The following is a 121,474-nucleotide window of genomic DNA, read 5'->3' as shown; positions in this document are numbered from 1 at the left end:
TAGACATAACTTCCCTCCAGGGTTTTAGGTGAGGTATACTAAAGTCTTAGCTGCTACCCTTATGTGATAAGTCCAACGTTTGTGCATGCTTTGATACACTTCCAATTTGGGGAATATGATTTTATGCTCACATATTTGATTCTTACTTCTTTCCCCAATATCTTATTTACAGTCTTATGGATTAACAGTGTCATTGTGGAAAGAACAGGACCAAAGCATGTAAGTCAAAGACCTTTCCAGCATATTGCACTTCTAGTGTTGGAAGCCAGCCCTTGCTAGACATCATCTGTGGTGTCCAGTAGACTTGGAAAATAATATTTTATTGAAGGTTTTGTGTATATAGTAATGACAAGGTGGAAATGTTATTTATATTTCCATCCATTAGGAAGAAAAACAAGGCATTCCAGTGGCTATCTGGTTTTTTTTTTAAGTGTGTTCCATGTAGTGATTTTTGTACTTACTGCATTTTTATATATTTGTTTTAGTCTTGAGCTGAAAAGTACTGTAGCATGCTTCTCTTAAAAAAAACATTATGGTAATGGTGTTTTTTAGTGTTCAGGAAACTAGATAGCTTTTTCAGAAGTGGTACCTGCTAGGTCAGTGGAATTTCCTCTCAAGAGAGTAAAGATTTCAATCTGTGTAAGGTCTATGTGATTCTATCTATCTATCTATCTATCTATCTATCTATCTATCTATCTATCTATCTATCTATCTATCTTAGTTAAACAACAATTCTGTTGAAGTTCTGTGTCATCAAGAAATTCTGGATTGATCAAGGATTCCATAGAGAATATATCTCAATGTTTTTTGTCTTTTAACTTAGCAAAAAGATTGTGGTGCAAAAGTAGATCAGGGAAAAAGACATGTATATAAAATTAGACATTTATAGGAGGAAAAAGTCATATAAAGTTAGATATTAATGGAAACATTTTTCTCCTGTGATACTGGAATCTGACTTTATCCAATTAAGATAGAGGGTGAGATATTCAGAAGGGATTAGAGGAAGAACTTACTCAGAGAGCTGATGACTGAATTATGGTATTTACTGTGTGTCTAGTATGAAAGTATATTAAAGTGGCTTGGTTATGTAGAAAGAATGAAGATTGAATCACAAAACAAATACATGAAGAAGAAGTAAATGGGTAGAGAGGAAGAGAAAAGCAAGGAAGATGTGGTTGGATGCAGTTGCTGAGAACCTTAAAAAAATAGAGAGATAAGGAGTTTAAAGAACAAAAGTCAGTGTCTGGATGTGAGGGAAACAAGGTTGCTTTGTAAGAAGAGAAAGATATGGAAAGGCCTAGTGAATGGTTAAGTGTAACCTAGTTCCTTTTCCTTTTCTTTTCTCTTATCTCCCGCCTTAATCTCTTTTGCTTACTACTTCTTACTCTTTTTCTAAACACTGAAGAATGTCACTCACCCTAAAGCAGAATAATGTGATGAGTATGTATGTATATATGCACTGGCACAAGATGGCATGACAGTTACCAACTTGGATAGCGTAGTTCAAATTCAGGGGTGAAAGGGCTTCAATGGCTGTAACATGATGGTTTTATATGGCTTCCAAGATGACAGGAAGCACTACGTTTCATAAGATTAAAGGGTGTTGGAGGGATGGAATGGCTATAAAATTGCATTGTTTCTTGCTTACGAGCTTCTGATTGGTGTCTGATAATAGAATGAAGCTTCCACATTTTCCAGAAACCCTCTCTTTCAGCTTGTCCTGACAGGCTCTCATCCTTAAAATCCCAATAGTGTATCATTTTAGCCTTAAACAGGAAAGAAAGTGGCAGGTACTGGGGCAGAAATAGGGTTATTATAGAGAAAGGTTTGTATGGTTCCCTTCTCCTCTTATTCTTCACACACTTGAAAATGTGACCTTTCTGCTCATTTCAGTGCCAGTGCTGCCAGTAGGAATAAAGGCTCAGTGTGGAAAGAAATTGCAAGTATTCTGTTGAAAGGGTGATAGGAGTACAGACCTTAACAGTGTTGATCCCTGTGAATGGAAGATGGAAAGTGAAAGATAGCACGTTTGTGAGACAGAACTGGAAGCCTTTTGTGCACTTGACCCTGGGCAATGGTATGATTCTGCAACTGCTCTGAGTCATCCATCCTGGGGAGACACAGCATAAATATCCCAACTTCTGGGCCATCCATCCAGAGAAGAGGGGGGAAAAAAACCCTGTAGGTGAAATTCATGAAGGGGAAGTTGTAAGATGAGTTGCCATTTTTAGCCTCCTCCTCTTTCCTGGCAAGACTTTGCTTATCCCAAAGTACACCTTTGAGTCCTTTGGTTTCTTACATGGACTGGATCTGAGTGAGAAAGTGCAGCTGTGAAGCTGGCAACCTTTTGTGGTGGGAGGCATATTTGGCAGCTTGAAAATATATGGTAGTTATACTACAAAGTGGCTGCCATGGAAGATTTCTCTGTTCGTAAGATGGCCACTGTGATGGGTGTTGTCTGTACAGAAGATGAAATATTCCCACCCCACCCCTAATGATGTCTACTATTCCAGAGGGACCTTGGTGAAGTTCCATGTTATTTCTCCAAATGTATTTTATTTATTTTATTGTAGGCCGCTAGAGTCACATAAAAGTGAGATGGGTGGCTATATAAATTTAATGAATGAACAGATGAACTCTTTGCAATGTTCCAGCTTCCTGTTGTTGTTGTTTTTTTTTAATTTATTTCTTTAAAACATCAGGTGGGAAACAGGTGGACACAAGCGGAGGTGTCTGGGAGTACACTGGTATCCGTTGCCTTACCTAACACTGAATTAAACTTTAGTCCACCAAAGCTTATTTTATGATACATTTGTTACTCCTGATGGTCTTTAATTCTTTTGTTTCTGCTGTGCAGCTATAGTCAACATCCCCCCCCGAAACTGAAAAAATATGTATATGGGGAGTGAGATGTCTAGAAATCTGGGCCTAAATAATTGAACGTGGACAAAGTCAAAGGAACATAAATAGATTTTTCTTCTATTAGCTGGAATAGAGTTACAACTGCAGACTGAATTTAATATCCTTATGAACTCTGTACACCCTTCTATAAATGATTGCGATAACACAGGCAGTGTTCATTATCTGCACACTCAAGGTGCTTTCTTGTACTAAAATGTCCAGTTTGCTAGATAAAGGCAAATATAAATATTTGCAGCAGCAAGTTCACAGTTTAAAGAACAAGCTGCTACAGATGATGTGTCAGGTGCAAGTCATGCTTTATACATAAATTGTAAAAACAAAAATGCAGTAGGTATAAAAAGTTAAATAGGTCGATCAAATGCAAAGGAAGGAATGCTTTTAAACTACCTGAAATTTTTGTGGTCGAAAAGTAATGTGCAAATACAGCGTAAAAATGCATTCTCAGTATTCTACTACAGCATTAATCATATATCATATTGGTGCAGTTTTTCTTATCCTTGCATCTTGAGATGCACCATTTTCCTTCAGTGGGTGAATAGCAGCTTTGTGCATTTTTAGTCTGGAGAAACAGTTCAGAAGAAAAAGTGCCCTTCAACATATATTCACACTGCAGAGCTCCTCATACAATATGTAGATTTCTCCCACACCACACCACCATTTTTACGCTGTATTTGCACAGTTTTTAAAAGAAATTTTAAAACGTGGACATATCTCCCATGTTTTGTCCACTTTGGCTCTTGGGACTGGAGTTTTAATGCTGCAAATCGAAGCATACTTATAACGTAACTCTATGCCATTAAGTATATCTATGCATCAAAAACATGGCCTCCTAGATATGCCTGACGGATTAGGACTTTTGCTTAATGTGGAAATAAATCCCACTGGAAATCGCTCACCGAGTTTTAAATTCAGCATAGTTGGGACTGAACTGCAAGGAAAGAAACTTAATTTATACTGGAAATGTGATCCTACAGTCCTTTTACTTCTTGTAAGTGTATAAAATGGATTTGTTTTGCTTCAAATGCCATTTTGTTTGACATATAACATTAAGACATTTAAAAAAAAAATCTAACTCCAGTGGTTAAATTCCCAGATTAGACTAATCCAAACAATGCCAACCAGATTATGTCTTAATAGATGTGTATAGATCTACTGTAAACTTGCTGACCAGTTGACTTTGTCTTCACTGAAAGAGATACTGGGCTGTATTCATTCTGCATTTGCTGCCTGTTCTTTGATGTTTTGCCACCATTCTGTGCTTATTAAAAATAGTTTCCCCTTGTTCAGTAATCATTCCTATTTGATACTAGGGAAGAAAAAAGTATAAACAGCATAAAATATACAGAATGAATGAATGCATTCAAATGTCTTCCAAATAATGTGATACTACATTACATACTTGAACAAATTATATGTTATTACAACCCAACTGAGCCATTGAGTCAAACCTGATTCCTCAAACGTGAATGGACAAATTGCCTCCCACTGCTACCTGTCCCCGTGACAATCCACAGCTCTTCTGTCCATGGTCAGGGATATTTCTGATTTCATCCATCCAACTTATCTGTGGTCTTCCCTCAACCTTGCCAAACATTTTTTTTTTCTGATCTGTCATCCAACACATCGTTTGCCCAAAATATATGACTTTCAGTTTGCTAATAGTTACCTCAAGGCAGCAGTAAATCTTTGTTTCTCCCAGGAGACTGATTCAGTGCCCTTGCTACTGTTAGTTACAATTTCCAAATCTATAATCCTGATTCCTGTAAATATTAGTCTTCATAATATTTAACATTAACCTAGATCAGGGTTTCTCAACCAGGGTTCCATGGAACCCCAGGGTTCCCTGAGAGGTCACTAGGGGTTCCCTGGGCAATCACAATTTATTTTAAAAATTATTTCAAATTTGAGCAACTTCACATTAAAGAAGTAAGTTTCATTATTTTCAGTTTAAGAACACTGTTAATGCATATATACAGGTTTATGCATGAAACAATTATAATAATTTTGTAACTTCTGGCCTATATCTGAGCCTGAATGTGCAGGGGTTCCCCGAGGCCTGAAAAATATTTCATGGGTTCCTTCAGGGTTGAAAAGTTGAGAAAAGCTGACCTAGATGTTTAACTTTCCATTTTTTATTTTCCTGATGAGTTCTATTAAGGCTTCTTTACTTTCAGCTAATGTAATATCATGTGCACATCTCAAGTTTTAGTACTTCCACCTCCAGTTTTGATTCCACCTGACTGATTTGATTGAAACCTGCCATTCTTGTAATATAGTTACTAGCTAAGTTAATACAGATATAGGGACAATATGCATCTATTGTGATCTAGGGCCTTCCACAGCACAAATTCTGTTGTTGTACTTAGTTTATTAAACATGTTTATGCTTTCTTGAACTTTAGAAATGAAAGTATATTTAATAATCAATGAATACAACTTATTAAATAATATTTGAGACTGAAGTGGACAGCCAGGACCACATAATGGAGCAGAGTTTAATACAGTAGACAGCTGTGCACAGAAAAAGAATATTATCTTAAATAGCTTCAATGAGCATGTCAGAGAAATACAGATTATTGATCTTACACACTTAGCCTCCCAAGCATAAAGAATCACACGCTTAGACAGAGAAGGCTCAAAGTAAAGTAAAAAAGAGTTTTACTGACTTTATTCTTTGGTCCAGTTACATTCATCTTTGGTGGAAAACCAAGTTCCTTGTTTCTTCTGTTCTTTACTTATACTTGGTGATCTCTCAGCCCTACAGTTGTTAAGAGCTGCGTGTAGAAAGGGGAATTCCAGGCCCACTGCATGGCGCCCAGAGATGGAGCAGCACACAGCCGCATGCTTCGCTCCCAGTAGAAGGAGAAGGAAGAGATAGAGAGGAAGTGGGAGTGGCAACAATCAGCTTCTTTAATAGCATGGCGAGTTTGCATCCTAGAGCAACCATCCATGAGGCATGCTGGATTTGCCAGAACTTCCACCAGAGACTAACGTTATACTGAGAAATCAAATAATAAGCAGGTGACAAGGGTATAGTTGAGTCTAATTGCAAACAAAGCAATCAGATAAGGAGTTAAAGGTTATGGAAATGCAGCTATCATTCAATTCAGAGAAAGACAAGGGGTTTGGAGTGTGGCACATTCAGTTCAGTGAGAGAAAGGTGAATCAGGAGTTCAAAAACTAGGGAGTTCAAGAAATTTACACAGTGTTCAGCTATAGAAGGAGAAGGCATAAAGAGAAAAGCTGACCCTCTTGCCACAACAAAGAAAGCCAACGTTTTGAGGCTTCCTGCCACAGCAACATAGGAGAGAAATTTACAAGATGTACCGACTGCACACATAAATGCATGTGCACCGTTTTCCCATTTACTTGGGAATGGAATAAGATAGAAGGAATTTGGATTGAAAAGGGAGAGAGGCAGAGAAAGGGAATCACCTTTCCTTGGCAGCATTGAGCTGCACATGGTTCTGTCCTCAAAGGTATTAGGTGGAACCTCCAACAGTCGAAGGGGAAGGAAGATAGAAGGTCCCTTTCAATAGTTGCTTGCTGGTAATCTTTGGCTGGATTTGCTCTGTGTTCTTCCACAGTTCTCTTGTGAATCTGGGGACTCAGACTAGTTCCAAAGGGTGGGTTTTTCCATTATATGCTTCTGGATTCAGCTGATAAGATGTAACCAGCTGGTTCTTCCAGACTGTAAAGCCCAGCTCACCAGGGTTGCCTCAGGGCCTCTGGAAGACTGAACTTCCAAATTCAAGCAGTGTGCTGGAGAGGTAAGTCCAGCTCCTCCTCTTCAACTTCCTAGGGGCTATAATTCAAGTCCAACAAAGTGGGGGACCTGACAGGCCTCTGGTAACTTGGCTGGGCTCAGATCCAGTCCATGAGGGGATCTGGCCTCATGCGGTTCAAACAAGGTTTTCTTAGGGAAAAGCAAAAGGCTGGCAAGCGGGGGGGGGGGGAAGTCTCACCGATGGGTGTTCCTCTCAGCAGTTTTCCTGAGTGAGGTCAGCCACTGATATAAAAACTCAAAAGAGAGGTTTTCCTTAGGGTGGGCCAGGTAGCCTATCTGAAAAAAAAGGGGAACAAAGTAGGGGGTCAAGACTAACAAATTGGAGGGAGAATGGGGCAATAATGATGGAGCCAGGTGGCCATGCTGAGTTAATGGCTTTCCTCCTGGCCTGATCAACGGAATTACCAAATGGCTGATAGCTCTGAAAAAGGGTTTCTAGACCCATTCTTTTATTGAAAGAAAAACCAATGAGTTACTGAAAAACATTTATTTATCAAATTTATATCAATCACAAAGACTCTCAGCAACTTATAAAAATATGCAAACAAAATTACAGCACATGAATACAATTAGCCTCGCTCCTGCCCCAAAGCAGTATTTCACATCAGGTCCCAAAAGCCCTCTGGAAAAGCTCTGCCTTCAATTTTTCCCAGAACAGATGCCTATTGCTCTGACCAACCAAAGGAATGGCCCAGGAACAGTTTATGCTTCTGGTAACATTACCTGATGCAGATTTCCTTTGCTATATCTGCCACAGTTTTAACCAAGACCCAGCATCAATGATCATATTGGAAGAATTGAGCATTTGCCCAGTCTTAGTTTGGAAAGATCATTCTTGGGTCCTTTTAATAGCATTTTTATTCCCTCTTGCTTTTGCACACAAGAAATCATGATAGGAGCTACTTAAAGCACCTCATTTTTCTACATGCCTGCAAGATTCCTGTCACCTAAGGATGTTAGGTTTTATATGACTCCAAAAGCAATTGCCTTTTGTAGGTCTCTGATCCGCATGAGTTTCCCACAAGGCTATGTGATACGACATTTTGCATATTCTAATGCAGAAGGTTGAGTTTTGGATGGGTACTTTATTTGGGGCACAGTAGAATCTAATGTAAGGATCCACTGATAGAACTGCTATTTTGTGTGCACAAAGCACATTTTTGCATGCAATTTATCAAATGGGAACACTGTTTACCCTTTGTCTGCAAGGACATTTGAATATAGGGGGAACAGCTTCATCAATTTATAGAAAGGATTATAGTCTAAAGATAGTAGCACAGTTTGTAATTCCTTTCCCAAAACCTTTATGTGTTGCTGGAGCCAGTGCCAAAGCAGAGGTCAAATAACTGGAGGAATGTTCTCTTTGTCACTGCTCTGAATTTTTCAGCATTTGCCATTAGTTGTCCTGATCATTTTTCATCGTGCATTATTAAGAGGGCTATTTTTTTTCCACCAGTGAATGGCAATATTTTTCTCAGTCACCTATAAGAGGACAAAGCAAGCTAACACAATAGTTCTAAACCCCATAAATCCCATAAATGCCAAATTAAGGATGGAAGCTACTGAGAAAAAATAAATGCAAAAAATTCCATTGCCTATTTATGAATATCAAATCCACCACTTACCTGGATCTCTCTCCGTCTTTAAGTGGAGATGTTAGCCATCCATTACATGCTTTATAAGAGCAAGAACAGAGACAAATACTAGCAAAAGTGAAGATTATTTCTCAGAAAAATAGTCAGGAGAAGCCAACTTGGGTAGCTTTGCCTGAGGCAAACTCCCTCCAAACTAGTGTCCTTGTAGTATGTCTACAATTATGGTTGGAATAAAATGCAGGTAAGAATTCTGTTGGGCACTACCAGAATTGGCGTTACACATCTGGCAGGGAATGATGATGGTTGTACTTTCACAAGTCTGAAAGGAAGGCTGTGAAAAGTTGATCTAATACAATGTTTCTCAACCTCAGCAATAAGCTGCGTCAACTTCAACTCCCAGAATTCCCCACCCATTTATAAGGGTAGGATATGCTTTCCCAATCTGTTCCCCTTCAGATATACTGGGACTACAATTCCTAGTCAGCATCACTATTGACTGGGTAAAAACTCTAAAACATTGTTGCCCCAGCATATCTGGGGGCAGCCAGCAGGAGAAGCCCAGGTGAAATTTTGTGAATCCTGCTTCTAATTACAATGACAGCAACGGTACAGGATTCAGTCTTCGTTGTTTCATTAGCAGTAGCTACAGAGGATAGCAGGATGGCTCCGATGCCCCTGAATCGCACCAAGTCACTTTGTAGCTACATACAGAATTTTAGAGATGCAGACTTCAATAGTTGCAACACCTTTTAGACGAAAGTGCTGTTTTCAAGCAGAGGATGTGTACCAGAGGCAGTCCATTGCCTACCATCTGTTATCTTAGGTTAACAGTGTTAAAACTGGTGTATATCTATGCACTAGTACAGTGTTGTTGATACAACCAGGTTTGTGCTGTATCTGTATTGCTCTGCTGCTTGTTTTGTCAGAGACTTCACTCCATCCCCTCTGTGTCCATTGTTTCTTTCAGACCATTTTATCCTCTTTCAATAGCATCGCTAGTAAGTGGCTAGTGTCTAAAGAGCATGAATTGTTTGTTCCATGGGAAAGGGCAAGAGCTTTTCTCTTTCAATTCTGCAGTTTCTCTACATATCATTGAATTAATTGCATAATAAATGAAGCGGTGAAAAGGGATTTGTCCATTTTGTAACCACTTCAGACTTTGCCATTTCAGTAGGCATCATTTATGCACAGCATAGCCCCAACTAAATGGATGACATCCTGACATTCTAACTAGTAGGTTTCAAATCTTTGATAGTTTTTGATTAGCAAAATGCATACTCTGTTGGGTGAAACCTTGCAAGAGAGCCAGACACTCCTCAACTGGTTTATGGAAAATGCTTTTAGTGGTGCCCTCGAGATATACTCGATCTGCAGTGCCCAGAATTTTCTTTGGTCATGCCTATCTGCAGGGTATTAGGCTGGGAAGGGTGACCTAGTGGGTATTGAAGAGAAAATGTTGAATTACATCTGCAGATAATAGCATCCAATAATTTTTACTTCTTTTTGCAAATTTAGAAATCGCAAACTTCTTACTAACTTTTCTGACCTGCTTATTATTACAACATTAATCTGAATAGGGGTACAAAACAGGATGGAAAATCACAAAATTAGAACATCAGACTAAAATGGAACATATTCAAATACTAAGTGACAAGAGACACAGCATCATAGGTTAAATTAAAAGATGTAGGATTTTATGGTAATGCGGTCATTTTTCTATTTTTAGCACAGTGCCTTTAAAATTGTTTTTCTCTTCCTTTTCTCATACATGTTATTTCACCATTGGCTGAGCTACTGTTTATCTTGGCAGTCATAAATTGCCTGTTAGGTTCATCATTACTACTTATTTTGCAGGTAGCAAATCTCCTTAGCGTAGCCTCCAGATTAAGCCAATTGCAACCATAATTCACAAGCTGGGCCTCTTTGAGTGGTGACAGGCTGACATCATCTAGAAATATGGCAACAGATGAAAGAAAATGAAACATGCCCAGTGTTAAATGAAACATCACAAATTGAAAGCAAAGATCTGTTTAATAAGCTGGGGAGGTGCTTAACAGCCCAGCCAGCCTCCTGCTGTGCTATCGTGTGGTTTTAAAAAGCTCCACCCCTCTGCCTGCTTAAGGAAAAATGCTGCTCTGCGTAAGCATCAGGAGTATATAGAGTTACAGTTGCATGCAAATGTTTAGGCACCCCTAGTCAAATTATGTGTTTTCCTGAATTCCTAAGTACAGGTAGTGCTTGTTTAAAAACCACAATTGGGATTGGCAACTTGGTTAAGGAAAGTGGTTGCTAAGTGAAACCGCAACTGTGCTTATGATCTTACTTTAGCTTTCCTTTGCTTTATAGACCTGTGAAGGTTGTAAACATGAGGATTGGCCATAAGGGTTTTGTTTATCACTGCTATAATTGTGAATGGTTGCTAAACAAGGCAGTCATTAAATGAAGACTACCTGTAAATAGAAACTGATGCAACCTCTATATGACACAAAGTTAACATACTATCTTTCTGAGAATGTGAATGCACACTTACTAATTATATGCAGTTGTGTAAAAATTCAAAATAAGAAAACAATGAATACTGTATGTAGATGTTAGAACATCTTTTTGGTCAGTACTTAGTAACACCTCCTTTGGCAGAAGTAACAGCATCCAAACATTTTGTATAGCCAGCTGAGAGGTTCTATTTTTGCTTTTTCCCACTCTTATTTGCCAAACTCTTCCAGCTCAAAAATATCGTTAGGCATCTTTACCTGCATTGCATTTTTGGTATCTCCCCCAAAATTTTCAATAATATTCAGGTCTAGACACTGTGAAGGGCATTCCAAAACCTTTATCTTTCTCTACTGTAAGTACTGTATTTTATGGTTGATCTGGAGTTAGGTTTTAAACTACTGACTTGCTGAAAGATCCAACCTCTTTTCTGCTTCAATTTCTTCACTGAAGCAGTGTGTGGGTGGGTAAAAGGAAAAATGGATTGACTGACTGTTAACAAACGATAGAAGCTAATGTCCTGTGGTCAGGATATTGTTGTGCTAGTGTTCTTCAGGAAAGGACGGTTGGTGGCCAAAGTCTCACAACATGTAACGAGATGTCTTTGCAAAGTATTTACAAGATTTAATGATCTCACAAGATTCGGTTCCACCTTGGCATAACATGTGAACCCAACCATTTGTTTTATTCATCAAACCATGGTTAAAACAAACTATGAAGCACAATGTGTGAACTCAGTCAAAGACTGACCAGGCGCTCTCCCTCCCTCCCAGTGTGTTGGATCTCCTGTATGAATTGCCGCTGGTCATGAGAGATGATGGGAGGTTGTAGACCAGACAGCAGGAGGGGAACATAGGTGGGAAAGGCTGCTCTAAGGAATCATTGGAGAGAAGAGCAATGTATGTTGGGAGTCACTGGAGCTCTCAATGGCTGCCCTTCCTCTCGTTTCACATCTTGGAGTGCATAGGATCATTTATGTTTTGGTCTTAAATACCTTCTATTTGTCTCGAAACCAACCAGATACAGTAACCGTTACCTACACGAAGAAGAAAATAGTAAGGAATGCCCACACAAGCATGTGGTTTTTAATTGAACAGTTCAAAAATCCAGTGGGATAAAGCAAAATGCTGCAAAATTAGAGGTGTTGTTTCACTACTATAACTGAAAATTGTTTTGCCTCTCTTCATTATCAGCAGCTTCAGCAGCAGGAGAAACATGCTGCTCAAAGTCCAGAAAAACCTGGGTTGAAATACTGTAGGTTTTTTATCCTTAGGATGTCAGAAAACTTGCTTATTCTTTTACAAGGAAGTCTGTGTGGTCTCGTCATGGTGAGCAGTCTGTAAGGCCCATTGCGGTAGGTAAAGAAAGTGTTCTTCAAATCAAGCTAAACTCCTGATGACTTCATGGAGGCATCTTTGTAGTTTTCTAGGCAGCCATCTGGAAATAGTTTGCCACGCCTTCTTTTAGGACTTGGTTTGTTAGTTTCCACTCTAGCCTACAGCCCTTGTAATCCCTGGAGATCTCTCAACCAAGTACAACCTGGGCCCAACCCTGATTAGCTTCAGGGCTCAGAGGAGGTCAACCAGGTGCTGCCTTCTGCCAGGAGAGGCTCCTGAATGTAGCCCAGCTGGCTTACTACATTTTAAAGTTGAGGATTCCCCCACCCAATAAATAATTGCCTATGATCTGAGAAGGTCCTTTTGTGCTTGTTGAGAAAAGAAGGTTGAGATCAAACAAATGAACAGAAGGTCCTTACTTAACAACCATTCTTTCAGTGACCATTTGAAGTTACAGTGCTGCTGAACGAATGGTACTTATACCTGGTCCTCAAAGTTATGGCCATTGCAGCACCCCTGTGATCACACAATCACAATTGGGTGCTTGGCAGCCTGCCCACATTTACAACTGCAGGGTGCACTTCAGCTTCCCATCTCTGCCCTTTTGGCCACCCTGTGCTCTGCCCTGCATCCCCACCATTCTGCACTCCGCCACCCCTGCCACCCCCAGCTGACTTTCACCATCTTCTTCCTCCTGCTGTTGACAAGGTGCACCCAGCCTGGCCCTTCACAAGGCAGCTGCTGGCTGCACGAGGTCTTCCTGAGGCCACGTACCATCTTCTTGAAGCCGCGCATGGCCTCAGGAAGCTTCGGCCACCAGCAGCTGCCCTGCAAAGGGCCAAGCTGGGCACGTTTCATCAGCAGTGGAAAGAAGAAGACAGTGAAGGTTGGCAGGGGCACCAGGGGTGCAGGGCAGCAGGGGCAGTGGAGCACAGGGCGGCAGGGGTGATTGAGTGCAAGGCAACTGAAAGGGCAGAGATGAGGGTAAAATAGGAGGGCGGGGGAAGTTGAAGAGGACGCAAGCGTGGCAGGGCAAGAGAAGCATCAGGTCCTGGCCTTATGACCACAACTACCAAAACTGCCATTGCTAAGCGGTGCGGTCATGTGATGTTTTGCCTAACAACCGCACCACTTACTGACAGAAATTCCGGTCCCAATTAGGGTCAAGCAAGGACTACCTGTATATCTGTGAAGATCGATCTGAAAACAAGCCCTAGTTTGGCCTTGAAATTAACTCTGTAATGCATAAATAGCCCTTTTCTTTTTATCCCTTCCCTATCCAGTTACGTTTTCCCTTCCCATTATTTCCATGAATCATGATCCCCTTCCTTTTCTTTTCCTTCCCATCTCCATCCAGAGCCTTTTCTGCTGCTTCTGCTGGAATAAAGAAGGGATGTGTATGTGTGTGTGAATTGCCTAGATTTTAGTATGGCAAAACAGTGCCCCCTAAAGCATCAGAAAAATTGACCTCATTCTGAGAGTCTAGAATAGATGGAATTCAGCTTCTGATTGCAAAAAAGAGCTTCTTCCATGTAGTCCAACCTCTACAATCACACAACTGATGAAGACCATCTTTATAATTTCACGACAGGTTTTTTGGCAGATAGGTTTAGCCATAGACACTTTCTGGTTTGTTGGCTAAAGATCATTTTTCTTCATTGAAGAAAGCAACAGTCTCCCCTGAAAGAGTGGATTTCATTTATCTTCATTCTATAAAATTGAGGAAAATATTCCAAATGAAAGAGGAGATGGAGAAACAGAAACAAGGAGGACTTCACAAGAACACTGAGACAGGAGGCCCAGATGAACTCCCCAATCATCCTCTCTGCACTGAATTCTGAAGATGTGCCAAAATCCAGTAGTGCATTCACGGAGGTGATAAATGGTTAGCTAGGATCATGATACTGATTTACTGCCTTTCCTTTTTCTATCAAGCCTCTCCAATTGCAAAATGAGCTTCAATTAAAAACAAAACAATCAAAAATAAAACCACCTATTTAAATAAGAAAATTAAAATGCCAATCATTAAATAAGTCTTCCCTTTGAAAAGGCAATCTGAAAGGCAGTCTGATCCTGGGAGAGTTTTATTCTGCAAGGCCTGATTTATGTCTTTGGTTGTAGTTTAAAACAAAACAATCAAGGGGGTACACACTACAGTACTTTCCTCCTATAAAATAAAACAAGCTTTTTCTGGGAGAAAGCAGCGTTTATCTGGAGGATTATAAGGATAGTAAAGCACTTCATTTAAATGTGACAGCAAGAGTGCAACCTGCCTGATAATCATGTTGTTTTAGGGTCCAGGAATTGAAAAAAAAAATTGAAATGGAACCTGAGTGTAACTTCTAGTAATTCACACTAGAGGGCAGCCAGGATCCATGTTTAGATTAAAGGCTTTAACATGTTTAATCTACTAAAACCATCTTTGCCAAACCGGGGCCTTTCAGATGCATTGCTTAACTACCATATTTTCTAGATATAAAGTATTTTTGCAGGTTTGTAATGTTCAGATGCATAATTTAGAGTAGAAATTAGTGCACCCTAACATAGAAGTGGCGATAGAAGCGACACAGCTCCTTTTGTTGATTTGTACTAATTTGGCAAAAATGATACAGATGACATTATATGTGATTGGCCCTGAAAGGCCTCTCTTTGATGGAGATACAGAGGCGAGACTGAGTAGTTTCAGGGAATGAAGAGGCAGAAGAGATGCCTTGGGTGATAGCAAGAGAGACAGAAGACAAGGAATATAATTGGACATGGTACAAGCCCACGTTTGGGCCTCTACAGTGGTGATAAAGATGGCAAAGCATTAAAATCTATCCAGTCTTACTGAATAAATACGTCATCCGGTAGTATTGTTTAAGGTAAACCATGCCCTGCTTGAGTGTGATGAGCAGGAAGATCTTTCCATAGGCTTCTGCAACTTGTCTGCTAGGCATTTTGAAAGTAAACTCATTTATTTGCTCAGCATTAGACACTCTGTTGGTAGAATCCAGTAAGATCCTTGATACAGAGACCCATTAGTGGACCAGGGAACTCAAGACAAAATCATAGGTACAAACTTACCACAATTTAACCAGTGATCTGAATTAGATCTACTCACCTTAATGTATTGAACCTAGAAACTTCACCCAAGCATCCCATTTTAATAAAACCTATTTATTTGGGTTGGTTCTGGATATTCCTAAATGCCTAATTGTCCTTCTTGGATTGCTACAGAGGCTCCACATCCTCCTCTGTTTAATATAAATGTGAGAGATAGATCTACATTTGACTTGCACCAGTGGGTTGTTGATACATATTCTTTGTGACTGAGAACAGATTCTTTTTCAACAGCAGGATAAGGAACAGGATTTTCAAGCAATTTTGTCAAATATCCTTGAGTTCTTTTCTTTGTGTTTCATGTGGTTATTTTTTAAAATATATTTATCACATATATTTGTCATTACTTTGCTAATTTAAATCTCACAGTTCAGCAGTCAATGTAAAACTGATCCCTGTTCTTGCTTTTGAGTAAAATTTTAAAAATAAGCTAATTAACAGTTGTTGGCATTTTCTGCTGAAGTAATAATTTCATTATTCAGTTACATCTACAGAAAGGTAAACATAGTATTACTGAAATAAGTCTGCCTCTCTGTTGGTAATGGCATAATGTTAAAACGGTTGGGGTGGGGGACTTGTGCCCGCCAACTTCTATCAGTCTAGTCAGCATGATTAATGAACAAGGAAGATGCAGTCAGAATCCAACAATATCTGGAGCATCACAAGTTTTCACTCCTAACTTGGGAACAAATAATTCTTCCTACAAGGAAGAAAAAAAGGAATACCTCTTTTAAAGTTTGCCATCTCCAACTTGCTAAGTATTTGCATTCAAGATAATTTTTTTTAAAAAATCTACCCAATTATTAAACACAGGACCTCTTTAACTGATTGAAAATTATTTTAATTGATTAATATAACCAGTGGGTCAATTAAACAAGTTTTAAACCCTTTATCGATGGAAATGATTTATCACTGTATCTCTTAGGTGAGAAGAACAGTCACATAATTGTTAATTAAAAAGAAAAGAAAGCAGGTTCTGGTTTAATGCAGATATCTTAGGGCTGGTTATGTGTTACCTGTACACATGGCACATTGGTTCTCCTTTAGTTCATTGTTGGTTTTTATGTGGAATCTGTCATTAACACAGGAGGCTTCCACCCTAGTATCAAATATTACTGGGGGCATCAACCTCAGATTTGGCAACATTCCCTGTTGGTAGGATGCAGAGTGAGTTACACTAAGGAAGAAGTTTGCCACATGGATCACGTTAAGTTAGAGATTAGTCTTTGGCCATCCTTCTGCAAACTTCAGCAGTAGTTTAATCCCATACAAGCCACTTCTGAAACAAAGAAGGCTGGAAACATGAATATATAAAAGCCATTTAATTTTTTAAAAATGTAGTGATGTTGAATCACATAACACAAGCAAATACTGAGCTACGCACACAGATCAAAAAACCTTATGGGCAGACACCGAAGTACCTGAAAGTATGCTAATAAAAAGTCCTTAAGCATTTAATTTCAATTTCCCTGTATGTCTCCTTGCTGAATGCCATTGCCTATATTAGCATACAGCTTGCCAGAAGAGGCTCATGTACAGCATCTAATGCCTCAGGGCTCCAATATTTTATTCTTCTAAACAAAACAAAAAACTTAAAATTTCAGTATGACACTGAAGGAAGAGTCTTGCTTGGACAGTATAAAATTCTGAAAGAGCAGCCAGCTGTAATCATGTCTGGTTTGTGCTTTCTTCAGCCATCTTGATTTTCATCCCCTTCAGATTCAGATTCTAAGAAACAGAGAGAAAAATAGTGATTTTCTTATAGCTATAAAAACCAGCCACATCAGCATGCATGCACACACACATCACAAACAAAAAGGTGGTGACTGAGCATGAGCAGCATTTATTTTAAGTATTTAAAATAATACTTAAATGCCTTCTATTGTCAAGAATAGTTTTCTCCAACCTGGTTATTTCCTATCTTCCTCATTTAGTTGTGCTGTTGGGAATGCTGAATTTGTCATCCAATCTATGTGGAGGGTATCTGACGGGAGAGATAGGCCCACAAATACCTTAAGGCTGGGCTGTCAATTAATTGTTCACAAAGGAAAAAAAAGAACAGTTGGGGACCTTTATATGTTCGGAACCTGCAAATTATAACACAAATATTTTAATAGGAAAAACTGGGAAGGAGAGACTAATAATAGACCCAAGGTAACAGAGGGGTGTAGCAGTTACTTTTCTGTCAATTACCAGTACTGGCAATCATCTCCCCAAAGTAAAAAACAATAAACTTGGAGATGACATATTTTACCATGTACCTATTCGCACTAAATATCTTTCAGGTTCTGAAGGTCACAAAAATCTCCCTGCTCACTGTAAAAATAATAATAATAGTAATAGTAATGTTGTTTATTCATTCAGTCGCTTCCGACTCTTTGTGACTTCATGGACCAGCCCACACCGGAGCTTCCTGTCGGTCATCAAGTAATAGTAATAATAATAAAAACAACGATGGACCATATCTCTCATCAACAGTCATACAGTGCTGATGTTCTGGCCAATTTGGCCACCATTTCACTAACCTTTCTTGAAGGAAAGGGCTCTGAGCTACATTAGCCTTTCCACAATACTGCAACAGGTCAAGACAAGCTTTCCCAGTGTGAGTGACATGAAACAGTTCCAACTACCTTTAGGACTCAGCATTAAAATCTGTTCCCCCATTACCAGGCCAACCCTCTCTCCATGCCTCCCGACCACTGCAGTGCTGGCTCAGCAATTCCAAAGGCTGCTGGTTCTTCACTGGGACAAGTTGCCTGTGTTGCTATTATGCAGTGTTTCTCAACCTTGGCAAGTTTAAGACGTGTGGACTTCAACTCCCAGAATTCCCCAGCCAGCCTGCTGGCTGGGGAATTCTGGGAGTTGAAGTCCACACGTCTTAAACTTGCCAAGGTTGAGAAACGCTGCTATAATGAAACAAGACTGTCATGAAATGTAACTATGCCTTTTCTGCACTGAAGATGTTGCCTAGTCTAGTCTGGCAGTGAAATGTCTGCAAGAAAACAACAAGGCTCAGAGAGCACCAAGGACTCCATATGCCTTTTCTTTTTCACCATATTTATTCTTATTTTGCAAGATCATGTTTCCTTGGTTTTCAATTAAAACACTACCTAGGATGGTGTAATTAAAGGCAGAACTCACAAACAAAGGGAAAACAAAAAATAGGAACTTTGCTGTTCATTTATTTGTGAAAAGCCCCAAGATGGGAGGTTTAGACAGGTTTTTCTTTAATAACTCTTCCCATGGCACCAGTTACTGGTTCTTGCGACAGACGATTATATTATGTGTGAGTGTTTGTTAGTTTGTTTTAAAGAATCTACACGGTTCCATCTCTGCCTCTGGGGATGTTACTTCAGCCATTAAAAAAGAGATGGAAGAATCAATAAGTTAAAGGATTGATAGAAACTGAATAAAGCACAAAATACACTTCAATTCTGAAGACAAAGTATGAGCTCATAATTACAACCTGCCAATCCTGTGTAGCTAATATCGAATTAGACTTCAAGGGGATCTGTGTTAAGACTTTTCAGCAGGATACAAAAAATACTTCTCCATAAGAGGAAACCATATGGAGACAAAGGGGGAATGAAATCAACCAACGCAAATTTAAAAAAAATGAAAAGTTTTTATTCCCATTTTACTCTTGGTAGAATATACAGGGGAGCTAAGGCATTAAACATCTATTCTTTCATTTATGACTCTGTGCACAATGGAACTGTCCAATAGCTTTTGATTTAGGAGCAGAAGCAGCCAATCTTGCAGTTATTACTAAAAAATATTTTCAGCATTTCAGCTCAAATAATACCCAGTAAATAAGGTGATGAGCTCTCAGCTTCAGGGAAGTGACAGTGAAATAAATGAAGGCCCTTGGATGTGCTAGTCGCAGACAAATTTTAGAATCAGAGCTGTAACAGATTTCGGCGACAGATTGCTTGAAATATTCTACCACCTTATTTCTTGAAATTTTTTATAAATAACAAATGTATTTAGAAAAAATACTTCCAGGTATTTACCCAGAAGGATGATGCCAAATTTAAGTTGTCAGCTTCCCCAAAAGAATAAAAGATCTAAACACCAAAAAACCCTATGCTCTGCTTCCCCACCTTGTCAATGTGGGACGCCATCTTCCAGCTGACAGTCTTGTGACAGTGTAGTTCTCCCTCTCTCAATCAATGCATGTGTGCAACTCTTATATATGTACTATATGTGTATAAATGGATGTGTACTTATATATGTACATGCAAATCCTTCTGGAATAGGTGGGAGCACATGCAAAAGACCTCTTTTTAAACTTTTTAAAGCAGCCATGTCCTTTTCCAGTTTACAGGGCTGCTTTGGAAACTGCTCCAGGCTGTCTCCATGTGGGTGCATTTTGCTCAGTAAAATGACATGGCTGTGTATGGCTGCACATCATATGGAGATAGATGGGAGCCGCCTTGGAAACAGATGTGTGAGCCTATAAAAAGACATGGTTGCTCGGAAATGCTTTGCATGCAATCTTGTGCATTTCAAAGCATTTTTTGTGAAGGATTTGCGGAGCTCTAATATATAACTTCCAGAAATTCAATAAAACAGCATGGTCAGTGTGTGTTCACTAATACCTACGAAGAGTAATATTAAACGCCTGTAAAATAAGATACATCATTTGTGAAATTACTGGTTCCCTCAACTGCATACAGCAACCATTCTGTCATTTTCACACTCACAATTGTCACATACAGGTTCACACATTTTCCTCTCCCTCCCTCCAGCAGAAACCGGAAAAGGAAAAATAAAGGATGGAGATGAAGTGAGTGGAAAGAGTAACTGGGAAAGGAAGGGGAAGGGGTTACTAGACTGGGAAGAAAGAAAAAAAAGTAAAGAAAAAAAAAACCTTGTTTAGAAATTACAGAAAAGGCTAAATCACCAATAGCAGGGATAAGTAATCTGTCAGCTAATCATTTGGAGGAAAAAAGATGGCCTACAGCTCATTTATAAACAAGAATGCCAAACACCTCACCTAGATTGAGAACCAACTAAATTTTTGCAACATATTTAATTTAATTTAACTTTTATCCCGCCTTTAGTATTATAAAGCCACAGCAGTTATTTAAACATATTCACGCTTCTGGGGATGAGAGAGACCAATCGTGTCATAGGAAGCTCAACTCCCTTGAATCAAATTACTGATCTGAATGACTAAAAAAGACTTTCTAGCCCTAGCCAGCAATGATAAAGACTGAATCTAGAACCTTCTGTGTGCCAAGCAAAGATTCTACCATTGATCCAAGTCTCCACCCAGAGACTAGCCAATGCACAGTCTATTTGGGCAATGGACAATCCAAAAGACTCTGTACCCTGGGCCAAAGAATCTCAGAGCTCCAAATATGCAAAGAACAGCTTGACTTCTGACCATACATTTGATTCAAAAGTCTTACCTTCTTCAGCATTTTGCAGCCATTCCACAAACTTCTTCATTTGATCAAGAAATACACTTTTGCCTTTAGCGAGATGTGCCTCTTTGAACCATTTCAAAATGGCTTCTTCACTTAGGACATCAGCTGCAGTTCAAAACCAGAAAAATAACCATTAGTAGATGTTTCTGGACAGAGGGTTAAACCATAAATACTAATGCTACTTAAAAAAAAATACATGCTGAAATAATTTTACTACTGTGGGAAAAGATGGACAACAAGGCTATAGATGGAAATTAACAGGAAAGAAACTTCAGCTAAGTTGCTAGCATTCAATAATTGATGTTAAATATTATTTCTGCTCAGAAGAACAAAATGAAACCGCTTAAGTAATAGCAGCCTTACCAGTCTAAAGTACATCTCAACTCCCATTATCCCCAACTAACATGTTAATAATGACACTGGTTGAAAATGAGAAGAATTAATTTTAACACTTCTGAACAGCTCCAGGCTGGTGAAGGCTGAGTTGTACAGTCCTCCAGAGGAGACAAGTGAACTAGAGGAAGGGAAGTCTAATTAAAAGAGCAGTGGAGAAGACCTGCTTATATTATGCTTTATTTGCTTAGGACTAGAGAGAATGGAGGGATCTTAACTGACCCTAAAGACGCACAAAAGTGAAATATGCTACCTAGAGGAATTCAAAGGCCAACTGATTTTTCTATTTTGAGAAACTCTGATTGTAATTTTTGTTTGCTTTCCATATATAACTTCTTGCAAGAGGGAGATTCTGTCTCAATTAAGCAATCATGCACCTTTGAACATCTCTCAAGCTTGCATTTTGTTGTAGTAATTTAAAGATGATTACATAGATATTTTAAATGCTACTACAAGTTTTGATGAACTTTTATAGGATATGGTGTTCTCATAATAGCTCTGGAGAATCATCTCTTGGAACAAAGCACACAAACTGATGCACTAAGAGAAATTTTAGAGACTGCCATCTTCTACATCTCCAGGGAAGAGCAACAGACATGTAAGAAAAGGCAAGATAACCTCTAAACAAATGGCAGACTTTTTCTGACCTGCAAAATTAAGATGCAACCAAGTATAAGTCAACATAAATTACGTTCGGTTTCATATGGCTGGAGGACAAGAGCCAAGAGTACCAAATTATTTGGCAGGGTTTATCCTATAAAACTGAACATGCAGTAGTTGTCAATGAAGGGCAGGACAGAATAATTTCTAGATAAATTATAATTTTACAAGAGTTTGAGATTTGGTGAGATGATTGAAGTCAGACTTTCAGTCAACAAATGAGCAAGGATCTGATTTATGAAGAATGGGAATCAAAACAATATTTAATTTAATGACAGTTTAAAAAATAACAGATTCCACAAATGAATGTATCCAATTAAGCTAATTGGAAAGAGATTTAGAAATCACATCTTCACAAAGCACCATAATTTATCTGTATAATTCATTACTGCAAGACATGACAAGGGCCATTAACTTAGATGGGTTTGAAAGAGGACTGAATATCTGCATGGAGGTCCATGAAGGCCCAGTGGTTTTGCAGTCAGCACACCTTCAAATATGAGTTGCACGGGAAAACAGTGAAGAAGTATATTTCTCTACCTCCTGCATGTAAGCATCTCAGAAGCATCTAGTTGGTCACTATGAAAACAAAATGCTGGAATAAGATGGATCTTGACCTGGAATGTATTCTAAGCTTCTTAGTATTATATTCTAAGCTTCTTTCATGCTTAGAAGTATAGGTGAAAAGGGGGTAAGGAGACATATTTTACAAGAGATTGATTTCACATTGAGTTTAACCTAAATTTACATGACTAAGGTAGCAGCCTTATTCTTTGTGACATCTCTTTATTTTTAAAATACAACAGTAAAGGAAAAATAGGCTCAGTGACTTTCAGCAGACAAAAATCCTTCCATTTACAGTGCTCATTATACCATTCAATACAATACAAAAAGAACCTTTATAAAATTGTTCTACTGAAGCTGTTTTTCCCCTTCAAGTATTTATAGCAGCAGTCCCATATAGCATCTAGCCAAAGAAAGAATTTTGGTTTCCATGACAACCTAATCTAAGCTTGATGTGAACACAATCCTTATATAAAACTGAAAACAGGGAAAGGAAGAAACCCAACAGCTTAGCCAAAGAATTGACTGCCTTCATGTACCCTTTTTGAACAAAAAGATAAATGGCTTGTTCTTTTCGGAAACCTCTTCCCCTACATTACAGCCTGTTTAATATTTTTAACGCTCACATTCAACTTTCAAGCCTTTGTAGCTGTGCCTGGATCCAAGTCCAACTCAGCCAGCAGAGAAGCAAGTCAAGAAAATGTCTTGACTTCACTTCTGGGCCTTTTACTGCCCAGAAACAAGTAATGGAATGCCTGCCTTGGTATCTCGCATACAGCTACCTTTCATCAAATTAGTAAAGAGCCGATTCAGTGGAACATGGTCATATTCTGGGTACTTCAGTTCATTATACATTCTTAGCCATAGGTATATTACTTGAGGCCCACAAGGATGTGAACTGCAGGTTGTCTTATTTCTTAGTTTGCAGCATGACCCACAACCATTTAAAAGACTGACAAGAAAATTGCAAACCCCAGTTCAAAGTTGTTTCTCATAGTGGCCAGCAGGATGTTTCCAAGAATCCCAACTTGCCAAACAGAGCAATATGAAGATGAATCCTACCCTACCCACTGTTGTTCCCCAACACCTAGATATATTGATAGAAGGTAATATAAAAAAATGGAAAGAAAACAAAAATAAATAAAGTCAGTAGGCTTTTATGGACCAACATGCTTCTTTGTTAGGCTGGTCTGAGAACATGTCTGACCCTCTTAGAGAAGACTTGTCAGCAGCTGGTCTTGTCTATAGAGCAGTAAGAATGAATCCGAAGAGTAAGGACTATTCTCCTTCAGTCCTCAGCAAAGTCCATGAATCTGTGATAGGAGCCATAATAATGTCTCATATTCTTCTGGGGGACTGCACAAGGAGGGTAGCATCTATGGTTTTCACCCCATTTTGATATTTTTTTACAAGTAGGTTGGAAATTAGAACTTGGAGGCTCCCTTTCCCACTGTCCAAATCACCCAAAATTGCACTATGGCCTTTGTGCTGCCAAAATTCAGCAGTGCAACCTTGAGATACTGATGGGTTTGTGCAGTCCATAGGACTCAATTCCTTGTGTATCAGATTACTGTACACTACATGATATTCCAGACAAAAATTTGTTTGCTAGATATATGGCAATAAAATAGGAACTACCTGACATGCTCCTATGATGATGCGTTGGCCTACCTGTGTAAATCTTTTTGATAAACAAGCTAGAAACAAAGGGACTGTCAACCTCTAGCAACTTCTTTGGTAAACCAAGCCAGACACTGAACTCTTCTCAAACCAACCTTTTCATTATTCTTCACTTCATTTATCACTGTTTTTCTAATTTCAGATTTGTGCTAGGATATACTTTTCCCACTCCTTTATATCAATAGGCCATCAAAATGTAAGACTTTTTAACTTATATCTCTTGGTTTGTTCTCCCTCTGCCCTTAAAAGTCTTTTTTTACAGTAAGAGTTACTTGAATTAGCTGACAGAGTTATTTAGTTGATTAGGCTGATCAAGTCACTAGTCAGTTGTAATTAAGCCAAAGTAGAAACATCTGCTAATGTTTTGACTTTGGGGCTGAAACCTAATTTTTCTGTATTGCATTTAACCCAGTGGGGTAATAATACCCATGCAAGTGATTATAGGAAGTGGGAAAGCTTTGGTCTCCTGGATGTTATTGTATGATGCCTGTGTCCCAATGCGTGGAACTGCTAGGAAACTCACAGACCTTTTGTTAAACATGGTCTGCAGCTGCATGGCCCATTCCAGCTTAGGAAAAGCCTTTCAGTATTGACATTCTGGCAATACATGCCCTGAGCAATGTACTGAGCTTTTGGAAGCTGCTCTGATAACAAAAGAGCACGAGCTTCAAGTGTTTAACATCTCTAAAATTATAGACATTGTGTAAGATCAAAAGCCACAGAAGTAGTCAACAAGGAGGATCTATGCTGATTTGAACTTTCCTGTTCAAGGAAAAGTGGAGTATGAATTTGAATATAAATACACACATACCTGTCACACTTTTATTATTTTTCTTATGTTGGATGTAAAGAGAGAGATCAAATCTTGAGATACTTGCCATGTTCAAGTTTGTCATGTCCTGCTCCTATTGCTAAATCTGATCACTTCAGTAAAGCCCTCTGTTTAGGATAATCTTGACAAGATCCTGTCTATCATTAGTCATGATGGTAAAGAATCCCCTTATTGTTTGTCTCTTCCCCAAGCCCAGGAACGAGAAAGAAAAAAAGCATCCCTCCTTTTCTTCTTTGCATTTGGCAATTCATTGATTTCCTAACATCCCAAGGTGAGATCTTCATTTTCTTTTCTTTTTATCACTAAATTCCCCAAGGAAAGAATCAAAATGGCCCTTCCTCACCCACCCAGCAAATCAGAGAACACCTTAACCAACAACTTTCTTTCTTTTTCTTTCTTTCTTCTCCCTTTTGTTTTCATTCAGAGGAAAACAAAGGATATTTACAATCCTATACTCTTTTTTCTTTTGTTTTTATGGAGGGAAGGATGGGACTTCTGCTCAAATAGGTAGCTGTCATCAGACTCTCTTTCTCTCTCCCCTTTTTGTTATCCAAAAGCAGTGAAGTCTGCTTCCATTACACAGAAGCCAGCAATCAATGACAGGCAACTCCTTTCTTTTTTCCTTTCCTAACCAATCCAGAAATTAAGTAACTTCTTATCTGTATGTCCTTTTTTTAACATTTTCTCCATGAACTCGATTTTTGCAACCTTCCACCTGTCCTTTTCCTTCTCTTAAGGTTGCTTTATTCACATGCCTTCCTACTTTTCCTATAGTTAATCTATGGCATTGATCACTATAGTTTAAGATTTCTTTGCTAATTTTTTTGCTGCTAACTAATCGAGATCTCTGTGTTAGCTTTGAGACTGTCGATCGTTTTAAGAACTCTGTATTAGCTTGCAAACTGTTAATTTTATCTGCTGAATCCCAAACGACTGCTTGATTGCTTTGTATGCCATTTGCCTCAAACACTTTTTAAATAAATGGTATATATTGGCTATTAATTATGGTTTCACTTTTAGATATCCAGAACACATGTACATGTTTAATATGTGTGGACTTCAACTCCCAGCATGCTGGCTGGAGAATTTTGGGAGTTGAAGTTCACATATATTCAAATTGCTGAGGTTGAGAAACATTGACCTATAGTGTTCAGATCCTGACAGAACTTGCTGTGCTTGGGGAAGGCAATTCTGCACTTATAAAAGTAATAAATAATTATGCTTTAGAATGATTTTGTGTTTTTAAAACCTTACAATATTATGGATGGAAAATAACTGAATATAACAAATATAACCAATATTTTAAATGAAATAAAAGATGGATAAAAAGAGGTACCTTTATAAAAGAGCACCACAATCTTCTGAAAGGCTTTCATAAAGTGGATGTTATCGTAACAGTATTCCTGAACTTTCTGGAGAAGGATCAGTTCTGACTGGCCTTGGGTGCTGAACACTGCCAGTAAAGGTGCATATTGCTAAAACAATCAAGAGAGAAACTGGTTTAGTTATTTGCAGAAAAATGCCAAGGAGAATATTATCTAAATGTTTCAAAGAATCTTAAGTAAGGGCTGACAGAGTTGATTTTACAACATTTTCAGAACACACTTGGAGATTTTTTGGAATTTTAATGCATTTTATGGAGGGTTTTAGTGGCTGTTAGACACTCGTATAATATGTAAGCACTAGAAAGCTGGAGATAGGTGGCTGGCTGCACATGCACACTCATTATTCATTTATTCTCAGTCCCTTGTACAGCTGAAGTCTGCAACTGAAATTGAAATTGCAAAGTAAAATTAATTAAGCCACAATCAACTATTTACTTTGAATGATCGGCAAATCATCCCAAAGTCAGTAGAACTGAGAAGTTGTCATGATATAAGCATAGTTGTAATTTGAAGAGCCTGATGGTTTTTGAAAGATGCAGGTGCAATTCATCATCACGGACACATCATGCAGGCTTATAAAGAATGAGGTTTTGTTGGGATATGTATCCCATACCTCCCACAGTTGACAGTCATATATCTACCCAAACAGCTGCTTACAAAAGGAGCTTTAGGATTCAAACCTGTGTTCTCAATGTATTAACATTTCCCACATGCACACCTTCAGATGCTTAAGTGCTTGTTCTGCAACCAGCTCTTCTTTCTTGTTCCATTCAACAGCATTCATTATACAAGTCCACAGGAGTCCAATCACTGCTGGTTCCAGCAGATCATTTCTTTTCATTTCTTCTTTTACATAAAGCACCATCTGGAGCGGGAAATTAAGAAAAAACATCATCTTCAAGCCATTACCTTAAATAACACCTCCCTGCCTGCTGCCAACGTCTGCCACTAATGATATTTTTGCAGTTTGTTGATCCAATTCTCAGTGGTGTACAGAGAAAACAGAAACTGGGAGAGAAATGTAAAAAAGAAGGAAGCATGCCATATTGCTATGTTTTATACTGTATGTTTTATTGCTACAGTCCTCGGGAAATATTCAATGGCATGTATAAAAAGAAGTTCATTTTATCACCACATAGTGAGTGAGTATTCATACAGCCGCAAGACTCCACGTGGAAGCTTTGTTTCCTTGATAATCACTAGAGGGCAATCTTCATATGATACACAAAGCTATTCCATCCCTTTGACAAAGACTATCTCTGAACTGCTGTCACTGCAAGTGCAGAAATGTCACCTCTTTCTCCAGTTCTTATACAATGAGTATTCTCTTGCACGGCAAGCAGTGACTCAGCCTTGCTAGTGCACAGAGTCAACAGTTGCTGCAGTAAGTGGCATTGGCAATTCATATGCCAACATCTGCAGTGGTTTTTAAGCATTCTACATAAATTTCTCAAGGTAATTTATAGGACTGCAATGATCCTGGATGCAATTATTCTAGACTGCCTTATCCCTTAACTCGGTATCAATATTTTGGAGCTATTTATGAAGTATTGTACAAAAGACTAATAATGGACGAAGTACTTGAAATATGTCATACTTAGGTGCTGACTTCTCCAGAACTTACTACAACATTTCTCAGCATTAGTAAGTATGTTTCCTGTTTTTGTATTTGCATAAGGAAACAAGGTCGGGAAAGACCTCAGAGCAAAGCTTCTGGAATTCTTTCCAACACCTTAACAGCACCTCCCACTCTCTGGGAGGGAGAACTAAGCATGGAGCAACTGGTAGTATTCTGAGATGCTGCCCAATTGCCTCTCCACAGGAATGCACTGAGGAAATTTTTACTGGATTTTTCCCCCCTTGCTTGGATTCTTCAGGCTTTGGAAGACATTGCTACAAGTCTGATTTTTTTTTTTCCTTTAATTTGCTACAGCAGAAAAAAAAAGCCCTAAAAATTCACTTAAAAATTCAGCCTACAATTACTCACGCCCAGTTTTCACATGGTTAATTTTATGCATGCAAACTCTTACAAAAATCAAAGCAGCAACTTCAGTTGTCTATGGAATAAGCATTACATGGAGCTATCCTGTACTTAAGAGCTGCATTTTATTTTTCTCTTGTGGCATTCATCTGAAATCTTGTACTCTTTCCATAGCTTAAATAAGAGAAAAACTATTTTTTCCACCTCTTTAATTGGACATTCCTGAGAAAGACGTTCTTGGAGTTCTCTTTGTAGTTCTTTCCGGGTCCCCAATGATTGCTGGACTCTAAGGAAATCTGAAAGCTCTTTTAGGCCAGCATCTGTGAAATACTTGGCAAAATGCTCCACATTCTGCCGGTTGGCTGGAAACAGTTCCTAGGAGAAAGAATATTATTTATTTTTGTAAAGCCATTTTAAGTCCTGTTCAGAATCATAACTAACCAAGGAGATAAGGAAAGAGTGTATGTGCCACACACACCCACATACCCACAACACCCTTCATTGTGTTGCAGAAAGAGGCAAGAGACTATACATTTGTCATGGAGAACCTAGTTGACAGAAGTAGCCACAGTTCAAAAACAGCAAAGGGATGGCCAGTTAATGGCTGAACATGGCTGCTAGCTACTTACATGGCTCCTGATAGTGTATGTGGAGGATTTAAGCACTTTAAACAGCAGAAGGGATTCAGGAAAGGAGACGGACATATGCACCCAGTTCTGGTCAGGAGCCATTTGAATAATCCAAACTGTTTTCCAAGTTATAGCAAAACATCATAAAAAACCCACAACAATGCAAAATGTAGCTGTATACAGGAGAGACAGAACCTCTGCTATGTTTTCTCCATGACATTTAGCGTGAGAAACAGAGAGAGGAGAGACAGTTCCACCCTCCCAATTCTTTTGTTGTGGAAATATTTTCCAGCAGACCAAGCCCAGTCTGTCCTTTCTGAGAGCCAGAATATGACAAGATCTGAATGAGTTTAGGACTGGGACTAAACATGATTATCAAGTGGCTGATTTGATTGTGTTTGTAGCTGCTGCAGGGGTATGGGGTTGATGGGTTTTTTGTATTGTGGATTTTAATTTTGTAAGCTGCCCGGAGTCACTGTGTGTGAATTGGACAGCCATATAAATTTATTAAATAAATGATTGCAGAGAAAGTCATTGCTCAGTAGGCAGATATCACGCTTTGCCTGCAAAAGGTATCAGGTTCAGTGTTATTCAACAGAGACAAGTGTGGAGGATGGAATGGAACAGTGGACCTTAGGTGATGGGAGCAAGGAACTGGTATTAACTACTTCCTGTAGCATTGTAATAGGATACTGAGACTTAAATGGGATAACTGACAACTCATATGGATCATCCAGCAGAAAAATACTTAACTGAATGCCTATCAATGGAGTTGATAATTTATGAATATAATCCTTCAATTCCTTAAACATTTTCTGCAGAATTCTCTGAGCAAGAGCCATACAAGTTACATTGTTTTGCTACTATTAGTTTTATATTGTATATGTCGAGAGCTATACTAATTCAAGCTCAGTCATCTCTAAGGTATTTAATTCTGAAATAAAGGACAAACTTACATTAAATCATCATTGATATTGGGAAGGAACTTTATACAAAACTGGACCACTGATCCACTTAGGCCAGTACTGTAGATCACATTAGATTGCCAGAATTTCAGAACTGAGTCCAGTCTTCAAGAGATGTCGGGGACTGAACCTTTACATGTGAAGCATGTGCACTACCACTGAGCTAACACAATATGCTATGGTATCATACTTTCACTGATTAACAGGTTCCAGATACAATCCTAGATTTGCTTATTATGAAATAAACCTGAGGTATTTATTTCCAAGTAAGCATTAATCTGAAAACTGTACATTACTGTCTATGTGCATCTTTTCTTATGTATGAGATTTCGCATAACTGGAATGAACCATTTGACTTTTTGAACTTGTCATTCTTCTGCAAACTTGAAAGTTCCCTAGTGGCAGCCCAATCCAGTGGCAAATTCAAAGCTAAACTGGGAAGGTTGCTTATTTCACATTCCAAACAGCTGTTACTTCAAAAGATCACAACAGTCAAAAGCAAGAACTAGAAGAAGAAGAAAAATTAAAGAAATGCTAACGTCATATGAAGAATATCCTACTTAGAACCAATTTGGTTGCACTATAAGACACATCATGTATTTTTCAAGATCTCAGGCAAGAATGGAAATCCTAAAATAGGTTTTTAAGAATTTTGACTGAATGGCTTGGGATCTCCTTAGATGTACAACTCAGTACTGTATAGCATCATACTCAAAACTTTAGCTTTGAATCATTTGATGGCACTGTGACATAATTATTTCCAGATTGGCTTGCAATTTTAACAGTTGAAAGATATGCTTTTGGGGTTCTTATAAGCACCTCTCTTGCTTGAACTGACCAGCAGGTAGATAATTGGAATGGGCACCTAAGTACTTAAAAGAGTTAATTTGCTCAATAAATTTGTATTTGATTGCCCACCTAATTGGGCGCTTGAAGCATTATCTATAAAATATTGTCCCTAGATATTTTAAAGTCTTACATGCTCCCCACAGGAGATGCTTTATCCTGACACAAATTGAGATGTTACCCATTAGGATGACTAAACATTATCCTCCCATATGAAACAGGAACTGGCTTACGCTCAGATATAGAGGTTGAATCTGTATCAAATGTTTTATAAAACCATTCATTCATTCATGCATGCATTCATTCATTCATGGTGCTGTCTGACTCCAGACGGACTTTGGTCAGCTTACTGGACAAGACCATATAAAAATACCAATCTACCTAAAACAGTAAACAGTTGTGTGAATCTGGTCAACAATAAAACAGATATCATACACCCAGCAGGGGCTCTAATCACCCAAGCCCAGAGACTGGGAGAAGGAATGCCCCAATGGCAATTGAAACTTATGGCCCCAATTGTCAGTAATTTTAATTGCTTCTTGTGACTATGAGGTCACTGCTTTTCTTTTATGTGATCAATCAGCATTTTCCAACATTTCTATCAATAGCTATAGCTTTCAGAAATTGCCAGGTACCTCTTCTCAATGCTGATTCAAGATTTTCTTATAATGTTATTCTTTTATTTATCATACTTTTTGTATTTCTTTGTATGATTGGTTTAAGACCATAATTAATTCCTTAAATAGGAGATGCTGTGAATGGTTAACAGAGGAAAGGGCCTTTTTCATACTGGTCACACTAGATAGGATGTTATTTACTTGAGGATTTTATTTGCCCACTGTTCAGTTCTACCCTTGCTGGTGCTTTTTAATTTTTTTGTACTTATATTTCTTCCCCATTGCTGATTTTTTCACTTTGTGCTTTTGCCACTTTAAACTTCATATTCATGTTTTACTTCTCTACAATTTTAAATTTTTACTCCAGGCTTCCTAGAGAAGCTTGATTATTGGCCACTATAATCAATTATAAGAATACTAATACTTACAAGCAGTCTCTTGTCTAAGTTAGCCTTTCTTAATGAAGAGGTAACGGAATTGGCATCTTTCTCAAGCATCCATGCTTTAAAAAGCTTGACAGCAAAAGAGGCTGCTATACCTACGGAAAATAAAAGCATCATAAGCAAAGGCCCCCAGTATTTACCTCCTATAATCTGGTGCTCTCTAGATGCGTTAGACCAGTGTTTCTCAACCCCACAATTTTAAGATGTGTGGACTGGTTGGAGAGTTATGGGAGTTGAAGTCCATACATCTTAAAGTTGCTGAGGTTGAAAAACACCGTGTTAGACTACTATTCTCATTAGTTCCAGCCGGCACAACTAATCTCTGGCTCTGGAGGGAACTGCAGTCCAAAATATCTAGAGGACAACAAACTGGGGAGATCTGATGTGATTTCTAAGATTCAATATGAGTCAGTCAGCAAAGATTGTACGGCTGGTGGTCTCTCTCACATACTATAATATTCAGGCTTTTATTGAAAGCCCATACTGTGGTCTTTCTAAAACTGTAATATTTAAAGTATCTGCAATAATGCAAGACATAGTTATACAATTATTCAGATTAGATAGATACAAAGCAAGTAAATCAGAGAAATTTCAGAGGTGATTAATATTTGGATGTCTAAAACATCTTATTCCACAAGATGGGAAGAAGAAAGAGAATGAGAGAGCAAGAGCAAGCACAAAGGAACAGCATGTGTTATTTGGGCAAACACAGAATCTAAGCAGCTGAGTTACCATAGTTATCATTTGGTGAGGACAACTAGAAGTATACCTAGCCATACCGTGTTTCCAACATTTTTTGTGCGCAAGAAAAGCTCATCTGAGTTCAAAACAGGTTATTCAACTGTTCCTGCTCGAAGGGAATTTCATCAATGGAGAGGCACAGTTGAATCCTCCCTTTGGTCCCTGTTACAAGATGTTGCATCCATCCTGAAATACCTGGATGAAAGTATTGCAAGCACACCCAAAAATGTAACTAAGTGGAAGAGAACAGAAACGGCTTTGCTACCTCTCCCTCAATCCAGGCACTCGCTTGTGTTATAGAAGAAACAACGTTCAGAGGTTTGTTGGGGAATTATTTAGCTCTTCTTAATCCCACAATGAAAAGTCACTATACTTGGGGAGCAGACCTCTGGGCACTGCCTCATCTACTGTTAAAACCTGCTCTGCCTCTGAAAGATAAATTACACTTTAAAGTAAGAGTACATTGAAATAACACTCTCTTAATAAAAAGGAGCCACAAAATCTTTAAACTGGAACTGTAATGCAAAAGATAGTGGGTTTTAATCTCACATTTTTCTTGCTTAAAATGTTATCTCTACCCCAAACCTTTTTTGCCTCAACGTTTTTAAGAAAAGAACAATTTTAGTAGAAAACAGCAGGAGAAGAAAAAGATTATCTCTTTTCTTTCCAGTAAGTCCCAGTGGCTGTTTGTTTTTGATAAGAGAGACGTACTAGCAGTTACTAAGCACACTCAATTTTATGAATACAATTGCTCTAACATGTTACTTGGCCATCAGATCCAAGATTACTTCTTGGAAACACTAATTTCCTGATTTCCTTTTCCCCACCCCCAGCTTTTTTCTGGGGAGGTAATTATTTTACCCTGATGTACCAAACTATGCAAAAATATTACCCATTAGACAAAACTGCAACTTAAATCTACAAGATGAAATCTAGGATTCTCAAATTTAATCCTAGTCATCCAATATTAACAAAATGAAATAACAAAATTATCAATAGAAAAATGTATAAATGCATAGTATGTCGTGTTTCCAATTTATTAATTTCTAAGAGAAGGCAATGGAAAATAGAAAAGCTTCTCAACAGAGTGATCCCTCATTCTAAGATCACAACATCAAAGATCCTGCCTTTTTTTTATAAAGATAACAAGGCTATCCTGTGGGAGAAAATAATGTACATTCCTGGAGGGGGTGGAGAGAATCTCCAATTACCTTCTTTGACAATGTTGTCAGTGAAAAGGCTTGTTAAAATGGTAGCAGGTAGTGTCCCATTAGCTAGCAAGATTCCAGTGAGGATTGCCAATTTTGCCTGCTCAGTTTCGGAAAAGGCTTTAAGAAATAGCAGGAGCTGTGAGGCAAAAAAGAGGCAGGTGTTTTTGGAAGCATGTAAACACACAAGAGAAAACAACCTAAGGTGCCCAGGGCTGCCAAAAACAGTTAATGCAATAAATTATCAAAAACTACCCTAAAATTTAAAGTGTTCAGCACTTCATGGGAAAGAATGACATCTGTATTAAATTAATTGAATGTGACTTAAAGTCAATCCAATTAATTTTTTATTCTGCACTCATCCCTGATTGGAAAGGAATTCAGCATAATGAAGAGCAAACAGGGTAGATATATTTATTTTGTTTCAGAACAAGCAGAACACAGAGTACAAAGCAGAGTATTAGTTACACTTTGATCCATGGCTTTGCATCAAAAATTCAAAACTGGATAATCATCTCAGTGTTGCTGACAACAGAATGCACATTGACATAACTCCCACCCCACCCCCATTCCCAGGCTTCTGATGACCTTTCAAAGGGGAATAAATAAAAAAACCTATAAAAACCAAGTTGCTGTTGAAAAGACTCTATTTCAATGCCTAATTGAAAATATAAAGTACTCTTATCTGTGTGAACATTTGGGTTTTTTCAATCTATTTAGGGAAGAGAAACCTAAATTATTAAAGATATTGCTGGTTACCAGCTGATGCTAAATATGTGAATTCATATGCTGTTCCTGAGCCTAGCTGCTGTTGAACAAAAGGAATATATATTAAGTTATTAAACAGAGCAAAATGAAGGAAGGACTTATGCTTCTCTGCCTGGAAGCAGTGTCTGGGAAAGTACAAACCCTGTTTAATAAGAAATGGAAATTAAGAAACAAAGTTTAAGTTAGGAAAAAGAACCTCTAAGGTGGAATAAATTATAACCAAGGACCTCCAACCCCTGTGGGTCCTAATAAAGCCAGTCTCTGCAAATGGAAGTATCTAGTCACTATTGGCTGATTTCAGAAGCTAAGCAGGGTCAGTCCTGATTAGTACTTGGATGGGTGGGCTAGGAAATCAGAAATTCTAAAGAACACAATGGGCAAACCATTCGTAGTACATGTAATAGTACATGGAACATTTAAACGGTAGGGGTAGAACAATAATCTCTAAACTTTAAATCAGCTCTGTGAGACTACAGCAATTGCTTAATTGCTTAATAGATATAGAACTGGCATAAATCTTCAATGACTTTCTAGTACAGATCTAGCAATTGTCAAGCAATCTGGATTTTTTAAAAAAAATAGATATAATATATGAAATGTTATTTTAATCTCTCTCAAACTAATAGTGACTTCAGAATAAAATATAACAGCAAAGTAACGTGACTGTAGAGCAACTGTCCGCTGTGAGAATAGTCTGCTGGACTAGTTGGGCCAGGGATCTGATCCAGCAGGGCATCATTTATGTTAGGACCCATTTCATAGATTTGAAAATAGCCATTGGTACAGCACCCTGCTCACTGCGACAATCCAAACTAAAGCATCCTTGAAGATGAGATCTAGTGAATCAAAGACTGTATCAAAATCTGCTTTCTTGCAGTCTAAGATATGCATGCTGTTACACTCAACTTATTTCCCTTTAAACTTAAGATCTCCAGTATAATACGAGCCCCTTCCCCAATGTTTGGCCCTTAAGTTTTGGTCCTTAACACCCTCAAAACTGGGAAAATTATTTGGAGTTTTGTTTTTTTAAAGAGGTAAAATGGCTGCAACTTGAAATGGAATCTAAAATATATGTAAGGCAGATCCATTTTTATACTGTATAAACTTGAAGCCTGAGGTGTTAAAATACACTCACACCTCTGTATGCTGAGCTCCCTAGCTAAGGTCAGTTTGAGGGTGGCAGTGGGGGAAAAGAGGAGCTGAAAGGGAAAAAAGTACTTTCTGTTGTTGAAATAGAAAATAGATTATTGTCATCAACAATGAAGTTCATCTTACAAGTTAGCAAAGCTGCCTGTTTAAGGTTTACAAAAGCAACAATGTGTACCAAGTCTAGGCATCAGTGAAAGTACAAAAGAACAGCATATAGTTACAAGGTTTGCGTAAGTATACTTAATATTTCACTCCCTTATAGAGGAAAATTTCAGCAGCAGCAGCAGCAGCTTTCTCCACTTTAAGTGCTGCTTTTGTTCTTCCTTGTTATTTTCCCTGTCCTTTGACTTTTGCTTGACCTTGTGTTCAGTGGCTGCTCAAGATCAGTGCAGTGGGCAAATCAAGGCTAAAATTATCCTTACCTGGCTGTAGATTTAATGGGGAGGAGCTAGGTCTGGAACCAGCAATAAGAGAGTTTCCATGTTATCTCTCCATGCTAGTTCACATCTGAGACATCTTCAGATCCCCCAATTTATCATATTCCTTCTAAGAGGAAACAATCGTTTAGAAATGTCCAATTGTTAAAAACTCACAAGTTCAAGTTCACTCCATGAAGTTCCTCTTTTGCACAAAGGTTTTTCCCCAGTAGCTTTATTTCACTGTTTTATGTACTGTTTACTGTTCTAATTGTGGAGCTTTTCCAGGGGACCTCTCTCCACCCAATACCTGTTTCTCATTCAAGTTATAACGCAAGGTAAGGGAAAGGGAGAGACTCTCTTGAATTGGAACTCAACTCTTGGCAACTACATGGACCCATTCATTTTGTTATCTTGGCTGCAATATGGAGGAAATTTGCCATTGTGTTCTTCCAGGATGGTTTTTCAACTTCTAAAACAGCCCTGAGTGGTCTCCTATCCAAATACCAAGTAGACTAAACTAAACAATAAACAACTAAACACAATCTGTTTAGCTTTTTGTGATCAGCCAAGATTGGCTGAGCCACCTGCTTAAACTGGTAGTTAAAGTTTAAACTGTTGATTAGTTATAATGAATGAAGAACTTCCACACCAGGGAATGCTCGATTTTGTAATTCAAACCAGCTCTGCAAACTGCATTGTACTGTATACTGCTATTTTGCATATTTTAAAATCTAATAATGGGAAGAAGAGACAAAGTGAATGATAACTTGTTTTAATTCCTGGAAAACCTATTCAGCTGCTCTCCACTTTCAACATGCATTCCTGACACCCTGGCAAATCTATATATATGTCATGAGTGCCGTTGAGCTGAAGACATCAGCACAACGGCACACATGACAATAACGAGGAAGCAGAGGAAGGGGCTCAAGATAAGCATAGCACGCACAACAACAGCCACGGACCCTAGCCGGAGGATGCAGCCATCAGAACACAAAAGAGAAAGAAGGAAAGACAAAGGCTAGGCGGATCGCGAGGCACACCCAAGCTGTTAGCACAAGCGCAACGGAGATCGCCCAGCTGACAGCAATCACCGGCTGAATGAGGAAACCGATGATGGGCGATCCCGGGGCACCAGCTGGGGCCTCGCAACCCTTCACCTACCGGCAAGACAGCATGCAGGACAAAGGTGGGATGACGTAACCCAGGGTGAGGGGGCGCTGACCGGCGCGGGGTATTTAAACCCCGCACCGGCGCGCTCCCCTCACTCTCAGCTTTTTTCGCAACTGACACTACGTACGAAATAAACCGGAACCTGCTCTCCTTGGAATCAGCGTCTGTGTTTTACTCTGCGGTAGGCAGTGCATGACAATATAGACTCTAAGAACCAGAAGCTTGCTTTTTAATGAAAATCACAGAGCTATGGTACACATGTAACCTTCAATAAATCATTGGCTGTGCTTGTTAAATAGTTCTAGACCAAGTAACAAATGTCATCATCATTATTACCGGTAGGTTGCGATTAGTGTGAATTCGAATAATGCGATATTCAATTTTGCACGAATTGTAAATTTATACCAGGTTGTGTTTAATGCAACCCAAAGTGCAGATAATGCAAGGCTAGCATGCACGCAATTGAGACCAGTGCATGCACAACTGCAGTTGGGGTTTTAGACACTGCTCATCTTCATGTGTGCAAAATGGAGAAAAGGAAGATTCTGTCAGAGGAAAACAGTACAAGTTTAAAAAAGAGGCTCGTTATGACATTAGGGCAAAAGTCTGATGTATTTGAATGACATCAGCGTGGTTGTAGCAATGCTAAAATAGGACGAGATGTTGGAATGGCTGAATCTGTGGTGTGCAATATTATAAAACGCGCAGGGGAAAATTTTTTTAAAAGGTCAAGTCACATCAGCTTTTTGTGGTTTGCAAATATCTACAAGGACACCGAATGTCAATAAAGATGTTTTCGTCAGTATAAGCTTATCTTTAGGAATGATATTTAGAAGTTTTTTGTTTTTATTCTGCTTTCTATAACTATTCTGTGACTTTGTTAAACATAAATTTAAATTGTAAGTATATTTTTATCCTTTACTGTAATATTTCATTAATATACATATAAACATTTATGTTTAATTTTTTTCATTGCCTATTTTCCCTGAGCTGGAACCAATTACCCTATTTTCCATAGAAATATCACTTCAAATAGTGCAAATTTGAATAATGTGACCATTTCGTGGGATTCATGTACTAATCAAGACCTACATATACTACTGTCTAATGTAAGCTAGAATGCACTCCCCAATACTGGTGCTTGCCAGAAATGTTTCTTAGCATAATCTTCGAATGGAAATTATTGGATTTGATGCCCAATGCACTTGCAGGGGGTAAATTTAGGGAAGTCTAGTCTACAGATGTAAGCAAAGGAACTTTTACTCACCTTCACCCCAAAACCCTTGAAAATGTATGCAGATATGAAGCTACTGTAATACCTCACATCTTAGCAGCTAATTTATTCTACTTGAAGCACATTAAAAAGTGCCTATGTATTAGAAATTGATTCCCAGAATGTAATAGAAATATTACTGTTAAAAGAAAATAAAGTCTACCTTTTTGATTTCATCTTCAAATGCTTTTTCCAAATATTTATATCTCCTGATGAGTTTATTGAAGACCTAAACATAAAAATAACCAACATTAACACAAGTAGAAACCAGTTATCCAGTTGTCATCTGTAATGCTGCTTACAAGTAATCAATGATAAAACTAAAATGCAGATTAAATATATATTCATGTACTTAAGTCAAACAAACTTTTTTTATTTATCCAGACAGATGTATAACGCTACCCTCACAGGTCTTCAGATTGTGTTATGTTCAGTTCATTCTTGTTACAGCAAACAAACCACCATATCCCAATGTAGTGAGTAAATCAGAAAGCAGGAACACAAATCAATATTTGCAGTCCTAAAGCTTCAAGCAGTTTATTACTCCACTGCTTACGATTTATCCTAATAAAATGTACTCAGATATTATCAAAGATAAACCGCTAACTCAGGAACCATTTATAATCCTTTTGTAACTCAAAATGAATCTTGACAAGAACAAGAATTCAAGTTGGTGAATCTCCTGTCAGTGAATTTACTGTGCAGCCTGTCAAAACAAGGTTGGAGTTCCTTTCAAAGGGAGGGATGGCGCAGATTGTCTTTACCAGCATTAGCTGGCTCACCAGGTAAGATGATTCCTTGTTAAGGATAATCTGGCCGTAGAGGTTTGTATTCTAGCATCCTGAATTTAACAATTTAACACTGAATGTAGGACTACTTTTGGAAATGATCCAGCTGCTTTAGTTAGTACAAAATTTAGCTGCTAGCAAGTTATCTGATCTGGCCAAATGAGATTATATTAATGTGATACAAAGAAGTTCCTGAAATTGCCTTGTCTATTTCCTAGTAGAGTCACTTCAAGATACTTATGCAAATTATTCTCATATACCATCCTTTTTCACACATGCTATGTCAGTTTATTGAATGAGCCACCATTAACTGGATTTATACAACACTTTAGGCCATAAACCATATTTTACAAATTACAATGGCTTAGTATGATGTATGAACCCAGTCTCACACCTACACACACAAATCTGTATGGGGAAGAACAAGGTCCAACTTAATCCCAACAAGACAGGGTGGCTCTGTGTATGGAAACTTTGATTCCAGGGATCCTCCATCTTCAGTTCTTGAGTGGGTGCACTTCCTCATGCAGAATTGGTTCATCATCTGGCAGTCCTCCTGGACTCATTCCTGCTTGAAGAGCAGGTGACAGCTATGGCCAGGAAGGCTTTTGCAGTTATACCTTGTACATCAATTATAACCATTCCTGGACCAGGAGGCCCCGCTTACATTCATTGGTGCCTTATTCACCTCATTTGGATTACTACAACTCGTTCTATTTGCATCTTTCTCTGAATATCACCCAGCAACTTCAACTGTTCAGAATGCAGCTGCTTAAGTACTGATGGGAGAATCAAAGCTCCAATTCAAGAGCTACACTGATTGTCTGTTTGCTTTTGGGCACAATCCAAGATCCTGGTTGACATATTTAAAGCGCTAGATAGCTTAGGACCTGGTTATCTATGGACTGTCTTCTCCCAATGGCTTCTGCCCACCCAGTAAGACTGGGAAGGATAGGTTCAGTCCAGGCTTGACTCTGTGGGTCCCTTCTCCTAGGGATTGTCATCTTCAAGGGCCACAGAATCAAAGCTTCTTGCAAGCAACAGAATCATTAGCTTCCACCCTGTTCAGATTCAGGAAAGCTAATAAAAACGGATTAGGAGTGGAATTAATATGGGCAGCGAACTCCATTTATGGGTTGTGCTTTATTTATTAGATTTATATTACCGCCCCTCTCCCCAGTGGGGGACTCTGGGCGGTTTACAATAAAAAAGATAATAAGAACATCTAAACCTCAGTCACAGTTTTAAAAACATAAATAACATAATAAATATTAAATCCAAGGGGAGATGGAATCCCGATCAATAAGGGTGCTGTGGCACCAACCACCCCCAGGTGGAGCTGTTACCCTCCCCATCCCAAGCAAGGCGGCAGAACCAGGTCTTCAATTTCTTCCGGAAGTCTGGGAGCAAGGAAACCCGTCTCAACTCCGGGGGCATGATATTCCAAAGGGTGGGCGCCGCTGCAGAGAAGGCCTGCCTCCTGGACCCCACTAGATGAAATTCCTTTGTTGATGGGGTCCGTAGCATGCCGTCTCTGCCTGACCAGGTGGGGCGGGTCGATGTTATGGGGATGAGATGGTCCCTCAGGTAGCCTGGTCCCATGCCATGCAGGGCTTTAAAGGTAATAACCAACACCTTGAATTGGATCCGGAAGCAAACTGGTACCCAATGCAGCTCACGTAACAGTGGTGTCACATGGGCTGATTTTACAGCACTGTTAACTGTCCGTGCAGCTGCATTTTGGACCAGCTGAAGCTTCCGGATACTCTTCAAGGGTAGCCCCATGTAGAGCGCATTGCAATAGTCTATATGAGAGATAACCAGGGCATGAGTGACTGTTTAGAGGGCATCTCGATCACAGAATCAAAGCTTCTTGCAAGCAACAGAATCATTAGTTTTACCCTGTTCAGATTCAGGAAAGCCAATAAAAACGGATTAGGAGTGAAATTAATATGGGCAGCGAACTCCATTTATGGGTTGTGCTTTGATGTTAGAGTGTTTCTCAGATGTTGAAATCTTCTCTAATTTCAGTTGTAATGCTAATTGTTATGATGATGATGATTATGATGATTTTATTAGCCTTCTTTCTGAAAGAGGAGAATGCAAGCCACTCAGAGTCCTTTCGGACTGGAATGCACATAAGCCCAAATAAATAAATAAAGCAAGCAAGCAAGCTAGTTAGTTCATCATCTTGGTATTTTTTGATGAGCGTGGACGTGTGCATTTTTTAAAATATATAAAGCAGTAGTGAACATTTATAATATATATTTTAGTAATACTTTAGAATAAAACCGACTATGGCCTATTTGTCATCTATTCCAATGTTTCTGACTGAACCTGAGCATAGTTTCGGAGGGCATCATGATCTTCATCTGCAGAAAACACAGAGTGGTTTGTCATCTTGGTCTTATCATTATCATCTATTCTTGTCCCACCTGGAGCTGAAAAGACACATTCAAACTAATCACACAACTAAACCTTATAATATTATCCACATGAGAAACAGCCAGCGTCCATTTTGTGTATATATATACATACTTACATAGTACATGTGTTCAGAACGGAGGCATCTGCCAAATGAAATAAGGTTCAATAGAAAGGGTTTTCAACCATGTGACTATGGTATGGGTATCAAAGCTTACAAAAACACTGCCTATAACACAGAATCTAGTTTTAGCTTCTACATTAAATACTACTTCATATATTTACAGTAATCTTGGATATCCAAAATCTGTAAAACAAGCTTAAGATACACACCACACACAAGGAGCACAATCAAGATAGGAACAGTTCTTTAACCCTGCGGCTAGACAGAATCAAGGGGACATGCTGCCAGGGCTAGCTTTGAGGGAAATGTTGAAGTTTTCTATGTGACGTACGTACCTAGCATGCTGCCAGCTATCAAAATATCAAAGAGAGTGTCAGCATAGCGCCGGTAATCTAGCCTTGAGCCCGTAGCATCCAGAAACTTGGCTACCACTTCCAGGTCATCACCAGCTTCATTGAGACCTTGGACAATTGTATCCCGAAAGACAGTGGGTTCAAACTTCTCCTTTTCATCTGTAATAGAAAACTAGTACTAATCACTTTATACAATCTACGTGCCTACCTATATTTCTCAGCTATTTACCAGATTATATAGAAAGCAAATGACCTTTGTTGATTGGTCTTTTCCCATTCTAAGCATATACTTATTAATACATTACTTGCTATACAGCTAAGAACACTGTACACACTGTATTCCACTTTCCTGATGGTTCTCCCTTTTCTAATCAGTTTTAACTCAAATGCTTTTAAAGTTACCTTATTGTAGAATTTCAAAGCAGTATTCTTAATACTGATTTTCCATACTTTCAAAGCACAAACTGAATTTGTATGGTGGTTTTTTTCATTGAATCAGCTTCTTAAAATTGACTGGAAGGGCAATTAAACATTTCAGATGATAGCATTTTTCTCTGTGATCAAGTGTACTTCATACGTTAATAACAGCAATAAATAAACTTAGTGATTAAAACCCCTCAGGGGGCCACGTCACATCAAGTTTATGTTGTTATTTAGAATAGCACTTTTCTTTCATGGGAAGCACATATAAAATTAGCAACATACCTTTCTGTTTCCAGCTACGTACAGTCTGTTATATTCAAAAGGAATTATACTTAGCATCAATAGTTTATTGAAACAAGCCAATATTACTATAGTTTGAAGTTAGCTTATTTCAATGGGCAATTTTTTTTATAAATAACTCAAGGCAGGGAACATACCCAGTACTCCTTCTTCCTGTTTTCCCCAAAACAACAACTCTGTTTTGGTGAGTTGGGCTGAGAGAGTGTGACTGGCTCAAAGTCACCCAGCCGGCTTTCAATAGTTGATAATTATGCTACAGTAAATCATAATGTGGTTTGTTTTAACTAAGCATATGACATAAGCAAACTTCTCTTGTTTACAACTCACTCAGTGTTGTGTGATCACAGCAGTATGTTTCAACAAACACCACCATTAAAGCAAATCATTACTTCATTACTTTGTGTTTTGTTTGAGGGAAAAAATAAAACATACAGTACTGTACAAAGGTTTCAGTACTACTACAATAAAGATAAATTGTTAAGCCTACCCCTCTTCCTAGTTTTGAACCGCTGGCCTGTTAGCACCGGCTTCTGATGCTTATTCATAAAATTTCTGGAATACAAATTTTAAATATTATTTTAAACATAAGTATTTTAAAATCAAAAGACTATCAAATAATACTATACTAAAAGTACAAATGATTATATCTCTGCTTCTTGATTTAGGAAAAGGATTCACAAAAGGTCACAACTGTTGCAAGAGAGAGGCCAAATTACCTCCATGTAATGCTATCACACTTTTTGCAAATAGCCACATTGATTCTACATGTTCTGCCCCATGCAGTTTAATGTGGATCATCCAAAATCCACTTTAAGTTCCTGCATTCCACACGCATGCACTGTCTTCTTCATTCCAGTTACTCTCAGACACATGGATCCTTAGCATTCAAACTTTGTTACTCCCATGTATTGCTTTCAGCCACTCTACCATATCACTATATCTTAAGGTCAAAACAGCTCTCTTTACTTTCCAAAGCCTGCTAACTATTTGTCTCTTCACTGCTATGCTTCCAAGGTGAACTTTCCAGTACAAGTTGGCCAAGTCACAAGGCTTCCATTCTCTCCAAACCACAGGATAAGAATAATCCCGGTCTTCCTTGCAGGACTATTTTAAGAATTATTGAGTTAATATAAAGTACTTTCAACATGTGACATAAGCTAAAGAACATTCAGGGAAAAGACATCTTGCTAAGGTGATCTGGAGGGTTTTAAACTAAATCTGAAGGGGGAGGAGACCATTACCTAGAACCACACTGAGAACGTAAGACCAAAGGCAGTAAATCCTACAACAAGGAAGGAAAGGGTAAGAAGGAAGAAATACCCAAAGATATACCAGGAGATGGAGCAGGGAAAGGGCAGTATTAAAGACCTTAGATGCCTGTACACCAGTGTGCAAAGTATGGGAAATAAACAGGCAGAATTTAAAGTCCTAGCATGGGATGGCAAATATGATATTGTAGGAATCACTGAAACTCAATGGGATGGATCTCATGATTGGCATATACTACTGGAAAGAGGTAATTTGTTTAAAATAAACAAAAACAGAGTTGGAATTGCATTACATGAAAAGGATGACATCACCTGCAAGGAAATTCATGACCCCAAGGATGAAAACTGCTGGAAAAGTCTGGGTGAATATTAAGGCAAACAGAAACAAAGATGACACTGTTGTGAGTGTATACCATAGTCCACCCAACCAAGCAGAAGATATAGATGAACTATTCACAAACCAGATGGTTAAGTGTCATGAGTGCCGTTGAGCTGAAGACATCAGCGCAATGGCACACATGACAATAGAAAGGAAACAGGGGAAGGGGCTCAAGATAAGTAGCCATCAACTCACAAAGGCTGAAGGTCAAGAAACAATGGCTAAATGGATCGCGAGGCACACCCAAGCTGTTAGCGCTAACGCAACGGAGATCGCCCAGCTGACAGCAATCACCGGAGGAATAGAGAAACCGATGATGGGCGATCCCGGAACGCCAGCGGGGCCTCGCAACCCCTCACCTACCGGCAGGACAACGTGTTGGACAAAGGGGGGTGACGTAACCGCGAGTGAGGGGGCGCTGACCGGCGCGGGGTATTTAAACCCCGCACCGGCGCGCTCCGGTCACTCTCAGCTTTTTTTCCAAACTGTATCTACGCTGTGAATAAATCAGAGCCTGTTCCACAGAACCAGTGTCTGAGAATTATTCAGAGGTAGGCAGCGCATGACATAAAGCTGAGAGTCATAAACTCAGCCTCGCCGAGCCCCACCGGACGACAACGAGCCGCGGGAGGAGTAGACGGCGAGAAGACCAGGAAGATGAGGCCGGCGCGACGCGGACAAGGAGGGCGAGCCGCACGGCAAGAAGCGGAGGAGGACCGACCGAGGCCAGAGGCACCGCGGACTCCCGGAGCCATGGACGCCCACCCGACCCAACCCGAGCCTCAGCTCCAAACCCAAGGGGAGATGGGGACGGAGGCAACCCGACCACGGGAGGGAGCAACATACCTCCCGAAACCAGCGGAGAACCCCGCGCCCCACATCACACCCCAGCAACGGGCGTGGAGCGACAGCCCAACGGTGGAAAGCACGGAGGAGGACGATGGAGACACCCAGCAGACGGCGGAGGAAGCGGACCAACGGCCGAGAGACTGAACCCCACCGGCAACCCACCCCCGCCGACACACCGACAGAACCGACCCCAGCGGCGGCGCGGATCGTGGACGAGGAAGCACGAGCGGGTCTCGCGGCCATGCAGACCCAACTGGAGGAACTCCGGACCATGCTTCAGTCGCTCATGCCCCCCGCGCCGCCCGACGACGTCCCCGCACAGGTCCGCACCCCGAGCGAAGCGCCGAACCCCCATGGGCCAAATGAAGGTCAACAGACGGCCCAGGCAGACGACACCACAGGCCGGGAAGCGAGAGGAAGGGGCACACAAAACGCCCGGGCCCCAAAGGACTTCCCCATCTTCTTTGATGGGAACCCCGCGAAACTGTCGTTCTTTATTACGAACGCCAGGGAGTTCATGGGGAGGCACGGACACTCCTACGACTCCGAAGCGGACAAAATCGCTGCCGTGGCGATCAAATTACAAGACCGGGCGGCGGACTGGTACGTCCAACTGTACGAGTCCAGCTCCCCCGCCCTCGCCAACTTCCCCGCCTTCATCAAGGAGATGAGAAGCTACTTCGAAGACCCACTAGCCAAAGTGAGGGCGAAGAGCGCACTCCAAAGACTTAAACAGGGCACACGCACTGTCCCAGACTACGCCCTCGAGTTCAAAGCCCTCGCGGGGAAGGGCAGCGACTGGTCCGAAACCACCCTGCTGGAAATGTTCAAAAGGGGGCTCAACCGCGACGTACTGCAATGGGCCCTCTACCGCGACGACCCAGAAACTCTACACGGGTGGATCCACCTCGCGGGGAAAGCCGAACACGCGCACCGCACCTTCCTCATGACAACTACGGAAGACGCGGACTACAGCTGCAAAAAGGTACCCGCACCACACGTGGGGACGGCCGGCCCCACATACCCAAAGAAGAAATTTAATCGGGAGCCCTGCGGGAGGTGTGGAAAACTTGGGCACAAGACGGCGGATTGCTTCGCCAACCGACTGCCGACCAGTGCGCCTAAACCCACCCCGAAAGCTAGCCCCAAACCACCTAACCTGGTGCCGCCCCCTCACCGCCGAATGACCGTAGCCACAGCGACACCAGAGGAAGGCTGGGACGCCTACTGGGGGGAAGAGGACAACGTAGACCCAGACCAGCCGGCGGGAAAAGCTCCCCGCCTGCCCTGAGACGCGTTGCGAGGCAGGCGGTGAGACAGCAGCGCGGACCACCTCGACGGAACGACGAAAGCTCCGTGATAATGGCGGCAATTAAACTCTCTGCCGGCAACGGAGCCACCACGGCCGCGGCACTAGTGGACTCGGGGTGCTCAAAAAACCTCATCCACCCCGACTTAGTCGCCAAACTCGACCTCCGCTGCTTCCCCCTCCCCACGCCGCTGGCATTCCACCAGCTGGACGGCTCTACAGCGGGAGGGAAACCGGCTACGATGCAAACCGAGCCGGTCACCCTGCAAATGGGCACTCACACCGAACGCACATCGTTCGTCGTCACCCACATCGGGCGGCCCATTGCAGTCCTGGGAATGCCATGGCTCGCGACAAACAACCCGCGCATCAACTGGGAGACCCGCACCTTCACATTTGGCAACGGCAAGTATCGGGCACCAGTTCCAGCGGGCAGAACCAACCCCACTGTGGGACGAGCAGAGGCGACTACACACGACGACGCCGCTACCACAGCAGACCTACCGGAACAATACGCCGACTTCTCCGAGGTCTTCGGAGAGGCGGAAGCTGACCAACTACCCCCCCACCGCAAGACGGATTGCCGGATCGACCTGCTGCCCGACGTCCCCTTACCTAGACCAAAGATCTACTCGATGACCCCGAAGGAGATGGCAACCCTCCGGGAGTTCATCGATAAAAACCTAGAGAGGGGATTCATAGAGCCAGCATGCTCACCGGTCGGAGCCCCCGTCTTATTCCGGGAGAAGAAAGACGGCACCCTACGGCTCTGCACCGACTACCGGGGCCTAAACGCGGCTTCCCTGTCCAACAAATACCCCTTACCCCTGGTGAAAGACATGCTCGCCCACCTGTCCACGGGCAAAGTCTTTTCCAAATTGGACCTTCGCGAGGCGTACTACCGCATCCGAATCAGGGAGGGGGACGAATGGAAGACTGCGTTCAACTGCCCTCTAGGTGCCTTCCAGTACAAAGTGCTGCCGTTCGGACTCGCGGGGGCCCCCGGGGTGTTTATGCAGCTCATCAATGAGGTACTGCATGAACACCTGTTCAAAGGGGTCCTTGTCTACATAGACGACGTCCTCATCTACACAAAAACGCACAAAGAACATGTGACCCTAGTCAGGCAAGTCCTCGACAAGCTCAGAAGGGCACAGCTCTACGCCAAACCTACAAAGTGCGAATTTCATAAAGCGCGCCTAGACTACCTGGGGTACCGAATCTCCGGAGACGGCATAGAAATGGACCCCGCAAAAGTCGAGGCGGTGCTGAACTGGGAACGCCCCCGCAACAGACGCCAACTCCAGAGCTTCCTCGGCTTCGCGAATTTCTACAGGTCATTCGCCCGGGGGTTCGCAGAGATAGCCCTCCCCCTAACGGACCTCCTCAAAACCAAAGGGGTGGGGGACACCCGACGCGCCAAGAACCCGGGCACAGTATTGAATTGGACTCCCGCGTGCCAGACCGCATTCAACAAGCTGAAAGCGCTGTTCACCACGGAGCCAATCCTCGCGCACCCGGACCCAGAACGGCCATTCGTGGTCCAAGCCGACGCCTCAGACTTCTCCCTGGGGGCCATCCTACTCCAAAAGGACCCCACGGGACTCCTGAAACCATGCGCCTACCTGTCGAGGAAATTTTCCGAGACAGAAAGGCGATGGCACGTCTGGGAGAAACAAGCCTTTGCGGTAAAATCGGCGCTAGAAACATGGCGACACCTACTCGAGGGAGCCACCCAACCATTCGAGGTCTGGACCGACCACCGGAACCTCGAGGCCCTCCGAACGCCCAGACGCCTTAGCCCAAAACAGGTCCGATGGGCCCAATTCTTCAGCCGCTTTAATTTCCAGCTGAAGTTCATGCCGGGCAAAAAGAACTTCCTGGCCGACACCCTCTCCCGACTGCCCCAGGACGAAGAACCCGCCCCAGACACCATTGGGACGGTCCTATCCGCCTCGCAATTGGGGATGGCCGTGACCACCCGAAGCGGCGCTCGGAGGCAGCTCGACTCTACGGCGCAGCCGACGGCGGGACAACCTGCGACCAGACAAAGCCAACTGCAACTACCAGAGGGAATACGCACGGACCTCGCCGCCGCCCTCAAAACCGACCCCTGGTTCCTGGCAAACCCCGACAAGGTAACGATGGCACAGGACCTGGCATGGGGGGAAGGCAGAATCTATGTCCCGGACTCGCAACGCCAAGCGATCTTGCATAGGGCACACGACGCCAAGCAAGCGGGACACTTTGGGTTCCTCAAGACCCTACACCTAACAAGGCGTCAATTCTGGTGGCCCGCGCTCAGACGAGACGTGAAAGCATACGTAGCGTCCTGCCCAACGTGTGCTAGGGCCAAACGGGCACCAGGCAAACCCGCGGGGCTATTACAACAGGTGACAGAACCCTCCCGCCCATGGGAGGAAATCTCTATGGATTTTATAGTGGACCTCCCACCCAGCCAGAAGAAAACGGCCATTTGGGTGGTGAAGGATTACTTCTCAAAACAGGCCCACTTCATCCCCTGCACGTCGGTCCCGTCCGCACAACAACTAGCCAAACTCTTCCTCATCCACGTGTACAGGTTACACGGATGTCCCGCACGTGTGGTGACCGACAGGGGTACACAGTTCACCTCTAAATTCTGGCGGGCCTTCCTAAAGCTGACGGGGACCCAACAGGCCCTATCCACTGCTTGGCACCCCCAGACGGACGGAGCCACAGAGGTCCTTAATGCCACCCTAGAGCAATTCATACGCTCATACACCAACTATCATCAAGACAACTGGGCCGAATTGCTCCCGTTTGCCGAAGTCGCATACAACAACGCCGTCCACACGAGCACGGGGAAAACTCCGTTCGAGGTAGTCTCGGGGCGCGACTTCGTCCCCATACCGGAGCTACCACAACCCCCGGAACCCCAGGTGGACGCTAGCGACTGGGGACGGAAGATTGCGGAATCGTGGCCAATAATCACGGCAGCGCTAAAGGATGCACAGGCGGCCTACAAAGAGCAGGCCGACAAGCACCGGCGCCAACAACCAACGTTCCAGGCGGGGGATATGGTCTACCTATCCACCAAATTTCTAAAGTCACCCCAACCCTCGAAAAAACTGGGGCCTAAGTACATCGGGCCGTTCCGAGTCACGCAAATAGTGAACCCGGTGGCAATACGCTTGGACCTGCCACACAACCTACGGAGACTCCACCCGGTGTTCCACACCAGCCTCCTGAAACCAGCAACCACCTCACGATGGCACCCAAGCACGCCACAGCCCTCACCGGTGATGATCGACGGGCAACATCACTTTGACGTAAGGGACATACTCGACTCTCGCAGGCAACGGGGAACTTTACACTATTTGGTCAGGTGGAAACACTTCCCCCACCCAGAATGGGTGGCGGCGCACAACGTTAACGCGCCTGACCTGACCCGGGCTTTTCACCGGGCATACCCCGACAAGCCAAAACCAAGGCCAGCAAGCCGTCACCTGCAAAACCCCTCCCCCGCGGGCCCCCCCGCCTCCCGTGCCCCAAGGGAAAGGGCCCCCCCAAGCCCGCGACTTGGGTGGACCTCCCCCCCCCGGGACTCACTCCCCCCGCCCCGGGCCCACGAGGCAGTAACAAGCGGTCGCCAGCACCCTCCCCCCGCCCCGGGCCCACGGGGGAGTGGCAAGCAAGTCAACGGGGCATCCTGGGGCAACGCCCAGGAGCACACATAACAAAGGCGACGCACTTTGAATAAAGAAGAAGGGCCCTACCTGGAGCCGATAAGCACCCGACCAGCCACGCCTCTCTCCTCGCCGAACTGAGCCAAACTAGCAGGGTGTGGCCGGAGCATGCGCACGCCAGGGTGTGACCTGGGCATGCGCACTAAGGACACACCCTAGGAAGGCACGTGGTAGAGGGCAGAACAAAGGGAGGGGCGAAAAATACTCCGGCGGGAATTTCAAAAGTTCCTTTTGACAGCTCTCCTGAAAAAAAAAAAAAAAAACCAGAAAACCGGGGGGGGGGGGCACTATTCGGACAGGGGGCAGTATGTCATGAGTGCCGTTGAGCTGAAGACATCAGCGCAATGGCACACATGACAATAGAAAGGAAACAGGGGAAGGGGCTCAAGATAAGTAGCCATCAACTCACAAAGGCTGAAGGTCAAGAAACAATGGCTAAACGGATCGCGAGGCACACCCAAGCTGTTAGCGCTAACGCAACGGAGATCGCCCAGCTGACAGCAATCACCGGAGGAATAGAGAAACCGATGGGCGATCCCGGAACGCCAGCGGGGCCTCGCAACCCCTCACCTACCGGCAGGACAACGTTTTGGACAAAGGGGGGTGACGTAACCGCGAGTGAGGGGGCGCTGACCGGCGCGGGGTATTTAAACCCCGCACCGGCGCGCTCCGGTCACTCTCAGCTTTTTTTCCAAACTGTATCTACGCTGTGAATAAATCAGAGCCTGTTCCACAGAACCAGTGTCTGAGAATTATTCAGAGGTAGGCAGCGCATGACATTAAGGTTTCCAGGAAATACACCACCGTGACAATGGGGGATTCCAACTAGTCTGACATAACAGGGAATCAAGCTCTGCAGCAAGTGGAGATGCAACAGATTCTTGATGTGTCTTGCAGACAACTTCATCATCCAAAAGGTAGAGAAACGAACTAGAGGATCAACTACTTAATAAGAGAGAAGAAGTGATCAAAGAAGTGGAAGTGGTAGGAACCCTGGGAAAGAGTGCCCTATTGTATTTGCCCTACTGCAGGCAGGGAGTATTGAAGTGGACCCAGGAAACTAATCAGCTTGACATAAATACCTGGAAAATCCTAGACAAGGTAAGTAAACAGTGGGCTTGCAAGCAGTTAGAAACTAACAAGGATTGTTGTTTTTGCACCAAACAGACTTTTTGGAATTATGGACAAAAAGTTATGGCCAAACTATTACGGCCAAAAAGTTCAACCTTGGTCTCATTAGACCATAACACATTTTCTCACATGCTTTTGTCAGACTTGATGTAGGTTTTTGCAAGATGCAGCCAGGCTTGGATGTTTTTCTTTGAACTTTTTGGCCATAATTCCAAAAAGTATGTTTGGCACAAAAACACCGTGCATCACCAAAAGTACACCATGCCCACAGTGAAGCATGGTGGTGGCAGCATTATGCTTTGGGGCTGCTTTTCTTGAGCTGGAACTGGGGCTTTAGTCAAGGTGGAGGGAATTATGAACAGCTCCAAATATCAGTCAATTTTGGCACAAAACCTTCAGGCCTCTGCTAAAATGCTGAAGATGAAGAGGAATTTCACCTTTCAACACAACAACGACCCAAAGCATGCCTCCAAATCAACAAAAGAATGGCTTCACCAGAAGAAGATCAAAGTTTTGACACGGCCCAGCCAGAGCCCGGACCTGAATCCAATTAAAAATCTGTGGGGTGACCTGAAGAGGACTGTGCACAGAAGATGCCCTCACAATCTGACAGATTTGGAGAGCTTCTGCAAGGAAGGGTGGGCAGTGATTCCCAAGGGAAGATGTGCCATGCTGAGAGACTCCTACCCCAAAAGACTGAATGCTGTCATAAAATCAAAAGGTGCTTCAACAAAGTATTAGTTTAAGGGTGTGCACACTTACGCAACCACATTATTCTCGTTTTTTATTTTTATTTCCGCCCCTAAAAGATTTCAGTTTGTTTTTCAATTGAATTGTACAGCTTATATGTTATATTAAAGGTGGAAAAAATTCTGAAGTGATTTATCTTGGTCTGATTTTTTTACATCTCAAAAACCTGGCATTTTAACAGGGGTGTATAGACTTTTTATATCCATTGTACATGTTATTCTTTGTGAGTAACCAGGGTCAGGGTAAAAGGAAACACTAAAAATAATGCATGGAAATAAATTCTAAAAGTGAAAGAAAAAAACCTTAAGCAAAACCAAGAGAAGAAACCAAACTCACCACCTATAGTGGATTTAACAAACTGTTTCACTGCAAAGCAGAAGTGTCACTCCAGAGATTACCATCTTACTTCTATATTTAGCTCTAAAACGTATCACACTATAATCTGCTTTAAGCCAGGCTTTATAAAATAGTCACTAAAACACTAGTCACAAAATCTGCTGAAAGAGCAGCCAGAGCAAATGACAATGCAAAATGTCGCAATATTTAAGCATGTTTTATGTATATTAAGTTAACAGCTACAACTCTTCACATAAGGAAAAAAAATTAAACTAAAAGCTATACTAGGAACTAACAAATTATAATCAGATATACACTTACTAGGAAGCCCCACTAGACCTAGATCTACTGAATAGACCTTAATAAAAGTTCACCCTACACAAATAATGCCTAGCTGAAGGAAGAAAGTATATCTCACTTTGAACCTGAAAATATTTCAAATATAGTAAGTCAATATTTTGTATTGAGTGGAGGGAAAAAATATAACAACAAGACTTCTGGTGAAGAGCAAACTGATTGCCCATTGTCACACTTACAGGTCATGCAAGAAAGTTGCTAGAGCAGGTTCACCCAACCAGATGCTGTCCAGATGCATTTGATTATAACTAGAGATAAGAGGAATTGTAATACAACACAAGTGGAAGGCACTGCTGGACTGGAGTGTTGATTTGGTCCTCATTTAGCTGTGAAAATCACATTGTGATAAAGACACACTCAGTTTATTGTGGGGATAAAATAAGCAGTTTTGGTTTAAGAAAAACATCATACACCAATCTGAGAGATTTTGGAGACAAGTCAGGATAAAGGCAGGTGTACTTTGTGACCGTTATTTGTGTACTGAAGCAATTCTAAGACAAGCAGGAAGAGAAAAAGGCACTCGAAAGTATTGCCTTTAGACTTTAGAGAATCTATCATCATTTTCTCACTTTCTGGGATTATTGTCTAAACCAGGTTTCTCAATCTTGGCAACTTTAAGATGTGTGGACTTCAACTCCCAGAATTCCGCCAGTCAGCTTCCCCAGCCAGTCACATTCTTAAATACCTGCTGAGAACTATCAACATATTGCAGAGTACCCCACTACACATTTGAGGAGTACGTCAACACTAGTACAATAAGGAAGCTGTGTATCTAGTTCTTGCTTCAGGTAGATGGATGGTGTCCTTAATCTACATACTGTAGAGGAAGATTATCTGCTTTTTTCCCCCCACGGGAAGCTTGCCTTCATTTGCTTTTAGTTTGCAAACCATGCTAAACTTCAAAAATCTCATGGAACTCATGTTTAAAAGCCACTGATGTAAAACTTGGAAAGAATGAGGTATGTAATTACAAGCTTTGACCGCTATCTTAAACATACTTGCCTCAGAGACTATATTCAGATGTTGCCTAAGATATGATTTACCCTTACAGTAGTTTATTGAATAAAACACAACTGTCTGGCTCTGTACAACATACCAAAGTAAACCAAACCACATTATGGCTGAGAGTTCTAAGTAAACACATTTAGGATTGAACTGTGAATTCAGAATGAGTGGACACTGGTATTCAGTAGTTTAATTTCTATTGCACTGAATGATACAAATCAGTATCATTGATACTGATCATTCCCTTGGCAGGATTCATTGCTCAAAATGTGAAAAAATAACAAAACAGCATTTGTCGACATGGAAAGTTCTTAAAAGTTCAAAGTAAAGCCCCCAATATATTGCAGAAAGAGCAACATATGTTCAAGGTCAAAAAGAAGTACAGTGACTGAGAAGCATGGCATAAACAGAGCATATGGAAGGAAAAGAAACAGAAAAATGTTTCTATTTACATGCTGGAATGTGATTTAATCAGAGACACATGAATAGGATAAGTGGTTAAAGACTGGAGAAAGTAATGACAGTAGGAAGCACTAAACTGAATGCTTCTGAGCTGCATTTTTAAATATCTTAAAGTGTCATGTTCGTTTCAATGTTAAGCATACATCGTAACGTTTCACATGTCATTTTGCTGATGCGTGTTTTGGTTGGGAGGGGAGGAGGAATCGGTGTCCTGGGATGTTATCTGTATTCAGCTGGATTGGAATGTGTTTGGGTTATTTCATGTGTTCAAGGTTTTCTTCCCAGGACATCAGCAGAAATTGTTACCAGCACTTGCAGTGGGGAATTTGAAACGGTTTGGGCGAGGGGAGGGATTACGTTCGCACCGAGGGTTTTTAGTTTGTATTTGGCGTGCTTTTGTTCATTCTCAGCTTTCTCTGTATTTGCATACTATTCTTTAATAAATCAGATATCATTAAGTCTCTACTTGTGAGTCTGGTTTTGTTAGGGTAGGCAATCATTACATAAAGTGGCAGATAACTTCACAGAACAGTTATGGGAGCAGTATTTTAATAGAAGCATCTCCAATACATTATGATCAGTTGCTATTATGTCCTAGTCCAAGGCCTGTTCTTCTGGTAATACAGTATCATATTTTGGCAAGGTTCTCTGTCCAAGCAGACTTTGGAAGCCTTCTTGCACACTTTAAGTCAAAAGGGTGAATTGAACTGTGCATGTAAGAATTAAAGGGAGCATCACTGATGAAGGGACTAAATTTACTCCATTCAGAATACTTTCACTTTGCAGAGTGAGAATGCATAATTTATTTTCTGCACTTCATGGAAGCCATGGTCCCTTGCTCTTTCACACACATTTTCAAGCCAACCTGGTCTAGCTAGTAGTTATTGTGATGGACCAGGAGTGGGGAAACTTGAGTTCTAGTCTTTATTTACTTATTACATTTATATTCTATTTTTACTTTCTAAGTGGCAGGGTGAAGTGCTCAGCTGGAGGAAAGTGGTTGGGTCCATACCAAGCTCACAGGTTTTTTTTTTTTAGGGAAGGCAGATGACTCAGCACAAGACCAAGGGCATTGGATTGCTGTAAGTTGCCCAGAGTCGCTTTTCTGCAAGATGGGCAGCTATACAAATTTAATTAATAAAGAGCATGTGGGCAGAAAAGAGGAAAATGGTAGAATGCACTGGTAAAGTACATGCCTTAGATACAGAATATAAAAAGAGAAGGGAAAGCAGAGAAGGCAGCTGTTATATTTCACATGGTGCAGGACATGCTGCTGGACAAGATGTCACCTGGTTAATGTGGAGGGGAGGAATGACCCAAGTCCAGAGATGCCAGCCCTGGGACAAGAAGCTTGGGGTGGCTTGTGAGTGTGTGGAAAGACCAAGAGGACAGACTGTGTTGTGCATATGGAGATTCAGATGCTGAACAGTGGAATTTTGTGAGTTAAAGGCTGTGTTTGGCAACAAGACAGCTGAGAGAAGACTCGCAGGCATTCCAGTATCAGGAACTGAGATAAGGAGGGGGAGAAGAAGCTGTAATAAATTACAAGCAGAAAGTGAGGAAAAGAGACACAAGAGGGAAGAAAGGTTAAGACTTGACATTGTTTTGTAAATAATACTTTCACTTGTATATATTAGTAGAGAACACTATTTCATTAGTATTGTCATGAGTACTGATGGCGAGCAGGAGGGGGCCTCTATCCAGGGGGGAAAACGCATGCGTAGTAGCAAGGAATTAAGCAGCCATTCAAAGAGACACAGATCAGACCCGCCTTAACTTTTGGGGTTTATCTGTCTGGGCTTTTCCCACGCTTCTCCAGTTTGTTAGGATTTTCTGTCTTATGTAGCAGTAATAAACACTAGAGACCTATTCCTCGTCTCAGCGTGATTCCTGTTAGGACAAGTTAGTGTCCAGAATAAAATCCCTCATTTGCATGGCTGGCTGTATGTGCCTGTTTGTCTGTCCCACCCACTCTGACACTGTACAACTCAAGGCGCTGTACATAATGCTCTTGTCTCCTAGTTTCCCCGTAACAACAACCTTGTGAGATGGATTGGGCTGAGAGAGAATGACTGGCCCTAAGTCACCCAGCTAGCTTCTATGCCTAAGAGAAGATTAAAATTCATGATCTTCAAGTTTCTAGTCCAGCACATGAACCACTATACCAAACTGGCTCTCAGAGCAGTCTTGTTCTAGGCATGAAAGCCAGCTGGGTGAACTTGGGCCAGTCCCTCTCTTTCAGCCCTAGGAAGAAGGCAATGGCAAACCACTTCTAAAAATCTTGCCAAGAAAACCACAGGGACTTGTTTATGTAGTCATTAGGAATCAAGACTGATTTTAAGGAATAGGAGAGAAAGCAGAACAGAACAGAAAATCCATGTTGATGCATTCAAGTAAAATATCGTATCTGGCCTACAACTAATATTGGCATATTTGCAATATCTCCTAATTAAAAGGACAAATAAACTAGCTAGCCCCTAGTTGTATCTTTCCTTCCAAACATGCTAATTGTCTTATCTTTTTTTATATAGAAGCTTTAAGATCAGCAGTATTTGTAATTCTTAAAGGCCTGATTTTAAGATTCTCAGGACAAAGGAAGCTGTTAATACACTGCACTAAAGACAAGTTATAATCACACAATACAGTTGTAGACAGGTCATGAAAGAACAGGATGCTTGATCGTGCCAAAGTAGCAAAGCTCACACATGCTGTCCCATGAGGACTGCAAGACAGTAAAGCAGAAAAAGCAGTAGGAAATTGGAAAGTTGACAAACATGACAAGTGTACATATGAATGAGAAATGACAGCCTGGACCACATGATGGCAGGGAAGCTGCGGGCGTTCTGCTCTGAAACCCCAAGGGTCTGAGGAGACCAACCCCAAAGCAACAATGCTTACCAGCTTTGCCCTCCAACACTTTAATTTATGTAACTGCCATCAAATGCAGTTACTAGCAGTGTTGTAGCTGACCTGGTATGACAGACATTTGACAGAGGTACGTATGTCATAGTGTACTCAGTCATTGCTACCCACAATGAACTAATTCTTCTTTGAGAAGGGATGGAAAAAATAACTTTTTCATAGGATGTAAGGGAGAAAAGGGTAGATAGGGAGAAAAGGAAATGCCTCATTTATTTTTTTCAGTATTTTTTACATGCAAGAATTACTTTCTCAAAAGTTTAGTCTTTATAACTCATAGTCTAATGGGAAAGGAAGCCAGAAAAGGCCCTTCACTTGCAGGGGAATGGGAAGAAAAAGATGGAATACAAAAAGTTGCTGCCTGTATGCACATAAAAATAAATTATATTCCCAAACTTAAGACATTAACTAAAGTATGTGAGAAAACAAAGAAATGCATCACATAGTTTAAGAGAAAGGGAACTACTGAAATCTGATAGGATGAATCAGGATTACATGGAGCAGGTTTATTTTTTGTTTTAAATCACATCTTGATATATGAGGACTAGAACACATCCCATTTTTTTTTTAATGGACAGTCATACATCATGCTAAGATATTGTTTGCTCAACTATGGTTTATTAAATAAACTCCCATTAGCTGGACTTATACCACAGAATAAGCCAAAAATCAATAAACTACATTATGGTTTAACATGATGGGTGAATTCAGTCTCTGTGCCATCCCTTCCATAGTCAGAAAAATAACTACAGCAATACAATACCAAACATATATAGCTCATACTTTCTCCCAAAACAATTTTTAGTTCCCAAGGAAACCCACGTTCCATATATGACAGTACGGACTAAAATATACATTACAATTAATATGCAAATATGCATCTTCAATTGTGCCATATAAAACAGTTGTTTTATTCAATAAACCATGGTTAATTGAATAAGCCACGCAAATGAGTTAAAACATGGCTGTGACTAGATTGAAAGTCAAACCCTAAATAGGAGGAAGATTTTTTTTCTTTAAATAGGAAGATGTTGAGTTTTCCTTCCATGCTTACAGTGTTGGAAAGACTTGTTTTGATCACTCTGGACTTCCTTAGCCTTTTAAAGATGAATGCTTTTCGCCATTCCAACCTGAAAGTCAGAGGTTACAGTAATTGTGCAGATTGCCAGCAGAAGCTTTCATCTGGCACAAGGTTCTGGCACCCTGGTAGAAGGAATGCAGAATAAACCATTTACTGCTGAAAACTATTTCCAAAGATAAATCTTGTCTCAACATTTTAAGTGTTATTAAAAAAAAGATCATGCCCTGCATTAAGGGGTTTGTATGAGTGTTCAGCACTTTACTGTGCTGTGGTTAAATGTTCCTTCAAAGGGAAATAAGCAGAAAAAGAAATGTAGCTTTCTTAGGGTTAACTAAAACAATATTGAGGAGCTGTGGACTCATGTCACAGAAGTGCAATGCATTCCTCTTCTGCAAAGAGGCTGGTACATTTTTGTTTCTTTTACAAAGTAGTAACTAATGTGTTTATTTATAAATTTATGGTCAAAGACTGAATTAAAAGAGGGAAGAAACAGAAAAAGATGAATAAACAACAAAAGTTGATTCCTTTGTTACTTCATCACAAATTAAAGATTCATTTACAAGAGAATGAGTAAGTTGCAACAAAAACTTGATTCAAGCTACTATGGGTTATTTACCAAGCCGACCTAAACCAGCAGAACTGTGAGCAAGAGTTCAAGTTTCCAGAACTCTTCTGCATGCTTTTATTTTTTAAATAAGACTAAAGTAATTTAAACTGGGCATGGAAAAAGGTTTCAATAATTGTTGTAACCTTTGTTTTTTCTTCATTATGTAAACCTAGGCTAACAGAGTGTATAATTCAGCTATTATGACTTATCCAACTAAATATGGGCTAGCATGATGAATAAACCCAGCCATCAATAACAAAGAAATAAAACTGAGGCAGCACTTACTATGTGTAGGAGTTCTGTAGTATTAAGATGTTCTCATGCTAATTTCCTGACACCTATGCATTGAGCAAACTTCATGTGCATATAATTCTTTATGTCTTTCTTCAGCTTTAGCCCAAGCCCACTCTCTAAATTACTGTAGCATGTTGGGTTAGAAGCAGATGTTGACTCCTTTATTTCCTCTTTCTTAGGAAAAAGAGATCTCATTATGTCTAAAGAAACATTTTTTCTTGAACACTATTTCTGGGACAATATTCAGATATTCTCTAACCTGGAGTGCTCACCATATGAGTGCTCTGGACACTCACTTCCCCACTTCACTATTGAGATCTCTCAGAAGATTTCAGCTTCCCTATAGGATCCTCATGCTTAGTGCAAACATCTACAGGATGAAAGTCTATGAAAAGCCTATGGCTAACATGGTTTCTTTCCTGCACATCCATGCTGAATGTGTGGAAACCTACTGGGATACATACATAGACTGATATTGACAGAACAAGGAAATTAACTAGAATAACCACATGGTAATAGATTTGGATCCATAATGCTTGAAATGGAGCTTATATTTTGTTTGTTTAAGGGAAAGACCCACATGAGTTAAGCTCAATTACTTATGACTACATGAATACAACCATGGAGCTTTCTAGGGAACAGCACAGAAGTGGTTTGGCCAGGGCTACTGCCTAGGTTTTTAGATATTCAAAATCCTTTAGATTCCATTCAAAAGGTAAATTAACATAACAATAGTCATGGAAGGAAAAAATTGTATCTCCTTCTTTGTCTAGTATCCACATGGTTTAGGAAGCTTCCAATAATCCTGGGAGGACCTGTAGAAGACAAAGTGTGACTGGAAACTTTCCATCCGTTTAACTTAATGAAGTTCTCCTACCTCATATTTAATGCCACAACAAGACATCCATTTATGTCTACATACTAAGATTAGTTGCATGCTTTGGATTTTATTTTTCTCTTTACAGTTTTAACAATCCTCAGATGCCACAGAATTACTATTAAACATTTATTTATTTATATTTCAAATTTAGTCACCACTCAACTCACTCACAGAGCAACTCTGGGCAGTTTACAATAAAAACAAGAATATATACCAGTTAGAAACACAATAAAACCATTCTTAAATAATATAGTGCCAGGTGTAGATGTTAAAAAGTACTTAATTTCCAGGAGCATCTTCAGGGTGCTAACTATCCCCAGAGTTGGTTACCCCTCCTCAAACCCCACGTGAGATGGCAGAGCCAGGTCTTCACCTCTTTCTGGAAGGCTGGCAGAGTGGGGGCCCACTTCACCTCTGGGGGCAGAGTGTTCCATAGGATGGGGGCAATGGCAGGGAAGGCTCTCTGCCTGGGCCCCGCCAATCAACATTCTTTCATAGGTGGGGTCTGCAGCATGCCTTATCTGCCTGGCTGGGTGGGACAGGTCGATATAATGGGGATATCAGGTAACCTGGACCCATGCCATGTAGTGCTTTAAAGGTGATAACCAACACCTTGAATTGGACCCAGAAGCAAACTGGGACCCAAAGCAGCTCCCGCAGCAAAGGTGTTATATGTGCCATCCTTGAGGCACCCAAAATTGCTTGTGCAGCCACATTTTGAATCAGCTGTAGCTTCCAGATACTCTTCAAAGGTAGCCCCATATAGAGCGCACTGCAACAGTCTATACATTTCAGCACTGCTGTGGATTCTCAGGAAGGAGGGAGCACATTCCAAGGAGCTAAGAGGGCTCACAGTCTGAACAGCATTGGTGGGAAAGTGAAGAAGTTCAGGGTGGCCCCGCCCTAGAGTCTCCCTGGTTATTTCCCCTTAGGTTGGTTAGGATAGCTTTAGTCTGGCAAGACTCTGTACAGTGAGAGCAATAAAGAACTGGAGTTTGAATGCACTGACCTATTGTTGTTCTTGGGCTGGGCCTGACAATACAGGAGATGACCACAGCATGACTGACTGATCGGAGGGCTCCCCAATCCAGGAAAGGGCGTAACTAACACACAACACAAAGTTGAGCAAAGGCCCTCCTGAGGACAAAATTGAGCAGGAGTCGCGAGTCCAGGAGGACCTCCAGATTCTGCACTGGGTCTGTCTGGGGCAGTATGTCATCCAGAACAAAAGATGCTAAACTCCCGGATACAGAGTAGCCCCCAACCCATAGTCACTCCATCTTACCAGGGTTCAGCTGAAGTCTGTTGTTCCCCATGCAGACCCATACAGCCTCCAGGCACCAAGAAAGGGTGGTTACAGCATCACTTAAATCACATGGGATGGAGATGTATAATTGGGTATCAAATATATTTAAGGACAAAAGCATTACTGATTTAGATATGTGCAGGATTTAATATATTTGAGTTAAATTTGAGATTTTATTTTAAGCTGGATTTGTGTTCTGAAAAACAAAAATAATTGTTTTAAATCCTTAAATTAATAAAATTACATGATACAAATAACTAATTACTCTTCATAGGGCAGATATCAATAATCACTAAAGAGCTTGATTTTTGCCTTTCTAAAACGTTAATGTTTAGAGATGTCTTTTTTATGATTATTTCCCCAATATGAATATAAATCCAAAATCCAGTGTTCCTGAAATCATGGAGGGGCCCAACCAAAATAGATTCCTCCAAGCCTGCAGTTTATTTTTTAAAAGCATACATGCAAGTCTTAATTGTGTTCCATCTAATTTGGCTCTGAACATAAGCCTAAGCCTAAGTTTAGTCAAAGAAAAAGTTTTGGGTTGTGGCCCATAGGAATGATTCCATTCTACTGACAAGGATTAGATTTGTTGCATGAAGATAAAAGGGTTGCCTGCCTCTATTATGCAACATCCCAGAACTAAGAGCCTTGTTTGGAAGTATATTCCAAAGAAAGGAAGAATCATTTGTCTATCTCTTCACCCATGATATTCTTTTTTAATCCTCTAATACAATGATAACCTCACTCTCCATGAATTTGCCTATTTGCTTTTAAACTATTCCAATTCATAGTTATCATAAAAGTTTGTGGAAGTAAATTCCACAGCCTAATTAGGCATGGCATGAAGAATTATTTCAAACTATTTTGGCCTGTGCTGAACTCATAATTAAGTTTCACTGAGTATCCAGGATACAAGTAATATAGGTCTACCATTTCCTTTCCCCAATTCCCATGAAGCAAAAAAAAAAAAAAAAAGGCAAAACACTAGCGTTTCATCAGATGGAGTTGTTGTAACCTCTTGATCATTTTGGTTTACTGTTTTCCATACCTGTTTCAGTACTTCAATATATATATATATTTTTAAGGTGTAGTGACTAGAGCTGAACACAGAAATCCTCCAACTATACGGATGGGTAGAAAGCCATTATTGTTCTGGGAGCTTTTGATTCCTTTTGTTATGATCTTTCACAACAGGACTGACATTTTCATCAAGTATCTACCTTATTTCATATATGATTTTAGTGACTTCATGTGGGCACTCACTTAGAACACTTTACTGGAAAAGCTAATGAATAAATTAAATACATTTTACTGTTTTGGTGGAGAAGACTGTTATTTGGGAAAAGTTTGACAAATCTCTTCAATGACCAGTTATCTTTCACTGGCTTTCTTCTGAACAGTAATATCCACTTTTACATCTACTTTAATCTTTCAAGTCCACCTAAAAACACTAATTTTGTGGTTTTTATATAAAAAAACATACACACTCTTTATGGAAGAATAAAGTTAGGCATTAAATCTGCATGTTTGAATTACCAAGCAAACTGAATCTACATTTAAACATACTTTAAACAGACCTTGGGAAGTCCTGAGTAGCTGAAGTCCTATTTATTGCAATGGGTCTATTCCAGTTATAACTTAATTTGGATCTAGACATATAACTCATTACAGCTGAATACTTGCAATAGTTACTATTCGCCAAACAACATAGTGCTTGTCAAAAATAGGCACCTATAATGCTTTGTACAATTTTATCCTTCAATCTTCAGTGGCATTTATGTTTTGTGCCTTTTGAAAAGGAAGCACAATGGAAAGGAAGCAGTACTGAAAAGACAATCTTGTGTTTTCCCAATGTTACACAATGGAGAAAGACTAAAACAATAGGAGAAGTTGCATTTATCTGCCCTAGGCATTACATTGTGTAGTTTAATATAGCATACAAGAACAGGATGATGGATTGCCTTCTCAGAGTGTTATTAAGAAGAACACAATAGTTGACAACTTCAGTCTTTCTATCTGTTCCAAAACAAATGTTTGTCTATCTACAAATGAATAATCTTCACTCCCCTCCACACCTAGTTTAGCACCAGGCAACTATAATGGTTTTTCTTAAATAGTGGCCCCAAAATTATAAAACACTGAGAAATGCTGTACAAAATGCAGTAAATGATCAAAAGTTACACATTCATGTAATAATATAAGAGCTTTATTTTGGTAGATTAAAGTTCTTAAATTAGAGTTTCTGGCACAAAACCAGACAGACTTACCTACAATGTGGAAAGGCCTACAGTCAGGACCAGAAATATTGGAACAAGGATAACTGTTTTGGCATTTGGCCTCTGTACACCACCACATTGAAGTTGAAAGGAAACACACTCAAATGGGAGCAAAGTCAGGACTTTCAGCTGTAATTCAAGGGGTTTGACGAAAGTGGGGTACTAAGGATTCAATACTACAGGGGATGGGTAACTTTTAGCCCTAAAGCTGCAAGATACCCTAAATCCTTTTCTTCCTAGAACCACCTTTGACCATAGTTGCTAACAGCTGGTTGGTAATATGGTTTTTGTTGCCTTGATGTGGGAAATGTTCAAAAACAGCAACATAAACTCTAACATAAGCTAACACACACAGCAAAAAGAACAAACAAAGATCCTTGTCTGCGTGGGCCTTCAGATCAGTATTGACTCCTGGTGTATGCCTGGGCTAGCCCCTGCAGTTTTCTTGGCAAGATTTCCGAAGTGGTTTGCCATTGCCTCCTTCCTAGGGCTGAGAGGGAGTGACTGGCCCAGGGTCACCCAGCTGGCTTTGTGCCTAAGCCAGGACTAGAACTCAGTCTTCCAGTTTCTAGCCTGGTGCCTTAACCACTACACCAAACTGTATCTAAATAAGATCCTTACCCCATCCAGAAGCTTCCATGCAGAGAGTTACATCCAATCACATCTATCTGCAAAAGAGGCAGTTCTTTCCCCCACCCACTTTTGCAGCTCTCCAGGAAAATCTTGGTTCACATGATACTGGATGTAGAGCAAGTTGGATGCAGAATTGAAGAAGTACATCTACTTGGAAATACCATGGACTTGTGTAATTAGCCTAACAGAATCAGGAGTATAAATTGCAACTTAGTTAGCTGCAAGTAATAGGAAAATCTCTAATAGCCAAACAATTACAACTGAAAAAGAAGTCATATATTAAAAAAGTAGTTTTATGTTTTACTATATTGTTTGATAAAACCAAGGTGTTACGTTATGTAGCCTTGACCTTGCATTTGGTGGTATTTTAAATGCTTTTATTAAATAATTAAACAAAGATTATCATGTTCCTAAAAAAGAATTGGAGATTTTGGTCCAGGAAAAAGATTAGGATGAATTTATAGAAACTAAAAAGAAGTGTTAATCTTTTTGTGTATTTGGAATAATTCAGAGCTATTTGTCTGATATATACAATATTAACAGCCACATGAAATAGCAAACTATTTTATATAAATTTTATTAAGTTTAATACAGAATCATTCAACTATCAAGCCAGTTACTTTCTGCTTTTTTAAAAAGTACTTTTATTATAAACTAGATTAACTTTCATTTTATCCCTTCCTAAAGACAGTATTTACACCAACTACAGTCTCATACAAATAAAGTAAAATGAAAATTCTGCACAAGATTGATCACCAAATCTCAAGAGAATCCTTAGAACAGGCTTCCTTAATCTTAATCACTCTAGGCCACTATCACCATTAGACTTACTAACTAGAGGCTTTGGAAGGCATTCAGTTATGGAAGTTTACTTCAGGCAACAGTGCCCAGCAGCTAGGAAATTTGTAACCTCAGTCTGATACGTTTATTTGGCCTGTGATCTTAAGTAGCAACAGCTTAAACTACACCTTAAGGAAAATGAGATGGAGATGAGATGGTAGTATAAATACAGACTATGGGTTTTTGTTTTTATATCCCAGACTTGCAAAACTTTCTGCAGGTAAAATTAGCAGAGGAAGAACAAAATCTCTTCCTTTGCTGTGCTAGTTTTGATTCTTTGATATTGTGTAGCATTTTATTCTGCTACACATGTAAACCAGCTGATCATACCTCTGGGTTCCTTACTCAAAAATATCTGCTTAATCTATTAGAATCTAATAAATATGTAAATGAAAAACACTGTAACCACAGACTTCCTCTTAGCAGGAATCAAGTCTCCATAATGAGACTTATTTCTCTATAACACTATTGAGGATTAGATGGTTATTTCACAGAAGCATTTTGATATTCAAAACTCTTTCTGTACAGTAGTTTAGCTAGAGTAAGGAGTTCAAAGTCATATTCAAAAGGCATTCTACTCAATAACTCACAATTGCCAAATGGAAATTCTACTAATCCTTAGCAAGAAACTGTCTCCACTTCATTTATAAATCAATCTTATTCATCCAGGCTTCATCCCACAGTCCATTCAATCTCCCTAATTAATCTTACTGAAATCCATGACTCTACATTACTGGTTGATTGCTACAGTACCTTTTAATGGATTAGTAAAACCTTGTGAATAATTTTAATAAATCTGTTACTTATAAGATACTTGTCTCCCCCTCCCCAGTTAAGGTAAAAGACAGTAAACCCGAATGCCCCCCAAAAAGCCCACAGAAATCTAAACAGAGAGGATGCAACTTTATTATTAAAAAAGCATTCTGAGCAACAGAGATAAAAACTTTGTTTCCTACAAGGGATTTTCAAGACATTTGTTATCCCCTAGGCTAACTTTACCAAAAATCTCAATCTGAAACACACAAAAAAAACACCTGTACATTAATGGTTTACACTCCAAATTTATACACTGGTTCCTTCTGAAGGCTGTAACCCACATGACAAGTCGGAATTAAGACCAAGTGAGTTTAATGGGATTTACTGTCAGGTAAATAATCTAAAATTTGAGCGTCTCATGAAATGCCACCACAAATGAAATGTATACACCTTTGGTTGAGGTTTCCTGGATGCCAACGGCGCTTCTGTAATAAAACTGCATGCCCAGCTGTCCCGCAGAGAGACACAGATTGGTTTTAAAGGCTCCCAAACCTGGCAACCATCGGATCGCAGCACTGCAGACAAGCCAGCTTTCACTTCAAGCAGCGCGTGCCTGCTTTTGGGGTATTGCAAAATATCAAAACACCTCCTTCGTTTGCTACCGTTCCAGCGCCTCCCCAAAGAGGTCCAGAAAAAGATGGCACGTCTTTCTGTTTCCCTCCGGCGCCAGCTCCGCGCCCAACACGTTTCTTCGCATCCCATTTTAGCAAACAGTCGGCAGCAGTCTCGGGACCGCAAATCGTTCTCTTCCCCTCTTCCAGATTCCTCCAACGGGGCCTTTAAACCCTCACGGAAAGACGGTTTCTGGCCCTCCCTCCCTCCCTCCCGCAAAAGGCAGCCGCACAAACGAACGCTTTAAATCTATCGCCGCTGCTCTCAACCCAGCGTGTCTCGTGTCACCTTGCTAAAGACACACACATAACACCCTCGTCCCCCTCAAAGTTCGCCTCGCCTGCAAAGGTACCCCACCGCAGCTACGTCTCCTGAAAGCCTTGAGCCCAAAGCCAGGCTAACCGATCAGGCGCGGAGCCGAACCGGTCGGAAAAGCCCAGCGTCTTTCTGTTTCTGTGTCCTTTAAAGCCCGGGTAGAAATGCCTGCTGCCCCTCTCCCTTTGTGTTTTGCAGCAGCCACAAGCCCCCTTTGTCCAGCTTCCCCCCCGCTTCGCTTTCTGCCCCTTTTCTTGCCCAAGACGCCGTTTGCCCTCACCCCAACGCGCGTTTACCTCTCCCGGGGAAGTGGCTCTAGCCTGAGGAGAAGCAGCAAAGAGCACACCAGCGCCTACACACAATGGAGCAGTGAAGGACGAGCACGTTGACACCCAGAAGCAGCTTGAGCTCCGCCTATTTCACCGCCGGGCCGCACCATTATAGCTGAAGAGGGGGAGATTGATCCTAGCCAGATGGAAGAGTGGGAGGTCCAATTTAGCATATTCCAATGTTTCTGGTTTTGCTTTGTCCCTCGCGCACATATGCGTGACCGAGCCGGCTGCTCAGGCGCCGTAAAGGGATGCATTCTATATTATTTCCCCCCGTGTGCTAGTGTGGCTTTGAACCTCCCCCCAAGGTGACGCGAGCTATGAGGTCGGAGCGCGCGGGGAAAGGCTCTCGTAAAGCACAACGGGGGAAGCCTCCAAGTTGCTCCAGCTGATCGGCCGTGGTTTGTTTTTTTTCCGCTCTCCAGTGCAAGGCACGCTCCATTTTATTACTGTTGGGGGAGCGGGGAGAAAGAAAGGCAGGAAACACACAAGACAGACGATGGCGCTTCCAAAGAAAGGTGATTTGAATGAGGAGGAGAGAGCATTGCTGGAAGTCATTGGCAAAGGTGAGTCGCTTGCAACGCCCTGCCGTCTGAGCTTGCATTCGCTTGGTTGGTTGGTTGCTCGTTCAGGCCCAGACGGCGAAGCTTTTGTCTCTCGCAATTGGAATGACTGGAGGCGTCTCTTTTTGCTGATTGCGGCGAGTCACTAAGCAAAGCTCGTGGCTTAGGCCCAGGTGGCTCTTAAGACGTTTTTTCTCCGAGAGTGAGCCTAAGAGTAGCCAGATGCAGCTAAAGGAGGATAGCATCAGCAGATCGGCGGAAAGTTGCTAATTCAGGTCTTTCTGGGTACTGAACTTAAGCAGTGCGAGGCCGCTACTCAGGTGCCATTAAATCTAGGCCCGGTCGTGTATACGTTTTTGCTAATTTTTTTTAACCTGTAGTGCCGTTCTTCCTGGTGTTATCAGACATTTTAATTACTTACAAGAGGAGGCTCAATTCTTATTTGATTATTCCCAAATTTTGCTAATCATGCTAGGAAGTGCTTATTTCAGGGAATATTTTGTTCTAAGTTACAGGGAAGTACTGTAAGCTGAACCTGTGATGTGGTCAAAGCAAAAAAAACAACCACCTTTTGCCCAAAATTGTAGCAAATCTGATTAATGCATACACCTAAATGCAGTAGCAAGTAGAAAATATATATTTTATTATTGAATTGGGTTAGTGTTGGGTTAAAAACAAAAATAAAAAATGCATTCAAGACCAATCACTCTTAACCATTACAGAACAGGCTTGTCTAATGTCACAGCCCAATGCCCAAGGGAAAAAACCCTAGATTTTTCAGCACCTACAGAAGGCCCTCAGGGCTATCTGAATCTTGGGGTTATGCTGTTCCACAGGGCAGGTGCTGCAAAGAGAAGGCTTGCCTTCTGTGTCCCATTAGATGGCATGGTTTCATAGAAGGGATCTGGAGCATGCCCACACTGCCAGATCTTGTGGGATGGGCAGAAATAATTGGAGATGGGCAATCCTGTAAGTAACCCAGCCTGTTCCCTGAAGGGCTTTACTGTAAAGAAGATAACAAGCAATTTGAATTACACCCAAAAGCCTATTGGGAGCCAGTGCAGCTCAAGAAGTAATGGTGTTACATGAGTATGTACAGGATGGATTTGTGCAAAGGTGCTCCTAGCCACAGCAGCACCTTCCGTTTGAGCAGGTGCTGAGAGTTCAAGAAGACTTCTAAGATGCAAACAAGATCTACAGTATGTGGGGGAGTGCCAGTCCATCCTGAACCAATGATGGGAAATTCCCTGACCTGGAGCGGTGTCCTAAAACCTAGAGCCACTCAGTCATTCTTGGGTGAAGTCAAAGCCTGTTCTTCCCATCCAAGCTCCCATAGCCTTCAGAAACTGAGAAAGAACCTTAACAGTATAACTTGGTTTACCAAGGTTAGAGTTATATATCTGAGTAACAGCAACATATCGATGATGCTTAAGCCCATACTGACAAATGATCTCACCTAACAGCTTCATGTAGATGTTAAATATGAGTAGGGGGAGAGTAGAGCCCTGATGAACTCTGCAAAGCAGGGACCTAGGGCTAGACCTACCCCACTCCAACGCCAACTGGAACCACCCTCTCAGGAAGGAGAGGCATGTTACGGGTCCTGTCTGCTAAAGAGTTTCATCTGATGGGACCCAGGAGGTGGGCCTTTTCTGCCATGGCACCTGCCCTTTTGAACATGATTCCCCCCAAGGTGAGATTAGCCCCAACCCTACTGACATTTCAGAAATCTCTGAAAATATGCTTTTTTCAAAAGGCTTGGGAGCTCATATGTAGGATGTTGGTCCGTTCTCCCACAGTTTTGTTTTGTTTTTTTATTTGTACTTGTGTCTGTTTTTAACTGATGTTTTCATTGTTTTAACTGACTGTTTATTGTATGTAAGAGAACTATAACAACATCATGTTCCCTACTCTCAATCCTCTAAGTTGGTTGAGAAGAATACTGTGATTGATGTCATTGAAGGCCACTGGTAGATCAAGGAGGGCCAGGATGGCTGCACCAACTTTATTCCAGTTCTGCCAAAGATCATCAAGTGTGATCAATGCTGTCTGAAACCCAGCTGAAAAAAGTCCAGATAATCTATTTCTTCCAGAGCCCTCTGAATCTGCAACTTGATCCTTCCCTAAAAAGGAAAATTAGAGACAGGACAAAAATAGTGTAGTACCATTGGATCCAATAAGTTTATTGAGATAAGCATGAACCCACTTCCTCTTTAAGAACCGGTAGGATTACCATTGCTTGGATCCAACCACATGTTGGTCTCCCAGAAAGCCTTGACCTGCTAGGAGGAACATAGATATAATACACAACTAGCCATACTCACAGCCTCAAGGACCCTATACAGTTCCTGAAGACCAACAAACACTTTTCAGATAACCAAGTTAGACAATGCCTCAGTCAATGCCATAGGACCCACACAGCCAGAATGCAGCTCAGAGGGGACCCAAGTGATTTTATCCAGCAGATGCCTTAAATAGTTATCTCAGATGTTCCTCTGGCCCATTCTTATCTAGAAGGGATTGTGTCACCTTGAGCAGGGCTGCTGGTTGCCTGTTTGCAGATGTAATAAGAATGGAAAAATAGTTACGTTTTGTCACTCTTATTAGCCAAGGTAATTCTTAATAAGTTCTCTTAGCCATGCTTGGTTGAGTTAGCTCCTCATTTTCTTCCAAGTGTCTCTTCTGCTGTTTCATCTGGCATTCCTATATTTCAAGTATTAGCTAAGGCCTCAGTCAAACCATGCAGCAGATTGTCAGGAACGACTCCAAATTCCCTCTGAAACTCAGCAAAATCCATCATGTTCCTGGGGCAGACCAATCAAATAAGTCTTTCTTCTCTACAGTTGGGAGCAATTGCAAAAGCTGTCAAAAAGTGATCTGACCATGACAAAGGATTGATGCTAACATCCCCCACCTCCAGATAATGCTGCCACTACCCTGAAACAAAATCCAGATGTATTGTAACATGTGACTTCTGCAGTGACTTGGGCCTTCAGTAATCTGGATCAAATCCATGATTGCCATGAACTCCTGAGCAACCTTCAACTCTTCACCCAGGGAAAGCAGATTGAAGTCCCCCAGTAGAATAATTTTGGGGACCTCCATTATCAGTTTGGCCAGAACATCAAGCAACTCAAATGGGGAAGCCGCTATGCAACAGGGAGGCTGGTACAAAAGTAGCAATCCCATCTTAAACCTAAAGCTGACCTTAACAACCCAGTCCCCAACATCTATCCAGGCTTCAGTGATACATGCCGGGTTATCCTTCTCACCTGTTATTCAATCCTGGATGAGACAAGCCTTATTGTGAGCTGACCTGCCATTCAGTGGCAGTAGCTGGAAATCCACACCACTGAAGGTCTGATGACTAGGCATTGGGGCAGAGCTTAGGGGCTGGAATGCCAAATTGGTATAAAACACCATGACTGCTTTCTCTGAGAGTGGCTTCCTGTTTCCCACCTTATCTTATTGCCTGCCCTCCCCTCCCCAACAATCAGCCTTCCCATCTCACATTCCTTAACTCAGTTGACTAGTTTGGTTACCTTGTTAATGTGCATGGCTCTAGTTGCAAAAAGATATTGGTAGATAAAGGATTTAAAACCATAAATTACCTGCTTTATCATTCTCTCTTGTAATTAACAGATGGACTGGTGGTGGCAAAACTTGTAATTGATGACAGATTGTTTTCCTTATTCTATATTCTTTTATAATAGTATATTGATTCTGTTTTTATAATTACTTCCTCTGTGACAGCCAGTTCATGCTACCTGCAAATTATTGACATTACGAGTTTTAAATCATGTTCTTGCCAACTGCATGCTCAAAATTGCATTGAGTTGAACAGGTGGCTGCTTTGTGAAACATGGTATGTGTACCTCATACTTTCTAATGTGGTTTGCTCCAGACATATTGGACTGCACTGTCCTTAATGCTCCTAAGGTTTAGATTAATATTGTGGGGCTTCTAAATTCATCATTACTCCTAGAGGTTAAAGTGAGATATCAGCTTAGATTGATACTGTACTGGGGCATAGGTAGTCTTTTAACAATTATTGATGTTCTGGAAACATCCCATTTGGAATACTGAAATCTCCTATACAGGTGGCCTTTGAAAATAGTTCAGAAACTTCAGCCAGAATATTCATGGATATTGGGTAGCATGATCCTATTATGCCATCTTCACACTGAAAAGAAATCATCTGAGGCTTTTCCTTCAATGTTCTTGCCAGATAAGGCAATGGAGTCGCTACAACAGAGGGTATTTTTAAGTAATGATAAAAAATGGAATATATTCCCAAGAAAAATTTGATTGCTGCCAGAATTATGGTATTTTTGGCTCCAACAGTAGACCTAACTTTAGGAACTCATTTTAGACAATTGACTTGATGTCTTTGCTTTCAACTATTAAGTTCTTCTGTAGATTTTATTGATTTTATTGTTTTATTTAACTGTTTATTTGTTTTGCTTGGTATAGCTCAGGGAAATATGGTCACAGGGTAGCTTTAAATATAATAAATAAAATTGAGGGATGGCATTAATTTATGCTATTTATGTGATAAATAGAATTAAGAGATATTAGTGAATGGAAAAAAATCCCCCTTCCACAAAATCAAGTATAGTTTTATCTTGATGATTTTTTTTCATGGTACTGTGAGGTGGGGTTGATGGAAATTTTTAAGTACTACCATTTTTTTAGATTATATGCTTATATTTTTCTCCTTACAGAAATATGAGAGACTAAAATTCTTATGCAGACTTAATGCATGAATTCCACTAGGGGATTCTTCTTGGTAGGCATTGTTAGATAACTGTGGTTTGCATCAATTTTTTTCATACACACACATTTTTTTATCAAATGCCACTTTACACCAATGTACGTAGAGCAACCTAGCACTTAATAAGTTGTTTGCATACTAAATGGATCAAAGAATTATGTACAGATTAGCAGACTGACCAAAAATAGTCAGTTTGCTTTGTTTCTCAAAGGCATCAGCATCTGCCATAGCTAAATTAATTGAGTACTGAACAAATCCTGGTGAACGAGGAATCTGACAAATAGCGTTAAATGCAGTTAAGAATGTGTCCTTTAAGTGCAGTTACAGTAGGAAAAATTATTTATCTGCCCATCTTATGCTCAGGCTATGTTCTTTTAACCCACTTTAATAAGATAATTTCTAGTACTTTCTAGGAACCCAGAAACACAGTCAGTGGGAAACATGACTTCTGAGCTAATGGTCCTGCTCTACCCAATCAGTCCTCGAAGGAAATATGTTGGAGAAATAGAGTAACCGAGAATGCAAGGTTCTCAGTTGTAATGTTTACTGTCAATGTTTATTAGTCACAGAATACACTTCACAAATGCTGATTGGCTGAAGCACCCCAAGCCAGTTCTGCCATCTGCCTCACTAATGGGGGCTGAAGTTAGGCAAAGGTGAAATCCCCCAAAAGTTGGCCCTTGACCCAATTGTGTTCTTCCAACAGTAAGGTGATGTGACTGGTGGCCATTTGAGTTAAGTGTGTGCTTTGTGATTGCAGCCTTAGTCTATATTAAGAATTGGAGAAAAGACCTAATGTAAAAAACCTTGAACAAATTTTAGCCAAAATGATGTTGTAGTTTATTATCTCTTAATATAACTATTATTACTTAATAATAAGGTACATGGAATAATTTTAATTTACTGTCCTAAAGATTTTTATTAAAGTTTTAAAGTGTGTGAAAGGTCCCCTGTGCAAGCACCAAGTCACATCTGACCCTTTGGGGGGATGAAACGTTTTGCAACGTTTTCTTGGCAGACTATAGAGCGGGGTGGTTTGCCTTTGCCTTCCCCAGTCGTCACCTTCCCCAGCAAGCTGGGCACTCCTTTTACCGACCTCGGAAGGATAGAAGGCTGAGTCGATCTGAGCCGGCTACCCGAGAGAGAATCCAGCTTCCGCTGGGATCGGACTCGGGTCATGGGGAGAGTTTTCGTTTGCAATATTGCCGCCTACCACTCTGCGCCACAAGAGGCTGTTTAAAAATGTGGTATAGTGATTAAAATATTGGAATAGAGCCAGAAAAGACTCAAGGCTTAGTCTTTTATAAAGGTTTTATATTTTATTTATTTTATTTATTTATATTTCAAATTTCTATCACTGCCCATCTCTCCCGAAAAGGGGACTTTTAATATTTTATAAGGTTTGTGGGGATTCAGTTAAAAAGAAAGAGAAAAACTATATAAATACATTAAGCAACTTGGAAGAAAATGCAGAGTGCAAATATAACAAACTTTTTTATTGATTCCTTCTCATAAACTTTTTTTTCCCTTTAGGAAACACTGAAGAAGCTTCAAGACTCCTTGGCAGCAAGACTGTCTGTGTTAATTGTTTAGATGAGGTAACATTTGTGGGAATTATATTTTTGATCTGACAGGGTAAAATGTAAGTCTGCACACTGGTAGGTTCCCTTAAGCCAAATAAAACTTACCAAGAATTTTCACTACAAATTTAAGATCCAGGAAATAGCAGGTATCTGAATTGCATTTAATCTTGAGCAAGAATTATCACTTTTAGATTAGTAATAGCATTATTAGAATTAATACAAACAGTAGAAAAGCACATATAAGTTTTAGTTTCTCCAGAATTTTTCCAGTAGAAAACTTGGAAGTTTATAAACTTTTGTGTCATTTTAGTTGGTTCTATACAGTTATGATCCACCTATGGATCTTGGATATTTTTTTTTCTAATGGACCAACTCTACCTTTTTGTTTAACAGTAGTTAAATTATTATTCCTTAGTTACCCTTACATTTTTTTCATTCTTTGCTGTTAAAAAAGAAAAAAGAAATGTAAAATGCCTGAATAGAGATAGTATACAGATTTTGTTGGAATGAAATAATACCATCTTTATAATGCAATCTATGCATGTTTACTCATAAATAAGCCCTGCTGAATTTGTAGCCGTAAAAAGATTGCAATGTAACTTTTCCAAGTGCATTAGTTCTTTTAAAAGATATTCTTTATTTCTTTTGTTAATTTCAATATTAATGTTCTCCTGAGATCATTTTTGAAGCTTCTAGTTTTCAAGCTATAAAGTCCAAATGCCTCTTCAGCCTGTCTTTAATTCCAAATATGTATATTCAAATAAACCTTAGGATATTGTATTTTCAGTTCATATGTTCTAAGAAGACCTGAATATGAAATGTGTCATATTCCCTCAATCTTTAACACTCCTGTCCTCATCAGAGCCCCAGCTGGCTATCAAAAGAGAATGTGATTGAATCCATCCGGAGGCCATGTGCTACTAAAGGCAGCTCATTCTAGTAGACCACACCTGCCTTCTGATTCAGATTTGGATGTACATTTAGGTACCCATTTTCTTATCAGTCTTTATTGAACTTCCAGGAAAGTATTGCCACCCTTAGTTTAAACAGTCTTTCCTGGTCTGAGCAACCAACTTTTTTAGAACTCTAAGCCTATGTTCTATTTACTTATTCAAAATATTTCTTCCCATTAAAAAAAAATTTCAAAGTGGTTTGCAATAAAATTCAAAATAATTAAACAATATGCTAAAGCAGATTGACATTAAATAGACACTAAGATGTTATAGAAAATATCCATGATGTAATAAACAGAAAATTCATAAAAGTGCATAAAAGTTGCAATCATGAAATTAAAAATAAAGGAAAAAAAATTGTCTTTAATAGCCGGGTTATATTAAGGCAGTGGAGTTAAAAATATTTTTGTGAAGCCATGTAACAAGGTGAATATTATACTGTTACAGGTAGTCCTCACTTAACAACCATTCATTTAGTGATAGTTCAGACTTACAACAATGCTGAAAAGAACGACTTACAACCCGTACTCACACTAATGGCCATTGCAGCATCCCCACGGTCATGTGATCACAATTTGGACACTTGGCAGCCAGTTCATATTTATGACTGTCACAGTGTCTCATGGTCACGTGATCACTATTTTCGACCTTCCCGGCCAACTTCTATCAAGCAAAATCAATGGGGAACGACATGATTCGCTTAATGACTGTCAGGAAACCAGGCCAAGAACCATGCTAAGCCGGTATTCCAACTCTAGTTCTTCATTGTTCTCACCTTACAGACAGAATCTTGCCAGACTAAGGCTACTCAACTAACCTAAGGGAAAATAACACAGAAGGGCTCTAGGGCAGAGCTACCCTGAACCTTTTAACCTTCCCAGCAACAGAGTCTGGGTTGTGAAGCCTCTTATTAGTCTGGAATGTGTTTCCTCCTTGGGAACCAGTGGCAGCGCTGGAATCCACCACAATGACCACGTGGTTCACTTAACCCCTGTGGTGATTCACTTAACGACCGCTGCAAAAAAGGTCATAAAATTGGGTCAGAATTTACTTAATGACCGCTTTGCTTAGCAACCAAAATTCCAGTCCCAGTTGTGGTTGTTAAGTGAGGACTACCTGTGTACTGTTCACTTGCATTCTCACCTGGTTTAGGGCTACCTCACACTTTAGCTTTAGGAAACAACAGAATTAATACTTTTTTTGTCAGTCCATGTAACACATCAATATTGTGTGTCTTGCTGTAGTACTACAACTGGAAAACAAATGGACACTTGCCTTTATACCCTCTTTCATTAGCATGGGATGACCCCTCTAATGCATGCAGCATATAAAGGTAAAGTTGATATATGCAGACTGTTGTTGCGGCACGGAGCTGATGTGAACTGCAATGATCATGAACACGGATATACCGCCTTAATGTTTGCTGGACTGTCAGGTAAATACAGCTTTTTCCCTTTTCTGTTACCTATAGCTACCTATTTATGCAAACAAGAAGCACTGTTAGTTCTTTTCTGGGAGGCTACAGCAGTGTTATGAAGAGTTTGCTTTTAAATATATCAAAGTGGTCGTCCTCAGTATGATCGGATGCCATAAAAATCTCTTAATGATGCATATATTTTTAAAAATTGTATTTTATTTTTCTTTGAGCTGTGCTGGTAGAAAAACAGCAGATGGTAATGGAATTTGAGGAGATCAGAGTTTGTTTTTGTGGGGTATTTTAATCTGTTGTAAGATCATGGAGCTTGATTTAATATAAATAATTGAGGGATGTGTCTTGAGCGTGTCCCTGGAACCTGGCTGCTTTCTCATCCATATACTAGGATGACTTTTGGTGCAATAATCACACATTTTTCTCCTAATGGGGGAACATGCAGAATCAAGTCTTTGGCATCAGAATTGACCAGAGGAATGGTGGAGGGCAAGGAGAATAGCAGCCAAATAAAGTTCTAGGGAGCAAGAGTTGAAGACAGTTTGTTGATGCTTGTTGCATCTTTGCAAAGAGAAATGCCCATGTTCTGTGACTGGATGCTTCCAACTGAAGCCACAGTAGAGGGAGAAAAGAATTTGAGCCTGTGTAATTAGTTCTGTTGAAAAACTAAATGTTTGGTTTCTTCCTTGTTAGTAGAAGGGTTAGGTTTCATTGCCTATTGGAGGTAACCATATTTCACTAACAGTTTGTGCATACATCTTTAAAAAGTCTAAATAAAGCTTCTTCATTTAGGCAACAAAGACATAACCTGGATGATGTTAGAGGCTGGAGCAGAGATGGATGTTGTCAATTCTGTGGGGAGAACCGCAGCTCAGATGGCTGCTTTTGTGGGTAAAGACGAAGGGTGTCTCTGTCTATTTTTCATGTATTTGTTGCATTTTTAGCCCAATCTTCTGCTTGTGCAAATATTCAAGGTGTCTTCTGTCCTTTCTTTAAAACTATTCAGAGAATGGAGCTTGATTTGCACCATACATTAAATTAGATCAATGTGACAAAATGTGATTTTTTTTTGTAAGAAGAGCCTTTCACTCTTCCTTTTAAATAACATGTCCATTTTGTTTCTGAATATGTGCTACTTTCATATAAAGTTGTGAGATATTTCTAGAAGTATTAAATCCTTGTCTGGTTACAGATAATTTTTAGAATGGATTTGTATAGAGCATTTGACTAAACAAACACTAGCCTGTAAAATGGGAACGAGTTTAAAATTACACGTCCAAAATGAATCTTTCTATTTGGGATCCTGAGTTTTCTGTACATGAGAGTTGATTTGATTCTATCAATTATTAGCTAATAAGTTATTTTTACTCTCCTCAGTATTTTTAGCAAACTATGCTTCATCACCAAATGACCAGTTTTAATCATGAATTAATAATTCTATAGTCTTTCACTTCATAAAGGGAAATAATTGTCTTTCTTTAGGTCAGCATGACTGTGTAACAGTTATCAACAATTTCTTTCCTCGGGAAAAACTAAACTACTACACAAAACCACAAGGACTAGATAAAGAGCCCAAACTCCCAGTTAAACTAGCTGGACCTCTGCATAAGATCATTACAGCTACTAATTTGCATCCTGTTAAGGTACAGTATGCCCTTATTTGGACATGGTTTCCTGTTATGTTGCCAGGTAATTGGACCTGCAAGAATAAAACTAATCCTGTATCACACTTAATTTGTGCCTTCTGGTTGATTTCATGCTTCTGAGTATTTTTATCAGTGTATAGTCCAGTCCTCTGCACTGGCTTTAGTGTCTCATTTTCACATGATACTGTATGTATGTAAAATACTGTACATCCCACCTGAAATTCACAGACATTTTTTCTGCTGTGGTATCCTCAGTTTTGTTATCTTTAAGAGATCACAGATTTTTGAATGTATAGACCAGTGTTTTTCAAACTTGGCAACGTTAAGATGGAGTTCAACTCCCAGAATTCTCCAGCTGGCAGGAATTCTGGGAGTTGAACTCCACCCATCTTAAAGTTGCCAAGTTTGAAAAACACTGATATAGACCAAACTTTCTCAACTGGTTGCCCTCTAGAAGTGTTACAATTCTTAAAGTCTAGTGGTTAAGGCAACAGGCTAGAAACCAGGAGACTGTGAGTTCTAGTCCCACCTTAGGGATGAAAGTTGGAGGAGGAGGAAAGAGTATTTGGTATGTTTGCGACCTTCAGTTATTTATAAAAATAATAAAGGCGGGATATAAAATAAAATATAAATAGATAAACAATTAGCTAATGGCCATGCTGGGTTGGAATTTTTACAGTTGAAGTCAGAATACATCTGAAGGTTACTAGGCTAGGTAGGCTCATGTCCGTTCTTCTGCTAAACAAAATCACATTAAAACAAAGTATATGCCAAAGTGTATGTGAGGTTTATTTTAGCTATGAAACAGTTCTTACATATTTTCAGCAAGAGGCGTGTGCTTGCCTGATAGAACATTGTTTTCAGGTACCAGTTGAAAGATCCATTTAATATGATTATTGTTTATTTTATTATACTTCTACTCTGCCTTAATCAAATGACTCTTGGTGGATTACAGGATGGATGGAGATAGGTAGGTAGGTAGGTAGGTAGGTACATACATACATACATACATACATACATACATACATAAAAAGTTAAAACATCCACAGTGAGGTTTAAACCAATCATAACAGTGATAACCACAACAGCCCTCACATAGAACTGTAAGGACACAGAAAAATGACAAGAAAGAAAAAAATAAAACAAGAAACGGAAAGCAAGTTGGCATAAACTATTGACTCGAGGACAGGCCCAGTGAAGCAACTCAGTTTTTAAAAGGTTCTGGAAAACCAACATGGACAAAGCCAGTCTGATCTCCATCAGGAGGCTGTTCTGAAGTACTGGTGCTGCCACAGAGAAACAATGTCATCTAGCCTCAGCCTCCCAAACCTCTCAGAAGTGTGGAATTACACGAAGTTTCTCCCTAGCGGTTCTAACTGATTGGGCTGGTACAGGTTAGAGCAGACAGTCTGGAAGGTATTGTCATGAGTACTGATGGTGAGCAGGAGGGGGCCCCTATCCAGGGGGGAAAACGCATGCGTAGTACTGAGGAGTTAAGCAGCCATTCAAAGAGACACAGATCAGACCCGCCTTGACTTTTGGGGTTTATCTGTCTGGGTTTTTCCCACGCTTCTTCAGTTTGTTAGGATTTTATGTCTAATGTAGCAGTAATAAAACACTAGAGACCTATTCCTTGTCTCAGCGTGGTTCCTGGCTGTTAGGACAGGTATACAGATGCCAAGCCATAAAGGGCTTTATAGGTCAACACTAGCATCTAAAATTGTACTTGGAAACTTACTGGTAACCATTGCAGGCCTGCAAAATTGGTGTTATATACTCCCAGAACAGGTGCCAGTAAGCACATGGGGTGCCGCATTCTGGACCATTTGCAGTTTCCAAGGAGACTGTAAGGACAGCCCCATGGAAACTCTATTGTAGTACGTAATATGTGTGATAATGAGGGCCTGGGTTACTGTAGCTACAGTAGGTCCTGTTGCCACCATTGTGCATTCACCATAGGCGGGCACAGGTCCCTCTGGCCGTGGCCTCCATGCACCACTCAGTTTCGCTGGCAAAAAATATAGCTTGATATTTATTGACTAAACATCAGCAAACATCAAAATATTTCACTGGCAGAAACAGGCTAAGAGGGAGGGAAAAACAGCAAGAAAGAGATGAACAACAGGCAACATCTTATATTTGTCTCTATCAAAAGGCACAGAACTTTGCAGAGCCATTGGAAACAATACTGTGGGTAATTAGCATGGACAGAGTGGCCTTTGGTTATTCCCAGTTTAACCCTTTTATGTATATAGCAATTGCAGAATAGTGATTGAAAGTAGGACATCAGGTGATCCCACCTCTCTTCTGCACCATTAAAGAAACAATTTGGTGGATGGAGATGATGCATCCCAAGTTTATTTCTTCTTAAGCAAAACAAAAACACAGCACATGCAGTCCTGTTAAACTGAGCCTTTACTAGTTACCTGTAATACTTGCTTTAAACAATTCAGAAAGTAATTTATTTTATTCAGTCTTTACAGCCACCCATCTCACATTCATGACTCTGGGTGGCTTACAGTTAAAACATACCAAAAAATAAAAAAATCAATCATAGAAACAACAAATGTTAAAAACAACACAATTAAAAACCTTAGAGTAAAGGCACTGGGAGAGCACAGTCATTTACAAACAGTATAGCCATTTTATGGGCTCCACACCTCTCTCTGATCCCCAGGCCAGATGGCAAAGCCAGGTCTTTGGGCCGTTCTGGAAGGCTATAACAGTCGGGGTCAGCCTGACCTTGGGGGGAATGATGTTCTACAGGGCACATGCAGCAGCAGAAAGGGCCCTCTTCCTGGGTACCATCAGATGACACTCTCTAGTAGACAAGCCTCTTCTGCTGGACCTGATGGTGGCCAAGCTCCAGCCATGTAGGGTATCATGGTTATAGGTTATCACCAGCACCTTGAAAGCAAAGCAATTTGGACCTGGAAGCAAATTGGTAACTAGTGCAGCTTGCAGAGCACAGATGTAGATGCACGCATAACTGCCTGCACCAGTGCATTTTGCACCAACTGAAGCTTCCGAATACTCTTCAAGGGCAGGCCCATGTAGACTACATTTCAGTAATCCATATGAGAGATGACCAGGGCATGAGTGAGTGAGTGTAGAGCCTCAGATCCAGGAAGGGGCGCAACTGGCACGCAACTCAAAGCTGTACAAAGGCCCTCCTAGCCACGAATGCCACCTTTTCTTCGAGCAGGAGTCATAAATCCAGAGAACTCCCAGATTATGCACCACTTTGGGGAAGTACAACTTACTGTGTGTATCTCTTGTTAATGTTTTCTATAGATTGTGTTGCTGGTGAAAGAAAATCCTCTTTTGGCAGAAGTTGAGGCAATGCAGAAATGCTACAAAGTATTGGATCTGATCTGTGAGAAGTGCATGAAGCAGAGAGAGATGAATGAAGTCCTTGCAATGAAAATGCATTATATTAGCTGCATTTTCAAAAAATGTATCCTTTTCCTTAAGGAACGAGAAGACAAATTGGATGGATTAATCAAAAGGTATGGTTGTTTTTCAGTAGATGGCTGTTTTCAATACAGTATCTTACAGGCTCTGCACAAGTACAGATCCTTGTTACAGAAGCTAGCTATGAAACTGGAGCCTTCCCATTAAGGTGATATAAATTAAACAAATAAATAAAGTCACTGGAATGGATGCATGACAGGTAAGGTAAGGTGCGTCTTCCTTCTCAGTTTTGTATTAGTTAGCTGCAACTGAAGGAAAATTCACATGGTTATACATAGTACATTCTTTGGAAATTAGGGTCCAGTGCTGTCATCTTTTAGGTAAATGAATATACAGCCCTCACAAAACTATTAATGTACAGTAGGTATGTGCATTGTAGCTTTTTCTTATGCTATGATCTTGCACATACAACATTTGCACCGTGAGTAGGAAGAAAGAAATGTGGGCAACTTATGTAACTTCAGCTGTATTCACCTTTAATTTCAGCCTGTTAAAAGGCAGAGAGAGAGATGGTTTTCCAGTTTATCAAGAGAAGATCATCAGAGAATCTATTCGGAAATTTCCTTACTGTGAAGCTACCTTGCTTCAACAGCTTGTGAGAAGCATTGCTCCTGTTGAAATTGTGAGTGTGTGAACAGCATGCCTGTTGTTTTGAACCAATTGGCCCAACATTTAGAATCTACCATATAATTTCTTGGTGTGCATTCTTCAGATATGTTCTCTGTAACCAAATTCTAATTTTTAAATGTGAGAAAGTGTGGGGGGGGAGCTTAGTTCCTGCAACTGTGGTTCTTCGAGTGGCTATCTCAGAGAAGCATTCTGTACTTGCTCCCAATGTTTTTCAGAAATGTGTCTTTCCTTTTGCCTTAGCTCAGCTCCTGCTAACCTTTCAATTTCTAAGACTCATATTGTTGTTGTTAGTTGCCGTCGAGTTGTTTACAACTCGTGTAGCAGCCATGAAAACTTAAGATACCAGATGATATTATGGACTATTCTAGTCTCACCCAGCTACTCCTTTGGAGGCAAATCAACTAGCACTTAGCACAAATAGGAATCAGTCTGGCTGCTGGTGCGGGGGAAGCAATCTAAGCAGATGCTTCAGTGCCTGTTAAAAGGCAGCACCTCATGCAGCTAGATAGCTTACCTGAGAACAAGCAGGCAACAAAGATAAAGCAGCAGCAGCTGAATTTCCAACCCTATGCTGCTTTGTCCTTGTCTTCCCTCTTCAATTAGCATAAGGAGGGGATATGGAATCATGCCTTACAGATCCTCACAGGTCTGATGGAAGGCAGCGAGGGCGGCAATGTAGAGAAGAATGGTGGCAACATCCCACAGAGACAAAATATGTCTTCTTAATAGCACATAATAGAAAACAGGATGAGTAGTAACCTGCTTGTTAATCTCATTCCATAACTGCCCAACTCAGGAAGAAGCCCATTTCAGGTAATAGATCAAAGATATAATTGCTCAAAAATATTAAGAAGGCAGAACACCTTGTAAGAACTCTTGGCACTTTAGGTGATTGGTTCAGCAGTTACATAATCCAGCAATGAGCGTGGGCATCAAACCGTCAAACCTTCCAACAGATTGTTTCCAGATTTAGATATCTGCAGGATAATACATAATGTCCCAATTCATGTCAAGATTCACCGCCAGGGACATACAGTTGGAGGCTTTCATGACAGGCTGGCTGATGGGCCTTCTGTATGCCTTTTCCTTTATTATGATAACTTCCAAATAACACAGAAGTTCTGACAAGCAGTGTTCATAGTTATTCTGGTGATACCTGGCCTTGGTGCCCTTGGTTTCCAGATCATCTAGATCAGAGTTTCTCAACCTTGGCAACTTTAAGATATGTGGACTTCAACTCCCAAAATTCCCCAGCCAGCAGGTAAGTCCACCTATCTTAAAAAGGTGTTCAGGAAAGCAGACCCACTGATGAATAACCTAAATTCTGTGGGCATGGCCAGGCTCTCAGACAGAGTAGGTTTGGCTAAGACCGTATGACTTGTCCTTGTTTATCTTAAAATTGTCAGTGTTGAGAAACTCTGATCTAGATTAAGCAGAGTGGGATTGAGTAAAGTTACTCAATCTACTTATAGTGTGTAGATACCTTAAATGAAACCTCTATTAGGTCTTTTCAGTGGGAACAGAATTTAGAAATTTTGCCCTAAATCATTTCATCCTCTGCAGGATGCCTGGTATTAAGGTAGATTCATGTAAGGTGCTTTTAAAAAAAAAAACTGGAGGGCAGTTTTTTTCCCTTTGGGCTTGGAGTTATAATTGTTGTAAGCAAACTTGAAAACTGCAGTTTTGTCTCCCCTCCTCTCTCCAGGGTTCTGATCCTACAGCTTTTTCTGTACTTACACAAGCTGTTACTGGCCAAGTAGGTTTTGTAGAAGCTGAATTTTGTACAACATGTGGGGAAAAAGGAGCAGACAAAAGGTGTTCCATATGCAAAATGGTAAGAATATGCAGGTAAACTCTAGTAAACAAATCTACCCTCCATTACATACTATATATACATAACCCATACTCAATTCACCTTTAAGTTAAGCATCATGCAAAACACAACATGCAAAATGTGAGCAAAAGAGATCACCTCTTCATACTTTATTATCCTTACAAACCATTCATGCTTCTGCCATATCTGTACATTAATTCATATTGCCTTTTGTTCTTCACACTTTGTATGTCTCTCTGAGGTTTTCACAACCAATTGTGTCTTGGTCTTCCTCTTGACCCATTCACTTTTCCTTCACATATGTTTTATAATTCAGTCCTCATTCATTCTGTCTGCAATCGTATCATCTTAATACATTTCATACTGGTCCCTCATCAGTTCATTCTTGCCCCCATCTCGCTTATCTCACACACTTCTATAAGCATCCCTGTTGCATTCAACTTTTTGTTTTTCTTGACATATACAACTCCCATGTCCATGTAACAGTGGCAGAAACCCATTCTCACATCCAACCATTTTTGCTTCTTTCAACAAAAGTTTATTTCTACCTACTTTTCTGCCATCACTTGTATGTTCTAATTTTTTTCCATTTTCTCATCCTTCGTAAATATTTACCAAGGTACACAAAATTACCTACAAATGAGAGACTGTTAGAAATAGTTATTTATTTAAAAGATCTCAGTCCTATTTTTAAAAAATTGTAAAGGGATGCTTCTGGCACCTTAGGTAATTCAAAAATAGCTCATTTTAAAAATCAAAATGGTAACATAGTTTTGTTGACTTTCAGGTCATTTACTGTGATCAGACCTGCCAGAAAATGCACTGGTTTACCCACAAGAAATCATGCGGCACGCTAAAGAAAACTTATGAGAAGCGGATGGTAGAAGCAGCCAAAGAAAAAAATAAAGGTTGAGGTGCACTGTTATTTCAAGAGCGTTTAGGAACATGTCCTTTGCGGTGGGAAGTATCTTCAAAACAAACTAATAACTAAAACAAATGCTGTATTAAAAAAAACCAGCACATGTCTGAATCTTTGCACTAGTAGGAGTTTATTACATTTTTATCTTTGTCAACATTCATACCTCTCCCTCTCATACCACATAATAAGCTTCTTCAAACAGATTATCTGTAGAAAGCATTTTGTTGTGTGGTACTGTTAGCAGCAGTTTCTTGATGAATTTTTTTCAGATAGACTTTGGAATCTTGAGCTCTATGCTAATACTCTTTCTCGATTTTAATCTTTTTCTTGATGTTTTACTTCCACCTGAAAATTTGATTTTTGGCAACTCTGAATATTGGTTGGCTGTCAGTCTCCTTGATCAAGGTTTTATATTGGCTGTCTTGAGAGGTTCAGTTTTTGAATTATTTTTATCTATTTTATTGTTTTTCGGAAGTCATTTGCCACTGCCTCCTTCCTAGTGCTGAAAGAGAGTGACTGGCCCAAGGTCACCCAGCTGGCTTTGTGCCTAAGGTGGGACTTGAACTCAGAGTCTCCTGGTTTCTAGCCTGGTGCCTTAAACACTTCACCAAACTGGCTCTCATTCAGTTTTTGAGTAGGAATGAAAAAATATGCAATTTACAAATTAGCTTAAGCATTTGTATTGTCAAACAGTACATGATGTCGTCCTCACTAAGGAAACCAGAACAGGAAATCAACTCCACAGGAAGATTAGGGCTACAGGTAGTCCTCACTTAACACTTGTAATTGGGACCAGAATTTCCATTGCTAAGTGATACAGTCATAACACACAACGTTACATGAACGCACAGCTTAGCAACAGAAGTTCTGGCAGTCCCCAGTTAGCATTGTTAAGTGAGGATCTCACATGATCGTGACTTCTGACGAAGTTTGAATGGTTGCTGAACGAGTGGTTGTTAAATGAAGGCCACCTATGCTTTTATTGAGAGTAGCTATAACAGAATTTTATGAAACTGATTGTGCTGTACTTGTGCCCATGCGTGCATGCACACACACACACACACGCACGCACCTTCACTATTCTCCAGTGGATCAGGAAAGTGTATACCTGAGCCACTTCTGAATATCTCGTTTCTCAGGACTTAAAAAAATATTTCAGCCCGTTGCCTATGTAATATTTCTGTCAAGGGCATATTCCTAACTCTCTACCCATAATTATTGGCGAGATCCCTGTCAGCAAATAGATGCCATGTGTGCAGTAGGTAATACCTACAAATTTCACTCCAACAAATAATCTTTGAGCCTTGTGAGGTAGTCCAGACAAGAAGCACACCCAGATGAACTAATTCTATTTTTTTAAAGGTTATATTAATGGAATCTTGCAAGTCTGAAAGTACATTTCTCCCCTGTCACCTTTACAATGCAAGAAACTAGGGAGGATCCTTTCTAAGATGTTTGCCACTCCCACATTCCCGCTGTGGGCTAAGCTGCCTCTTATCCAACCATTGCCCTGGCTGCAGTTCTTCCCCATCTCCCAAGGTAATTCCCACATACTGTTACATAATCTGATTGAACCCATACACTCTGAAACATAATCACACACGCCTACTCATTTTATTCTCCAATAGTAGCTATCTGCTTTCCATGTTTCTGTTTTGGAGACATGATACTTTTACTGTTAAAAGAATTTCACTAACACACAGGGTACCACATTTTGGTTAAATTAGACCTTTTAATTTATTTTCATATTGACAGAGATATTACACAATAGCTTCCAGTATTAGTTGGAATTCAGATAGGATGGTCCCAGTTTTCTGTATTACTTATCAAAATGTATATGGCTGTTTCACTTGACACATGGTTGTTTTCACTCTAGATGCAGCACAAACTGCAGAATCTACTTTAACAAGTGAAGAACAGTTGACCTCTGAACCTCAAACTCATAAGGACATGGAAATAAAAAGTATAGGAGATCAAAGTGAAATGATTCCCAACATGAAAACGACTGCGTCATCTCCAGCAGTTGCTAACTTCCTTGAAGAGGAAACTACTTCAGCAAACATTGTTAATGAAAAAAATCAAGAATCTGAAGAATAAATAAACTGCTTTTTAAAGGATATGATCTAGATTACAATCTATAGACTGTAGGTTTCACAACACTTAGGAGTGCTCAGTGACATACTGTATGTTCTACCATATGTCAATTTTTTTGTCAAGTGTAACTGTCCCAGAATTGTAGATTGTGATAAGAGCTTAACCAGCTGGTTAAAATCAGAATAGCATAAACCCATCTGTTTTTGTTCCTATATACCTTACATACATTTAAAAAACAGTTGAAAATAGATTCATGTTGTAGTACAAGAAAAGCTTTCTATTCAGCTAAGCAACTTAAATTTTGGTGTAATAAAGAAACTTCCATAATCATATGGGATGCAACAACTGAAATATAAATACATTGAGATTCCTAGTCTTCACCTAGTTTTTGAACATGTTTTGCTATTTGCTGTTTCTGTTAAACAATACTGCTAATCTATAGTTTAATTAACTTTAATTATAAGGTTAAAAAGTTCTCAGTTACAGAGCTTTTTTAAAAAAACCCATCGATCGTGTTTGCTAAAAAATTGAATAAAAACTTGGCTGTATTTAAATAAGTACATTAGTGATGCTTTAGTAATATAATAAAATGAATCTTTGAACAATATGTTATCACATATAAAGATCTGGAGTAGAGAGGTGTGTATAAACTTGAAGCCAGATTTACTTGGGGGTGGGGGGAGATAAGGGTAATACAACTGAATTCCACAAGGTTTCTTGAACTATGCCTGACTTTTGTTGTATCTCAAACACTCAGATTCTACTTTTAGGAAAAAATAATAAAAGCAGACTTCTTCAACTTGGTGGTGTTGAAACTATTCAGAAATGTCAATGTCATGTAAATTTCCCTCTCCAAATGGAATGGAAGTACAAATTATGCAGGACAGCTTTTTATTTAGAAAGACTGGAACCACATTTTAAATACAGTACAAGTTGTCCAAAGTTTACCAGTTCACTGCAGTGCCTATGCTTTCAATGAGAGAGAAATATAGGTATTATGGTGTGGAGAAGAACTACTCATTTACATACAACTGGCTCCCTGATAAATTGGTATAGATTTTTCACCTGTGCAGTAGACTACAGGCAGTCCTACTTAACAACCATTCAATCAGCAACCGTTCGAAGTTATGACGGCACTGAGCGAATGGTACTTACACCCAGTTCTCAAAGTTAAGGCCATTGCAGTGCCCCCATTGTCACATGATCAAATATAGGGTGCTTGGCAGCCTGCCTGTATTTACAACCGCAACATCTACTTCAATTCCCCCCCTGCCTATCCCCCCCCCATCTCTGCCCTTTTGGCCACCCTGCATCTTGCTGCCCCAGCTGACCTTCACCGTCTTCTGCTGCTGCTGACCAGGCACCCCTAGCCCTGCCCTTTGCGAGATAGCTGCTGGCTGCGCAAGGCCTTCTTCCCAAAGCCTCAGGAAGGCCTCATGAGGCTTCAAGAAGTATGAGCATGGCTTTGGGAAGAAGGACTTGGGAGGGGCCGGGCCCAGCATGCCTCGTCAGCAGCGGGACAAACAGCGACGGTCAGCTAGGGGCAGTGGAGCGCAGGGCGGCAGGTGTGCAGGGCAGCCAAAAGGGGACAGATAGGTACAGGGGGAGTTGAAGCAGAGGTGAGCGTGGCAGGGCAGAAGAAACTTGAGATCCTTGCCTAACGACAGCATGGTCATGGCCTAACAACCACAGTGGGACTACTGAAACCTGTCGCTAAGCGGTGCGGTCACATGATGTTTCACCTAACGATTGCATAGCTTCGTGTCAGAAATCCCCAGTCCAAATTAGGGTTGTTAAGCAAGGACTATCTGTATACAGTTTGTGAAAATCCATATTCTGCAGACTGATCAAGGATAGTTGGTCTAATATACAAGCAGGAAATATGGCTGAACTCCCTTGTGTGCAAAATAGTTTGTTACAACTGAAAAGCTAGCATGCTTGGCAGGAAGATTCTATTTACATTTTTTATTTAAATATCTTACCTATTACTTTTCCCCCATCTGAGCTATAAGCTTGCACTAGGCCTTTATGCTGAGCTGCACCATTATCAATCCTTTTTTAAAAAAGCATATACTATAAAAATTAATATTTTAAAAAATCCTTATGGTATCAATTTAGCGTCAATGGGTTGGTTCAATCTTTGAACTTATCAGTAAATCTAGACCATAAGGAAACATTGCTCCATCTTTTCATTTTTCGAATATAAAAACATCTCAAAATAAATAACAAACATATCTTGAATCCACTTATTTATTTTGAGATGTTTATATATTCCTGAGGCACAAATTCCCTATCTTAGGAATATAACATTACATGTACATCTTTTAACTGTTACATTTCTTTCCAAAACTATTCACATAAGCTGTAAATTGAAACCAAAAGAGAGCTATAGCAGGACAAGAACAAATCATATGAGTTAAAGAGCCCTCAAATTTCTCATAGTGCCAACAAACCACATACAAACAAAATTGATATCCAGTCTTTTAAAAGCATTATTTGAGGGTGAAATATACTTTCTGATATATTAGCTTCTTTCTTAAATCAGTAAGTATGTTCTACATTTCTTGGACCTGGATCCATTGATTTTCCAAGATTGGATATTCCAATTCTTCCACATTTCAGGTATTTAATATTAATTTTCTTTTCATTTCCATTTCATTTAATTTTTAAAATTCCATGTAAAATTGAATTGCTGAATTGTTTATTTCCCTTCAAACACAGTGTCTCTTAAGGATCATAAGATTCCTGGTATCTCTGAAGATGCTAAGGCATCTGATCCATATGTTTTGTTACTATATTTTTGAGTTGTATTTATTGTGAAGCAGAAGCTATGGGTAAGTCATAGAATATAGTATCTCAAAAACCTTTAAAACAACCATTATAAATCAATTGACTTAAGTATTGATCCCTTGTTTGATTCAGGATTTCCAATAGGACAACTTCCTTGCTATCTTCAAATCTGGATTGTTTGAATCAATTTCTTTATGGTTCTGGGTCAAATTTTAAACCTTTACTTATTAATAACAAAATACATTCCAGCTTTCAAGGCTGGAAATGAAAATCCTTGTTGTTATATCTTCACCCTAGAAGTTGCTGAGATTTCAATTACACACAATGTAACTGGGCCCAAAGAGAGACCAAAAAAAATTCTCATTTCACAAGAATATATGTTGAAATGAAAGCCAAGTGATACAGTTGAAAATCTAGTAGATTAAACCTCAGTTTTGCCAAAAATATTCAAGTGGTTTTGACTGCCATAAATTTATTTCTCAGTAATTTATTGGTATAGAATAATTCTTCGTAACTGATATTGGCATTCCTCTTAAAATATACATTGCTATTGATGTAATACTTTAATAACATCCAAAGCATATTTATTAATTAATAATCCAAACACTCTGAGTTGGTGAATGGATTACCATTTCTATGTATCACTCTACAATACTGCAAAGGACCAGAAGCAGGTTTCAAAATATTTCTGTTGGGTACTGCCAGGTACAGGGCAAGTAATGCTGTTAATTCCTTTAAAATCTTATACTGTTGACAAACTTAGCAATGTAAAAAACTCTCCACACCACTTACTGATAACATATATAAGTCATAGGAAAATCTGGTTAACAGATGCATTCCCCCCACCCCCTATACATTTTTTAAGGATAATTCAGTAAAGCAACTTTAAAGTTTCTTAGGGGGAAAAACTTAGAAAGCTCAGAACATTGTTGCATCTGTCTTTATTATCTACATTAAATTGCAGCTATTTTCCAAAGTAACTAATAATACTTTTTCTCTTATTTCTATGTGAAATACCAGAGATTAAACTTGGGAACTTCTGTACTAGGGATGTACACAAAACATATTTTTTATTGTGAACCCAAAACCAACACATGCTGAATTGTTCTGGACTTGCTGTTCTTACAGAATAAGTAGGCAGTCCCTTGAACTATTCAGTATTCCAATTGTTTTCCATATTTTTAATTTTTGTTTTAGAATCCATGCAAAACATTGTCAGATTGAATATCTGCCTCCAAAAGCTAGTATTATAACAGGACAAGTTTTACCTAAGTCATCCCTAGCTGAGATAATATGACATAGACTGCTTGCTGCCCAGTTGTGCTGCCTAAAAGATGTCATTCTATCTTAGTAACTTAGAAGTCTTTAACTATCTATGGTAGAGACTGAATCTAAGATCTACAGAACAGAAAATCTTAGTTCAGCTGTAAACTGATCTGTGAAATAAAGTTTACTTAAGATTTGTTAGATAAAGACAAAGAAAACAATATGACACTGGTTATGCTGCCAGTCTGTAATTAAAACTAATTTGTGGCAGATATTTAGGGCCATTCAGAAATTGCTAAGTTGTCTGACTGGTGAATATGCTAACTGGGACAGCTGGCATTGGAGTTCAATAATGTCCAGAGGGCCATACATTCCATACTTCTCAAAAATTAATGTCAGTGTGAAATTTCTCTGATTGTGCAAATGCCAGATAATTTTTTTAGCTTACTGTATTATTTACAACTTGTGGATCTAAACGAAATTTGAATACTATATTTAGACTGGCTTCAATGGTCCTACAAACAAAGATATTAATACTTATTTCAAGTACTATGATGAAGCTTTGTGGGATGAGCTAACCAATCTCATACAGACAACTCTGCCTACAGGTTCACCATCAATATTTCTTAACACTAGAAGGCAGTAAGTATTGGGCCTTTCCAATAGCGATCTCTTATCTTTGAAGATGTTTCACAGTAATATCACTGTGATATGGTGGCATCATTTTGTGCTATTTTTTGGTGACAAAAATTGGTATTTAAGCCTCCATCTACTCCAAAATATTCCCATCCTTTCCAAAAATAATACCTTAAAACTCCAAGACTGACCTCTTTCAGTAATATAACATTATTGCCCTATCCACTGCATTCCCGAATCACCCTTACTTTAAAAAGTGTTGTTCTACATTAAGTGTTAAAACAACTAAATAGCATTTTTTTTCCCTTGAAATATACTGAATTGACACTTGGAACATTTAATAGGGATATAATGCAAGAGGAGCTCCTAAGAGAGAGATGGCTTTCTGGGGGAAACAGGCTCTTATCTGAATCTGATGGTCAGTTTCTCTGGCCTTTTCTCTGGATTGCTGCCAAGGCGCTTTTCTTCACAGGTTGGCATTTTTCCCCAATCAACAGTTGAAAATTCCATCATGCCACGCTTCATTGCCCGCAAAAAGACAGCATCTTCTGGATTTGCAAATGGAATTCTTTAAAAGTAACAACCCCACCCCCCAAAAAAGATAGTAATGACAATATTCCTATACAGCAATAAAACTAATGGTTAAATAGGTGTTTGCATTCACTAGAATTTAAGCATATTATCTCAAAACAATCATACAAGTGGACTGCCATTTCCAAAATGAGACTCCCGTTAAGCTCTTCTTCCTCTAGAATCTCAAAATCTGCTCCAAACTCACAAATGAATTCTGCTCTGCCCAAGATTATTTTTCAATCCGTGTGATTTTGTTTGGTTTTGCCCTTGAGCTAGCCCTGACTCCTGTTGACTGCCTGGACTTTCCTTGGCAACATTTTCAGAAGGGGTTTGCCACTGTTCTCTTCCTAGGGCTGAGAGAGTGACTGGCCCAAAGTCACCCAGCCAGCTTTGTGCCTAAAGCAGGACTAGAACTCAGGTTTTCCCACTTCTAGCCACTACCTTAACCACTAGACCAAATTGGTTCTCAGTATATTTTGTACCATGTAATTATACAAAAGGTGTGCAAGGTAAGCAGAAGGAGAATAGAGATGACACACAACTCAAATAGTATAGTCCATACATTCAAGCCAACTGTATCTTCCACTGAAATGTCCTTTTGCAAACCACTCATAAGTCAAGATTGGTTGAATCTAGCTGTGACCACAGATAAGCACTATAGTTCTGCACAGTTTCAGGAAGCAAACAGGGCCCTGTATGCCATATTCAAATTAAATATTATTTTAGCTTGAATACAGACAGAAGTTTTCTCTGCTATAGGTATTAAATCAAGGATTGTGTTTCTGGGAGCCAAGTTAACTGACTACACCACTATGTAATAATTGCAATAGCAGCAATTATGAATTTATGTAGATGTGCATATATTTTGAAATTTAAACTTCTAATACCGGATAACTCTTTGTGTAGTTTATAAAACGGGTATGAATTTTTATAAAAGCACAATTCTCTGTTCAATTTAAGGAGCTAAGGCTTGACTTTTCCTTTTCCTTATATAGGACATCTTGTATTTAAAATATGTTTTTTTAAAAATGGAAAAGCTACTTACTTAACTAAGTGATTTCCAAACTCGCAACCTAAAATAATTATTAAAAACATTTAATTTTGTATATTCCTTTAGTCAATCAACATACTGCTAAAAAACTAGTCAGTTTAAATCACATTCATTTAAAAAAGTAAATGTAAAAAATTATCAATTAGGTCTAAAATATTTACTGAATAACATTTACTGAATTTTAATCCTGAATGGTTATAGCCTTTATAATTATTTACAATTTGTGTTTTTTTATAAAAAGGGTTTCTTTCTTTTTTGCTCTTCAGATTAAATTCTAATTAAACATATTAATGAATTATACATTTTTGAAGGTCTAAAACTCTATATAATCTGGGGATCTACTTATATAGGTCCAAAGTCTAGAAGAAAGGCAATATTTTTTACAAACTGCTTCATATTCATATTCATGCAGTATATACCTACAATAAATAAACAAGTGTTTTTTTTATTTATCAAAGTTCAAAATCTCAAATAGTTTAATTTTTGAAGAACTAAAAAAGCTAAAAATAATTAAGTTACTTCAACATGGCTTTGTTTTTACAAAGTACTGATTTACTTTACTGATACGTACAACACAATTACAAACAAAGATTTCTTGAAACTGAGAGGTAAAAGAAAGGTAATTATAGAAGTTTAGATAATATTGAAAGTTATTAAGAATATGAGGAAAAGACTGTTGATTGTTAATCTATGTTATTTTGGTAAATTATTGTTAAAATACCTGGAGGCAAGTGCAACACTTTGGTGGGAGTCAGATTACATGGTGCCTTTGGCAACAGAGGTACATCTACTCTCTTCCCAAATCCTATGGACTGGAGGACAAGAGTCTTCTCATGATTGTAGATATGCAGAGCTGATTCTCTTTCTTTTCTAGTTATTTCTGGGAAATATGAATTAAAGTTTTGGAGGAACCCTAAAATATTTAACCATTTTTCATTAAAATGCTCAACTTTCCTTGGCTTTTTATTTATTTTTAAGAACTTATTTATCACACTCCACAAAATCTCCCAGTCCTTTATCTCTCTCCCAGAGATTATTCCTTTAGAATATTCACAGGAAGCTTCAGTGCTGACCTCTCAGAGGCAGTCTGAAACCTTGCTTCCACAGAGTATTTTTTAAAAATGGGTTGGTTGACCCATTTAAATTGAGAAGTTCTGAAATTTATGGTGTGGATAAAGTGGATAAGGATTTTCCCCCTCTCAAAATACTAGAACCAGAGGTCAACCAATGAAATTGAATCTTGGAAGAATCAGGACAGACAAAAGGAATTATTTTTTACCCAACACGTAATTAAACTTCAAAATTCGCTCGTAGAGATGTGGTGATGGCTACCAGCTTGACTGGCTGCAAAGAAGGGTTAGACCAATTCATAGAACTCATGGGGATCAATGGCTATTAGCTTTGATGGCAGTGTGACTACAGGTAGTCCTCAACCTATGACCATTCGTTCTGCGACTGTTCAAAGATACAATGGCGCTGAACTAATGGTGGTTATGACTGGTCCTCGGAGTTTCAGCCATTGCAGCACCCCCGTGGTCACATGATTGCAATCTGGGCACTTGGCAACTGGCTTGCACTTAGGACCGGTAGCAGCGTCCTGCAATCATGTGATTGCCATTTGCAAACTTCCTTGCCAGCTTCCCCAGAAAGTCGATGGGGAAGCTGGCAAGGAAGGTCGCATCTCCCCAACCTACAGTCTTCCCCAGATCCTCCGCACTCGTGCCACGCTGGCCACTGCATTCATGCCATGCTGGCCACTCCCTGACCTGTGCCATCCCCTTGTGCACCCTGACCCACGCTATGCCTCTCATGCACCCCCACAGCCTTCCCAACCTGCGTCACACCCTCGCACACTTTCCCTGATCCATGCCTCTTGCACACCGTCTCGAACCCTCCCCAACCTGCACCTCTCACGCTCCCTCGAACCATTCCTGACCTGTACTTCTCATGCACCCCTTCACACCCTCCCTGACCCATGTGGCTCGGGCACCCCCTCGCACCTTTGCGTACCCTGACACTTGCAGAACCTCCCCCGTGCATCCCCTTGCTCCCTCCCGCACCTGGCAACAACCACTTACCTGCCTGCCAGCCTGGGATTTTGGTTGTAGGAAGCCAGCAGGAAGTTTCTTTGCCTGACATTTAGTGACGAAAATTCCAGTCCCAATTGCCATCATAAGGCGAGGGCTACCTACTCTGAAAGCCATCTGCTGGGAGACTAATGGGCTTCTTTCTGCAGTTGGCTGGGCACTGTGAGAACAGACTGCTGAACTAGATGGCCCAGAGGTCTGATGCAGCACGGCACTGATTATGTTCTTATTTGTTTGTTTAACGAACTTAATATAAACGCCATTCTATTAGAAGGAACTCTGGGCAACAAACAAAATAAAAACACGATACAGGTAGTCTTCACTTAACAACCATTTGTTCAGTGGCCATTCAAAATTATGATGGCACTGAAAAAATGGAATTACAACCTGTGTCCAAAATTACGACTGTTGCAGCAGCCCCCCCCCCCCGTCATGTGATCAAAATTCAGGCACTTGGCAGCCTGCCCGCACTTATAACTGCAGGGATGCTTCAATGCCCCCCATCCACCTAACCCCCACCTCTACCCTTTTGGAAACCCTGCATCCTCCTTTGTGGGGTGGCAAGCAGACCCAAAACCGTGCAGCTCTGGGGATGCAAGAAGCCACTGAGCCGCAGTACAGGATGAAACTGCAACCACCCCAGCCAGCTTCAGCCTCCCCAGCCCAGCTGCATGAGTAAGCCACCCTGCCCAGCTGCGCAAAGAAGCCACCAACAGCCGGGCTGGCTTTGTGTGGCTGGGCTAGGCTGGGTTTGCACGACTGGGCTGGGCAGCTTCTTTGCGTGGCCAGGCTGGGGAGGCTGGAGCTAACTGGGGTGGCTTGGGATGCCTGGGCTGGGGCAGTTGCAGTTTCGTCCTGTGCTGCGGCTCAGGGGCTTCTTGCAGCCTCAGAGCCATACGGTTCTGGGTCTGCTTGCCTCCCCTCAAGGCAGGGTGCAGGGCTTCCAAAAGGTCAAAGGTGGGGGCGGAAAGGTGGGGGGAGCTGAAGACAGTGTTTGGAGCTCAGAAGGACCAAGCCTGGAATGCTTGGATCAAAGTAGGTCCTCGAGCTAATGACTCGTAAAATTCACTTAACAACAGCAAGGGGAATTGCCAGGATTGCTGTTGCTAAGCTATGCCATCTCGCTTTATAACCGCATTGCTTAGCGATGGAAATTCCAGGCCCAATTACCGTCATTAAAAGAGGACTACCTGTATACTAAAGACCATTTAAAATAGTAAACCATGTTGAGGCCCCAGTAAAACCCAAATTAAATCCATCAACCATCCCATGCCAGCTCCACCAACAAAACATACAGGAATATAACATCCCTACATATTAAATCTTAGAAAATTACTTTAACCACAAAAATAATACTTTTTATATTTGCAAAAACATGTCTCTTGAGAAAAGAAAAAAACGATTTCTACCTTTTCTGTCGAGCAAAGTTACTGAGGTAATGTGATATATTACATACAGACGGTATCTGCACTCTTGTGACAGAGGATTATTAAACAGGTCTGCAGAAGTTGAAACAGAGAAGAAAATTATTGAGCAAAAATTTGGCAACCTCATGCTCATTTCAACTGTGCAAACATAATATGCCACTTTGTGTTCAGAAAGTACCTCCTTCCTGAACAATGTGACCCGTTGTGAAATGCATGGGTAAAAAAAGCCCTTGCTTTTTGGTATATTTTGTATGATAACCTGTTAAAGTTCTTGCTTGTACTTTATGATTAACTGGGAAAATTTACTGCTTTATGAAAGGAAGTAATCCACAGGTTCCACATTATGTATTACTCTGTTTCTCTGCCCCTTTCAACACAGACTAGCTAATGTATATTTAGCAGACAGAAACTACAGCTGCAATAGAACTGATTCTTTCCTAGGTGACTTATTAAGATCATCAACAGGTTTCAGTAAAATGAGATGTATTCAATACTGCAGCCAGGCTTGCAAGGCTAATGCCAGTCCTTTGAGGCAGACAGGATCGAGAAACAGATTTACTAGAGCTGTGCTGGGGGAATTCTGAGAGTTGAAGTCCTCATATCTTAAAGTTGCTGAGGTTGAGAAACACTGTAAGCTACATATTACATTAAAATGTTGTGATTTGAAGATGAATTACTTTGGAAAGCCTTTTGGATTAGTCCATCTGAACAATAGGAATATCTATATTGGATAATGAAGTGTGGGTATTTTTCAAGGAATCCTGAAAACCCTTTTTTTAGAAATGTTTTTCACAAAAAGGAAATCCTAATTAATTGCCCTTAAAGAACCACTAGATGGCAGCAATGGAAAGAACACCTACTACACTACTTCTATAATTTACTCAGAAATGATGCCAATATTAACCAAAACATTTTTGTTATTGTTCTAATACAGATTTTCATTTCAATTATGTGTAGAAAATGCTATTGTTGTATATAATTTTTAGTGCCTTTCAACAAAAGGAAAATAATATTATAAACAAATATATCTAGATTTAATTTAATAAATAACCAATTTTGCTGAACTAATGAATAACTTTTTGCAAAACAAAAATAATTCCTTTTCTATAATTATTGAAGAAATTACATTTGTTTAATGGATTATCAATTTGAGGGAAATATAAATTGTGACTTCAGTATTGTGTACGTTTTTTTTTTTTAACAGATGGCATAATGATCTACATGTGTGTCTTAAAGTCAGTCTTGACTCCTGGCAACTGCCTGAGGAAGTCCATATACTTTTCTTGGCAAGATTTTCAAAGTAGGTTGCCATTACTACCTTCTTAGGACTAAGAGAGAACTACTGGCCCAAAGTCACCCAGTTGGTGTCCTGCCTAAGGCAGCACTAGAACTCACAGTCTCCTGGTTTCTAGCTTGGTGTCTTTTACCACTACACCAAATTGGCTCTCAATGATCTACTTAAATTAACTTAAATACACTTCTCATTTAAGAAAAGTGTTTGCTCTTCTAAACCAATCTCAATATAGCCCAGAATTATTTGAAAAATCCCCATCCCACCATAAACTTTCTCCCCTTTCTGTATCAGTTTTTCCAGTCCAGTGCTTCCAAAATATAACAGGCTATGTCATATTTAAATTTTGAAATAATCCTTTCTTAAAATGGTCTATAAAGAAGCATCTTAAACTAATCTGCCAGTCGTATGACTCATCTTCTTTTCAATTTCAGGCTGACTCAGCTTCAGATTTCTTCCTATGAAATGTTCAGTATGCTAGCAATGAGTTGGATGTTATTAAACACCTCCAATAATTACTTTACCAAGGCATAAGTTCCTACTTCTTAGAATTCTGAAAGCTTAGCAGGATCTATGAGTGCATTCCTTTAGGGGGGAAAAAAAGAGAAAGATTGCCTACACTCTTACTTTCAAGGTTAACAGTTTATAATCCTACTTCCCTGCAGGCAATCTCATACAGCAGAATTTAGTGGCGCCAGAACTGTCTTGTTTATCTTAATATGAAGTTCCAGACTCAGGCATGTTCATCTGTCCCTTGCTCTGCCCAATATGGTAAAAGAACACACACATCAATTAAAAAGTACACAGGTGTGCTGAATTATAAAAACCGTCTCTCAACAAAAGAACCTTGTTTAAAAAGCTGAATTATATGATCCCATCCCCTTCCTCAAAGCTGCCTCAATGAAATGAATATATGTATCTTGGTAATGTTGTTCTATATAACTAATACACATACAGACACACATTATTACTTAAGGTGTGTAAGGTTTGCAGTCCTTGTAGTTCTTTCACAGTCATATCCAAGTTTTTTAGCTGGTTGTTGTGAAGCAGCAAGATCTGCAGTGAGTGTAGATTTTTCAGAGCACCTGAAAATGATAACAGTAATCAATATAAGGCACTATGGAAACAACATGTGCTTTAATACCTATTGCAGGAAGAGTGATAAAGCAGTTAAGACTTCCATGTTCTCTTTATAAGATTCTTGAAGCCATCTGGCTGGATGGGAAAAAACTGGACCCATAGCCTAGAACAGGGGTTCCCAAACTCTTCAGTTCATCGACCTCTTCATGAAGTTTCAGATTGTTCATCTACCCCCAAACATTTAATGTATGAAAATAATTTAATAACTACTACTTTAACTAATAGTACTACAAATAACAATAACAACAACAATAGAGAAAACTCAAGGCTGCTCTCGCTGGCGACTGACTATCTAACCCTGGGTATCACTAGTAAGCTCACCTTCAGGATGAGAGACTGGCATGGAGCTCTACTCAAAAGATTAATTGACCCCAATAGATCTTCCATCATTTATTAACCACCTATTGACCCCCAGCCATTTACTGACCCCCTTTTGACCCCCAGCCATTTACTGATCTCCTTTTGACCCCCAGCTATTTATCAGCCCCTTGGATAGTCCCATCGACCCTTGGGGGTCAATACTGACCACTTTGGGGAACCCTGGCCTTGACCATGTTCTCACTGCGACCACCAACAAGTGAAATCAAGTCTGAAGGAAAACTGCTAGCCTGTTATTATTGCAAACAGTTATTTTTGGAATGTTTAACAGAAATTATAATGAAATCTCAACGTCATGGACCGACTGAGGGAAAGACATGTCTATTATTCCCAACTATCAATTAAATCTGAGACTATGTCTTCGCGTTCATTTACATCATTTACATGATTACAGCATTATGCAGGTGACATAGCTGATGCAAATTACATCATTTACACAAATGACACAAATCACTGTTGAAATCTAGTCTACTGCATCAAAACCTGTTCTATTAAGGTCCAAGTAAAGAGATCATACCAAAAAAAGGAAACACTAAAGAATGTTCAAACGATCAAACAGTGGCACTCATTTCACATGCCAGTAAAGTAATGCTCAAGATCCTGCAAGGTAGACTTCAGCAATTCATGGAGCGAGAATTGCCAGATGTACAAGCTGGGTTTAGAAAAGGCAGAGGAACTAGGGACCAAATTGCCAATATCCGCTGGATAATGGAAAAAGCCAGGGAGTTTCAGAAAAACATCTATTTCTGTTTTACTGACTATTCTAAAGCCTTTGACTGTGTGGACCATAACAAATTGTGGCAAGTTCTTAGCGGTATGGGAATACCAAGTCATCTTGTATGCCTCCTGAAGAATCTGTATAACGACCAAGTAGCAACAGTAGGAACAGACCACGGAACAACGGACTGGTTTAAGATTGGGAAAGGAGTACGGCAGGGCTGTATACTCTCACCCTACCTATTCAACTTGTACGCAGAACACATCATGCGACATGCTGGGCTTGAGGGATCCAAGGCTGGAGTTAAAATCGCTGGAAGAAACATTAACAATCTCAGATATGCAGATGATACCACTTTGATGGCTGAAAGTGAAGAGGAACTGAGGAGCCTTATGATGAAGGTGAAAGTGTCATGTTCACTGTTTCTGTAATGATTCTGCAATCATTACAGAAAGAAGAAAGTGCAAAAGCTGGCTTGCAGCTAAACCTCAAAAAAACCAAGATTATGGCAACCAGCCTGATTGATAACTGGCAAATAGAGGGAGAAAATGTAGAGGCAGTGAAAGACTTTGTATTTCTAGGTGCGAAGATTACTGCAGATGCTGACTGCAGTCAGGAAATCAGAAGACGTTTAATCCTTGGGAGAAGAGCAATGACAAATCTCAATAAAATAGTTAAGAGCAGAGACATCACACTGACAACAAAGGCCCCCATAGTTAAAGCAATGGTATTCCCCGTAGTAACATATGGCTGCAAGAGCTGGACCATAAGGAAGGCTGAGAGAAGGAAGATAGATGCTTTTGAACTGTGGAGTTGGAGGAAAATTCTGAGAGTGCCTTGGACTGCAAGAAGATCAAACCAGTCCATCCTCCAGGAAATAAAGCCAGACTGCTCACTTGAGGGAATGATATTAAAGGCAAAACTGAAATACTTTGGCCACATCATGAGAAGACAGGACACCCTGGAGAAGATGTTGATGCTAGGGAGAGTGGAAGGCAAAAGGAAGAGGGGCCGACCAAGGGCAAGGTGGATGGATGATATTCTAGAGGTGATGGACTCGTCCCTGGGGGAGCTGGAGGTGTTAACGACCGACAGGAAGCTCTGGTGTGGGCTGGTCCATGAAGTCATGAAGAGTTGGAAGCGACTGAACAAATAAACAACAACAAAGAGATTAGAACTTTAATTAAAATCAGGCAGTACAAATATCATGTTACCAAGCCAATATAAGGATTCAACTAAAAATATGAATAAATTAATCTTGATCACATAAAAGCAGCAATTGGGATTTAAGATTTATTGCTGAGTTAGGCCAATAATCTACCTATTCCAAAACTCATATCTTCATAACAGACAGAATGATAACTGAGAAGATATTATGAAAATATTTTATTTGTTTTAGAAATGTATACGCCACCATTCAAAAAGTTTCTAAAAGAAACTTTGGAATTACAATAGTTTAAAACTACAATTAATTCTTTTAAAGTAAAAACAATTGTTAAATCCATATAGCATTTCAAACTACTGAAGTACAGATATAGAAAATTGGATAAAAAGGATTACTACAACATAAAAATTTATATAATAACACATGTTAAAAAGAAAATAAGTTTGGATGAGCAAAAATGCCTTTACCTGATGCAAGAAGGGTAACTCAGGACCAGTCATCATTTGCCAGCTAACCATGAAAAAAATATGCCCCTGGAGACCTTTTTTTTCCTACCATGTTTTCATGACACTGTCTTCATCTTACCCCCAACCCATACCTTAAAGTAGTTCTTAGTTGTGTTTGTGTTAAAATAATATTTTCCCCTTTAAGCAGACAACAAGCCATGGCAATTTTGCTGTGTGTATTATCTGATTCACTTTATCGGCCATTTGGTCAAGTTTTCTCTGCAGCAACAACCCTGTGAGGTAAGTGGGGCTGAAAGAAAGTTACTGGCGGAAAGTCACCCAGGGAGCTTCTATGGCTGAGGCTGGATTAGAGATGGGCGTCCATATAAATTTGATTAATAACAAACAAACAAACTTGGGTCTCCCTGCTCTTAATCCAACATCTTAACTATTAGGCATACTGGCTCTCAGTTTTGCTTGGGTATGTTCCAAGGGACTCCAGCTGATAAGTGTTTAGCGGTATTCTGGAATATGCTATGCCAGAATACAGCACTGAACCACTATCTGGAAGGAGTCTGATGATCAGCTGGTATGAACTGATCATTGGACTGTCTTTGAATATTCCTGTGCAAAACATTTGTGCCAAAACAGAACCAATAATCAGGTTCATTTTAGACAGAGGTTTACTGCTGTTCCAGAAGACTTCTAAACCTGCATTCAAAAGCAAGTCTGAACAACAGCTGAGAATTGTGCCGTCAAGCAGCAGGGAGAGCCTTACCATACTGTCCTCCATCATCACCATTTGTCAGCTACTGTTCAACATTTGTTTGTTTGTTTTATTTGTAGGGGCCTCATGGGATTGACATACAAAGGCTGCATAGGGGCAATCCAATCCAGAGCCTGTCATATACTGTAGCTATTCCAAGCAGCAATTAGGGATTTAGATGAACTTCCTATCAGATCTTCAGAACAAACCCCAACCCACAGGGTTTGGTACTCTCTCTACTCCTACTTAACATCTACATAAAGCTGATGGGTGAGATCATCTGTCACCATGGGGTGAAGTATCATCAATATGCTGTATTGATTATATAACTTATATAAGATGATTATATATCTCCACCCCTGGCGAACTAAGCGATGCAGTTATGTCTTGTCCTGGTGCCTGGAGGCTGTAAGGGTTTGGATGGGGAACAACAGCGTTCAGCTGAACTCTGACAAGGCTGAGTGGTTCTGGGTTTTTGGGCCTTCTAATTCTGGGACTTTACCACTTCTGGTACTAGATGTGGTGGCACTAGCCTAGACAGACCTGTTGTGCAATCTGGGGGTCCTTCTACACACATGACTCCTGCTCAAGGAGCAGGTGGCAGTTGTGGCTAGGAGGGCCTTTGCACAGCTTTGCATTGTGTGCCAGTTGCATCTCTTCCTGGACTGTGAGGCACTACTCAGTCACTCACACTCTGGTCACCCCCAGAATGGATTACTGTAATGCATTCTACACGGGGCTGCTCTTGAAGAGGATCTGGAAGCTTCAGCTGGTGCAGAATGCGGCTGCGCAGACAGTTACATGTGTCCCAGGAGGGTGCACATTATACCTCTGTTCCACAAACTGCATTGGCTGCCAGTTAGCTTCCGGGTACAGTTCAAGGTACTGGTTTTGATCCTTAAAGCCCTACACAGCATGGGACCAGGTTATTTGAGAGACCGTCTCTTCCCAATTACAACCACCAGGTCAGGCAGGAGGGGAATGCTGTGGATCCCATCTTCAAAGGAACTCTATCTGGTGGGACCCAGGCAATGTACCTTTTTTTGCTGTGGCCCCCAGCCTCTGGAACATCATTTCCAAGGTGAGGTTAGCCCCATCCCTGTTAGTCTTCCAGAAGACCGTTAAAACAAGGATTTTTCATCAGCCTTGAGGAACCCCATGGGGAGCCTGCAAGATGGCTGTATGAGGTTAAGTGACAGTTGTTCTCCTGCAATCTTGGTTTTTTTCCCCATATTTATTTATGTTTGACTGTCTTTAGACTGTTACGTAGCTTTTAACTGTTGCTATGTTTGTATGCCACCCAGAATCATATCTTTGTGAGATGAGTGACTATATAAATACACTAGTTATGCTAAATAAATAAGCTCCCTCTGAAACCTCAGAGGGTTCTATTAGTCTGCTGGGCTGGACCAATCAAACAGGTTCTGTGGTGGGGGGTGGCATCCCAGAGAGCTGAAAAGCAGTTAGAGATCGATCTGACCATGGCAAAGATCCTCCACTCCCAGATCAGGTCATAACTGCCTTGAGAAAAAAAGCAGGTCTAACATACAATCCCTACTATATGTCAGGCTCTCAAATAATTTGGGTCAGGTCCACAGTTGCTATGGTAGCCATGAACACCTGAACTGTCTCAGACTCCATGCTGGGTTGTTGCTGCCGAGAAAAATAGGAGAGAGCACTGTGTACACTGCCTTGAGATCCTGTATCAAAATGGTGGGTTACAAATCAAATACTTGCAGAGTTAGTTTTGACAGCTATTTAAAGCTGCCAGACTACTCATCCATCAAAACCTGCCTCTTCCCCAAGCCCATGTTAAGGAGAGGGCCTGGTGTTTTCTCAACTGCTAATACTATTTGCTGGAAAGGAAGGAAAATAGATCTGGGGAATTCACCAAACTTTGTCTTTAGCATGCCCTGTAAATAAGGGTAGCATCTTGCTTGTGGCAGAATAGAGATTGCTAAATTTTACTCCAGTAAAGTTTGGTAGGATTGGTAGGTAGCCCCCAATTTGGCTAAGGCAAAAAGTCCCTCAATAGGTGTCAGTCATGCCTCAACAGGGAGAGTGTTCCAAAACTGGACAAGCAGATTTATCACTAAGGAGCTTTTATTATATCTTCTTCACTGAATATACTGTAGGTTCAGTTCATACAAGTTGTGACAAGATATGAGCTAAATAGTTTACATGTATTGAATGTAGCTACGTGACTGCTATAATACCTTCAAAAACAGTAAGAAGGTTATTCCTTTATTATACTTTTCCATTATTACACAGGGGTCCTAATAACATCCCAACAAAAAATCCACCAGATCCATACTCATTTAGCTTCAGCACTGCTACAGAATTTAAAATTCTCAGTTATTTCCGTCACTGGCCATCTCAAATTTCTGGCTCATGCAAGCTAAGATATTGCCTGTCTGCTTCTAATACACTTAAGCTTTCACGGCTAAAACGTGAATCCACAAACTGATTTTTTTCAGGTAACTCATTTACTTCACATATATCTACTTTTTCTGATATATAATTTAATTTTTTGCAGTTATAATGTCAAGAATTAGGATTCAAAACTCAGACATTTCATACAGATCACTGTGTCCATGAACAAATGATTATTTTTCACTCCACTGAAATCAAAGCAGTCTTCTAGATTATTATTCTCTTGTGTCTATATTTTCACAAAACACTACATATTTAAGAGAACATTCTTACTGTTCTTTGCAAACATATTAAACTTATTTCTTACTCAGAAAAATAAAATCAAGGGAAATAATACTTAGACAGTACCTGTTATAGTTCTGAGATCATTATTATGAAGGTACAATTCTGTCAAGCAGCAGTTATATTTTACGAAAGTTATATACTGGATCTAAATTATGAAAATTACAAAATTTTGTTATTGTACTGGTATAGAAGTTGCCACTTTTATAATGGCTTTGATTTTTTTTAATTTTCCTAATAACAGATATATAAATATAAATGATCTAAGAATATAAAAATATATAATCTGAAGCATATAGTATTTATATATATTATATACACACAAACACACACATACATACATACACACACATATTTTTACAAATTATATAAAAGATCCAACAGATGTTCAGAGTTTAACCTAATTAATATGTTATTAATACTATATTATGTATTATTAGTGTATTAATACTATAGGTACAAGAACTATTATTCTATATAATATGGTTGCCATATTAGCTAGGATATTTTGTGAAATTATTCTAATCAATCTGCTGAATTAAAGAGATTAGAAATGTATACAACCATTTTTACGGAACTGGACCCTCTTGGAGAAATCCAGAACATTCTATTTCTCCTTTGTTATCACACCAATCTGGCTGTTCTGTCAGAGTCTGGACATTTTCCAAAAGGTAATCAACAGACCTGGAAGCACTTTGTGATGTCTCAGAAAATTGCCAGACTATCCCTGAAATTTATGCCTGGTTAAATTATATGGAATACTATAGAGTTTTCTGAAGAGCCTTAAACATGCATATTTATCTTAGCTTAGCATGATAAATTAATTAATCCATCATGCACAAAGTTATGTTTCAACCAGGCCATTATAGCTTTTATAATTTTCATTATAATTATGAAATCTTGGCTTACTTGTGAATGCAGCCAAATGTGCTATCCTTGAAAGAATGATTTGCAAAGGCTCATCAGAGATAAGGAGAAATTGGGGTTGTGAAAATTTCTGTATTTGTTACCTTGTTATGGTTTAGCCACAAATATCTTAATTTCCGGAACCGTGATAAATCAGGGACATCTTTTAAGTCACTGAAAGAGAAATTCGTAACTTTAGTATGCACTGACCACTGAACTATGCTACAGTATTGCAGTACTCATGCTTGAATATTATTAAAGATACATGCATACATACATACATTCTTACCCTTTCATACTTATAGGTAGTCCTAGCTAAACGACAGTAATTGGGACTGGAATTTGCATTGCTAAGCGATGCGGTCATAAAGCATGATGTCATGTGACCATGCCACTTAGCAACAGCAGTTCTGGCAATCCCAGGTTACCATCATTAAGCATGTGACTGCAACTTCCTGCCGGCTTCCTCATTGACTTTGCTTGTGGGAAGCCGGCAGGGTAGGCTGCAAACCATGATCACATGACTGCAGGGGTGCTGTGACAGCAGGAACTTTGAGGACCAGTTGTAAGCACCGGTTGTTCAGTGCCATCCTAAGTTTGAACAGTTGCTAAACAAGTGGTCATTAACTGAGGACCACCTGTATTAACAACTGCAGAGACTAGGTATGATGCAAAGGGCATAGACAGAAGATACTGGAAAATTAATCACTAACATGATTTGGATTCGCATCAGCTTTTCCATATCCACCCTTGATTCCCTTTAACTTATTTTAATGAAAACAAAAAAAGATGATCTCAGATTTATTTTTAAAAAATGAAACCAGTATATATCCATCTAGACACCAAACCACTGCAGACGTATGTTTAAAATAGTACTCCATATAGCATAAGCACTAAAACCACAGAATCATAATAAAAACAGAAAGAAGGAAATACAGTAGAAGAGTAAAAAAAATCAACCAATTAAAATTGTCCACACTTGGACCTTATATTTTATTTATTTGTTTGTTTTTATTTTTTTTAACCTGCTGCAATTGAGAAACTGGATCATAAGACTAATTTTTTACATTAAAAAACTCTCCATGTACTATAGCCAGTTTCAAATATTACTTCTGTTTTGCCATAATCTGAAATAATTCTGTGGTGGAAGAGGAAACAACTTTGTCCTGTCCACACAGGATTTAGAACAGATGATGACAAGTAGTACGTCTTCCACACAGATTGGCGTCACAATGGCCCTAAATAATTTGTTTTATTTGTATTTAGCTTAGCGTGTTTCATGAACCCAGCTAAGGGTTGGAGCATTGTAAGCTTAGCCAAATATGGTTTAGTCTACATACTATGGTTTAGCAAGATTCACATATGACCTTAAATATGGTCTTTAAATCCATAAAATGGCAAAGAAGCTGCATTCTGGCCTTAAGATAACTAATTTTGTATTGCTAATAGTGCTTGCTTTTAAATGTTTTATACTGCTATCATTTTATTTATATAATACAAAAATACACAATTAAGCATGCCAATCATTTCTTCTTTTTATTTCTCCTCCAAAAACATAAATTAAGTTCTAACTGTTTTCATTTATTTTACATCTTCCAGCCTATTTTTACTCCTTAGGTAATCTTGTAAGTCTCAAACTTGCAAGGCTCAAACCACTTACTCATGAGATATTTCACTGAAATCAATGGCAAAAATCTGAATAAATATATCTGAAGACTGAACCCAAAGAGATCTAATTTATTCCCAGCAGAATTTCATTTTAATCTTTTTTTAAAATGCCCATTTTCACAAAGAGTCAAATCTATGCTTTTATTTTAACATAACTAAGCCCTTTGGGCCTGAAGCATCCAGATGTATTGGTAAAATTATCAATTTCCTTGTGGTTAGATTTTCTGAAGCAGAATTTTCTTTGTTTGTCAGCAGTACTTTATTATAAAAGTACTGCTTACTCTCCCTTTTCGGAAGAGATGGGCTGTGATAGAAATTTGAAAAATGAATGAATGAATGTCTTATAGAGTCTTAAAGACTAAACAATTGAGTACCACATAAACTTCCTTAAATGAATGAAGTAGAATCCTAAGAAAGAAATATTCTATATATGTATGGACATTTAAACTGAGGTGAAGGAAAGATCAGACAGAAGAGTTAACGACAATTAATAAAATAAAAGACAGACATTTTCCATTGATGAGCTGATCAACAAATGTAATATAATAAGAATCCTGGGCAGCTGTTTAATCTCTGGTAAACAATGTTAAATCTAATAAATTTTAGCTCAGCTATTTTGCAGTGAAATCAGTCTTTGTAATTCCTTTAAGGATGGCTGGTTTGAGATTTGTCACAATGTTTTAGGGCATTACATTTCCCCACTGCTTTTTGGATATTGCCATTTCTAATGCTTACTTTCAATTTCATTTCCAATCTAGTCAAGGGAACTTCAGGTCATATGGAGGTACTGTTTCTAATCCAACAAACCATGATTTGAAATAATGGACACTTGCACTCTTCTTTTCCTTCCCTGAAAAGCAGGATTAGATACAGATGAGAAATTTTGATTTACAGGAAAAATGGAAATCACAGTTTGCTGATTTGAATACAGTATTAAACTACGCTTCCACTAGTCAAAGTAATTGAATCTGAGTTTCACATCTTTTTAAAATTTCTTCTGTAACAGTTCTGGAAAACCTTTGACCAAAACAACAAATCAGGTAGGCCAATTAATTAGGACATTCTGAGAAAATCCTGATTTCATCCATATCTTGCCAGACACAATGTTTTGGGTAATGGAAAACTGAAAGGAGGGGAAAGCAAATACAAACTAATTTATGCAATTAGATATACCTAAGACAATTGAAATCAATGATCTTCAGAAATATCTATTTCTGCATAAAATTGCACTGTTATATTTCAGGTAGATGAATATATTTCTCTTATTCTTCTGCCTTCATTTATTACTTTTCCATTTTCTAAACCTTCTTGTGGATGGGAGCAGCTGGCAGGTTTTGGGTAGTAAGAGTTTTTTAGGTGGTGGGGTTGGGAGTCAGCTGGAGTCTCAGATGAGGGGGGTTAACTCAGGCAAGGCTGCAAATCAAGGATTTGTTTTGTTGTAGGCTAGAATGGTGCTTTTTAAACATTTTATCTCTTTTTAAATGGGTGTTATACAATTTGTGTGGAAATTTATCTTTCTTTGTCATCTTTAATAAAGGGTTTTGGGTTTTTTTGCAAACCCTGGAGTTGACTGGTGGCCTTCTAGCACCCACCTCAGCTTAGCTGAGCTACTATCCCCCAAAGCTGTTTACCCTTCCTGCAGTTTAGTCAGACGCAGGGCAGGGTCAGGATTTCCCCTTTAGTCCTCTCCTGGTTCTCCCAGAGGTCTGGTGGAGAAGTGAGAACCTGGTTGTAATGAAGGGGTGGCAGCAGCAACAGCAAGGAGACCTAATTTTCCAGTCACTGTCCATCTTCAGGCATGGGTGACCTCAGAACCAAAGTACCTCAGAGGGATGGGCTGGTTCCACTCTGAGGGCACCTTCATTATTACACCTCTCCCCACCCCAAAAAGGAATTTTAGTCAAGCAATGATTAACATAGAACAAATTACGTCAAAAGAATGGAAAACTCTTAAGCTTCTATTTTACTTCTACACAGAATATAGGAGACAAGAAGGAAGCCCATAATGTGTGGTTGGGGGATGAGAAAATGATATAACAAAAAACAGGGAAAGGGCTTATTCACACAGGTCATTAAAATAATATGGTAGGTCAATTCCTACTGTTTTCTCAGAATGACCTACATCCTAATTATTTGGTGTCAGCTGAGCTGAATCCTTCAATAATTCTTCCCTTTTGAAATAAAACTGTAACTTTCTAATATAGAAGCGTGGTGGCAGAATTTTTTTAAGTAAGCAATTTATTTAAGAACATGTAGAAATAAATTTGCTGGTGAATAAGCAGAATGATTACTTCTTTTTTTTTTGTATCATACCAACTTTGAACATTTTCTAAATTCTGGTACTTAGCTTATACTAAGAGTACTGGCCCAATAAAATAAAGACTGAACAGTCAAGCTCATACCATATTTTGATTTAAAATAGTGGAAGACATGTATTCAGAAACAGCCAAAAGAAAAATTCTGTCTGGTACCTGAAAGGTTCATTGGTCTTACATAGTACAGCTTAATTAATGGCTCCAAAAAACTTACTTTTCACCAAGGTACAGATCTGTGACTTCTTTATCATTCTTATAGCCACAAATTTTCAGTTGCTTTTCTAAGATCTGAAAATAGATTATGTCAGAAATTATAAGCCCACTAAAAGGATTCTAAATCATATAACAAGCAGCTAGATGACCATGTTCTTCAGAACAACCATTTTGTGAGAATCCATTGTCTTTTGGTCCAAAGACCTCACCTGAAGCTCAGCTTGATAGTTAAAGCACGCAGGTAACAGAGCTGAAAACAACTCTGAGGAAAGAAGTCTGCTTTTTCTGGGGCAAATTTAAGTGTCTTCTGCTGATAATTCCCCTTTTTCACTTCTTTCTCCTGCAGGAAAATGGAAACTGCATCCTCTTTTATTCCCTTTCCTCTGAGTTTAAATTGCTGCTTTGGGACACCAGAGCCCCTCAGTAATGCTTTTTCTCCACTACCCCCTGGCTTGGCCCCCTAATGAAGGAATGGAATGGCTTGGGTTTCATATATCACCCTTAACTGTGTTTTACATAACCATGGTTTGCTGCCTAGGCCAAAGTTGGCTGGGTATGGATAGTACACTTTCACAAAGGAGTTGTGTGGCAGTTTATTCTTGAATGAACTCAAGAATAAACTGTCCAATAAACTTCATTTGGCTGGGTGTACACATTGCAGAAAGCCATCCCCTTGATTTACAAACCACAATCTCCATAATAATATAAACCCAAGCCTAACGAAAAGAAGGGGAGGAAAAAAAAGGAAGAAAGGGCTTAAAGATTCTGAGAAACTGCCCCAGAAAGAGCGGGGTGGTGATGAGACTCACCCCATTAACAATTTGGTGTTCATCCAAACTGGTACTAGGCCTTCCTTTGCCACCGCCTCGACCACACTGGAAGGCTTCTGAAGTCTGCCGGGTGTCAAGGGACCTTCGCGACATTTTTACCGGGGGAGCCAGCGGGTCGCTTCCCAGCCCGGTGAAAGAGGGCTAGGCCGGACGTGCCGAGGCAGCGCTGGGGTCTCGTCCCGCTGCTCCGGGGTCTCTCGTCGCTCCCCCCGCGACTGGCAGTTCATACGAGAGCGAAGCGACCGGAACGCGACGCGTGGCTGAAACGGTCGCCATGGCGACGGGCAAGCGGGCCGCGCTGAGAACAGTCACTCTGCACGCAGCTGAATCTCAGCGCTTAGCTCAGTAGGCAAAGATGCTGCAGCAGCGGAGCGGAAACGCCCAAGGGCCCAAACGCCGCCCTCCCTAATCGATGGCTCACAAAATCGGGGAGAGGTGGGCGGCTCTTTTTACTGAAAAGCAATCTAGAAATGCCTTCTAGGCATCTTTTCCTCCGCCTTCCACTCCAGTCTGGCTTATCACACCACTGATTCTTACAAAGCACAAACCAAACCAAGATACAAGAACTGGGACATACTTTTCAAAGATAGGCTGGTCTGGGTGCAAACCCCATGTTCACTCATGTTTTACTAAGTATTCAGAATTGTTATATTGCACTGAACTTCCTAACAGTACATGTAGTTTAACAGACGAACCAGTTATTCAGAAGGCTACTGATCTCTTTGTGGTTCAATGTGCTAAAGCAGAAGCTAGATAGCCATCCATTTGGAGGCTTTAACATGAATTCCTGCATTGAGCAGAAGGTTAAACTGGATGCCTTACAAGGCCCCTTCCATGCTATGATTCCATAAACGAACCATAGGGGTTGAATCCGACCTGCATGCTAGGCTAAAATGAATTTGACTAATGGATGCTTAAGTGTGTTATGCAAACACAGCTTAGTTATATGAATAAAGTAGGATATTTATGAAGTAAAAGCCTCAGTTACTGTCTTTTTGATATTTTTTGGGTTGCCAGGACAGACAGACATACACCCTTTTTTAACCTTGATCTAATTATTTGATCAAGGTTAATATTATTTTAACTGAATTGTAAAACTGCCCAGAGTCGTTTGCGAGATGGGCAGTAGAGAAATAAGAGAAACAAACAAATAAATAATTTTTATGTTCCTTCCTTTTACTTCTAATGGTGTTAATCTTTAATTCAATCAAATATTGTCATAGGATTTAATTTCTCTTCAATTCTTCTTTATCCCATTGCATAGATTTCTTCAAGTTTTAACAAGCCTTTTATAGATCCAATAAGAAAACATTTCCAGATTATCATTTGTATTTCCCTTTTAATTTTTAAAACTGCAGCCAGTTTCTTTTGTCTATCAAGTAAAGCATCCTTTTCCAAATCATTCTCCTGGCCTCATTTGTAGTTCCACTTTTGGTACTTTCTCTGTCTTGTCAGATAAAATTTGTTCCACATCTTTCATTCCTTCATTAACATCTTTTAGACATAGTCTATCCATAGAAGCAGACATCATTACTGGCAGTGTTGATATTGTAGTTACTAATTTCTGGTTTCTTTCTTTAAAGATTTCCTTTAATATTTCTGATGTTATAATGTTTTGTGTCATTTTGTAAGCCCCTATATTAACTGACATCAAGAACAGGCTTGTATTTTTTTTCTTCTGCTTAGAATTTTAGTTCCCTCTTGTGTTCAGTTTCTGAAATCATCACTTATCTTTGTTATGAATTGCAGTTGCCAGGATAGCCAAAATAAGTCTGTTTCCCACGAAAAGCTGTTTATTTTTTATAGTTAATTCCAAAATCTTGTAGTAAAAGTCAATATTCCAAAATTTATCTGGATCCTTAATCCATTTCTAACTTTCTTAGATCGAAATCTTATTTAGCTTTTTGCTGTTTATTTCAAATTCTTGAAGTTCTTAAGCTTATAATTAATTTTTCTTTTGTTCAGAGTTGAAGATAAACTCCCCGATGAAGACTTTTCAAACTTGTCATCCTGAAGGTCTCTAATAGCTTTAAGATAGTTAATAGGCCATTTCTGAAAATGATTAGAAAGTGAGGTTTGGGAACATAATGTCCTTTAAAAGTCTCCACCACAGTTGCGAGCAAGATGGCTGATCCCATCATCTCTCTGTGCTCAGACATGAGGAAAACCATGAGGAGAGCCAGTTTGGTCTAGTGGTTAAGGCAATGGGCTAGAAACCAGGAGACTGTGAGTTCTAGTCCCGCCTTAGGCATGAAAGCCAGCTGAGTGACCTTGGGCCAGTCACTCTCTCTCAGCCCAACTCACCTCACAGGGTTGTTGTTGTGGGGAAAATAGGAGGAGGAAGGAGTATTAGGTATGTTCACCACCTTGAGTTATTTATAAAATAATAAAGGTGGGATAAAAAAATAAATAAAACCACTGTCCTGTGGTGTCCTCATGAGGAGCATCTGTCCGGAGCATCTGTGGGCAGTCTCCTGTCCTCTCCCTATCCAGAGAGGTTCCAAGGAACCAATCTACTCACCAGTTCCTTGGTCTTTGCTGTGGTCCTCAGCTCCGCTTCAGTTCACCATATCTCCCCCAGAAGTCCTCTTTACCCTGCAATAATGAACTCCCAAGAGATTGATAGATCTATCAACCAAGAATCCTGGTATTTTGGGTGGGTGTATACACTGAGATTGTAATGTAGACAAAGATTTTAAGGTTCACACACAGACACACACACATGGAAAAATGGGTTGGGAGAGGCTCTTTGCTTGACCAGAAATCATTGAAAGAAGAAATTGGCTACAGGAGGGAGAGGGGAAAGAAAGATTCAGAGGCACCAAGTAAGATTCAGGTTTTTCTGCTTTGTATTTCAAATCAGCTGTTTTGATCATTCAGGCAGACTTTTGGGAAGGGTTGTTTGACATACATGTATCAATCTTCTTTGTCTCTGGCAGGAATATTGATCTATAAAGCAGTTTCATTTCTGAAATCATGTCATAGCACTATTGATCTCCTGGGAAATCAATAGTTCTCAGAAGAAGCATGGATTAATATTGCTAAAAAATTAAGGCTAAATCGATAATAAAAATTAAGGCTTGAACCCCCATCCTGCTACATCTGCAGGAGAGTAATTGGCGGCCAGTTTTCCTACTGATAGATCATGCTAGGTGGGAGGGAAAGGATTGCAAGGAATCCACTAATTGCTGCAATTAACCCACATTAAATTGTTGAGGACATCAATAGTGCACAACCTTGTTGCTAAGGCATGGTAAAGGCTGGTTGTGGAGGAAGCATAATTTATGTCAATATACTTTCATTCTGATTCGAGGCTTGTAGGAAAGCACATTAACATGGCTATGAGGAGCCCTCAAAATGTGTTAGTCTTCCAGATGCTGGAAAATACTTATTATGTTTGTTGTACACTCTAGCTTTTGTTGAATGAAAATCCAGATCCAAATACAAATCAATCCCCATTAGCTTGGTTTTAAGGTGCAAACATATAACAGCAGAATATTTTTTCACTTTTTTCCTCACAAAATCAGAGGCAAAGTTTACATTCATCTTACTCACAGTGAGATCATATTTAATGAATAGCATTTATGCCAGATTAATCAATAAAGTAATAAAAATGTGAGGCACCATCTCTCATGTTAAAAACAGATCTGCAAGAGAGGAACTCTGAAGATGCTTCTGCTGTCAATGGCACAGGTCTTTTGGCATTGATGACAAGACATCGAATGTACTTCCTCTAGAGTTGCATTGCCACAGCCTTTAGCAAACTCTAACTATAGCCTTTAACACATCAAAAGTAATGCTCATATTACTGAATTAGTATTTGTTTCAGGTTATAAATAGTCAGAGAGCCCAAAGGTCAACAAACAAGTTGACAATAATGTAATATGATATTAGAATTAGGCAGTGACAGCAAAAGCAATATAACAATACAAATGGCACTTTCACTACTTCCCAATTCCCTCTTTATTTAAGTTAGTAAACTCTTTTCCATTATACATGTAATAGCAATGTACAGAAATTGCAAATATTAGCAAATTTAATTCTATTTCTATGCTGGTTTGTGTGTGTTTATGCATAATATTGCTTATTAATTAACTCAATAAAGGTGTTTAGCAAAAATATGATTTGTGATATTTTTTAACATGCACAGGGATAAACATATGTTATCTATGTTAGGTAAAAAACATTATTAATATATGATTGGGTTCATACATAAGGCTAAGTCACTGTGTATGATTATAGTTAATTAAATAAACTATAGCTGGCTAGCTTTGCTTGAGTCCAGACAATGGGGTTGGATTACAGAAATATGTCAGACATCCCCCTAATTTGTATGAATGTAAAAGAGGGAAGAGGGGAAGCACAATCAGACTTGCAAGATTATGTTACTATATCCAATCTTTTTTTTAAAAAAAAATGGATTTAAGGATTCCATGGAGTCTATTTCTTGGTCTGGTTTGACTTGTAGGGCTGACAGAGATGGTGGGAGTTCCCACCAAAAGGAAAGTTACTCCCCCCACCTTCCAGAACTCAAGCATCTCAAATTGTGAATCAGAACTTTTGTTACATGGATTTGGGCTAATTGCTGTCAGTACACTCATGTACCTCCAAGTTGGTAGGATGTGGGCAAAAGCATTATGGTAATATAGTTTCTAGATCCTATAGAGCTAGAGATCCTAGCTTGCATAGAATACAGTAACAATGCTAGCTGCACTTGTGGGATACTGGCTAAAAAGTGCAAATGTTGACTGCTATTGTCCTTATTGTTAGGAGGGGATGCTGCATGGAGCACAGGTGTGACTAAAAGTAGCCTATACCTTCTTTATCTTACTAAAAAGCATTATGTGAACACCTTGATTGATTGACACCATAATTGGTGATGGAGGTCAATACCTATGGGATCATCTGCTGATCGTCATGGCCTACAGAAGATTGTGACTGAGAATATAAATGGAGTAAATAGAAAAGAGCAAGAAATTAAAGAAAGAAATGCATTTTCATTGTCTTTTTTCACTAAGTGGTATTGAATGTTGTAGTTTGATATTTAGGGTTGAAAAAAAATATACAAGTTTTCTTCTATTTTTTTTAAAAATTGTTTATCTCCTGTTAGATTAGTTTATGCCTCAGAGAGTGGAGAGCTGAAACCTCTAGCCACATGTTATTACACTGCATAGTCAGAAGTTTACCTTATTGATATTGTTTCCATTTTGTATATTTTACCTTTTAATCACAAGAATGCAGAACAGGCCTGTCTGTCTCACACACTGGGTTACAGGGAAAATGTTGGGTGAAGGACCTCTGGATGATAGATGATGGCAGCAGGAATTACCAAACTGCTCTCCAAAGCAGGAGGTGTGGCCAGGATATGAAGAGGGCTTCTGGGAGTAGGTTTGAGACTTCCATTTTGTTACCTTACAGGCTCATTCATTCTGCTACAGTTTCAAATAGTTGACATAACTTTCTTCATATGTATATATGAGAAAGGAATAAATCAAAAACATATTTTTATTGTTTATGTTGAAAGATTGAAAGAATTTGTGAAGGGTGCAATGGTTATGAGAGATTCTGAATGTAGAATAGATCATTTGTCAAAGGTAGATCCTGTGAAAAAATGGGCATATAAGAAAAGAAACTGAAGTGAAAATACAGAGAGTGAGTTTTAGAAGTTTCAGAAGATAGATAAATTTCCCAACTGAACAAATGGAAAGTAGTCAGAAGAAAAGATAATATGGAAGCTGCTTGAAACACAGTGAAAGCTGTACAGACTGCAGACAGGAATGTGAAACTACATTAATGGTAAATGTGGAATAGAATGCCTGGTGGAATGATAGTGAAAGAGACTGGGGATCAGAAAAAGTGTATATAAGAGAATGATGATTGCTACATAAAATGAGGATGACAGAAAGATATGTTATGATGTTTACAGTGAAAAAGAGATTGTTGCAAAAAAAATCAGAGAGAACAAGCAAGGATTAATATTAAAAGTGGGAGAGAGAATGCAAAGCAATATTGATTGAAATTTTAAAAAAATGTTCTGGAAGGAAGGGACAAGAGCTAAATGAGCCTACAGCAGTGTGAATGGATTTCAAAATAAAAGTAAAGAGATGATTGGGATGAAACTGAAGTGAAAGAATGCTGGAAGGAGCATTCTGGACATTTGTGTGGGAATGATAGTGATATGTCGAATAGTGGAATTGAAACAAATGCTATAAATGTCAGTGTCCCAGAAAAAAAAACTGATGGAAAGTGATAAATGCTGTGAGAACGTTGAAAAATAGTCAGACTGAAGTAAGGTAACTGAAGAAATCTTAAAATACAAGTGTGGTTTCCTTATGGAGAGGTTTTGCATCTTGTTCAATGTCTATGTGCATTTGAGAACTGCATCCCTGCCTGACAGTTGGAAGAATGTCATTATTGTTCCTTTATTTTTTTAAAAAATAAGTGAATACTGGGGGTGGTTTGGGTATTGGGTGTGCCTGGGAATGTATTTGGCAGTCTTCTGATTGAAAAATTCAAGAGGTAACATGAACAGAATTTGGGAAGTGCAGTCAGGTTTATGCCAGTCTGGGTGTACAGGTCAGATTTTAAGAAATGAATGAATGTAAGAATGGTGATTATAAATAAATTTCTATGAATGGGTCACAGTTGTTGGAAGCATCAATTTCAACTGAAGTATCATTAAATTTGTTAGTTTATAAAACTCTTTGTAGACTCTACCTTGGAAAAAACCTGGAAGGGCCAGGTCAGGGACAGATTGTTCTGGAGAAAATCTATGTATGAGGTTGCTAAGAGTCAACACCAACTTGATGACAGATAATCAATCCATCAATGGCATGTGAGGAAGGTCTCTTTTCATCAGGTTTACATGAGCAGAAGGAGTTAAAACTCTCTTTTTAGTGCACTCCAGTCTGAGTGGCTTCGCTTGCTTGTTATTTAATAATTTTAAAAATGGTCTAGATTCTAATTATATATACAAGGTTTTGTGTAGTTTGATTTGAAATATATATGGTTGCATTATGGTTTGACTGATTCTGGCTTAGCATATTATGTGAACTCAGACACAATGAGACTTGGCTTCTAATAAAGTGGGTGGCACTGTAGCCTTAGAGAGAGAGATGTTCTGGATATTTTGCCACTTTCACATTACTTACATGAATCTCAGTACCCCAAGGCTATATAGTAATTCTGCTTCCTCCACCCAAAAGAAAATAATGGCACCCAGTTTCTTAAAGATTGCAAAATGGCATGAAGCATTGCTTCTCTGTCAGCAGCTCAGTTTAAATAGCTATTACACATTCCATTCATTTGAACTGAATGGAACTGTTATTTTGTCTGAATAACTTTCTGGGAAAGACAAAGAGCTTGGTTAAACACATCCGTCTTTAGCATGTTGTTCTTAGTCTGTGTGACATTCTGGTGAAATATTCTTGGAAACAGAAATTCTAGAGGAAAGATGATAAAATTTAGTGACTCTTCAGAAAAATGAAAGCATTAAGATTAAACTATTATAATCTCTAGAATGAATCATTTTTGATGAACAAAAAAGTAGGCTGAAAATATTAACAAGGATCCAGGATATAGTTTGTAGCTGATAAAATACTTTTGTGTCCACTCTTAACCACTAGATGGCAGTCTTCAAACAATTCTAAGAAGACAATGATTGAGAAGAAATTGCTTCATCATAAGTGAAGCCGACATTTTTTCTTTATTTAAGGGACAAAGTAGTACCTTCAATTTAGTAGTTGTAAATTTAAGAGATGAAGATTATTATAATATATGCAGCATTCTCTGAAAGAAGGAGAGATTAGACCCAATCTGGGCTCTCTCAAAAAGACCTCTCTCCAGCTGTCTTGGACGTTTGATTAGAATGAAGAAATCCATGAAGTTTAGTTAGAAAACCATCAAATCATAATGAGATGAACTTACTACACACACACAGACACACACAGAGACATACATACAAACACATACTATTGGTATGGAAATAGTAATTCGGATATCCCTTACAGATGTGCTAAAGCTGATAACCAAGGCCTTAAGAATGAGAGAGGCAATGAATCCAGCAACCAGACTAGATATGGGAGAAAGAATAGTGATAGTGGCCTTTTCCTAGTCCTGATACAGCAGGGAGAATGCTGTAGACCAAAATGTGTACATATAGTAATAGGATTGTGTTCAATACTGAGGGATGTTGTCTGTCATCCCCTTTGTTCCCTTCATAGGTGCAATAACTATAAAAATTGGTACTTCAAATATGCTTGCCCCAGGATACAATTTCCATTCTCTAAACTATACAGAAATATAGAGTTACTGGAATGGGTAGCATATACATTTATAAACAAATAAATAAATCAATTTCCCTCAGAAAATATCCAGAAAGCCCAATGCAAGGGCCAAACAAGTGGTAGAAGACATTTATGCATTAAGTTAGTACATATATTCTGGGTTTCATAAAAAGATTCAGGATTTCCTGCATAAATTCATACTGTGAAAGGCTAAGAAAAATTTATGTTACAACAGTTTACTAAGCAAAGGACTACATCCAGCATCCACCTAGAAAGCTATTGGTAACTTTCACTGGTCTCTGCCATTCAGATATGAGCACTAAGATATCTGAAAAGTGAGCAGTTCTACTCAACGTGGCTGGATGGATAAGGTGCTAGGAACTGTTCAGAATACATGAATAGCACAGATCTTAACCCCTCTTGGAATATAAAGCAGTAAAATAAATAAATAAATAAATAACAATAATTTTAAAATTCTTATATCTAAGGAAGTACACAAAAAAGATAGACCCCAAGAAAAACTCAACAATCCATTTTAGTACGATCCATTTAGTAGCCTAATTTGCAGCAAATTCAACTACACCAGAGCTAAGCCAGAAATTGGCTGCAACACTACAGTCCTGAAGGTATGAGAACACTGAGTTCCATAGCCATTTTCATAGCTGGTGCAGAATCCTCATAGGAAAGTGCACCTAATCTTACAATTTGAGATTCAGGATATTAGATATAATTATCCTTGAGAAACATTTACTGAGGGAGATATGATAGCACTCTCTGTTTGAAGAAATGCAATCCAGAAGAAATTATTCTTTGTTGATCCAGAATGCAGGATCTGGCGTGTTATTTTTATGTGAAGTAAGAGAGGCTTCAAGGGAGTATTACAGAAAATGTCTTGACATTAACAGCAGTTTTACAATTACCAAGGAGATGGTGAGCTCCTATTGGTGTTCAAGAGAAGACTGGACAGCCATCTGTCAGGGACAGTTTAATCCATGCACTGAACTGGGAGTTAACCTTGAGGGTCTAAATATCTTGTTCCAATTCTGTGATTTTATTCAATGGCAAGAATCTTATGTGACAATAGGAAGTTACACACATACAGTTGAGGCTCAAGCACATGCTAATAGTCCTGGATGCAATCTGGAAAATTGTACTAAGAGTTTCAGGTTCAAGAAATAAGAAATAATTAGTGCCTCGTTTACAAAAATAGTAATAGTCCAGGAGATTGTTGAAATTAGCCAAAGCTTAATCATTGTTATTATGTAAATTTTCAGTGGCATCCTAGATAAAGTTGGATATTAATGGGTGGAAAAAATAATTCTGAAATGATGTGTTTTATGAGTTAGTTCTTGCCTACAGTTCATGGCATAACACATAACCTACTCTTTGTGTGACTCAGGACTCAAAAATAGGATTCAGGTTCTGTTGAAAATTTAATATTGCCTCATTTCAAAGGATAAAAGATTGAGTTAGATGAAACAAGCATTGAACATGTCTGAGTGGAATAATCATTTCTTCTGATAAAAGAATACTGATGAAGAAGGCTCTCCTATCTCTTTCTCAAACCAGAATCATCAAAACTATGTTGAAATATTGGTTTCTTTATTAACAAAATCAGGACT

General features: G+C 39.7%; 3 protein-coding genes across 4 annotated transcripts; 1 reads left to right on the top strand and 2 right to left on the bottom strand.

Moving 5' to 3' along the window:
• Window positions 1–16,539: 16,539 nt before the first annotated feature.
• On the bottom strand, window positions 16,540–67,337 carry BZW2 (basic leucine zipper and W2 domains 2). Of its 2 annotated transcripts, XM_063303727.1 has the most exons (12): window positions 67,255–67,337; window positions 43,290–43,354; window positions 42,062–42,238; window positions 41,516–41,619; window positions 38,554–38,619; window positions 33,615–33,750; window positions 31,648–31,757; window positions 28,367–28,537; window positions 26,900–27,046; window positions 26,133–26,271; window positions 20,650–20,772; window positions 16,540–16,960 (listed from the first exon to the last, which is right to left on the bottom strand). In XM_063303727.1, the coding sequence occupies exons 2-12, from the start codon at window positions 43,345–43,347 to the stop codon at window positions 16,923–16,925; spliced, it is 1,269 nt and encodes a 422-aa protein (XP_063159797.1). In that variant the 5' UTR covers window positions 43,348–43,354; window positions 67,255–67,337; the 3' UTR covers window positions 16,540–16,922. The 2 variants fall into 2 exon arrangements, with proteins under 2 accessions (XP_063159797.1, XP_063159798.1); XM_063303728.1 differs by lacking the exons at window positions 33,615–33,750; window positions 41,516–41,619; window positions 42,062–42,238; window positions 43,290–43,354; window positions 67,255–67,337 and adding an exon at window positions 39,577–40,336.
• Window positions 67,338–67,595: 258 nt separating this feature from the next.
• On the top strand, window positions 67,596–87,559 carry ANKMY2 (ankyrin repeat and MYND domain containing 2). The gene is made up of 10 exons (XM_063303724.1): window positions 67,596–67,853; window positions 74,158–74,222; window positions 76,457–76,595; window positions 77,382–77,480; window positions 78,072–78,232; window positions 81,530–81,744; window positions 82,196–82,331; window positions 84,045–84,173; window positions 84,961–85,081; window positions 86,969–87,559. Exons 1-10 carry the CDS (start codon window positions 67,787–67,789, stop codon window positions 87,187–87,189), a joined length of 1,353 nt encoding a protein of 450 aa, XP_063159794.1. The 5' UTR covers window positions 67,596–67,786; the 3' UTR covers window positions 87,190–87,559.
• Window positions 87,560–91,238: 3,679 nt separating this feature from the next.
• Window positions 91,239–111,772, bottom strand: LRRC72 (leucine rich repeat containing 72). The gene is made up of 9 exons (XM_063301935.1): window positions 111,547–111,772; window positions 110,739–110,812; window positions 106,646–106,715; window positions 105,702–105,783; window positions 99,279–99,392; window positions 96,999–97,088; window positions 94,224–94,382; window positions 93,497–93,524; window positions 91,239–92,446 (listed from the first exon to the last, which is right to left on the bottom strand). Exons 1-9 carry the CDS (start codon window positions 111,658–111,660, stop codon window positions 92,281–92,283), a joined length of 897 nt encoding a protein of 298 aa, XP_063158005.1. The 5' UTR covers window positions 111,661–111,772; the 3' UTR covers window positions 91,239–92,280.
• Between the last annotated feature and the right edge of the window lie 9,702 nt (window positions 111,773–121,474).

The sequence above is a fragment of the Candoia aspera genome, chromosome 4 (assembly GCF_035149785.1).
Source record: "Candoia aspera isolate rCanAsp1 chromosome 4, rCanAsp1.hap2, whole genome shotgun sequence".
NCBI lineage: Eukaryota > Metazoa > Chordata > Lepidosauria > Squamata > Boidae > Candoia > Candoia aspera.
The sequence above is the reverse complement of the archived record's forward strand: the minus strand, read 5'-3'. Positions and strand labels throughout refer to the sequence as shown.

What these genes read in the sequence shown, in the direction of transcription:
- LRRC72 (XM_063301935.1), bottom strand. Translation starts at nt 111,660, where the DNA reads ATGTCGCGAAGGTCCCTTGACACCCGGCAGACTTCAGAAGCCTTCCAG. An exon ending in GATCTGTACCTTGGTGAAAA is followed by an intron (nt 106,716 to 110,738) that starts GTAAGTTTTTTG and finishes TTTCTCTTTCAG; the next exon opens with TGACTTAAAAGATGTCCCTG. An exon ending in GCAAACCTTACACACCTTAA is followed by an intron (nt 97,089 to 99,278) that starts GTAATAATGTGT and finishes CAACTTCTGCAG; the next exon opens with ACCTGTTTAATAATCCTCTG.
- ANKMY2 (XM_063303724.1), top strand. Translation starts at nt 67,787, where the DNA reads ATGGCGCTTCCAAAGAAAGGTGATTTGAATGAGGAGGAGAGAGCATTG. An exon ending in GCTGGAAGTCATTGGCAAAG is followed by an intron (nt 67,854 to 74,157) that starts GTGAGTCGCTTG and finishes TTTTCCCTTTAG; the next exon opens with GAAACACTGAAGAAGCTTCA. An exon ending in GGTGTTCCATATGCAAAATG is followed by an intron (nt 84,174 to 84,960) that starts GTAAGAATATGC and finishes GTTGACTTTCAG; the next exon opens with GTCATTTACTGTGATCAGAC.
- BZW2 (XM_063303727.1), bottom strand. Translation starts at nt 43,347, where the DNA reads ATGAATAAGCATCAGAAGCCGGTGCTAACAGGCCAGCGGTTCAAAACT. An exon ending in CCCTCCGAAACTATGCTCAG is followed by an intron (nt 38,620 to 41,515) that starts GTTCAGTCAGAA and finishes TTTTATGTTTAG; the next exon opens with GTCTTCAATAAACTCATCAG. An exon ending in TTGAAGATGAAATCAAAAAG is followed by an intron (nt 33,751 to 38,553) that starts GTAGACTTTATT and finishes TTTGCCTCACAG; the next exon opens with CTCCTGCTATTTCTTAAAGC.